Below are 133,558 nucleotides of genomic sequence, written 5' to 3' on the forward strand. Positions count from 1 at the left end.
TGGCTTTCATTTTTTAATTCCTCAATTCTAACTCACATTTCAAAATCCAGATAAAATAATCACAGCAGGTTATAGGGGAAAAATGTTGAATTTAATATAGGCAGACTTGAATTGAGGTCCTGTCTTTTTATTAATTAAATGTACAGCTGTATCAAGCTTGATTGTATCAGGCTATTTTTATCCTTTGTTCAGAAGGAGGTCAGTTTTATCCTTTGTTCAGAAAAAAAAAATCTTTATTTCTAATTTCTAAGGCTTTAATATTTTCTATAATTCTATGATTTTCTGACTTCCAAACAATCCTCAGGAATTCTTATGTTGCCAAACTGAGGTGGTATTGCTCAGTACAATACACTCTCCTTGCACTCTGATAGGAAAGTAAAAGGATCTAGAGTCTACAGCTCATACAGCTAAAGCCATGTTTTTTTCAAAGTATTCCAATCCAGGTGAATTAAATAAACAGAAACAAAATCAATGAACATGTTATGTATATGTTCATATCTTGCTTTAACTCACAACTTGGAAGAATGTATAAAACAATATGGAAAAATTACAATATCAAAAAATTAAAATAAGGAAATTGTGAGTAGAACAGAAGGTCAAGACCATAAGGAAAGACAGAACAAAGTCATGTATAGCTTGATAAAGTCTATATTGTTATTAACATTGACATTCAATATGTCAGTCCTCACACCGTTTTACCCATGCTTAAAGATCACAAAATTTGTATGGGGTAGTGAAACTATATTTATTATATTCAAAGTCACATATTTTCAAATATTTGTGGTCTCTTCTTACAAAAAAATATATTGCAATCAGGAAAAGCCCTGTCACACCGTGTATTTCCCAGGTCCTAGAACATATTTGAAGCATTAAGGATTGGACAATTCTACGTGTCTTACGAAAATAATGTATTCTCTGTACTTTCTAATGCATATGTACATCTGATCCACACTGAAGTAGGTTTTCAATCCAAGGTTTGGATCTTTATTGAGTTGTTTTTTAAAATATAACTTCCAAATGTATGTTACTGTTTGATTCTTTGACTGAACTAACAGCCCAGAAGATACAAATCAAGTAAAAGCTTGATGGCCATCTGGTGGAGATCTTACAGAAGGTGTTCATACTTTGGGCAGAGCCTGGCTTCTTTTCATAAAAACTGGTGAAAACTGGGTGTGGACTTCAACCCTGTGGACCAGTTCTCAGGCATGACATAGAATCCAGGAAGTCTGGCTGGATCAGATTTGTTTTGCAGAGCATCGGACAACAGATGTAAGCCAAGGAGTAAGCACTAATATTACCACAGGGATTACCAGTCACTACCAAAAGAATATTATTAAACAGAAACAAATGTAATGATAACAGGAAAGAAAGCAAAAAGTCAGGACCTAAAGGGATCACGAACTGGTCAGGAATCAGAGTGGAAGGTAGGATGTAGTGAAATATTTATGATATTGCTATCTTTGCTGTGCATGAATGAAGCAAGGTTGCCAGAATCTTTTTTTTTTCTTTTTTTTAATTGAATGATAGGTAGATTAGTCAGCTTAAAGAAGGATTCGGCTGTATGTTTGTCACTGTAGCTATCCAGTGGAGATGACAAAAATGTCAAATCCTCTTAAGATGTTCTGGACCATCTGAGGTCACCTTAGTACCATTGTTCTGGGAGAATAAAAGGAAAAGCCTTCTCAGACCCTTCAATAATTTAAATGTAGATTATCTAGACAAGAGGAATAGCCATTTTTGTCAAATTTTGTTTTGAGAGACAGTTCATAAGTCTCTTCCATTTTTCCACATCTTGAGCACAGAGGCACTTTCTATCATTTTTCCAGACTATCTTTTCATGTGTGTTTGTAAAATGAAGAACCTCGAAAGACGAAGACTGTGTTTCCCAAAGCAAAAAGCAGGTTTGCCTACTGTCTTGTATAATAAAAAGCATGTTTATCTTCAGAGTAAAAGACAGGAATAGTTACATCTATTATAAAAGATTCAGGTTCCCTAATCTCAAGACACCTCTAGTTTAACACCAACTGCTGTATGGACCGGCATTACCTAATATTTGCACTGTCTTGTGGGAACTGGGGTGTGGGGAACCAGCACAAGAAAATGCTGATACTCTGGCTATTGCTATTGCTGATAAGATCATTTGTTTCTGAACCAGAAGTCTTGTATCTTCTGCCAGCATTTATGTAACTGTGACAGGCAAACTTATTAGCTTGCAAGGAGTATAAAATTTCAAAGAGAATAAATATAATTTAAAATAACTTGCCTATAAAAGAGCCATCTTAAGATAAACTCACCTCTGTTAACTACCTCACCTCTGTTAACTACCTCTAGTGAGAAGCAATACTTCACCACAGGCTTGGAAAAACTTAAAAGTTTAGACTAACCACTACATGTACTTTATGTGATATTTGTCTGTTATATTTTAGACACCAGAAATATTGGCTTTACCCAACTTTACTTCAGAAGCCTATGCATACCTACTAAAACTAAATCCATCCACACTTAAATACATATTGAGTACATTATCTCTACCCTAAACAAGATTTCCTCTTGGTAGATAAAACTTGGGTTTAGAAATCTTATGAGTTTTCCCCTTTGATTTTGAGTTTCAAAATATAACCTCACTTATTCTTGATTTCTACTCCAATTTGCATTTAAGTTTTTTTTTTATAATGAAGATGAGAAAATTTTATTGTGTCATAAGTAGGCAGACATTTAGAGGGACATGGAATCCTTCTGTGTTTTTTTTGTTTTGTTTTGTTTTTTGTTTTGTTTTTATTATGTTCAGTTAGCCAGCATATAGTACATCATTAGTTTTTGATGTAGTGTTCAACGATTCATTAGTTGCACTTAGTTTTTATTTATGTCCTCAAGATGTCCATTTGCTAATCTCAAACAGTAGCAATTATAATTGAATTATATCAACTTATTGTTTTTCAGTTATCATCTCTACATTTGTCTAAGTCAGTATTGTAAGCCTTTTGTTAAAAAGTCTGGGAAATATCAACCATGTCTATATGGTACCTTTTATAAAGATCATTTGGAATTTTTTAACTCATTTTTTTTTAAAGATTTTGTTTATTTATTTGAGACAGAGAGAATGAGAGACAGAGAGCAGGAGAGGGAGGAGGGTCAGAGGGAGAAGCAGACCCCCTGCCGAGCAGGGAGCCCGATGCGGGACTCGATCCCGGGACTCCGGGATCATGACCTGAGCCGAAGGCAGTCGCTTAACCAACTGAGCCACCCAGGCGCCCTAAATAAATAAATCTTAAAAAAAAAAGATTTTAGGGGCGCCTGGGTGGCTCAGTTGGTTAAGCGGCTGTCTTCGGCTCAGGTCATGATCCCAGGGTCCTGGGATCGAGTCCCGCATCGGGCTCCCTGCTCTGCGGGGAGCCTGCTTCTCCCTCTTCCCACTCCCCCTGCTTGTGTTCCCTCTCTCGCTGTGTCTCTCTCTGTCAAATAAATAAATAAATCTTTTTTTTTAAGATTTTATTTATTTATTTGAGACAGAATGAGAGACAGAGAGCATGAGAGGGAGGAGGGTCAGAGGGAGAAGCAGACTCCGAGCTGAGCAGGGAGCCCGATGTGGGACTCGATCCCGGGACTCCGGGATCATGACCTGAGCCGAAGGCAGTCGCTTAACCGACTGAGCCACTCAGGCGCCCCTTTTAATTCATTTTTTAAAGCACTTGCTAGCATTTAATGAACCTCCCTCTGTGTGGCTTCAAGCTACCAGGACATAACCCCCCCCCAGCCCCCCCTTACCCCCAGCCACACACACACACACACACACACACACACACACACACCCTTAATCTTCTCCTCAGCTCTCCTAGTGAAGAATTTGGCTTTCATGATGATAGGCTGTTTTGGGAGCTATCCCTTTCCCAAAACCTTATATTAGCTTAATCTTACCACACTTATGATAAGAGCAGCTCTAGTCTTGTTCTTGGCAGCATGTACCTGTGTCTGCTCACTGACCAAGGTCCACGTTTATCAAGGTTGAGAGTTGGGCAGAAGCTCTGGTTCCTCTTAAAGTGGTAATGCCTCATACCAGTTTTTCCAAAGTAACCTGAGTGATATTTGTCAAAGTTGATCCTGTGGTGATGCATGCCACCAGCATTACCCTGGCATCCTGGGTGCTTCCAGTGCTTGCCAATGTCGCTGTGTCCATGGCTCACATGGCCCCAAAGTTTCCAGATCTTTCTCAGTCTGGATGGCATGTTGGCAGCCCAGACAAAAGCGTTTAATTCATTTTTAAATGTTATCAGCATTGTATCTAGATTGGGGCAGTCACCCCGGAATATAGTTAGAGAAAGATGCAAGTGGAGAGGATGAGGGGTCATAATATGTAAATATGAAAGAAACAACAAAAGGTAGGGATTTAAGTTGAATGTTAGGCAAATAGGCAAAAGGATCAGTAAATTCCAGAGAAATCCGGAAGGGGCAGAAGTGACAGAGCAGGTGGTAGCCTGAGGCAGACATGCTAGTATATCCCAAGTTTAGATTATTGTGTCTTATCACTTTAATGTTCCAAACAACTTGATCAGTACAAATGCACCACCCTATTCACTTGAGCAAATCTTTGCCAACACTCAGTAAGTTTCAATTTAAACACATCACACATCTGTTTACATTCAGTAGAGAAATCTGAGAATTTTCATCAGGATATACAAAAATTGAGTCTGGAAGTTTGTGGTCTAACAAGTCCTCCTACTCAAAAGCAAAGGCATTATCGCCAAAAAGGCTGTTCGAGCACAGACGAAAGGACTGAGGTTTCAGAGATGATGGGAAATAGTGTGCCCATCCCAACTAATCTATGTTAAGAATCAAGCTATCTTTCTGGCCACACCAAATTGGCCAAGACCAGATTTATGTGCTTATTTAACTTGGTGTCACAAAAAAGATGAAATGTTTATTTTAATAATTATATATTGGAATTCACAGTTTTCATTTTCTTCAAGACTGCATGATAGGGCCCTGGGTAACAAGCAGGATTCTTATTTCTATCAATGGAAATTTTCCCCTAGAATTTACATTTTTTTAAAGACTTATTTATTTATTTGAGAGAGAGAGAGAGCAGTGGGAGCAGGGAGAGGGAGAAGGAGAGAAGCAGACCACTGCTGAGGGTGGACCCAGCCATAGGGGTTGATCTCACAACCTTGAGATCATGACCTGAGCCAAAATCAAGAGTCAGAGGCTTAATCAACTGAGCCACCCAGGCGCCCCTAGAATTTACATTTTAAACTAATTTTCTTTTTAGTTTATAATTTTTCACTCTCTGCTATTCATGCAATAAAAGTCATTGATCACTTACTATATTTAAAGCACTTCACTCACCACAGAGTACCAAATGATGAATAAAACAAAATCCCTGCCCTAAAGGAACTTAAAGTAGGCAGTTATCTTTGGAAACAGACCATCATAGAAGCACACTCAAATTGCCACTCCAACAAAAATATTTAGGTTGTTAGTTGGTTTAACTTACTACATTTATTAAATGATTTGACCTATCAAAATAAAAAATGTTTATAAATATTATATTTACATAAAATATATTTATATATGTTTACATATGTATGTTAATATACTTTTGCAAAGTTGAAAGTGAAGCCAAATTACAAGTGGCTAGACTCATTCTTGTAATTCATTGTTATTAAATTGTAAGGTACTAGAAATAAAAAAAAAACTAGCCTATATTAAAAAAATAAGAGCAATAATAACTTACGGTTTTTCTATAACCACTATAATCTTCATTCTTCAGTCATGCATCCAACACTTTGACTTGGTCACTCTTTTCTGCCTGTGTAAAGGTGCTGCTAAGCTACTCACATCTTGTGAATACATTGCCATCATAAGCTTTGTATTTTTGAGAAAGTGAATCCAGGGAAAGTAATCCAAGGAAGTTTCAGATAGCATGGCCAAGATAGACAGATAATACACATGTTGAAGGCTCTTCCTACAGCTATCAAACAGCATCAGGCACTCATCTGATTTATTTATTGTTGGGGTTCATCCTATGACAGCCACCTCTACTGTTACACAAAAGATAATTATTACATTGACATATCAGGTCATAGGCAAACCGTAACTAAGAAATCTACATAGACCTATATAGGTGATCCCAGGCCACATGGCCAAAAATGGAAAGATCACATTCCAGAATGTACCACTATCCTATTGTTCATTGTTTCAGACAGTAAAACCATCTTATGTCATTCATATATGGTCTGCACTTAATATCTGGCATTGCCCTAGGTGGAAAGAAAATTAGTAAGTGAAATCTAAATACAAACATCTAATTTTTACCTTTCATTGCAACTCTAACCTCCTCCAAACTTTTACAAGAACTAAGACACACAGTCTTCAACCAAATTAAGTCTCTGTTTCCTTTACCCATCTTTTCTCTTCTAGAATATTAACTACCTCCCCCCACCTCCAACATACATTGTTTCAGTTGCTTCTGTACACAACTTGCACCCCTATAGCCTCATATTTTTATTATGTCTTTGCCATTTCATGGTCCCTGGTCTTTTCGTAGTGCCTATCGAGAAAATCTCCAAACTTTTACCAAGGCAACAAATCTACTTTCTTCCTTCTTAACAACCAAGAGATAAGGAGAAAGTCACTTATTGTGAAAATTGTGACCCCTACAGATTTCTGGTTTCTGGCCTCAGTGGGGTTTACAATGTTTCATTTGACCTTGGTCTTTATCCCTGCCTCCTATTCTCTCATGTTGGAGATTCCAAATTTTCACATCTTTCCTTAGGCTCTATGCACTTGCCACAGCCCAAACAGAAGATTTCTTCCAGTTAGGTATTTAATTTCCCTACCTTGTTCTTAATTGCACACTCAAAGTAAGCTTCCTGAAATTTGATCCTTCCCTCTATTTACTTTGTTACTGTTCTGGAGAAATCAGTGATAATTTCTTCCCTGGAATACTGAACATTCTAACTGATCTCCCTGCCAATAGTCTCCTGCTTTTCCCTATCATTTGCCCCCTTGCATACAACATTCATCCACTCTAATCCTGCTTCCCTATGCTGGTAACTTCCAAACCCTGTCCTGACTGATCTCCTAAACCACACAGATCCACAGTTACAACTACCTTCTGAATATCTCCAAATGGACATTCAGCAGACTTCATATGCTTAACATGTCAAAAACTAAAATTTTAAATTTCCTGCCCTGGAACCTACTTCTCCCTGAACTGTTATTGAATCAATAGTGCAAGTTAAAATCTGTTAGCCATTGTCAGCCCCTTCTTCTTATTCACCAATCTCCCCAGACATCACAAATAACTGATTGCTAAGCATTGTCATTATACCACCCAACTATCTTTTCAGCCTTTCTTCTTTTCTTTAATTCTCTTACTAACGTTCCAGTCTTTTTCACTTGGGGTTAAGATCATGAATGTAGCCTACTAACGACTTTTGTTTCCTCAAATTTACTCCCTATCTGATACCAGAGCATTATTTCTAAAACATACATACATAATTCAGTATGAAAAGGCTGAAAGTGTCTGATGAATCTCACTATTCACCATGTAAAGGAAAGGAAAAGATGACGTAACACTGGAAATCAAGACTGACAGTAAACTAATGCCAGAATTTAGGAAGCATTTGGGAAGAATCCTCACTAAATGCAAAGTCAGTGACACTGCCCACCATAAGAAGAGGAAGTAATATACATTTGTACTTACCTTGTATCAAGTACTATAGTAGGTGCTTAGGTAAGAAACTAATTCATCACAACTCCTTGGATCAGAAACTGGGAAAAATAACTAGCCCAAGGTCACAAAGCAAATAGGAAGAGAATTACAACCAAGGCCATCAGACTTCAAAGTTGGCTATTAGTCACTATGTTATACTATCTCTCATAAAGAATATCTAGAAGAAAAGAAATAGTCAAATAAAAAAGGGAATTTAACTAATAAAGGATTTGAAAAATTACATTATGGATTTATTATCCATAAAGGTAAAAATAACCTAGACAAAAATCTTACATGATGACTATAAAGAAAAAGAATCACTGACACAGCTTTTTTTTTCCCCTGTAATAATAGTTGGCAAAAAGAGTTGAGAGAAAACTTTTTGTTTCAATAGTTTAATATCCAAGCCAAGTTATTATTCATCTATGAAGGCAACAGAAGATATTCAACTGTTCAGAAACATCCCTCCCTTGCAACACTTATGAAAAGAACACACATACTCAAGAAATGTTTGCATTACACCATTAAGTGAGGAAAGCAGGTTATAAAACAATAGGCATTATGTAAGCTATTTTTTGAAAAAAAAAAAACGTATATCTTTGCAAATACATTCATGGAAAATATCTAAAACCTTTTATGGTAAAATGTTATCATGTATGAAGGGAATGAAGGGTTTTTTTTAATTTCCATTTTTATAGTATGCAATTGCTTATGCCATAAGAATAATGAAAGTTAAAATAAAAATGTTTTTGGAAACAGATTAATAAAAATTAGAAACTTAATAGGCAATCATAATATTAAAAATGATGATTAAGTGCTGAACTCTATGAAGCATAGAGCCAAACTGAAATACTTACTTGATAGTAAAACTTAATGAGAACCCACAAGAAAAAATAATTATCTGTTAATAATAATCTTGTATAAAAGTCAATATTTTTTTTAAAAAATCAATACCTCAGTAGCAGAAAGGGTTAAAGAGAATAAAATATTACCATAGAGCTCATCGTACACATGGGCCCCGAAAGATACCATGGTGAAAGAGTAAGAAGAGGCTTTTTTAGAAGAAGAAATTTTTGTGGCTGGGAAATATGAAAAACTATTTGTCCTCCTAATTAAGGAAATATAAATTAAAATAACAATGAAATGTTCTTTCACATATGGCCATGGCATAAAGTAGAGATTTATATCATCCACTGCTATTGAGTTTGAAAATCAGTGAAACTGATCACAGTAAAAATGTATACAGATGATGAGAGATGTAGGACTTTGGAGTAGCAGGTAAAATTTACAATGTGCATAACGCTCATGTCTAAAAATCTCATAGGATTTCTCTATTCAGAGAAGCACTTCCAAAATATTTATTGCAGCATTATTTGTAACACCAAAAAATTGGAAACATGTAAATGTGAGTTATGAAGGGAATGGGTTAAATCAATATGGTACATCCATGCTATGGAATACTGTGTTTAAAAGAATGAGAATGGGGCACCTGGGTGGTACAGTGGTTGAGCATCCAACTCTTGGTTTTGGCTCAGGTCATGATCTCAAGGTCATGATCTCAGGGTCATGAGATCCTGTGCTGGGCAGGGAGTCTGCTTGAGATTCTCTATCTCCCCCCTGCCCCTCCGCCACTCGTTCGTGAGCACGCACGCGCGCGTGCTCTCTCTCTCTCTCTCTAAAAATAAATAAATCTTCTACAAAAATAAAAAAAAAGAATGAGAATGAACACTATACACTGGCATAGAGCACTGTTCAAACTTCATAGTTTTATGAAGAAATCAAATCTCAGGAAAATACACACAAGATTATTCCATTTATTTTTTTAAAACTCCACACAGCAAAAAGATACATATTATTATCTGCCTTAAATACATGAAAGTGTCTATTAAAAATCTTGAAAAATGGAGAAAGAATGGGAATTATTTTTTTATTCCGACATTTTGTAATTCTCTATGGGATTTATTCTAAAATAAAAATATGGGGTGCCTGGGTGGCTCAGTCCTTAAGCATCTGCCTTCGGCTCAGGTTATGATCCCAGGGTCCTGGATCCAGCCATGCATCAGGCTCCCTGCTCAGCGGGAAGCCTGTTTCTCCCTCTCCCACTGCCCCTGCTTGTGTTCCCTCTCTCACTGTGTCTCTCTCTGTCAAATAAATAAATAAAATCTTTAAAAATAAATAAATAAAATAAAAATATATCTGTCAAAACCCAGGTTTCCTAAAACACAGAGGCTAAGGTAAAGGTTGGATCTTAATGCTTGACTGAGGGGAAGAGTGCAGTCAATGGCTGCAGGAGTGAGAAAAGCCAGAAAATGAGGCAGGGAAGCAAAGAAAGCAAAAACAACATGGGGCAGTTTGGAACTGGCACAGCTTCATGGGAAAGCATAGCTGGGGACATGTCCTGGCAGGCCACATGGAACATCTGCACCTTGGAACAGTTGGGGGTGGGCTGGGGAGTAGACTAGAGAATCAGCTCTCTCTCATCTCCTATTCCTCAGTGGTCAACTTTTTCCCCAAAAGTAAACTCCCCTGAACTTCTGGGTCATGTTACTCATTGCATGTGAAGTATCTTTGGGAAAGACAGATCTCATGTGCAATATTCAGTGCTCATCTGAATGCAGAACCAGTGGGAAGAGACAGAATTGTCATGTATTTAGCTGAGTTGAGCCTGGTTTAGATGCGGCCACAGGTCGCTCCTCATCAGGTACAGTAAAGCCCAACTTCCTGCCAGGGGAACCTGAGGCAGCAAGTGTTATTTGGGAATAAGGTGACTCCACAGGGTGATAGAGATCTCCACTGAACAAGTGTCCAAGACCCCAGGAAACAGATGGGGCCAAGTGAATGTAGGAAGGTACATGAATGTTTAATTCCACTATTGGTATATTAAATTATGTAAATATGCTAATTATAGAATTAAAAGCGAGCAACTAAACAAGTAAAAACTATTAATATATTTTTACATTCTCTATTAAAGGAAATAAAGAAATTAAAGAAGGAAGAAAGAAAAGATGATGACACAATCTAAAATCCTGAAATACTGATAGCAGACCAATTCTATGATAAGATTTAAGTCTACTCTATTAATCTTGGCCATATACATGCTATGCTTTACCACCACTTATATCATTACCAATAGCATAAAGAGCCAGCCTGAAACTGAAGTCAGCTCTGAAGCGAAGAGAAAAGAATGATACCAACTATGCCATAAGGACAGCCAACCAGCTGTTTCTTAGTAGTGTCACACTGACTTTGGTACTCAAACATTCCTCTGTAATTTAAAGGCATACCTCAAACTGTGAAAGGAATTGCCAAAGATACAGAAACTAAGACTCTAAAATTATGCATGATGCTAATTATCCCTATTATGAAATTCTATTCAAAGTTTTCTTGTAAAAAATAAAAACTTTTGTTTTCTGTCATATCAGTAGTTTAATTTCATATGGAAACATCTTCATTCTACAATGAAGACTTAGAAATTAAGCTGGGAAATTATTTCAAATTGTCTGCAGTCTATGTTTCTGTTAGATTGCACATTCCACACTACTCAGTTCAATGCAACTCCAAAAAAAGCAGTTGAACAGAACATAGATCCAAGGGACAGAGCTAAAATCCAGGCTGCCATAAACTCCTTCCAGAGCTCATCCTTGCAATGACATCTATTCTCTCTCCAACACTGTATTTCTCTTTGACCTTTAACATCAATCTACTTGACACTTCTGATTCTGTGATTGGTCAATGACCCTACTCTGCTATGTAACCACTAACATAAGATTCTATTTTCAGGTATATTTTTGGATAAGGATAAAGCCTTCTTACCGCTGTCATCACAGCAGTTCAGAAAGGCATGAAGGGGTAAGGGAAAGAAAAATTAAGCAACCTGGCAAGAGCTCTGCCCCAGCCCTGAGCTGAGCTGAGAGGTGAGGAAGCCACAGCTAAGTCGAAAAGATTCAACATTGCTGGAAGGAAGAACACTCTGCCCATATCCATTGGTAAAACTATATATGTTCACGGCATGATAATATGAAGGACATGATGATGCACAAGGACTTCCTGCTCAAAAATCTCAACCCCATCACTTGACATTTTATCATCAGGGATTTAAGCCTTTGCAATTACCAAGGGGAGGCAGATCCCGCAGTGTAAGCTAACACCCAAAAGGAATAGAATGTCAGCCACTTGAAAAAGAAATATAGAAAAGCTAAATACAGAATGAAAAGTTGGTGGTAAAAAAGACCACTGAGAGTGTAGGTAACTGTACATAAAAAAAAAAAAAAGAAAAGAAAAGACAAATATTCCACATATCTCACTCTTTTCCCTGAATTTTCGGTACCCTGGTTAAGGAAAAGGAGCAGTGAGAATCAAAGCAAATAAAGTATGCATTGGGCACCTCGTCTACAAATGGCTTGTTGTAGCTGTGGGCTACAAGGAGGAAACAAAATGTAGAAGTGGAAGCAGGAAGATAGAAAAAAGGCATAATAACAGAAATCAAAGTTACAACAATAAGAAAGCATGAAACAAAATCCTAAAACACATCTTGTACTAAATATAAGAATTTCTAATTCCATGTCAGCTCTATTTAGAGATTTGATCCTATTGAAATATGGAAATAAATTGGTACCTGATGAGAAAAATGCTGGCTATTACTCATCTCCAAGGGCTACACCTACAGGAGATTGACTATATGAAAATGTTATGCAAATATTAAAAACATTCACTCAAAATCTGCTTTGAGTAAATACCAGCTTATCATTGCCACGGACCAAAACTGAAGCTGTATGGTTTCTTATAAATACGTAAAGTACAAAAGAAAAAGAAATATAAAATATTTTTTCCTCCCTCAGTTCCTAAAGAACAAATGTCCTAAAGCTAATTTCCTCATAAACACAGGAGCTGTCATACCATTCGAGTATGAAGCCTGAGGAACTGCAATTAGGGGCACTAAAAGAGACTCCATGTCTCCTTAACTCAGTTTTCAAAAACTAGGTGTTCTTTTTCAATAGCTTTCTTTTATTCATTCTGTCAGTGCGTTTTTGTTGAGCATCTCCTATAGGCAAGCCATGTTGCTTAAAATGAAAAATGTAAAGTTTAGATCACCTGATCCCTACACTTAAGGATCTTGAAGATTTGTAGAAAAGGTAAGATACATCCAGAAAAACAGCTATAATGTAAAGCAGAAGATGTCGAAAGAAAAATTAAATATTAAAGCAAAATGCGAGGATAGTTCAGAGGAAGCGGAAAATATTCGCAGTGTTGGGAGAGGCAAGGTGTTTTTCATGGAAAACACACCAGCTGAGTAGAGCCCTGAAGAACATGTAGGATTTCTATAATTATAGATAAAACCTAAAGGAATTCCAAATGAGAGAAATAATGCAATACAAGGAGCAAACATGAAAAAGCCCAAGAAGTATTTGGGGGAAGAGCATGTAGTCTAATTATGTATGTTTAGTGCATATGTTCTGTATATGAAGAACAAAATGCTAGACTTCCATGATTTTAGGAGCTACTGGCTCATACTCAGATTTTCAAGGCGTGCTTGTATACAAACCATAAACTATCTTCTGTTGGAATAATATCATTACATTTACATCTGATACCTTCTAGATCAACCCTTTATTTTGGCGGAATTGAAAAACTGAATTTCAAAGAGGATAAATGGCATGTGCAAGTTCATACAGCTAATTAATGGCGGCACTGAGACCCAAAGTGTGGAGTTTATCATTCTGGTCCAGGAGGAAGGATTTATCCCAGGCCATAAATGTTCTCTTGCTCCACACCCTACCTCCCACTCTCTCCTTAATCTTGCCAAAATATGCATTGGTTCACAGGCTGACCCATGCAGTCTATGACCAAGGGAGAGAGTATTTTCTCTGTAAGATGCTAATTGGTTCATATAGGGAGTCAGTCTCTACCTCGGCCTTGTTAGCTCCCAGGTTCAAACTAACTCCTAGACTACACCTTAACTAAGAAGATCAAAACGACGTTGTCACCAAGAAAATTTCTAAAAAGAACCAATAGCAGTTGAAATGCATTAAACATAACTTTCTTAGATTTGACTCCCTCTAGAGTATGTTGGAGGAAAAGACTTGATCCAGTGAATTCTTTTTCAATACACATTTTAAAACATGGAAAGTTCTTGATACAATACTCCCCTCCTCCCACAAAATTTGTAAGTGTTCTTAAAAAAAAAAAAAGGCAGAAACAATTCAGTTTTTCGTAACGGATGGAGCTAAAATGTTTCTGCTGAATAAACTACTGATTTATATCTCTAACTCACTCACTTACTGGTACCAGGACCAGAGATCTCTATAAAATACATCATTAAATACTGGTTTAAAGTATTAAAATTCCAAATTCACAGTAATACCTTTAGTATGGGGCTGGTTGAGTTCTTTTTAATGAGTTAGAACTTAATAAGTGCTATCAAATCAAATAAACTTATTGTGAAACCTTTTTTCTTTCCACAATTTCAACAAAAGTTCATTAACCAAATTCAATGAGATTCAGCTTTTTCACATATATAAAAAACATATATTCATTTGTAAATGTGAAAATGTCATAAGTTCTTTTATGGCAGGATATGAAGGTATTAGCTCCGTATTGCAAAAAAAGAAACTCAAGAACTTGCTTAATTCTCCCAAAATCTTAATCCTTGAATACATTTAAAAGATTTCTTTCACATGTTTTGCATTCTTGGTCTAAGGTAGACTTATTCAACTTAAAAATTTTCTCAATGTCACCGAAGCATTAAGTATGATATATCAATAATAATAGAAGTATTTATGAACTCCCTCACAGGAATAACATCCATGCTAGGATAATGAAATTACCGCCAATCTTTTTTTGTCCCTTCCCATTCTAGCAAGGAACATACATAAAGCATATACATATACATATATATACTTTATAAATATATATAGATACAGTATTTATGGATATATATGTATATTAGTGAGCTCTGTTTAGTGAGCTTCTGCTAACCTATATTGGTAGGCCCAAGTATAGTGTTATTTTACTATCTACCACCCCCAAATTTAAATAGTGTACTTAAAGAAATTTGAATATAACATGGGAGAAGAAACCATAAAATCTTAATTTGAAAATACTTTAACATTCATCGGAATCCATGCAGAAATTCCACTGTACCAGAAAACACATTCCATTTTAGGCAGTTCTCATGGTCCAAAATTACCCCTTATGTCATTCTTTCTCAGTAATGTTCCTCCCAGCACAGAAAGCTCTCATTAGGCCTTGGGTCCCCAGCTATTAGTTGATTAGTAAAGTGCTTTGGCTTGTCTACTAATACTACTACTTAACTTGATTGATTAATATACATTAAAGGGGCAGAGGAAAGTCATGCTGGTGGGAACCTATAACCGATTGGTTATTTATTTGTACACTATGGGGCATTAAGAGTTCATTATGACTTTCTTGAATACTGCAAAGTAGATAATTGCTCACTTTCTGCAGGATTGAGGAAAAAATTCCAGTTTTTCACAAGTTGCAAAATGTAGTGACTAATCCTTATTATATTGTATTACACAGTTGTATGATGACTCCTGATGTCAATAGACCATTTTCCATTCCACAGACTAGACTCACTTGACTTTCTGTTTATTTAAGTGACACTCTTGTTTGAAATTCTGGGTGCTTCTTATCCCTTTGAGTCACACACTGTGTCTGGGAGCCTCTGCTCTGGCACTTTTAGCACCTCATTAATTACTAACCGTAGCAAAGTCCTGCTGTTTTGCAACTCCTCTGCCTTTGTTGGGAAATCACAACCCCTTGCTAGAATGAGAAGGCAGGACAATAGTTATCTGCCAAATGTCCAGTTTGTGAGCATATTACAAAGGCTAATTATCTGAGGGTCTTGTAATTTCCCTAGATAGTCAAACTTGATAACTCAGTGTGTCTCTGAAGTACCTTTAAGTTTAGGACCAGGCGAAATCCAGAAAGCATTTGCATTCAGCTAACTGATAGTCAGAGAAGTTAAATAATTGTTACAGTTATAAGGGAGAATAGGTGATGAAACAGAATATAGTCTCCTGGTTAACATGGGCATCTTTTAGAGAGAGTCCGAGGCACAATACCCACAGGCAGGCCTGACAGCCCTCTCAACTTCTCTTGCACATACCATCTGAATCTCCCATTTGGCTTTCAATCTGTGCTCTACTCCACTGATGTTTATTTTTGGAGCATACTAGTTCTGACACCAACCCCCCGACCCATGCCAGTAAATTTTAAGCCCTTCAGAGGTAGGGGCTCTATCCTCTAATATTTTTTATCTGTAACACCTAGAAGAATGCTCCATACATTTCTCTATATAGATACTTAAAATACAGGGTATTTTCCTATTACAAAATATAACAAATAAAAATATAAATAATTCTATCAATCAATGCAAGATCTTGGATGACAACCGACAATTTTATGAAGAAGAAACCTGTCAAGCCAACCTGGTGTTTTATGTCAAGATGGCAGATAAACTGAATATAAGAGTTATCCACACCAGTATTAGAAATGGGTTCTTTCCCTTTGTGGCACATTTATCAATAAAGAGACTACGTATTCTTGAGATAAGTATTCCTCAATCTGGGGTTTAAATAAGAGTAAACGGAATCCAGAGGATAGCTTTTCACAGTACTGAAGAGTCCTTACTCCTTCCCTTCATAGTGAATGCTAAGACTCAGAGTCAAGTTAACCATTCTGATTTGCTCTCCCTCTTCCCGTAAAAACTGTGGTTATCTTGTCTGAAATGCTCCCTTTCAGCACCAGCCCTTTCCCAGACAAAGAGACTTAGAGGTGTTGAGAATCATTCACTGATCTAGGAGGAGCAATGGCTCGTGATAAAGATAAAAGGATGCCTCATTTAAGTCCCATCTCCACCTCTGCTCCTACCCTATCAGATATTTTGGAATCTCATCCCACATTCTCTCCTTTCCATGCTGACCTCCCTGCTTTCTGAGTCCATTCCCTCTTCTCACCTGGTAAAAGGATAGAGGAGCTCTGAGACAAAAATGATCCCCCACAAGGCTACCAGATAAAAGGAATGGAACATCATAAGATTACCAGCGTTTCCCAGGCTTCCTTGTTAATAAATGTCACCTGGGTCGCTTATTCAATACACTGAAAATTCTGATTTCTGATTCCTTAGGTCCTAGACCAAGACTCTGGACTCTATTTTGTTAGTAAGGGCTCTAGGTGATTCTTATCTTTAGGCATATTTGGGAAAGAGTGGGAAATGTGTTTTACCCTGTTGAGACACTAAAACCTCTGGGAAGTATTTAAATCATACAGATGCCCCAATCACCAGAGATTTTAATTTAATTACGTTGAAACAGAGTCCATTCATCAGTACTTTTAAAAGCTCTCCCAAATGATTATATCATGAAGCAGCTTCTCAAGCTTTAATGTGCATACAAATCACCCGGGAAATGGTTAAAATGATTCAGTAGACTGTTATTCAACAAGTCTAGGGTGGGGCCTAAGATTCTGCATTTTCTAACAAGGTGATGTCTGTGGTGCTAGTCTGTGGACCACATGGGAGTAGCCAGTACTATTAATTGGTATCTTTGGGACTGAAGCCAGAACTAGAACTAGAGCTAGTGCTCGCTCACTCACCTTCCCTTTCCCTCGCTCTCTCCCACACATTATTTCTATATTCTAGATTCCAGTAGTGAGTGAAGTGAATAGCATGGAAGAGAAGATTGAGAGTAACCTGCCATCCTGCCCAGATGGGAGACCCATTAGGTGAATGAATATGACAACGGGCCCTAGTGCCTGACGTAGGGCCTGGAATGTGAGCTCTCAGAAATTGCCTCTGAATAGGAATCTGAACATTGTGAGGGGCCATATGCACAGAGTGGGTCATTCAACTGGTCTCAAGAAAGAGGGAAAAATTTGAACCTAAATCTTTCCTTTGAACAGTAATAACTTTAACACCTGAACTGCCCTTTCCCTATATCTCCCTCAGATTTGCTTCAAAGTCTGGCTTTCACTCAAGTCTTCAAAGACTGGCACCTTGAGTGAACTGCTCATTTATCTGTAGGCTAAAGAGTTATCTTTTTCTGGGGATAAGAAAGTATATATAACATAAAATCTTCATTTTTCATATATTTCTTTGTATCTTCCTCTTGACTAAGTTGTGAGCTCCCAGAGGCCTATGCCCTTCATTTCTTCGGGGTTACTCTCACAACATTTAATAAATTTATGCTTATTGCCCACACAGTAAACACTCAGCACTTGCGCTAATTGGCAGTATGGAAGCGGAGTCCAAGTGACTTTTATACATTGCAGTAATGTGAAAATAAATGAATAAATTTTAACGCTACAAGTTAGCTTAATACATGGAATAAACACATTGCCTTATTTATTTGAGCAGGTTATAATTTTTTTCGTAAGTATGACCGAAAAAATAAAAACAGGGCCACTTGCATAGCAAATTCAGGTTGGTGTTCTCTATTCTAAAAATAAATACGGAGGCTTCAGTTCCAAAAGCAAATGCAGAAATATTAGAACTTCCTTCTATTATATTCAGAATTCACCTGACCCTAGACTTTACAAATGCAAGTATATCGATATCAATGAAGAATTATTCAAAGAACAAAAATTAAAAAGGTTTAACCCAAGAATATGAATAAATTCATCATTATTTTAAACTCTATGAAGAGTTCTTCATTGGAAAATGGTAATGATGATCCAGGTCAATGCCCAAAGACAGTACTAAAGGAATACTGAATAAATGTGAGTGAGTGAATAAATGAACTAGTGAATGAATGAGCTGTCCTGAAACTCCACTGATATGAAACAAAAGGATATGAATTTTTAAAATAGTATAGCATGAGTGATGAAACCGTGTTCAGAATCCTGGTGTGGGCAAAAGTATCCTGCTAATGAAAAGGAGTGTGTTTTATTCTCAGCTCTGCAGTATGGCCTTGGGCGAGCCATTTAAGCTTCCGGGTCTCAGTTTCCTCATATACAAAATAAAATAATATATACTAGATGATCTCTTAGGGTCCTTACAGTTCTAGAATTCTACAAATTTTACAAGCCAAATTAAACTGAAACTTCCATTAACAATTGAAGTTTTACCAGTTTCTAGGCAAAGATTCTAGTTTGCTTTTGAAATTTCAACTCAGGGGGTGCCTGGGTGGCTCAGTTGATTGAGCGTAGGACTCTAGATCTCAGCTCATCTCAGGGTCATGAGATGAGCCCCACCTCAGCCTCCAGGCTCAGCGGGAGTCAGCTTGAGATTCTTTCCTCTCTCCCTCTGTCCCTCCCCACCCTCACTCTGGCACGTGCTCTCTCTCTCTCTCTAAAAAATAAATAAATCTTTTTGAAAAGAGAAATTCCAGTGCAGTACAGAAACTTTATGCTGGCATAGCTTGTATTAGTGGGAAATAAAATTTGTTCTGCAACTTTAAAAGCCTGCAAAGAATATTGGAAACTCCCTCTCCCAAAGTCTTTAAAAACTGTAGACACTTTCCTCTCTCAAAGATGCTTTAAAAAAAAAAAAAAGTTCTCCGACCTCAAGTTTAAGTGGCAAACAGATTTCCCTATTGTACTCCAGCTCCCATTGATTGATGGTCGCAGCACAGAGCCCTGTATGTAAAGGATCCTAAAGCCCCTTAGCACTTGGTGATTCAGAGTACCACGATCACATCAGTGCTGTGCACTTCAGAGGGAAGGAATTGTGGTACCAGAATGAAACATTTGCCAAGTGTGAAGGATTAAATTAACTCCCAAACCCTTCAAGTTCTCTAAAATACATGTATTTCAACTTGGTATTAAAGGTAATCATCTTTAACAATGTACATAAAATAAAAGAAGCCATTCTTGTATTTAACTTTTAAATACCAATTAATTCAACAACAGAAAATATATTTTATTCCAGGGGATTCGGATGTTCCATCTTTCAGTTAATCTTGCCCATTATCTGTACAGACCTATTGAATCTTACCCTGTAAATTATTCATTACTTCCCTCTTTGTTATCTCAATGCAAATTGTCTACTTTAATTCCCTTATTTACTCACCTTCTGCATACTCATTTTGGTTTACTTACACTAGGTCCTGTGCTGATGGAAAGAATCAGAATCTGATTTAAGGGTAACCTCAGAAGCCCAATAGCTACAAAGTGTGTTTCTCACTCATGTAATATGTCCAGCATAGTCAGGAGGGTCTAGGGAGTGAGAGGGCTGTTCACTGTAGTCCCACAGTGACCAAAACTGATGAAGGCTTAATTTTGTCCATGCTTCCATGATTGTCACAGCATTAGAAAGAGAATGTGGTAAACCTGACCCTGACTCTTAAAACTTTTTTTTAAGATTTTATTTATTTGAGAGAGAGAAACAGAGATAGTGAGAGAGAGCATGAGCAGAGAGGAGAGGGAGAAGCAGGATCCCAACTGAGCAGGGAGCCCGACACAGCCTGAACCCAGCACCCTGGAATCGTGACCTGAGCTGAAGGCAGATGCTTAACCGACTGAGCCACCCTGGCACCCTAACTCTTAAAATTTTTATCTTCAAGTGACTTAGTATCACTTCTGCTCTCATTTCTTTCCATGTATACATTCTATGCCTAACTTTGCTGAACAGCCTCATGGCTACGCCACAAGGCCATGTCAGGGCCAGCATTATATACAGCATTATAAAGCTCTTTTGGTTATTTTTCACCCATATTTGAGTGCTGTATGAGATGTCTTTGGCCTCCAAGTAAATCTGTTCTTGAACTATTATATTAGGTCTCACCAGCATGGGGAGGAATTTTGTTCCTCCTCTGACCTTTGATTATAAGTTCCCTATGGACATTTTGCACAAGGTCTTATGTATCCACAACAGTTCTACCCCTACTATATGAAAAGGAACATGAATGATTGACTGTCAGTAAGAGACTGGATTGTGATTTCTTTGTCCCATTCTCCCTCCTTCTCTCTTTCAGTTCCAGAAATGTTCTCCACTCCCACTTCCTTCTGATAAGGAAATCTTTTAAGTACTGATTTCTTACTATGGCTTTCAGTGAAACTCTATATTTAGACCTCCATACAAACTTATTACAATATTGTTGGCTATATTCCCTATGCTGTACTTTCCATCTCTGTGACTTACTTATTTTGTAACTGAAAGTTTGTACCTCTTCATCGTCTTGGCCTATTTCACCCATCCCTCCCCCACCTCCCCTTTAGCAACCACCAGTTTGTTCTCTGTATTTAAGAGTCTGGTTTTTTGTCTGTTCATTTGTTTTGTTTCTTAGATTTCACATATAAATGAAATCATATGGTATTTGTCTTTCTTGGTATGACTTATTTCACTTAACATAATACCCTCTGGGTCCATTCACATTCTCACAAATGTAAGATTTCATTCTTCTCTTAAAGCTGAGTATCTATTTTATATATATGTAATATATATAAATATCTCATGTCTTCTTTATCCATTCATCTATCAATGGACATATTTGTGTTGCTCCTATATCTTGGCTATTGTAAATAATACTGCAGTATATATAAGGGTACATATATATTTTCAAATTAGTATTTTCATTTCCTTTGGGTAAATACCCAGTAGTGGAATTACTGGATCATATGGTATTTCCATTTTTAACTTTTTGAGGAACCTCCTATTTTTCATAGTGCACTAATTTACATTGCCACCAACAGTATACAAGGGTTCCCTCTTCTCCACATCCTTGCAAACACTTGTTATTGCTACTAGTCATTCTGACTGTTGAGAGGTGATAACTCATTATGGTTCTGATGTGCATCCGTACTCATCTACTTTTAATCTTCAGTGTATATTCTGGATAATTTTCCTGTGTCATAGGACATCCCTACTCAGGTGAATCTGCATCAGGGAATTTAAATTTTCTTTAGAGCAATCCATTTTATATTCTAACACAGTCTCCTCCTACATTAAGGAGACTGCCATGAAGTGTCTAATCTAAATTTTTATTAATGCATTATTGCGCCATTCATATAAAAATAAGTTCATCCTTGAAACACTCCAGCTCCCTTGTATTGCTGCTTTTTCTTGCAGTTTCTGTTTCTGCCCTCACTTTTCACCACTCATAATCGCTAAGCATCCTTATTAGATACAAATCTCCCAAATACTCACATTTCATAATGCCCTACACAGGTTGGACCTTCTCCCCTTGCCAAATGTCAGAGATCTGTTACAAAGAAAACGATCTAATTAAAATAATTCACTAGTTCTGAACTTCCTTGAGAATATTTGCACTTAAAATAAATTTCTAATTGTGATAATTTCAAGTAGTGTATATAAGGATGTGCATAATTTCACCAATGAGAACTAATAGATGAAAAATACATATACACATTCATATACACAGAGGAAAGCAAGCTATACGTGTTAAGTATCATTATTTGGGGCAAATACCCTCAAGTTATTACTTACCTATTAGAAGTTAGGCTGGCCTAATTTCTAACTCTTATAGTATGATCTTTAACAAAAACGTGAAAGACCATATTTTATGTAATTTATAATGTTACTAAAAAAGCATTGATTCTTATGATTACAAATAATGAAAATTCACCTTAAAGTCATGCAAAATCAATGTATCATTCCTAAGTAAGTTAGAAAATCAATTAACAGTGAAGGAGTAAATCCATTAGTTTACTTGCCTCTTTTCCTAAACCCTGAAGGTTTATCTATTTGGTAGGGCAAAATGAGTGTATCTATTTCATTAAATCTTAGAATTATGGAATGTAATGATAGTGACTTCATGTTCATATGCACTAAAATTATAAGTCTTTCAGTCAATTTTAGTAGACCAAAGAAAGACCTCCCAGCAAGAAAGCATTTACACAGTGGCTCTTTTAATGAGGAGACTTCTATGTTGTATTCACAAATCTTAAGTAATGCTATCTTAGCTCTTGAGACAAGAAAGAAAAGAAGGAAAATAACAGGCTGAAGTTACCTCTACATAAAGGAAGCCCTTATGACTTCCCCACAATCAGAATGCCCCAGCAATTTTTTTCTATGAGTTCCAAACCATAACAGCTCTCTACTAATAGACTCAAGGCCAAAACTTTATCATAAAAGTAGTCTGGAACTTTGTACTGATTTAATAGTCTGAGGTGTCCCGACCAGAATTTAAACTTAATCCAGAGAAAGAACTAATCTAGAACCAGAACAGTCTTTACAGATAGAATATATGGTAAACCTAATTTTGCTTTCTTATTTAAACTCAGTGTCAGTTTTCTGACCTGCCAAGGGGTTTGAAAGCTTGACTTTATACAAAGATCAGTAACCCATTCACCAGCTCTTGATGGGTTAAAAACAGCCAATAATTCTCACATTAAAGATGGAGTCTATTGGGTAAACCATGGAATCTGAGGTAGCCATGTAACTTGCTTTAACCAACAAAATATAGTGGAAATGACACTGGAAGACTTGCAAAGGGCCTTGCAGTTTCCCCTTTTTATGCATCTAGAACCCAAAGAGCTCCATGCTCAGAGGATGAAAAACCATAGGAGGAGAGAGGCTTACCTTCCCTAGCATCTCAGATGAGCCCAAGTTCAGTGACTGACAGCTGAATTCAGTATATGAATGAAGTGTCCGAGCACTTCAGGGAGACCAGCAGGAGAACCAGCCAACTAACAAAATTGTGAGTAGCCATGAATAGTCAATAATGTCAGGCACTAAGTTTTAGGGGTGGTTACAGCAATATGTAACAGAAGACCATCTCCCTGGGAGGAAAGTCCTTTGTTCTTCTTCATTTTCTTGCAGAATATTTCTCACTGAGGCAATTGGAAAGCATGGCAGGATGGTTAGCATGCAAATGTCAGAAGCACTAGCCAATGAGAACCCTTTCTATTCCTCATAATGGTTATAACTCCCTACATCTATGGCATACCCCACAGGCCACTATGAAATCAAAATATGTTTCTAGAAAGAAAGAATTATATGGAAGAAAATAAGAAAGAGAGAAGGGCAGAGGTAGGCCAGCCCTTTATCAGTACTATGTAAGCTAAGGCTAGGTTTCAGAGCAGGGATCTTCTAATGTGGAGAGGGATAGACAGCCAAACGGATGAGGCTCAGCAAGAGATTTCTGGGTGAGGTTGGGGTCATAAAAAACTGAGGAGAACAAGTTGCAAAGGAATTGTAGAATGTGTGGGGAATGGTGAAGCATGGGGCTGGAGTCGGAAAACGAGAGCAACGCTGAACCCTCTTTGTTACTCTAAATACATTCAGACACTTGTAGAAAATAGGAGAAATGAAGTGTCATTTTTCTCACATGAGAAGAATCTACCCACAGTGTATCTAAAATAAACTAGTCAAATCATTAACCTACATAGACCCCCGCACATGTATCAGCCATTAACAACACTCCCACATGGTCAATACTGAGCCACATTGAATTGCTGGGGGAGGAGGAGGCCTGAACCACTCCCGGGGTATGGCTGCCTCCCTAGCAAGCAGGCAGCCGACTGTGACCACTGACCTCCAGAAAATAAGACAAAAGAGCTTATACCTCCACCTCTGAATCAGTACCGACCTAAAGCAAAGGAAGGAATCCTTCCTTATCCACATTAAGACTCACCATCAAGTCCTTTAAATGCTGTACGTCTTAGACACAGAGTTTATCTCTACCCCGCACCCCAAGCTTTGTTTCTCTTTCCTCTTCCCACAACATACCACATAGTCTTTATCACATAGCATTTATTTCATGTAAGTGTCAATGCTTTCTGTGCCTGTCTCCTCACTGAGGGTGTTCTCCTTGAGGGCAAGGCCCTAGTCTTCATAGTTTTGTATCTCTAGAAGCTACACGGTGTTTGCTACACGGTCAGTAAATGCTGAAGTAAGAGTAATCAACTGACCAAAAGTGACTACTCATGTAGTTGTTACTACATCAGTAGTAACAAATGTAAACCATAAATGATAGGTAGTTATAGGGATGGAGAAAAGCATTTTATTTTTTAATATAGATGCTTTAAAGAGATGTTTCCTAAAGCCTGTTGTTGAATATGCCCATAATGGCTCTACATGCCATTTTATCTCTGTCATAAACTGTAACACTGCTTTTAACCAGAACACCAACACAAATTATAAAGTCATCTCTTCAGTATTCTTGTCTTAAGGACCGTAAATAAAACTCTGCTTCTTTGTCTAGCCTGGAGACACCCATAGCAGGCAGCATCAACAAATATTTGTGGGATGAATGGACGACTGGTTTACACTAGCTGTTACCCTTTACTACGCTTTCCAGTAAGATACCCTTACTTACCTATGGAGTGTTCAAGACTGGTTTTAGATCTAGCAGGAAAAAAATAAATAAATAAAAAGCAACTTAATCAAAACAGCCTTACAATCAATGTCATTCATCTTTTGCTGATGCTGTGTCCTGCCTTGCTCCTTCCTTTCCTGTTTCTCACCTTATTTCTAATGCCTGGCTACAATTTTGAACATGAGCTTTGCTCTGCTCCTTGCCATTCTGATTCTAGTTATTCACTCTGGTTTAGCCCATGACCTTACTCAGATGTCTGTTTTATGCCATCTTCCTTACTTGATAAGCATTCCTGGCTGTAACCCTCCAGCCTTCCCTGATCAACCTCCCCTTCACCCAACTCAGTTTTAATCAAGGTGCATCCTCTGGAAAAGCCAGATAACATGAAAAAAATCACTAGATTTTAATCAGCTTTCAAGCCCCAGCTCTGATACTTGTGTGTCACTTAAAGACCTAGCAAGAATTTTTGGAAGGTACTTTTACAAAAGGACTATTTATAATAGTGCAGAGTTAAGGGATGCAACAGGAGATGTTGAGGAACCCAGGCACCAGCATTTCTACTCGTAGGCCTAAAGAGGCAGGGTGAGTAGATGGTGTTATCAAAACCTGGTTGAGAGCTAGAGCCAGGGAATAGGACTGCTTAACAAAGCTATAGTCACCCTGAGGAATACATCAATTTCCAGAATGATGACAAAGCAGTGAGGGAGCAGAATCACTCTTCCTTGAATGCTCCCATTGCTGTCCCCATTGACTGAACCTAACCAGACCGTGACCGGGTCCATAGAAGTCAACATCCTGGGGTCAGGGAAGACAGAGAAAATAGATGTTGGGGTAATATAAAATCACAAGAATAGTTTCTATATAAGTTTAGGTAAGTGGCTTTACCTCGCTGGCTTTAGTTGTCTCCTCTATGAAACAAGTGTTTTGAGGCTGTTCTGAGATAATACATGCAAAAACAACTATAAAAGAATGCTCATTAAAATTATCCTTCACCTAGTCTTGCATGCTCCATCTTATAGTACTTTTATTTCTTTGACAGTAACCCCTCCACCTAAAGCTGTGACCACAGCCACTTAAACCTCACTGTTCACTTTCTGAGGTTTCCTGAGACAAAAGAGGCATGGATATAAACCCTCATCCGAAGATACGGATAGAAAAGGAAAGAAATAACACAAAATAAAAAGGAAAGTCCTCATTCAATGAAATCCCTGTTCCTTTCTCACCTAGGATTCCTGAAAACAGGAACTGAGACTGAGTGGTATCTGCAGGAAGTTCATAAGTCTTTTTTCCTACCCACCCCAGGTGTCCGCCCACAATCTGAGGTTTAAAATCTGTTCTTCCTTATCCCAAAGTCTAGAGACATCTAGAGAGATTAAACTGTTCTGGACATATTGTGCTAGGCCAGAGTCATCTAGGATTCTAATGGATTAGGCATTTCCGGAAAATCAACAAGTTTGTGAAAAGATTTCTAAATCTGGGCCTATTCAATTAAACACAATTTTGTAAGTGAAAGCTGTGTTGTTACATAACTAGAAATAGCACTGACATTTGCAATTACAAGTCTGCTTTTCTTTTTTGGATATGTTGCCATTATTTTCAGAGCTAAAAGGCACTCTGGAGATCATCTAGTTCAATTTTCTCATTTTTCAGATGAAGAAATCTGAAACACAATGACAAATACAGAACAAGAACTTCACCTTGGTCCCTAGGTTACTAGTCAATCGTCTTACTGTAACACTTAACCTCTTTATATTAAAGCTCTATAATCAAAAATTTCTGACGTATTAAATTCTTTATATTAAAAACTACCAGATATTCACTTTTAAATGAGCCCTGCAATTAGCTTATTTGTGAAAGAGAAAAGTTTTTAAAAATAGGCACACCAGACAGTGCTCACCACAATTTTATAAGTGTCCCATAATTTCATCTGGGAGGAAGAACATTCTTTCTTGTTGACAGAAAGTAATCCATCATGGGTCTTGACTTTCTCATTTTCTTAATGCTATATAACCATTTAATCATTTTTTTTTAAATTGCTATAATAATTCTGTCTCCTTTCTTTCTCACTCTAAAAATAGTAGTTGTCCTTCATCTGCTAATTTCAATGGCTTTTAAATATTGCTGTCTGCTCTATATTTCAAGGATGACATCTAGCTGCATCAGTTACACAGACCCCGCCGGCAATACCCTGTTTGACTTACTCAGATGCCTCCAGATCTGAGTAACTAGAGAGTTGAGCATTTTCAGGATCTGCATGTTAGCTCTGTGGTATAATGACTGATGTCAGCCTGAACTTTGCCAAATATCTCTCATCACTACTAGTTATATCCCATTCCAAACGATTGGGCTTGCTCTCTCTTTCTGGAGCACACCCCCTTTCATATATTTGAGTATGGATTCAACAATATGACAATCATTTTCTTTCCTTAAAGTGCCATTCCTGCAATGGACAAAAATAACTTGTTACTGTTGTCACTGCCTGGTGGGGGGAGGTGGTAAAGGGGAGATGAGAAGTTGTAGTAACTAGTCTGAATGTGTTTAAGCCCCCATCTTTATCCAAAACTATTCTATTCTCCTGGCCCAACTTTCTTAAATTCCTGGTTATTCAAACTCCCTAGTATTTTAATGTTTTCTGGAGAAAAACAACAAGCAAATGTTGACTTGTATGCTGAGCCTATGGTTTTTAACTTGCTTTAGGCTTGGGCCCTGGAAACCATAGGCAGCCACAGGCTTCTATGAGTGTTGTTTTATTGATTAAAAATTTAAAAAGGTACTATGTTGCACAAAAATAGGCCATGGCATGCTTTCCATAAGCTGCTAGAACAGTTGAGGGAATGGACGACTCAGCCAGGCAAGTAAACACACATTTAATAGTATGGCAACATGGATCAGGAAAAAGTTATTCTAAAGCATAGCGTCAAGAGAGAAAGAATACACTCTCCATTTATTTAATGTTTTCCTTATGTTTCCTCAGAACAGTGCTTATTCCTTGACAAGCTTTTCCTGCATACTGCATCTAGTACTTCTTTCCTGGGATGGCTCAAGAGCTGCAGCTTCTCACTCTGCTTGTTTATTTATTTACACTGTCATTCCTATTCTCATCCAAACTAACATATGTCTGCACAATACAGAGTGAAAAGTAAATGTCTGTCTTCATGTTTATTTCCCTGAAGTTGTTCACTAAATTGCTTTTTTTACATCCTTTTTGCAATCTCATCCCATCCGGCTCAAGTATCCCGGATTAGAAAGGCAGTCTCTGGAGTCCTTTTCAAAGGGAGCCTCCCACAGCCTTTAAATCCCCCACATTTTATGGTGCAGATATTCAGGATCTGAGGTATTAAGTAAGAAGGAAAGCAAAGCTGACTGGGATGGGCATAGAAAAATAGAGTAGCTCCTTTTTTGGATAATCATTATTGGAATCGTCCTGTTATCTCTAACTTCTCTGGTTCAAACGGATAAAACCAGTCATTTGCAACTGGACATTATGCAACAGATAAAGACAGGGAGTGTGTTTGTGTGTGTGTGTGTGTGTGTGCGTGTGCCTGCAATGTACAGAAAATACCATTCCTCCACAGAGAAAGAATTGCAAATGGGAATTCCTAAAGATAAGCCAAAAATCATAACCTTAATGGGGTTGTTGTCTTTCCCATAATATAAAATCTAAAGAAAACTACTCTTACCTTCAAAATTCCAATACAGGTAAGCAAAGTAATTAATAATTTAATTAAGGAATTATGGAAAGACCAGACTCTCAGATTCTCTAATTTTTAGCACTTTAACAAGAATGTATATTTCATGTTCCTTTCCGTTTGCTTCCAGGCCATTTCATCTCCTCAATCCTCTCTTCTGGGCTGTATAACAACTACACCATTGAAGACTTCAGAGAAATACAACAATTTGAAACATTGCAAACTTACAAAATGGGATGGGTAGGAGCGGTGACCTTTTTATCCCCCTCACTTAGAAACACATAAATAGAAGGCAATCCAGTTTAGGGATTATAAATGAAGGAAAAAGAAATACAAATCTTACTTGATTTCCAGCAAGGCTTTGGCTATCTTCTAAACCTAAATTATTTGAGCAAAAGAATTAGCAAGGTGTTTCTGAGTCAGGGACTTTTTCAAAGTGACCTCTCGGGGGCTGTGTAAAACTGTAATGCTATAATGTATAGTCCTTCGGATATTGTTAAATACAACTACCTATTAGTTTATATTAAAATCACTTTGGGGGCTTGTGACTCATATAATACTTCTTCAGTAACTTCTGGAAGCTCATCGACTTGTGCTACTGGAGAAAAGAGGTGGGAACCATTGACTAATAACAGCCAGGGTGTACCCCGCTCAGAAATGCCGGCCCTGGGTTCTCCCACCCCTGGGTGGACCAACGGACTTTATTTTCCTCTGCCATGGGGCCCTTACCTGCGCTGGGAACAGAGGAAGTAGTGGACCCTCCCCTCCTCCCCTAAGACTGGGAAAGATCTTTCTGAATATCATTTCCTCTTCCCTCGACGAGAAACCAAATTGCACAACAGATCTTCTCAAGACTGGGAGACAGGGGGTGAGAGAGCGCGCGCGCCCAGCGAGGGCAATCAGACTAAGGAGAGAACTGCCTGAGGGGGGGAGGAATCTCCCGGAGCCGCAGCAAAGGCTCAGTTTGGAAGACAGCGGCAGCACAACTGCATTTCCAAAGGGACGGTCCTGAACGCACACACCGCTGGGTCCTTCCCACTCGGGGCAGGTGACCCGCGGGCGAAGTGACCGTCAGCGCCCACCGAGCTCCTCCGGGCCAGCCGCCCGGCACCCAGCTGCAGCTCCCTTTATTGAAAGGAAGAAAGAAAGGGAGCAAAGCAACGGAGGGGCGCTCAAGAAAACTGGCAAGGAGTCCGCAGACAGAAACCCTCCAGCGATCTGCCTCGGTGGCGAGGGGCGAGCTGCCCCGGGGCCAGCCGTTGCGCGCCGGCGCGGGGGGTGGAGGCTCGAGGTAGCAGGGGTGCTGCGCCGGGAGAGCCTGGTGCGCCCAGCCTGAGGCGGTGGAGACCAGCCGGGCTCAGACGTGGGGGGCGGGGGTCTCGCGCCCGCCGGGACCTTCTGCCTCCACACTCCCCGCGCGAGCGCGCCCACCTCTCCCCGCGAGAGCTCCCTTCTGAGGGGCTCTTCTCGCCGCGCTGTGCCTCCCCCACTCCCCCCGGCTCGCGTTCCCCGCCTTCTTTGCAGTGTCCAGAGATGCTCCGTCGCAGACCCGGGACCCCTTAGGCGCCTCTTCCCGTCCCTCTGCCAAATCGCAACGCCTGTACTTTTCCAGCTCCCTCTTTCCCTCTTGAAATTGAAAGTTATTGAGGTCGCTCCGGGTTGTGCTCCAGCAGTTTCCTTCCCCGCCCCCGAGCTCCCCCGCCCCCCGCAGCCATCCCCCCCTTCCCCCTCCCTCGTCTCGTCCTTCCCTCCCTCCTTCCCTCCCTCCCTCCACCACTGGAGCGGCTCCTACTCGCGAACAGCAGAAGCAGCTCCGGGTCTCTCCGCCGCCCCTTGGCCATGGCCGCGGTGCCGACGGCGCCCGCTCCCCTACGATCCCCGGGCCCCCGCCGCTGTCGCCGCAGCCGCCGCAACCTCTGAGCCCCAGGAGCCGCCGCCGCCGTTACCCGCCCGCCCGGATCCCGCCCGCCGCCGCCCCTCACCATGCTACCTGCGGCCGCCCCGGCGAGGCCGCTCGCTGCTCGTGGAACCCTCGCTTGCGGTGTTGACAGCCACCCTTGCGGAGCCGCCGCGGTTCAGGGCTCGGACAATTTGAAAGTACAATAGTTGGTTTCCCTGCACCCGACCCGCTTCGTTTGCCATCCCAGCACGCCTATCGGATCTGAGTGGAGAAGTTGTCCGCTGCTTGGGGTCTCCCTCCCTATACGCCTAACACCTACCTATACTTCTAAAACATTTAATATAATTAACAAAAGGAAAAGGAGAAAAGGAAGGGAAACATTACTGGGTTACTATGCACTTGCGACTGATTTCTTGGTTTTTTATCATTTTGAACTTTATGGAATACATCGGCAGCCAAAACGCCTCCCGGGGAAGGCGCCAGCGAAGAAGTAAGTGCAGGGGTTTTTACACGTTTGCTCCCTCCCGCCGCGTTCACCTGTCGGGTCTCTTTGCTTGTCGGGAGTCGGTTCCCAGCGTCAGCGGTCCTCCAGCCCTGCACCCCACGCCTGCGAGGGGAGGTAATAGTTCAGGCTCCGGTGTTGACGGCGTCTTTCACGCCTCCCTCTACGCGCCCCTCTCTTCCTCCGCATCCTCGCGGGAGGATGCCAAAGCGGGAGGACTGGGCGTTAACGTGGCTCCCGCCCCCATGTTACTTCAGGTTCGAGGAAGAGTTTGGGTTTTCGTTAGACAAGCTCTAGGTATTTGTGCTTTCCTTCCGTGACTAGGACGGGGGCCTGGAACCCCTGGCATCCTAGACACCCAGCCCGCGAGCTGTCTCTGACCACTGAGTAAGCGCCGGGGCGGGGAGGTGGGGGTGGGGTGCGGCAGCGGCGGCGGCGCCGATTCACCTCGCTCGGGTTGCGAATTGCTCGAGGGCCAGCCGGGGAACCAGGGAGCGAGCGCCTGCGCGGCCGCTCCCCGCAACCACGCACGAATGGAGCAGAAAGGCACGCGGGGCGCTCAGGGTTCGCGTGTCGACGCGCTTGCAGAGCCGCTCGCGATCCCACTCCGGGGAGGGTCTAAGGACTGCCGAGCCCGCCGCTGGGAGCCTGAGATGCCTCGTTTCCAGTTACGATCTTGCCTGTCACGCGTGAGCGCTTGTACCGTTTCAGGCTCTTTCAGGGGTCCCCTGGGGCAGACAGACTGAGGGTGGGGTTCTCCCTCAGGACTCAGGCTCCCCACCTCACTTCCCCTTATCCTGTCTCCTGTCACTTGGAAGGATGGCTTGTGAGGTCGTCTCAAAACAGTGCCCTCGCTGGGATTGAACGGGTGGGTACCCCAGGGCACCCTCAACCCGGGTTGGTCTGTCTGAAAGGTGGCGTCTTCCAGAGATGAGGAGACAGGCGCGAGAATGGCACCTCTCCCCGCTCCCGGGTAGCCTGGCGCGCTGGCGCTCTGGCGTCTGTGCCCGCCTGGGGAGTCCCTTCGCGAATAGCAGGGCTGCGGGCGACCCTGGCTCCCGCGCGGGGGACGCTGGTGGGGTCACGGAGGGAGAACCGTTCCCGGAGCTCGCGGGGCGCAGAGAACGAGGCTACTGCCGTGGCCCCTCAGGCCGCCGCCGCCAGGGAGCCAGTGAAGTTTGGCGGCGACGGGTCCCGCGCGCGGACCCCCTCTCGGAGCGCCGGCCAGTGAAGCCCCTGGGGCGGGCGCGGGTCCAGCTGCGGGGACACAGCCCAGGCTTGTTTGAGGTGGAGATCTAGTGATCGCTTCTCTGACGCTGTTTGTCTCTGCCCTGTCCCTGGACGTGAGGGTCCCCTGAAAGCTCCCTTTGTGCCACTAGCCTCGGGCAGACAAGGTCTGATTCACCTGAAAATTGCCTTTAAAAATCGTAGCTGGGACCAAGCGCCAGGGGCTCCGGGTAGGTCTCACCACCTCTGGGACCGCGTAGCAAGGGGCAGGAGGGCCCAAGCTAAACATGTCAGGGCATCCGATTTACTGTTCTTGGCCTCTGAACGGTTTGTGTTCTTCGGAACTCCTCCATCCACCCTTTCACTCAAGCCGCGCGGCCGCCTCACCGAAGGAGCGGCCTGGGGCTTGAGCCTTGCCCTTGCGCCCTGGTGGTCCCTGTCTCCTCGCCGTGCTGGTCCGCGGACACTTCATCTCAGGTCGGTGGGGAGACGGATGCCGGGGCCAAGGGCAGTCTCTGGCTTTACATTGCTCTGACCCACTACTTCCTTCACCCCACCGAGGACCCCAGGGCCTGGAGCTACACAACTGCTGGGGCGGGACAGGGTCCTGAGTTATCAGTGTAGAGGTGCCTCCGATTGCAGTTTGGGGGCCCCTGTTTTTGAAGGAAGATACGGGAAAGAAACCTGGCCCTCCACTGGTTCCCACCTCCCCCAGCTGACCGCCGAGAACAGCGGTGCAGGAAGCTGCCCGGTGATGCTGCCCCAAGGCTGCGGGGACCAACGGGATGGCGCACCTCTAGGTTCATACTCCGGAGAAATCGCAGTCAAAAGGCGAACTGCTTTTCGACCTGCCTTAATCGTCTCAAGGCCAAGTCAGAGGCGCCCTCTGGTTGTGTAGCGGGGGGTGAGAGAGGGAGTGGGTGGCATTGGGTTAAAATTCCAATTATTCTGTGGGAGTCGGGCTGGGAGAGAGCTCCCGTAGCAAGGGATGCTCCTTGCTGCTTCGCCCTTGAGTCGGCCTTTGTGGCTGGGTTTGCTGGTACACTCCTGGGAGAGGGGCGACCCCTTGCGTCCTCCGAGGAGACAGACTCAGGCTCTTGGCAGGTGCAGTATGGTTTTTGGAGAATGGGGAAGGAGTGGAGGGTAAGGAGAGATCTTTGTTAAATGTCCAGAAACTCAAGGCCAAATTGCATGTGCACATAACTTTTTTTTGGAAATTTCTGAAAGAAACGTATAAGAACTTTTTCTCCAATGCGGTCTAGGAATAAAAATTAATGAAAGATAAGGTATTTTAGAAAAAAGCTGTCTTTACTTTTTCCTAAAAGAGACAACTAACGTGAAAATTTAAGAGTATCCCTTTTGGCCTGTAGTTAAATATCTTCACTTTCCTAAACTTTTAAAATACAAGAGGTAGAAAATTAAGGTGTAAGAACTTTTTTCAAAGTTTTTTTAAGCGGTCTCTTGAATGTTTTAGTAGCAAAGTTTCTTGCCAAAAAAAAAAAAAAGAAATTTGCTTGTAGTGTTCAATATTGTCAAGTCTAAGGAATCATGGCTAATCCTCAGATGTAGCAGATAAAGCCACAGTAGTATTGTCCTGTTCTCCTGAAACAACTGCTATACCAATTGTCCGTACATTGTGAAAACTAGTGATCTTATAAAAGAAAGAGCATTTTAATCATAAATTTTGTACCTTAAAAAATACCTGTGGAGTTATGGGTGAGTAAATACATAATAACTTTTTTACCTATTTGGATTCATATACAGCTCCTAGAGATAACTAAGTTGAATTTATTTAAGATAAAAATGAAATGCAGCCCTTATTCAAAATTCCCCAACCAGCAATGTTTTCAGAGGCAAGATTTGGACTTTAAGTACAGTGTTGAATCAAGAACCCCAAGTCCAGTTTTTAATTTGTTTCCAGCTCAGTCTTTGCAACTAGTACAGTTAGGTTCTGAATTCCAGGTTATCTGCTAATAAAAGTAAAGATCATATTTGCCATAATGATAATAAACATAATACCTTACTATTGCACTGCATTTCCCTTGAATTATATACTCAGACTCCTAAATAGTAACTTGAGGTGCAGGTATTAATATTCCCATTTTACAGAGAAAGAATCTCAATAACAGAGGCTAAGTAACTTATACAAAGCTATACAGCTAGTAGGTAGAGCTTGTATCCTGCTATTTACACTCCCTGCTGATCCAGGTCACAGAGAAGATGTCAGGTATGTGAAAGTAATAAGTCTGTTGGTCTCCAGACCATCATTTATCCACTTTGTTTGGAGAATAAGCTGTTCTGGTTGACTGGAAATTTTTGAACTGATATTTATATTATTATACATTAGTAACCAATGTCAAAGAATTAAATATCTGGTAATAACAGTAATAATGAATAGCAGTAGTGAAGCTTGCTAAATATAATAACATTATTTGATTATTCAGAAGATATTGTAGGATCATATTATTCCAGGAGATTATTGTTAGAAACATCAGATGTCTTTGTAGTATCTTTTTTATTTGATGCCATCTATTAATTGGGTTTTAATTGTCTGGATTCTAGATACACACAAGTTTTAAAAAACCATTGTGTGTATAATAATTACAAAGCTCCCATTGCACAATCTGTGAAACTTTTAAAAATCGTTCATAAATATGTCTGAAATAAAGGAGTAAGAATACAAGGAAAATAATTTTAATGGTAATAAAATAAAACCATCTTATTGGAATATACTGGTCATTGCTCATGACATTGTTTCAGATATTGAGCCATTCTATGAGATTCTGATACACTCTTGGTAATTACACTGCCAATTGTGGTAAATAACAAGTTAACCATAGGGTAGAAAAATCTTTCATTCTACTATGCATTTTGTAATATTAATTCTGAATGGAAGTATGGTTTGGAGATTGGCTACAATGCATTTTCTCACCTGTCTACTTTAGTTACCAGTCTACTTTGTTTTTGAAAGAAACATTGTTTAGGGGTGTCTGGGTGGCTCAGTCGTTAAGCGGCTGCCTTCAGCTGAGGGTATGATTCCAGAGTCCTGGCATCGAGCCCCACATCGGGCTCTCTGCTCAGCGGAGAGCTTGCTTCTCCCTCTCCCACTATCCCTGCTTGTGTTCCCTCTCTCGCTGTGTCTCTCTCTGTCAAATAAATAAATAAAATCTTAAAAAAAAAAAAAAGAAAGAAACGTTTAATAGATAGGAGACATGAGTAAAATTTGCTACTGAAAGCATATTCTGCAACATATCATGTGATATCTGTATGAATTAAAGTCACAAATTTAAACTCTTAGGCAGTAATGTCAATATCTAAATACAAGCAAAAGATTTATTTTTGTAAATTCTAATATATTCGCTAATACACTATCAGAGTTATTTCTTAAAATATCCTTTTGTTATACTATTTTAATTCTTTGTTTATTACTTAAATAGAAGCATTTTACTTAGAACATTAAGGATGATAATTTTTAAATATTATCTTTTTAATCCTGAATTATTCCATGTAAAGTAATTGAGAATATAAGAATGAGTGTGAAATTGATTTATTTTTCCTCTAAGCATGAAAAATGAAGAGTATTTCAACTTATAAGTAGATAAATTTTGCTAAATCATTTCTCCATTAAATATTTACCGAGAATTTAATATTCTACAAATTAGATCCCCAGAAAGCAATGAATAGAAATTACAACATGTAGTTACATTTGATTTTCAAGTTATTATGGGGAAACCATACATACCACGATACTACAAAACAAATTTGTTAGTCATCTGATCACTTTAAAATATTTAAATCTGGACAGAGATCTCCAGATTACTATTAAATATCTAAAAATATTTTCTAATTACATGGTTAATCTTCTTTTTAATGCAGTTATTCTTTTAAATTCTATGTAATGTTGGTGGTATATCATGTGAAATTATCAGAACCCTAAGCAGAGTTAAGACCAAATTGTCCCTCTGCAATTATAAGAATGAAGTATCAAAAAATAAGACTATTCTGCATATAGTGATTTCTTAAATCATCTTTCCCTGCTTTATCTAAATGTTTCATTTTGGATGTTGTCCTAACCTTTCTTCCTACTTCCCCGCTATCCACTCATCCCACCCCCCAAAAAATCCTTTTCCAAGTAGTGAATTCTTGAAATGCCATCAGAGAGGGTATTACATTTCATGAAATGTAAGAATCAACTTTGGTTACCATTAGGAAAACATCATTCAGTTCTGAGAGCATGGTAAGGATCGTGCAAGACAGTGTGTTGAAATTACGTGTTTTAGTTGGTTAGAACTATTTCTTCTCTGAACAGCGCATGGTAAACTGGCATGCTTTTGAGAATGATCATTTGAGAAGTGTTGCATCATAAATTATATAGATTTTTTTACCTTGCTTTTGATTTTGAGGAAAAATGTGGGTTACTTTCTTAATTGTGAATATTTTCTTCAGGTTTAAAATGATTGGATTATCTTAAATTTACCATCTGTTGGACAACCTAGTAAGTTTGAAATGCTTTGCAGTTATACCTTAACAAAATTTATAAAGCGTAAAATATACACCTGTAAAAATTTACTAACCATTTTTTTTTCTGTTTAATCCTGCCCATCAGATCTTTCCATTCAGGAATATTACTAACATTCTGCTTAAAGTACTTATCCAGCAATACTGAAAAGAATGGAATGTTCCATTCTCAAGGATTGTGGGGGTGCTGAGAATGCTTACTGTTTAAATGCCATTGAGTGCTATGAAATCCCATTTTCTGCTGCAAAGAGTTTTCAACAACATGAAACTTTTAAGCAAAATACCTACATTTTTTCACATTTGAAAAGTTTGAATATTTTCAAAAATTCATTAAAAAAATATGATTACAGGTGCCTCTTATCTGATAAGAGCATTTCTTCCTTATTTGTAATTTTGGCAAGGGACCTAGTTAACCATCTGCTGTCACTAAAATTCTTCTGGAAGTTTTATAGAGAAAACTCAATGGTACTAAAGAATATTATTGCCCAATTAAATATATATTTAATAGCTTTTAACTGTCATTATGTCTTATGCAAGAATCTAATCCAGTCTTCAAAACACTACCTTATTTTAGGGTCCCATCTGACCTTTAAGAATTTGATGAGTAGCAAGCATCATAAGTTCATGGTAGAGACTGAGACCTAAGATGCCATTAAGGGAGAATCCCCAGTGTCTGTTGGGAAAAAGTAGACTGAGAAGTAGAAGACCTGGGTTCCAGATCCAGCACGGCTACTAATATTTGAATAATCCAGGCAAGTGCCTTTACCACACTAGGCTGCAATTCCTCATCTGCGAAATAAGGTAGTCGGTCAAAAACTTATGTCTAAGTGATTCCTATAGTCTCTTCAACTTATCATCTTTTGGTCTGAAAACATAAGTCCTGCTATGACTTAAATAGTCACAGTTAAACAGTTCTTCTAAACTTAGTTGTCTTTTTCAACCAAGTTTAGTGGATGAAGATTGAGAATGCAAACAAATATAAATGTTCATTTATTATAAGGAAATGCATATAAAGATGAATTAATAAGCACCTTATCAAAGTAAAGATGGAATTAGTTATGATATTTCTCACTCTTCACAATATCTAGTGCCCAAAAAACACAGCCATAGCATCAGTCAGCATAATCAGTCTTCAGCAGGTCCATCTTGTCCTTGGGCTTGGAGTCACAGGGAGCTGGTTCGGAATCCAGCTAGAGAGATGCTGCAGAATCACTCCCCACCCCTGCCCCCCACACCCATGGCAGGCTGTCAGAACTGGCCTGTGCTAGTATGGAAGCGGCAATTGTGATGGCCCAAGTTTACGATAATAAGGCCCTGTGTTATGATAGTAGTGACTGATTGAGCAAGGGTGTGTATAGAGCAGATAATGTATATGGATCAAATGTATGGGTCTTGGCAACTAACTGGATATGAAGGGAAAAGAGATGGAGAAACATATTTGGCACCAGACTTTGTAGTGTAAGGACTCAGATCTAGGTGAACGGAAAAGTAATGGAGATAAACAAAAAGATGGGAAAGTAAGAGAAGCAGACTTGGTAGGAAACTTATTTTTCTTTTGAGCTGTCTTTACTTTGAGGGCCAGTAGAGCATCTAGTAACTCAGGATCAAAGTCTCAAGAGTATCAGGGCTGAAGATAAGTATTTTGGAGTCCTATAAAGGGGATAGTTGAATGCATGAGATAAAATCTAGCGGTGCCATATTTATTGTTATTAAAAGTGTTCGCATAGCTGACATTGAGACTCTTACTGGTAGTATCAAAATAAGATTAATTACATTAAGGTACTTTGTCTATATATTCTCAACTGAAGCCTCTCATTTTTATAGTACTCCTTGTATTATATAAGAGAATGGTCACTGAGCTTCAATTTTAAGGTGCCAAATCATGCAACTAAAGATCATACTTAGAAATCTCCTCACCTGTGGAACTATATTACTTTGCCACAGATCATAGGAGACTTGAAAACCTTTATTATAATGAGAGATACATTCCCCCTTTTTTTTAATCATTCCATTTGGATCTAACATCTACTCATAACAGTGGCATTCTCCTTTCAAGCCGATTTCTCTACAAATTGTGCTCTCTTACAAAAAGAGGTTCTGAGGATGGGATGGAACTTGAAGGAATCCAGTCCATCTGTACAGTGGGTGGATTACCTCTGCAACATCCCCACTAAGTAATTATCCAGCCCTAGTAACAGCTAGGCCCCACGCCCTCTTTCTCCTCCAATTCAATATTGGCCTTCTGCATCAGAAGCAGGTAAAATTGGGGCGCCTGAGTGGCTCAGTCGTTAAGCGTCTGCCTTCGGCTCAGGTCATGATCCCAGGGTCCTGGGATCGAGTCCCACATCGGGCTCCCTCCTCGGGGGGAAGCCTGCTTCTCCCTCTCCCACTCCCGCTGCTTGTGTTCCTGCTCTCGCTGTCTCTGTCTCTGTCAAATAAATAAATAAATCTTAAAAAAAAAAAGCAGGTAATATTCTCTAGTGTGTTTATTCTCCTCGTTATCTTCTGAGCACTTGGCATGGGAATGGGATTAGATTCAGTTACCTTAAAACATCTTTCTAGAATGAATACACAATAATGCAGTGCACTCCCAAACACTGTCCTCAGAAAACTAGCTGGTAAGCATATTTATAATTATACCCCAATACAAAACATATTCCTGAAGTAAGTGGTAAAGCAGCCCCCATTTTATAACCACATAATACAAACAACCACCACACAATATAAAATAACAGAATTTGTGAGATGCTTATTTTAGAATACTGTTTTTTTAACATATGCTTGATAAGTTGGTAAGAAAAAGAGAATCTAGTTTCTGATTGTTATGTTCTTTTCTTATACAAAGGGACCTCATAGGTATGAACACGGTAATCTTGACAAAGGCTGTCATATAAGGAAAGGCAGTATCAGTTACATTTTACTGATAAGAAAGAGATAAAAATGTTATGCCAAAATGCGTCTAAGTGCCTCTGAACAAACTATAGTTTCATAGTTCTGAGGGCCACTGTTATATTCATATATATGTTATTTTACTACACATTTATATTTATTTGTTAAAGTAAGTGCTGAGATACTGATCATTATTTAAATAGTTGCCATGCTTTAATCACCTGTGAGTGCTAGATCCTGTATTTGATGTTTTTGTGCAAATGTTATCTCATCTAGTCCTCACAGTTACCATGTAAGGAAGGTGCCAATAGCCCCATGTTAGTCACCTGAGATCACTCGACAAAGATGTGGTAGACCTGGGATTTCAGTCCGGGTTTGGCTTCAAAGCCGGTGTCCTTCCCTGATTTCTTCACATCTCCTCAACTACTGGGATTAGTACATGAGGCAGTCATAGGTACATTTTCTCAAACCCCACCTCACCCTTTCTTTCCCTTACTCTCTCTTTGCTCATTCTTTCTTCCTCATCATTTAACAAACCACAAGTGTTTCCCAAACATTTACTATAGAGGTTGCTTCTGGTATTCTCATACTTTCTCCCACTTCTCTTTCTTTTTTCTACCCCTTTGCTCTCTTTCCTTAAACTTACCCTATTGATGGTTTTTAAACGTAAGAAGTTGCTGATTTTTTTTCCTTAGGGGCAATAGAACAGCACATTTTATATGAAATACTCTAAGATTATTCTTCTCATCTACCCTTTGTATATCCAAGAGAAGATTAACCTAGGCATGAGGATGTGGCAAAGTCTATAATTTTGCAGTTAAATATCAAAATCCTTCTATGTAATTTACAACGACAATAGATATTTCACTGGCTAGTTTTTGTTTTCCAGAAAAGTTATCTTTATGGTGCTTCATAAAATCTGCTATTTATATTACTTTTACCATGAGTATTAACAGTAACCTTCACTTTAAGTTCTTTCTTTATGGGCCTTGGTACAGTGATTTTCAACCCTGAATTCAAATTAGAATCACCTGGGGATCTTAAAAAAAAAAAAGCTAGACTCCACCCTTCACCAAATGAAACAATCTCTGGGGATGGGGCCTGGACAACTGTATTTTCAAGGTAGTCCTGATGATTTTGCACCCAAGAGTGAGAACTACTATTAGACCCTTAATTCAAGAATAACTATTACAGGGCGCTTGAGTGGCTCAGTCGTTAAGCGTCTGCCTTCGGCTCAGGTCATGATCCCAGGGTCCTGGGATCGAGCCCCACATTGGGCTCTCTGCTCGGCAGGAAGCCTGCTTCTCCCTCTCCCACTCCCCCTGCTTGTGTTCCTGCTTTCGCTATCTCTCTCTCTGTCAAATAAATAAATAAAATCTTTAAAAAAAAATAACTATTACAGCTGAGCAACTGTTAAAAACAATGCCAGTTTAATGGGGGTTAGACAGACAAAATGGACTTGTGTGGGGTGTGGTAAGAGATGAGATACACGTCATCTGAGCAGATAGTAGTTTAAAATATAAAGTAGTCCAATAGCCTCATATTGTTTATGAATAGAGTATTGTTAAACTTGTGGCACTAACTAGTGCAGACAAGATTATCTGATAGAGAATTGTCTCATCCAAAGAGTCTAAGAAAAAAGAGCAAAGTGCACACAGTAAAACATGATACTGAGTTTAACAGACACTGACTTCATAGGACAACAACATTGCAGCTCGGTGAGGTGCAAACAGAGTGAGTGTGCTTGTTGCTGAACCCTTCCGTGGTTGAGTGAGGCAGTAAATGGATAGAAGATGGGATATCAGCCATACCAAAATTTTTTCAAAACTACTTAATGATAAACAACTGTTTTCATGTCTTACTAGATAATTGGTAATGTGCCCTAGAGTACTCTGTTTTTAGAAAACTCGTAATGGTTAGAAAACTGCCTAACAAGAAATAAACATTCTTTTTCTTTTATAGTTTCTACAATTCCTGACTAACTTCAGATTGACTACTGTTGATCAGTAAACTACTATAAATAACATAGTTTGAACTCCATCTTAGTGGGTTAAGTTTTGTGGTAGGTTGTTTATTCATGAACTTACTGCTTTTACTTCTCTCCTAATGTGCTCTTCTTTGGGTGGTTGTCTTCATTACATCTCATTTATTATTCTTTTCTAGTCCATGAAGGATTTCCAAACCTTGTCATAAACCAGGGAAATCTCCATATAAAAGTGAAGTGGAAGTCTGGGCTTCCTGTCAGACTTAATTCTGCTTGTTAAGGGGGCTCCTTGGGAGAATTTGGGTTCTAGTGAGTCACTAGGCCAAATCCCAATAACCACAATTGCCAAAAGTAATTAGACTGAGGAAAGCCAGGCTCCTTGGGAGGAAGGTCATCACAGCACGCTTGAGCCATTGCTCCGTGGTCAGACCTAGTTACTTGTCCCTAAGGATTGGGAGCAATCATATGAGTTATGGAGAGCAGGAAATCCACTAGAAAACAATGCTTTTCCACCAGTTTTTTTTCTTCAGTAGATTATTCACCCTAAGCAGGCAAGAGATGGAAATACACCACTGGTATACACATACAGGTCACGTCACCATCATCTTATAAACCACTTTGTCTGCCTGCCGGGGTGCAAATGCACACATACAGAACTCCTGCTGTCTCCACTTGCAAGTTCTCCTCCTCCCTTCCTTAGTAGATAAGAAGAACCCAAGGAGTTTAGTCTAAGGCTTTGTAAAAGAGGTGTCTGACTAGGATGGGAAGGGAAGAGATCCTGGTAAACATCCTAAGGTCAATTTAGATATAATATTACTGAAGTAACATTTGGAAATAAGAAAATTGTAGTACATTTCCAGGACAGGGGTTCTAAAACCTCCAGAGCTAGAAAAGGGCCAAGAGCTCATTTACGATTTCTTGTGCTGAAAAGAATACCATTTAGAAATGTGATGCTGTAAGGAGCTAAGGAGAAGTTATCAATAAGTGGCACTCTAATTTTAAACTTTCAACATGTTAGAAATTAGAAGATTGTTAAACCTTTTTATAGGAAAATATTCATGGAGCACAAATATATCTGTGCTTAATAACCTAAGTGAAAGTCCGCCTTTGAAACTATTGGCATTGCCTCACTATCCAGAAAAGATAGACTGTCTACTTCACGTGAGGATGCCACTGTTCACTGCCCTTAAATGTGGTAAGTTTCACATTCCTTTATAACTCAGAATAATTTCAGTATGTTTCAATATTCCTATGCCTGGATCACTAGCTCTTTTTGTTTAAACATGTGGATGGCTGATACTGCTTCTTGTAAATCCACAAAGAGGCAGGCAGTCAGATTCTTTTTCTGACCAGCCTTCTCTGGCAATTGGCAATCTCCAGGTAACATTTGGCAAATAAACTGTGACCTCTTGCACTGTGCACACTGAAGAGTTACAGTGACCTGCAGTCAATATGATATTACCAATTTAGTGGCACTATATATTTGATTTTCTTTGGTCTTGAATTTGACCATGAGACAATCTAAGAATAGAAGAATTTAATTTTTGAAAACTTAGCAGCAAGACTGTAACCTGTAGGGGCGCCTGGGTGGCTCAGTCAGTTAAGCGTCTTCCTTCTGCTCAGGTCATGATCCCAAGTTCCTGGGATCAAGCCCCACTTTGCATTGGGCTCCCTGCTCAGCAGGAGCCTGCTTCTCCCCCTGCCCTTCCCCTCCCCGCTCACGCTCATTCTCTTTCTCTCTCTCTCTCAAATAAATAAATAAAATCTTTTTAAAAAAGACTGTAACCTGTATTTACTTGTGTCACTACTTTTTGATGGCATGTCGTTTCTGCCATGAAATACAAAAGATATAGACAAATGCTGCTTGGCCACAAACTATATGAGCACATATTGAGCTGCCGAAGATTTGTTTCTTAGAGAATTCAGTCTTGCTTTTCCAACTGATGACCGACTTGTTGATCTAAGTCCAAAAGGACCTTCATTACGGTTTGGTAACAAGAGAAAAAGCCCGAGGGTAGCATTCTCAGCCCCTCTGCCCTCCATTCACCTGGTCACCTCATGCCATCCTCAAGGTAACTCTTAAGGTAACTCTTAGCCCCTTCCACAAAGAAAGGGCAATCTCTCTTTCCTATAGCACATTTCCGAGACATCCACCCAGATTTCCAGTTCTGTCCAGAGCTTGATGTAGATCCAAGCTGTAAACAAAAATCAGTGGGATTCCCTTGGAAGCCAGTTACACTTGCAGGATCATGTTGATGCATAATTGACCCTAGTGTCAATAATCAATAGCATGTCCATTCCACCCAGCACTGTGCTTCCAGGACCCAGCCCTGATTCATGTGTGTTTTCAGACTTGTGAGCATTATGTGTCCATACCTCAAAGTTTAATTTCTAATAGAGGAAAGGAGAGTTCCAGAAAAAGGAGCTCCCAAACACTTCAGGCTACCACTGCCATTTTCAGCACCCATGTGGACATCTCACTGACATTTCAGAAATTCATTGAAAACCACCTCTGAACTTAATATATTGCCCCTACTATAAATGGAGAGCTTATAATCCCAGAAAGCTTTTTATAATAGCTTTTAACCAAACCACTTAATTAACAGGCTGAGGGGCAAAAGTGCTACTGTTCTTCAGGGAAGAACACAAGATGAAACTTGCCAAGATTTTCCAGTGCAGGATATTTTCTCTACCCTTCCTAGCCCCAAAGCACTTCCTCAAATACTCTCCAAATTCCAAACCCATACTAAGATGAGTTGAACAGTCTTAATTTTGGAATCTTCCAAAGAAAAAATAAACACACAGACAGCTGAGTTAATTTATAAAACACTGCTGCATTTATCTTGGCAGATTTCAATTCTCTCCTGTCTAAGTCTTGCATGCTAACTCTCACTCAGCAATTCATGGAAGCAACAAGTCATTTCTATATATTAAGCACCTTGGGAGCCATTGAACAGAGTAAGTTTGGTGTTTCTTCACACCTCTTGTACAAGTTTCTTTTCTCATACACAATTTATTTACTGGGTCTCTGAAACCTAAATAATCCCTTTAGTTTAAACCTGAAGCAAATGGAGGGTCATTTTTACAAGAGCAATAAGTGAAAGTGGCTGTTGAGATACTTTACTTGAATTGGTCTACACACTGAAGTACCTTTTTGTTAATACAAACCCTTCATATTCAAGCAAGTGGCTCCCTGAGATTCTAGGGCTGCTTAAAATTATAGGACCAGGGACCACAATCTCCCCTCCCCCATGCCAGTTCCCTGCTCTTGGGAGTATGCCAGCAATTTTGCAGGATTCATTCTGACAACTGTTCTGGTGTAAATATTTAGAGAAATCCTTTCCATTAGAGATTAAACAAAGTATAAGTAACTGTTCCTAAATGATAGATCTTATTAATGCTTGCAACAGCAAACCTTATGCTATCTGATGCACAGATTCCAATACACTGGAAAAGACTAAGGGTGAAAGAATCAAGACAGGAATTACATGTAACTGTACCTAATGTGAACTGCAAAATATTATTTTATTTTAAATGATAGCTATGGAGACATGGTTTAATTTGCACAGAATGTAGGAGAAATGAGTTCATTTAAATTGAAAATAATAAAAGTTTGCTACTGGTGTTCTAATGGTTTAGAAAAGATGGAGTGGCAGTGTTTACAGATCTCTTTATCAATATGTTCAAAAGCAGTTCTTACCTATTTCTCCATGTTCCCTCCAAAATAATGTAATACATCTGAGATCCTATCTTTTATAAGCTCTGGTTTCTATATTACTGTTTAAAGACTAATAAAAGGGATAATGGCTGGGCTCTGGTGCTTATATCAAATATCACTTGTTAAAATAGGGTGGTACCCTAGCCTCAAGGGGCCAAAGCTCCCCCATGTTCCACTTCTGTACCTTCCTGTTTTCAAGGAATTTTCAGGTATTTATATGTACTAGGGGATAACACAGCTAAGTAATTTAAAGCATCAGAGGCTTCATTGACTGAATTTAAAATTAATTATACAGTATTAATGATTACTATGATACTTGACTAGAAAAGGTGTATAATCTTTTGACTAGTCATTGTTTCTCTCTGCCTTTGATGATTTAGGGCCTACACTAAAATCTAAAAAACCTTGAATTTTAATTCACTTCCTTTATTGGTGTCACTATCTCAGATTTCTCATTAGAATCGCAGTTTGCTTTCTTTATAAGAGTAGGATTTTTTTTTTTACATAGGATTTTTTTCCCCTGTAGAAAAGCACTCTAGAAAAAAAGATGCTATGTACATAATGTTATTAAAATATCTACAATGGGATTTTACTTTTCCTAGTTTCGCTTCAAATGTGTAATTACAATCATTCACTGCTGAGTCCTCACTTGAATCCCACTTGAATCCCAAATTTATCCACAATTTAGCAAAGAAAATAATAAAAAGAAATTTAAGGTAGAAGAAATGGAAACTTCATAGACTAGTTACAGAAGAATAACATCTTTCTAATTGCCTTTTTTGGATCCAGATCTTCTGGAGTTTGGACTATAGTTCAAGAAATCCCATGTTAGGGGGCAGATGGATTGATTTATAATACCCTTCTGCTGTATAATTTAGATAAACCATTTATTTAGTCTGTGATTCCATTGCACCTACTATAAAATGGGACTCATAATCTTTTACTTATCTGAAAGCAAGAGACGGATCTCAGAGTACCCCTAACAGGAAAATCAAAAAGTTCTTCCTTTTCCTTCTTGTAGCATGCTATACCCTTAGATAGTTGTCAGTCACAACTTAAAGAATGTGGAGGTAGGGCTTCAATTCAAAAGCATGAGTTTCTCTTTATACTTTCATGGAGTTTTTTAGACCATATGTTTTTTTTAAAGCTAACAAGTGAAAAATTCTTTTGGGAGAAAAATATGAGGAAAAATTGAAATTAAACTTAGTCCTAATTAAAACAACATCAGTTCATTCAGCAGAGATTTATTGAACATTTAGTTTGTGCTAAGATTACAAAAGTGAGCAAAGCACACATTAAACATACTTTTGTGGCATGTCACAGTGGTTAAAGGAAGAACAAATGAGCCTAGAATTAAACATTATTCGGCTGAAGATAAATCAGCTGTTAGGTACTTTTTCTAAGCTGTATAACATTTCTTTTTAAGGCTTGTTTAAACAGAATTGGAAATTAATGAGATGGTTTACAAATGAGCCAATGCACACCCAGATTTTTCTCTAGAAAACAAGGATACCAGACAGCATGTGAGGATGAGGCAGGAAGGTGGAAGGAAGATCAACAGAAAACACTGGAATTTATTGGGCCTCCCAGTATTATCTTGTCTGAAAATTTATGACCAATGAATAAGAGTCATCGTTTAGCATGACGTCTGTGACAATCATAGGAAGTATGCTATGCGTACTATAAACGTAGTTGGCATTGTTAGGTAAAGCTTGTAATGGAATGACATAGTTTGGCTGAGCAAATTTCCCTTTTCAGCACATTGACTAATTTCTATAGTTGAACTTTCATGCTAGTTCACTAACTGGAATTACTTTTACCAAACAAATATTAAAATAGTGTTTAAAAATAGTACATTTTTGTCCATCTCATGGGGACATTTTTCAAACCGTTTATGGTAACCCCTTGACCACTACATGGAACATACCATCCAGTCTACTTAAAGCATCACTTTGACAAACACATAACAACATGTTATTTGGATTTCTTATGCCAGTCTGTTGATGACCTTTCTTAACATCAATTGATAGCTTTAAAGATGTCAGTTGCCAGAATTCAGAGCCTTAAAAATAGCATGATCCAATTCTTTTCTGTATGTTTTACTAACTTGTGAAAACTTTTGAGTAAAGAAAGGTAAATATCAGGTGCTCTTATATGTATTATCTCTTGTAAACCTTACAACAACTCACAATATATTTTAACTGTTTTATAAATGAAGAAACTGGTGCTCAAAACCATTAAGCTATTGACCAAAGTGACAGCCAGGAATGGTAGATGTAAGAGTATACCCAGATCTTCTGACTTAAAGCACAGCTTTCTCATTACACTCTGCTTTTCATCAAGAAGACAATGCCGGAGGAGGTTTAAATGAGGGAGAGTTCTCTCTACAGCTGAGATTGTACTATGAATGGCTCCTTAGACAAGAAATGAGGTTGAGAGAGAGTAGACTGAGCTAACTGACCGAAGTGGTTACTCGGGAAGAGCAGTGAGAAGCCTTTAAGCTGTTTTTAAAGCAGGGGCCTGATAAAATCTTAACTATTGTTCCTAAAAGATTACTCTAATTGCTAAATGGTAGCACTAGTCGTGGTGGGAAATGGAAAGATGTGAGCTCTCTTAGCTAAGGATGTAGATTCCATAGGGAAGAGTGGTTGGAGATGAGGGTGAGTGGGGCTCCTAGAATCCTGGCTTTGGCAACTAGATTGATGCCATTTATGTCAATAGAAAATATTAGAGAAAGAGCACGTGTGGATTAGGTGTACAACATGTTTTAGTAGGTAGGAAGATTTGGGGGAGTAGTGTATGCAGCATAATCCCCTCAAATTACTTAAGAGGGAAAAAAGAGCCAGGGAAGTAGGCCAGCAGACTGAAGTCATTTTGTAGTAAACCCTAGAGTAGAAACAACTCCTGTGGCCATTCTGTAACAACAAAGGCCAAACAGCAGATAGGTTCGAGGAATGGCCTTCCAGAGAAGCGTTCTGTGGATCTTCTGGCAATTTGATTCTTATTTGTTTAATTAATTGTCATTTCAAAGAGAATTATCTGCTCACTGGATCAACACTTATTTCACAATCTCCTTATTTCCTTATTCCAAGAGATGCAAATCTAAAAAGTTACTATAACCTGTTACCCTAGCCTAACATGACTCATGATAGGGCACAATTTTAAAACAACAAACCAATTACACGTACTCTCATCAAATACACTTGTCAGTTTTCTCATCAAATGTATTCTTACTCTATTCTCGGGAATGGTTAGATTCAGATCTGGCCTTAGTTGGTAAAGGATCATTTATGCCCACTGTTAACTATAACATATCAATATAATTTTGTACAGCTTATGAACATTGTCTTGTTTGAGTTTTTCAATACCCGCGCCCCGAAACGAGCAGGGCAGGTTTTACCATTCTCGTTTTACAGATCAAGCTTAAAGATGTTAAGTGATTTGTATAGTATCACAAAGCTAGTAAATTTGAGCAGAACTCAATCTCAAATTTCTGAAAGGGGCATATTTGTTTTGTTTTACTACAAGTCCTTGGCCTTTCCTGCATGACCACAATCCCCATTTATCTCCTGTGAAGTTCCTTCTATTAGTATAATTTCTTTGGTGTTTCACAGTAAAAGCATGTGAATTAGGGGAAATCTCTATTATGGATTAGATTATTCTTACCGGCTGACAAGGTGAATTGGTGGATCATTAAGGTCCTTTGCCTTTAAATACCAATGTGTGAGCCCTTGGGGTAGGGGGGACACACACGCTGAGGGAAAAGACTGGTAAATAAGCCACTTTAAAGATTAAACAAAAATGCTTTCAAATCTAAAAATAAAATCTAAGCCCACAGATCCCCTAATAGTCCTTATAAACTAAAAGAAACTAAAAATAGAGACTTGTAGTGATATACAGTTGTTCCTCCTTATCTGCAGGGGACACATTCCAAGACCCCCCAAGTGGATGCCTGAAACCAGGGATAGTACCAAACCCTATATGTACTGTTTTTTTCTACACACACATACCTATGATAAAGTTTAATTTATAAATTAGGCACAGTAAGAAGTTAACAATAATAACTAATAATAAAATAGAGCAATTATAACATACTGTCATAAAGGTAATGTGAATGTGCTCTCCCTCTCAAAATATCTTATTGTACTGTACTCCCCCCACCTTCTTCTTGTGATGATATGAGATGACAAAATGCCTACATGATTAAATGAAGTGAGGCAAATAACATAAACACTAGGCTACTAGTGACCTTCTGACACTGTGTCAGAAGGAGGATCATCTGCTCCCAAAATATGGTTCCACAGATAACAAACTGGAAAGCAAAACCGCAGATAAGGCGGGGGCGGGGGTGGACCATAATATTCTGTTAAATGATTTAAAAAAGACCTTTCCCATTTTGCTATTTCACTGTCTATAATTAGTATTTTTGTTAAAGAGTAATGAATTAGGATTCTGAAATCAGCTCCCTCATAAAAATTGATCAGTGCACCTTCTGGTGATTCAGTGTTCAAACCAGCATGCCTGTTGGGGGTATGGTGAGGCAAAATGAGCCATGATGTGTCTCTTTTTGTAACAAAAGGTTTTGGCTCTGTAGTCTCAATGTAGAGTGATTATTTATAATGGACCCCAGGAAAATGTGTTTTATCCCGTGAGGAGGGCAGAAAACCAGAGGAATAACCAGCAGGTGTCTTTGCTCCTTCTCTGGGCAGTTTTCATGACTAACTTTCCAGGTCCTGTCTCCACAATGACTATCACCAGAACTGAACATCAGGAACTGATCTCAAACTCTGGAAAATGTAATCGGATATTGATGCCGTAAGAAACTAAGCTTAGCTTCAGCATTTTGGCTCTCTTTGGCTTTGGAAAGCTCTCTAAATTCATGCATGCTCAGGTGTGATGGTTGAAATGCTGGGTTAGAAGAATTCCCCCAACTTTGTTTTCTGAACTCCTATAACACATAAACGTTTCCTAAAATTCCATCACCTTTCAAAACCATAATGTTTCCTTGTTATCTTCACTAAACTCCTTAGTCTGCTATTCATGCTCCTTATGTTTGGTCTTAACTTTTGCTCCCCTTTATTTCTCTCCATAAATTTTATGTTTTAGTGAAATAAAAAAAAAAACCCTGAAGAGTGCCACTAAGGCTAGGTGATCCTTCCTTGTGAAGGCACTAAAATTCCATAAGTCTCAGTTCTTGATTTAGAGGGTTTTATTTTTTATTAAATGAAGGAATTTATTTGTTCTTTATGGTTTATTATGAACCCATCAATATGCCTGGTCCTGGTCTATCTCTTTGGGATATAAAGGGAGAATAAGACAACTCCAAGCCCCCAGGACCTCAATATAATCACTTTTACCTGCTTTTCTCCCTCCCTCAGTCACCTGCCCTTCTAGTTGGATATCTCTGAATCCCTATATCTCAATTAATTACATCATTTTGTTCCTTATCTCCCCAGTTAGAAACACCCAAATCAACATTTATTATTCCTTCATTTACCCATTTATTAGTTTTTTTTCATTTACCCGTTTAAAATTGATTGTCAAATCCTGTCAACCTTGCCCATTCTTCTTCGGAAATAACTTTAAAATCCATGCCCTCTTTTTGCATTACTCCCATTAATGCTATTCTAATTCAGCAAACAGCAGTGCCAGGTATCAAACATAACATAACATCCTATTAACTCAACTTTTAGTTTTTCCTCCCCAGAAATTCTTCTCTTTGTCATCAGAGAATTTGCTTAAAACCAAATTAAATCATGTGACTAGGCTCCCTGCTCGGCAGGGAGTCTGCTTCTCCCTCTGACCCTCCTCCCTCTCGTGCTCTCTGTCTCTCATTCTCTCTGTCTCAAATAAATAAATAAAAATCTTAAAAAAAAAAAATCATGTGACTGATTTGTCTATAAACAGTTCCTTCAATTATATAAAAGATTAAATTCAAACCCCCACCAGTTTCCCCATATTTTCCAAAATCCAGCTCAGATGTCAGGATTCCCAAGTAGATGGTTCCGGATGGTTAGTAGTCTCCTTTCTGCTAAGGCCTTGTACATAATATTTACCGCACTGGCTTTACTTTGTTTATGGTCTCTCACCATACTTCAGACTCCTAGGTTTTATCCATCTTTCCATCCAAAGCACCAAGCACTGTTTAACAAATTCTCTTAAGGAAAAAGGAGAAAATGGATTGGGTGTGCTCTATAGTACTAGAACTTCCTGAAAGACAGGCAGGTCTACGTTCAAAATGGGGAGATGTTTTAAGATGTTCAATATGTAGAGATGCTATAAAATAATTATACTGGCTGCTCCCAAAACATAGGATTTATTTTACTAGACATGATTAAATGGACTGTTCTGGAGAGGCTGTTTGAACCAAATCCCACTAAACTTCCAAAGGTTTATGATTCTGTCAGCTAGAAGCTAATTAACTATGTGGACCACAGTGTTCTCATCTGAAATTAAAGAGAGAAGGAAGAGCTCTAAAATCCTTTTAAATTCCACTGTTATATTCACCATTCTCCCAAATCTTCTTTATGTACTCATGCATAACACTCTTGCTCCTAACACTGTCTTCCTTCCTTTTTATTTGCCTAAGGCCTTTTCCTTCAAGTCCCATAACTGTTCCTGACTGCTCTCTGGCATCTTCACATATCTCAGCCATCAGCAACTGCCCCTGCCTTGGAATTTCTGCTGTGCTAAATTTCTAGTCTATATATTTATGGGCCCTAAAATATAAAAAGACTGTTTTACTAACTGTATAGTAGGCTTCTTGCGTTGGAGACCATGTTTTGTTTCTGAGTCCCTAGAAGAGTAATCACCGAATAAATACTTATTTGTGAAAATGGCAATGATGTGATACTAAAAGTAGGGTATCACCTGTGTCACATTCACCTGGAATGCTTCACCGAGATGCCACTACCTGGAACCCCCTCTTCATTCCTGAATCAGAATCTTTTGGAATGAAACCTATGTATTCGTATTACTCAAAAGTACTCCAGCTCAGTTTTACACACAGTACACTTTCAGTTTTAGAGCCTTACTGGCAAAGACTTTCAGGTTCTCTATACCATTCTGGTATCATTTCTATGGCACGCCTTACCTCTTTCTTTTTTTTTTTTTTTAAGTTTTTATTTATTTATTTGAGACAGAGAGAATGAGAGAGACAGAGAGCACATGAGAGGGGGGAGGGTTAGAGGGAGGAGCAGACTCCCTGCCGAGCAGGGAGCCCGATGCGGGACTCGATTCCGGGACTCCAGGATCATGACCTGAGCCGAAGGCAGTCGCTTAACCAACTGAGCCACCCAGGCGCCCCGCGCCTTACCTCTTTCCATCTGTTTGAGCAGGTCCTTGTCTTCAGTGGGTTGCTAGAGTCCCAGAGGCCTTCCTGCTCAAAATGTTGTGTGAGACCACCATATCTGATACTCACTAAATGCTGCATCTGTGGTCCTTAAAAAGTAGCCTCTTTCTATGACTGTTAGTCCCTGGCTCTCCAAAGTTACCCAAATCACCTGTGTTAGAAGAAGCATCAGCATCTGCCCTCTCTACAGCCTCCTTGCTTGGAGGTTTTGAGAGTCATTATTGACTAAAGCTTCACAGCTGCCTGGAATAAGAGTGGAGATAGCACAAGGTTGTAGTTAGTACTTCTTGGGTAAAATGAAATGCCGTACACATAGTGACTTTTTTTTTTTTTTAAGATTTTATTTATTTATTTGAGAGAGAGCACATGAGAGGGGGGGGGTCGGGAGGGTCAGAGGGAGAAGCAGACTCCCTGCCAAGCAGGGAGCCCGATGCGGGACTCGATCTAGAGACTCCAGGATCATGACCTGAGCCGAAGGCAGTCTCCTAACCAACTGAGCCACCCAGGCGCCCCACATAGTGACTTGTTATGAGTGCCTGTAAGAGTGCTAGATGCTTACACGTGATCTCATTTAATCGCCCCAGTATCTGTCAAGTAGATATTCCCATGTTACAGATGAGAAAGCTTAGGTTCAAAAAGGTTGAGCAACTTGTGTCTCAATAATCAGACTGTGAACTCCTTGATACAGATGATTGGTTTTATTCGTCTTTAGATGCTCATTCACAAGCTGTGCATGGATGTTGGATAGTTTAATTATCTAAATGAGTAGCTGAATAAAGAGATAAATTTTGGTTATTCAGCTAGCAAATGTCAGAACTCTGTATGAGTCCAAAGTCAGTTCACCATCCCCCAGTCCCTGTGCTCGTCTGGGAAGAGTGCAGGACTCATTTCTGAATGAGGTAGTGATGCAGTAAACCATGCACATGAAGTACAAAAATGCATCACACTCACAAAGGTGCGTGTCAGCACCTTCTGCTCTGTCAGCAATTTTGTGAATCTAGGAGAAAAATCCACTTATTTTTTCTGCTCAGGATGTGACACATAAAGCTGGATTTATTTAATGGTATACCCACTATTTGCACATCTTCTTGTGCCTGTTAAAATACCGCAAGTTTTTCGCCTGCTGTTTGCTTATGCTAAGACTTCAGCCATCAGATATGCTACTTTAGCATGCTATGTGGCAAGAAGATCCAAGTTTATTCATAATATAACAAAGTAGAGTTTGTTTTTAACACAAACTGAAGTTTGTTTCGTTCAAGAATGCAAACTTAGTAGTTATGGAATCACACCCATGCAGATTCATTACCATTAAACTATCACATTTTCTGTTTATGGTGATTTCTAATTAATTCTCTCCTTTAAAAAAAAAAAAAAAAAGGAATGGCTCTCTCAGCCAGACCAGAGCACATAATGATTCCCACTGTTGGATGAACACTGTTGGATCTGTCTCACGAAAAATGCTGTTATTACCACCCACTAACTCATCAACAGGTCCTGGCTCTCTATGGAATCTGGGTCTCCATTACCCCTATCCACTCTCTCCTGTCCTCTATTCACCTCCACTTGGGAACATGGCCACTTGGAAAAGGGGAAGTTTTCCCTCCCTTAGCAACAGCTGTACATGCTGATTCAGTACCTTACATTTTATACCCGTAGCAGGGTGCATTAACCTTACGATAAATTTTCGACTTGTGGTTAGGAAAAAAACACTATTTTTTGGTTGTACAAAATGCTTTCTGTTGCAGTGTTAACAGCAGAATTAACTATAGCTATCTGGTAGGTCACAGGAAAACTAATATGGTTTTCACTACTTTTGAAGGACCAACTTTGGAATTAGCCCACAAGTTATTAATTTATTTAATGGAAAAAAAGAACATAACATAGAGATTCTAAAAGGAAGATTAGAAGTGAAAACTATAATGTTGTTGCTCTAAATTACCTAGACTTTGCCAATGTGCATCACTAATACTAAAAATTGAGAAAAATACAGAAAAGATTATATGCAAGATTGCAAAATGTTTTATTTTTTATTCTCTTTATTTGTTCTTATGACCTCTTATGTATTTCATAATTTTCCTGTTTCTCTTTACCACCACCACTATCCCCCACACATACACTCCAGGAAAAGAGAAAAATGTAAAACTCTGAAGCAAACTAAAATTACTACTCAAGAAAGATAGGAGAAACAAAGGAGAAATGAAATGTTTCCAAGAGCAAAGAACATGTAGATTGATGCACAGTCTCTTCAAAGATTAGAATCTGAATATAAATCTCTATCTTGTCGGGCTAGCTAGAACATTCTCCTCTAATATAAATATTGATAAAACAACATGTTTTCGAGGAATACAAGATGCTGGTTCCGTTTCATGATCCATAAAATTAACAAAAATTAAAGTGAATGATTATGTCAGGCAAAATGTGTTCTTTCCTTTCGTTCTGCTATTCACTTAGCAATGCACTTGGTATATAATACACTTGGTATATAATCCCAGCTGTTTACCTTGATCCACAAGGTTCTATAGGATCTGGCTCTACCCTCCTTCTCTAAACTCATCTCTCACCCTTCACAGTGCTGCAGCCTCATTGGTTTCCCTTGTGCTGTTCCTTATGCCTGTTTTTTTTCCCATAGACTTAAAGTCTTTGCACTTGCTGATGTTCCACCTGGAATACTCTCCCTCCCTTAGCTTTTCATAGTTGACTCCTTCTCATTCTCCAGGTCTCAGCTAAAGGGTGACATTCTAAAAGATGCCTTCCTTGACCACTGTATTTAAAGTAGCTCCCCACGGTTATTCCCTGTCTTATTCACCTGTTTATTTCACTCACAACATCCATCAAAATCTTTAAGCATTTAATTGTTCACTTGATTAACATCATAAGATCAGGAACTAGATGCCTTGTTCACTCCTACATTTACTACATCACGTGTAGGGTTAGGTAAATAGTGAGTTATCAGAAATTTTTGTCGAAAACCTTAATCATGGTTTTCACAATGTATATACAATGCAGCCCATTTTCATCTGTCTTTCATTTCTAGTCCTAATTCTGTAGCCTGTGGAGAGACAGAGCACAGCCATTGGCCACCAAGTTGGCATCTAGCTGCCAAATATTCATCATAGCTTAGATTTCAGGAATTCTATATCTGTCATCATTTGCTAGCATTTTCATAATATTTTGAGCTGGCTTGATTTTAGTGGAAAGTCTAGCTAATTGCTATTTAATGTTAGGTCTGTTTTATTGCTGTGGTTTTATTTTAAAGTATTTATAGAATATAAATATTAGACTCCCTTCAGGAAATTATTATTCATTAAGAGAAAGAGAAAGATTTTCCAAGTCCTCAAAGAAATAGTTTCCATTAAAAACAGTATGTTTCCCCACATAATAATGGTGGAGCCCTAACTGGGCTGTATTCAGCAGCTGGTGAATACATTCCTCTCTGAGACTTTAGGAATTTGGTGAACCCATTGGTGTGGACACAAACTTTCAGAATATTCAAGGTTAATTCACTGGGACAAAAGATATGGCAGACTCTATTATCCCAACTGCTTCAGGTCAGTTAATGTATGTGCTATTGACTTTGGGAAAGGACCAAATAGAATGTGTGTCTCATGTGTCTAATTACGCATGTGGGCATCATGTGTCTAATTACATATATACATATATACAATATATACATATATGCATACACCATCAGATGATACTGCAAAAATAGCAAAATCTGTGTATGTTTGTATATATAAACATGTGGGTCTCTCAACAAATTACTAGTCAGAAATAATAGTAGAGGACTATGATAGGCCTCTATTCATCCAGATATCATCATTTGAGAATGTAAAGGAGTATTGTATACCAATAAGTAATTATATTCATTCAAACAGATTTTGATATTTTGTTGTCTATACCTAACAAATGGTTGTGGAAATTAGCCATTGTCTGTTCTGCCTTGGCTGCTATAAATAAGACACATTGACTCTCAATATTTTCTGGGGTTGATTCAATAGAATTTGAAAGAGACTGCCAAGTTATTCAAATTTTTAACATTAGATTTTTCTTAAAGTTAATAATGTCAAACATTCCATAGGATGCATGAAACATCTCTTTCCATGACCATAACACTATATTAAACTTAAAAATGATTCCATTACAATTAAGACCCAAGGTATGATAGAAATGTGCTGTCCTTACTTAGGCAAGAAACAAGTCTACATTTCCTTTAGGTGAAGAGATAGCTGAAGTAAATGGCACCTGGAAAAACTTTTATTATTTTATTTCAAATGATTTATTTCATAATTAAGTATCCTCACATTGTATGTGATTTGAAACTTTATTCCTTTATCAGATATTCATGGGCAAAGCCGACTTAAAATAGTTACTGTACTTTTCTATTAAGTATTTACCTCTCTGGCATCTTTATTATTTTTAAAAACACAAATAAATAGCTTATCTTTCATATTTACTGCCTTCGTCTGTTCAACAATCAAAAGTCTTTGTTGAGAACCCATTTAATGAGTAGCTGCCCTATGTAGAAGCTGGGAATTATCAAGAAAATTATGAAGACATTATCAGGACCGACTTTCAAGAAGCTTCCAATCAATGTGAACATCCTCATAAAAGGAGAGGACATGGAAGAAAGGACAGATGTAAAACTAGCTTTGATTATAGAATTCCACTGACCTCTTATCCCTACCCTGTCTCTCAAGGTCACTACAGGAAGAAGAGCAGGCAGTGACTGTTGTGAAGACAAGAATGCTTTAGAACGAATCTGGTCCTTAAATTATTATTAAAAAATAACTTTTATCAAATTTGTTAATTTATCTTTTATTCTCTGAATTATGAAATCACTACATTACTTTCATGTATTTAGCACTTACTGTGAACTTCAGTCAAAGCTTTTATAAACCTAAAGTCTACCAAATTTTGTACTTCTGGAAATTCTCTAGCCACAAATAAATGACCATCAGAGATAATTGGCAGCATGCAATATTGGATTTCTTCCACATAGCAATTTACGGTAGATGTGAATACATTTGCAGTTGGGTTTTAGAAGGGGATTTAACTAAGGCAAATCCTTGAGGCTTACACTTAAATTCTTACAGAAACAGAACTTAGATGTCAGTGCTGCCGTTGGTTTGGTACATCATAAATACTGAAGAGAACTAGCCAAAGATTGTGTATTTTTTTAAAAAATTTTATTTATTTATTTAAGAGAGAGAGACAGATAGTGACAGAGTTAGTGAGAGAGCACAAGCAGGAAGGAGCATCTGAGCAGGGAGCCTGACACGTGAGGCTCGATCCCGGGACCCTGGGATCATGACCTGAGCCGAAGGCAGATGCTTAACTGACGGAGCCACCCAGGCGCCCCCCAAAATTTTGTATTTACCAAATGCTCTACCATTTAAAACTCTATGTTCTGGATGTTTTATCAAAAAAGTTGAGGGGCATCTGGGTGGCTCAGTCGGTTAAGTGTCCAAGTCTTGATTTTGTCTCAGGTCATGATCTCAGGGTCATGAGATCAAGCCCCAAGTGGAGCCCCATGTCCATCCCCCTACCCCCTTTAGCTCTGTACTCAGCAGGGAGTCTGAGATTCTCTCTCTCTCTCTTTCTCTCTGCCCCTACCCCCCCGACACTCCCTCTTTCTCTCTCTGAAATAAATAAATCTTTTTAAAAAAGCTGGATTAACTTTCATGACAATAGCCTTTATGAACTGTTGCATCAGTTATGCATCACAAGATTATCAAATAGAGAAATAGTAGGAAGGCTCAACAACTATAGAAATTGAAGTCAGGGAGTATCGACAGTCTGACACTGAAAATTGGTTTAAGTTATGCATTAATATATATTCTTTTCATACTTAAACTTTGTATACCAGTTAAGAAAAGATGCTTTCCTATTTCCCAATTTTAGGGAAAGATACACTAATTTTACCATGTATTTGACACATTTGTAAAAAGAAAGTCCCAATTTAAAGTTCCCATGAATTTTGCCCATTTTTCCATTCGTATTTAACCTTGTTACATATACAACTAAAGTTTACTTATACATAAGAGTTTACTTATACATAAAGAGATTGTTACCAGATATCAAAGATCTAGGTTCTAACCTTTGATATAAACTTGCTATTTGTCTTACAGTTTCAGCATTTCTTTGAGTCCTAGTTTGAGGTTTCAAAATAAATAATTGTGATGGCTTCTATCCTTACTAACAATAGTTATCATAGTTAATTTAGCTTCCTGTGAGATGCATGCTTTGAAAGCAAAAGTGGTGTAGAAATACAAAGTATTGTTAAAAATCAGCTGAAAGTATGTCTTTTTCTCTTACCAATGTCCCTTATTTTGGACTATGTTTCCTTCTTCTGTCGTTCTTCAATTCCCCTTTCAAGATGTCTTCTCTAATTAAGTAGCTACAGCTAGAGACTCTCATTTACATCTCTGGCAACCATTACAATATTAAGTTCCATCTATTAAGCATCACTTCCTGGATATTTCATAAAATCTGCAAAATCAATGATCCCAACCCATGGGATCAGTTGCACTGAACTCATGCCAGTCTCCTTCTTGATGTGGATAATTGGGGTGTTCCCTCCTCTAGCCCCACCATGGCCACTTACATAGTGATAACTTCAACTCATTTTCTTTTTTTATTTAAATTCAATTGACCAACATATAGTACATCATTAATTTCAGATGTAGATTTCAGTAATTCATCAGTTGTGTATAACACCCAGTGCTCATCACATCACATGCCCTCCTTAATGACCATCACCCAGTTACTCCTTCCCCCTGGCCCCTCCCTTCCAGCAACCCTCAGTTTGTTTCCTACAGTTAAGAGTCTCTTATGGTTTCTCTCCCTCTTTGATGACTTCCCATTCAGTTTCCCTCCCTTCCTCTATGATCCTATGCACTGTCTCTTATATTCCACATATGTGTGAAACCAAATGATAATTGTCTTTCTGTGATTGACTTGTTTCACTCAGCATAATACCCTCCAGTTCCTTTCATGTCAATGTAAATGGTAAGTATTCATCCTTTCTAATAACCGAGTAATATGCCATTGTATATATATACATCACATCTTCTTTATCCATTCATCTGTCGATGGACATCTCAGCTCTTTCCACAGTTTGGCTATTGTGGACATTGCTGCTATAAACATTGGGGTGCAGGTGCCCCTTCGGATCAATACATTTGTATCTTTGGGGTAAATACCTAGTAGAGCAATTGCTGGGTCATAGGGTAGCTCTTTTTTTTTTTTTTAAGATTTTATTTATTTATTTGCCAGAGAGAGACACAGCAAGAGAGGGAACACAAGCAGGGGGAGTGGGAGAGGGAGAAGCAGGCTTCCCACCGAGCAGGGAGCCCAATGCGGGGCTCGATCCCAGGACCCTGGGATCATGACCTGAGGTGAAGGCAGACGCTTAACGACTAAGCCACCCAGGTGCCCCAGGGTAGCTCTATTTTTAACTTCTTGAGGAACCTCCATACTATTTTCCAAAGTGGCTGCACCAGCTTGCATTCCCACCAACAGTGTAAGAGGGTTCCCCTTTCTCCACATCCTCACCAACAGTTGTTGTTTCCTGACTTGTTCGTTTTAGCCATTCTGACTGGTGTGAGGTGGTATCTCATTGTGGTTTTGATTTGTAGTTCCCTGATGCCAAGTGATGTGAAGCAATTTTTCTTGTGTCTGTTGGCCATTTGTATGTCTTCTTTGGAGAAATGTCTGTTCATGTCTTCTGCCCATTTCTTGATTGGATTGTTTGTTTTTTGGGTGTTGAGTTTGATAAGTTCTTTATAGATCTTAGATAGTAGCCCCTTATCTGATATGTCATTTGCAAATATCTTCTCCCATTCTATAGGTTGCCTTTTAGTTTTGTTCAACTTGTTTTCTAAGATTAGGTTTAAACCTTAGATATTCTATGAAACCTCATCACCATTAACACCTCCATTGCTCATATGAAATAATAGCCCAAAAACATCGTTTGAAAAAAAGATGATTCAGAAATTCAAAATGAAGTTATTATTAGAATGGAAAAGAAGAAGTGTGAAAAAGTAGAATTTAATCTTCTGACTTTAGAATCCTAAGATTTTAAGGCTGAAAGAGTTGTTACAGTCAATCCAGACCAAAGCTTTCTGTGGTTTCTATGTAAAAAGTAAAAACTTGCCTTCAGATGAAGTTTGGGAAATTTGTACCTACTTGTGTAATACTGACTGTATAATTTGAGTGACCCTTGTACAGCATTTAAGAAACAATCACTATTCAACTGTAAAAGAAAAAAATTTAGAATCATAGAAACTGAGCTTCATAGTCTCAATTTTTCCCACTTCCCACAGCATAACACTGAAACCTTCCTGAAGAAATAAAGTTTGCCACCATTTGTGCCTGCCCATATTCAAAACTTCCTAATAAAACACAAACGGAAATTTTCCTTCCCAATTAGGACAATTATGTCTTCTTTACTTTTTCAAAAATCTACTTTGCCAAAAACTTTTGTCTAAAAAGGCAAAACATGAAAAAAACAAACAAGAATATAGCACAACGTGTTATGAGTTGACTGTGTTAGATTTCATCAGTGAAAGTTTTAAAGAAAGAATTGAGCAAGGTACTTTGGCACATCTCATAATTTTGGTGGGAACTGTTACCAACCATGGGACTTTTTATGGGGCCTTTTCCTGGAAAAGTTTCCAAACATCCAAAATCTAAAATTTTAAATGAAATGTATTTTAAGGTTTATCAGTTTCTGAGGCTTTGCACATATAAATCATGCTTATTTTCATAGCTGATTTCAAGTTATATTGTAATTGACAGAAGTTTCAAGGTGCTTGAAATTACAATTGTGTTTCCTTTGAGCAGCTGCATTTCAGAGATAGAGATAGGCTGTTGTGGACCAGTCAAACCCATCTTCATTCAAACTCAGAGTCCCTTCCTGCCCTGGGCTTGGAGTGATTTTCTTTCAAAGTGAGGTCCACTTCTCTATAGGCACTTCTTATGAGAAGTTTTCACAGGTTTTTACCTATAGCTCTCGTGTCTTAAAATGGACCAAACTAGCTTCTGAGCACAGGAAGCTCTCTTCATCTCTTTTCTTTTTAGGGTCTTTCCCTACATAAAATATGTACACATTTTCTGTAAGTCTCCAATGCTGACTTACTGGCATGAAAAATGATCCTGTTACTTGGAAAACAGTTTTCACTTACAAGTCCCCTAGGTCCTATAATGTCTAAACCTCCTGTGCCACTTTATATGTCCGCCCCACCCCATAGAGGAGTATGTACAGGAAAAGCAGACTTCCCTTCCCCCACACATTTCCTCAGTTTATTTACAAAACGTCCTGGAATGAGAATGAGCTGCTTGTGGTTCCTGTGGCTGATTCAGGGATGGTTTCCTCTAGGAAGAGGATGCTGATCACCCAAATGACCTCTCTGTAGCTAACCCTTGCACCCCTGTGGTAAGGCTGATTGGGCTTATGGGTACCCCTTTCTAACTAAGCCTGGTGGGATTTTTTTTGTGGTAAAGAACTTAGCAAGAACCAAACATCACTCTGAAGTCAGACCTGACAATGTCAAGGCCCATCAGAGCCCAACCCACCCCCACCACCACCTACAAAAGAAGTCAGAATACACAGAGATGCCTTTGCACTCCTGTGCATCAACCTTTGTTTCTCATAATGGTCACAGTTTTTCCCTTCTGGATTCCTAGAAGGACAATAAAGCTACTTATATTGTATTTGAACACAGAATACACAAGGAGAAGAAATTATCCCAAATACCAGATATGTGAGAGATGTACATCAGTCAGCAGTTTCCCCTCAGCTCAAATGTATGTGTTGATGACCAGTTAATAGTCATACGAAGATTTAAAGTTGTGAAGATCTTAAGTAAACATGAATCTTCCACATATTTGTTTATATTTATGCAGACTTGCTAATGAACAAGCTCACCACACACATGAATATGTGTAGCAATAGTCTTTAGTCATGTCCTCACCAAATATTTCACTTGAGTAGATGGAAGATGAAGACAAAAGAACTATAAGAATTTTCTCCCCAAAGATAGAATGTTGAACATTATAAATATCATAAATTATAATTAGTAATATAAACAACCACATATGATCATGTGGAAATACTAGTAAGATAAATATCACATTTTCATCATTGTATCCATTTGAACTGATAAATATAAAACTCATGTGAGAGGAAATATTTTAAGAAAGCATGGGAGGGTTCCAAGGAACTACATAATTTCAGAATCAATTTACATTGGAGCAAAAAGTAAAACTGTGTTCTCTAATAGACCACAGTTGAAAAAAGATATCCTAAAAGGAAGTGTCCTTACTCAAGTTAAGTTTTCGTCTATGTTGTCATCCTTGCTTGAAGAAATTAGATGCATGCTTTTCATCCATCACATAAATGACAAGCAAACTAATGTGCACTGATTTCAGTGCAAAATTACCCAGTCTCCAATCTTCCAGGGTTCTAGTTCAATGAGAATATTTTCACTGTGTGTGTGTGTGTGTGTGATCTATAAATAGTTTGAGGCAGTATATTCTTAGTTTCCAAATTCCCAAATTCTAATTAAATTAAAAACAATGTATGTATGTATTAAAGGGAAACAATAGATCATAGAAAAGAGAGGGGAAAATCCCAACTCATTCACCCATTGCCACCAACTGAAAGCTAATGAAACGAAGTGTATCTCCTGCCTAGAGAATGTCATTGGATTTCTATATTTATAATTTAACATTTGTTTTTGTCTTTCTGCATTTGTCCCTTCAGTGCATCCTAACGTCAGTCAAGGCTGCCAAGGAGGCTGTGCAACGTGTTCAGATTACAATGGATGTTTGTCATGTAAGCCCAGACTATTTTTTGTTCTGGAAAGAATTGGCATGAAGCAGATTGGAGTGTGTCTCTCTTCATGTCCAAGTGGATATTATGGAACTCGATATCCAGATATAAATAAGTGTACAAGTAAGTGCTACATGGCATTATGTTTTTATCTCATCCTTGGGGTCTTTCCAGATTTGAACTGGCCTCTAGCATATTTGTGATATTCAGCGTTAAGGAAATAATGATATTTACCTGATAATTAGGCTAAACCGTACTTGGACTTAACCCTCAGAGCAGGAAACTTTTCACCTCTTATAAAAAGCACTCGAGTTTTGTGTTCTTGCTGTTTTTCATTGTAAAAGCAAAAACTGGGAACCTGGTTATTCTTCGTGGAACCTATAGAAAAGTATTCTAAGCTGAGTTCCCATTACTATCACAGCATCCAAGTATTCTAGTATAGCAAATGAAACATTTATCTATCTGTTGGAAATAAATGTTGAAAACACTCTCATATCTCCTCTCCTCTGGACCTGGAAGTCTGCTCTCCCCACCGTAGACCCAGTAACCTTTCAGAATCTAAATTCCTCTCAAACTCCTCTCCTGTGACTGAACTGTAGCCATTTTGCGCTGACCTCACTGGGCTTCTTGCAAGATCTTCCCACCTCAAGGCCTTTGCAGTTACTGTTCTACACTCACTGTTCTGCCAGTTTGGAAAACTCTTTGCCTGCATCTTTCCTTGGTTGGCTCTTTTCTTTCATTCAAGATTCTGTTCATATGTCACCTTCTCCGGGGGCATTCCATGGCCAGCTTACTCACAACAGTCAACCTTCTCCCCTTATCAGTCATTTGCCATATCTTTCTCCTACCTTTTATTGTCGTCATTACTCTTTCCAGAGCACTTATCACTCTGGAACTAGACTGCTTGGTTTCCAAAACCACTCTGCTCTATGGTCCTGGGCTAGTTACATAATCTTTCTGAGCCTCAGTTTCCTTATCTGTAAAATGGAAGTTATAATAGGGGCTACCTCCCTGGGTGATTGTCCTCACGATAACCTCCACAACTTAAACCCCTTAAGTGGCTTAATATTATAAAATACTTGCAGCAGTATCTGACTTATAGTAATCACCATGTAAGGGTCAAATGTTGTTATTGTTTATTGTGTCACCCCTCCTAAAATGTAAGCTCTGTGAAGTCCTTATCTCTTGTATGCACTGCTGTCAAGCAATCTCTAGAATAGTACTAGGCACATAGTGGACAATCAGATATTTGTTGAATGAACAAATAGACTCCCAAAACAGCCGAAAAGCAGTATCTAGTATATTTCATTAAAGCTCTGATGAAAAACTTTTTGCTGTCATTTAATATAGATACTTGCTCTTATAAACATTTTTGGCAGTAGACATATTGCCAAAAACTTTTCATAGGGCTATCAGTACAATAATTTTGAAATCAATGGCTGATGTACATCAACTAAATGACTGTGAAGGAATCCGTAATTCAGTCTGGCAAATTAATTTTGAATCCTAAATATGTTTGACACCAAAGTCACATGTACCTGTGATGTAAGCATACAGACCTGGACCAGCAATAGGTAAGTGAAGATAATGAAAGCATATTTCTTTCCTTTTTTCTCTTTCAGAATGCAAAGCTGACTGTGATACCTGTTTCAACAAAAATTTCTGCACAAAGTGTAAAAGTGGATTTTACTTACACCTTGGAAAGTGCCTTGACAATTGCCCAGAAGGGTTGGAAGCCAACAACCATACCATGGAGTGCGTCAGTATTGGTGAGAAGGATCTCTAAGATTTACAGGGGAAGAGAAACACCTCAGATGATAATTTCAGTCTCCATGGAAGTGCTGCTTAAAGTCCTATTTCACAACTACCTGAGGGACTATTTCCAAGACGCTTTCTTCATCCTTCCTTACAAAGATACCATCTTAGCAGAGTTCCCACAGCCTTACCCAGCATGTATCACAATACAATTTATACCCCATGGGTGCTCCATTATTTCTTAGAGACTGCTGGTAACTGTTTCAGCTATTCTGATCGTTAAATATTTATTTTGTATCATTATGATACAGTGAAGTTCTACTTACAGTAATTTATTATAGACATACTTGCATATGTATTATATGAGATATACACACACACACACACACACATATATTTGGTCTTAAAATAAATTTCCACATCAGGACAAGAGTTTCACAAAACACCTAGGTCTAATGTCAAGCAGTGAGCAATGTTGTTTTCCAAGGGGAGAAAACATTCTCTGGATATAGCCCATTGACACTCAGTAGATGAGCCAAAGATCTACAGAACTGGACCTCATATAGTTAAAAATCTGACTTTTTTCTCTCGCACTGCTTTGCTGAAATGTCCTGCTTGCACAGGTATTTAGAAACAAGGAGAGGATTTGGGACTCACTCAAACTGACAGAAGGACACAAGTCACAGGGTCTGATTAAATGCAGGCTGAATTTTCTGGAGGGGAGGTTCCTCAGACCAGTTGTTTGTCTAAATAACAGATCACTGTCAGGCTCTATTTTCCCTCTTTTAAATGTTGCACAGCTACTACAGCTATGAGTTTGATGAACAGTTGGGGAGCAGATGCTAAACCAAATGGGAAAACAGCATACTAAATCTCAGAATCCCCTGGGCAAGAGCTACAAGAACCTTTGATGCTGCAATGATATTGGCACACAAATGTCCTCCTGATTCAGTACAAGATTGTCTCCAGGACTCCCCTGGGGTCCCCGCAGATAGATCCATTAGAATCAAAAGTGCTCGAGTAATACTCTAAAGTGGTGGTTTAACTGTTTCAGGTCCACAAGAAACACTTATTTTATTTTATTTTATTTTATTTTTTTAAAAGATTTTATTTATTTATTTGAGACAGAGAGAATGAGAGAGAGAGAGAGCACATGAGAGGGGGGAGGGTCAGAGGGAGAAGCAGGCTCCCCGCCGAGCAGGGAGCCCAATGCGGGACTCCATCCAGGGACTCCAGGATCATGACCTGAGCCGAAGGCAGTCGCTTAACCAACTGAGCCACCCAGGCGCCCAAGAAACACTTATTTTAAACAAACTTTGTAGGAGAACGAAACAAATAGATGATATTTTAAAGATAATTTCAGAAGCATCTGGAAAACAGCAAGCATGAAACAGTTCATGGTTCATTTTGGTTTAGTCTTTTTTTTTTTTCCTCTAGTCAATAAAGACGCAGAGAAACAACTTAGAAATAGAGTAAAACGTACATGAGAAAGCACTTCAAGTTCATCTCTTTGTAAGTCCTGAGGGCTGATGATTAAAGGTAATAAGTTCCAAACTGTGGAAGAAATAGGAAACAGTTCTGTGTAGTAGTCAAAGACAGAAATTCGGATAAGTTGCAAAAAGTTTGTGGTATTTCTCTACCCAAGAAAAGGGGAGCATGTTTAGATTTTCTTAGTTGTTGAAAGTGTAGCATTCAGTCCTTGAAAGGCTGTTTATCTTAAATGTATTAATGTTTTTCTATCATAGAGAGCATTTAGCACCTGGCATTGTTAGATTAACTAGTAAAGCTGACTGGTATTTTATATTACTATTTAGACAAAAACTATTTAACACAATTAAATTTAAGAAATTTATATGTTTAAGAATAGGGGTTAGCAATATAAAAGCTATTTAGTGAATCTGGCTCATTAAACAGTTAGGTATAAATGACCTAGGACCCGATAATAGTGCAAATCCACAACTTTTGTTCAGAGCTATCTCTTGTTGCTTGCCATAAGGGATGCCTCCCATCATGTGCTGTCTAGCCAACAAGCAGTAGGTAGGCCATGACTGGACTTGCCCCAGAATTTCATGAGAAATGATGACCTGCTTGCTTATCACAAAGGAACATTAAAGCTTATTCCTTTAACAGATATGAAACTAGGACCAAGAACTTGAAGTAATGATTCCAAGGACACAGTATGAGTTATTGTCAGTGCTATTATTAGTATCTTGACTCTAGCTCTCTGGTGCTCACCGAAGATATTGAAGAATGTGTCCCTCCCTTTGTGAAATCTACATTGTGTGACCTGTTTCTTACCCAGATTATGATTAAACTGATAAGAACAGATACTACACTTGATCTTAGCCAAAAGGCTGAGAAGCGATTACCCAGATTATTATTAAGAGGAAGGTTCATAAACAGGGAAAATGCCACTCTGATATAGAGCTAGGGTGAAAGACTTACATCTCAACGTATCCACTCCTCATGGTTTGCTGTCCAATTTGGCATAAATTGTCCATTGAACCCAATTTTATAGGAGAATATAGTTCTTCTACTTCATGCTCTAGATATTTGCTTCCTTTCTGCACTGTCTTTGTGTCATCCTTATTCTTCTCTTGGAGAGTTGGCCTTACTCAAGTATTCACAGAAGGAGATATCCAACTTTAAACAGTGAGTAAACAGGAATGTGCCCTTGTTATGTTCTCAGTGGAACCATGCAACTGGTCAACAAAAATGAGGGTAAACGAGTAATGGTGTTGTAAGGTCATTATTGGTGAAACATCCAGTTCAGCTTTTCTCCCAATTCAAGAATCCCTCTTAGAGCATTCCAGACTACCACAGTGTGACCACTTCCGGGGACAGGAGGCTAATGACTTTTTTCAGACCCTTGCTTCATTAGTGAATAGTTAAAGAGTTCCAGTGTTAATATTGTTTTTAATACACAAAATAGAAGAAATAGAGAAAGTGAGTAATTTTTTTTCTTAATTACCTCTTAACCAATGATGTCCCAGTTCTGTACCATTCATTTAATGATCCGAATGTAACTTAAATAACCCTTTTTGTTATCTTTACATGTTTTCCAAAGTTTCCAATTTTCCAGAAATATTTTTAGAAACTAATATTATAGATTCATACTACGGTATTTCTCTAGGAAAAATTCTCTTCCTCTCAAGGCTTTTTAACTATCCCTTTTTATTAGAACTTTTTAATATCTGAACTCATAAGTTTTGAATATTTTCCCTCCTCCTTCCTCAATGGAATTATCTAAGACTGTCATTAGAATTTCATTATTTTAGGGGCACCTGGGTGGCTCAGTCAGTTAAGCATCCAACTCTTGATCATAGCCCAAGTCTTGATCTCAGGGTTGTGAGTTCAAGCCCCATGTTGGGCTCCATGCTGACAGTGGAGCCTACTTAAAAAAAAAAAAAAGGAATTTCATTTTTAGAACCATTTATCATCTGACTAAGGATTCCTAGCTATAATTTTAAAAATCTTTTTTTCTGAAGTCTAAATACACATTTGCCTAGACCACCTTTGCAATTGTGAAAAAGCACTAATACTCGGGTCATTTTCACATCATGTAATTTTTTTTTTCTAATTTAGTCCTCTTGGTTCTGGCAATAAATGAATACTAGACAAAGTGACAGCTCACAAACTTTGATTTTTATTTTTCCATTTGCTTTCTTGGAGGTGGTTTTATTTGTTTGTGCTAAAAATCCACTGCTTTTGCATCATTAATATCAGGTTGGTAGATATGTCCTTAATTGGTAAAAGATATAATATCATTAAGTGACTTTGTTGCTCTATTCTTTTTTAAAAAAAGATTTTATTTATTTATTTGAGAGAGAGAGTGTGAGAGAGAGCATGAGAGCAGGGTGAGGGGCAGAGAGAGAAGCAGACTCCCCTCTGAGCAGGGAGCCCGATGTGGGGCTTGATCCCAGGACTCTGGGATCATGGACCTGAGCCAAAGGCAGATGCTTAACTGACTGAGCCACCCAGGTGCCCCTATTGCTCTATTCTTTGACTAAAATCATTATGTTATAACTGAACATGAAAACTAGCTTAAGAGTGGTTCAGTAAAGTTCATTTAAGTTCACAGAAACTTAAATTCACTTATTTAGTCATTTACATTTAACTCTGTGCTACCTTCAGATACCTGATGGTAACTATAAAAGCATGTGAAAAAATGTAAGGCAAAAGCATTTAAGTTTCTAAAACATTTAGGTTATATTTTTGGGGGTTGCATGAAAGACAGAATTCTGCTCTAAAATAAGGATCCTTTAAATCAGAAGGCAGCAAGAAAAGTTAATGGAAACATGTTTTGTGGAAAGAATCCTATATCATCTAAAGCTGTTTCAGTTATTGCAAATTAGGAAGTTGTATGAACATAAATAGAATGATAGTATCTTGCAGATACTTATTTTTGTTAGAAGTGCAGAAATCTGGGGCGCCTGAGTGGCTCAGTCGTCCTGGGTCCTGGGATCGGGCTCCCTGCTCAGTGGGAAGCCTGTTTCTCCTTCTCCCACTCCCCTTGCTTGTGTTCCCTCTTTCACTGTGTCTCTCTCTGTCAAATAAATAAATAAAATATTTTTAAAAAAGAAGAAGAAGAAGTGCAGGAATCTGTTACAAGACTCTGGAAAGCCATGATTGAAAAGGAGAGATTAAAACATACAGAAAAAGGGGGGAAAAAATCTACAGAAGCTTTAGAAAAATTAATCCATTCATCTTAGAAATCACTCCTTCAAGTTAATTCTAGAAGCAGTTTATCAGCTGAAATTGACCCAGAATCCACTTAAAATAGATGCTGCTATGCCTGACCCATACCTGTTAATAAATGATAATATTTAAGTATTCAACTGCACATGAAAGACAGTGAATCCAGGCCAACAACCTGGATGCCTTTTTTGCTTAACCATTCTCTAGCTGAAGTTCTCAAAGTGTGTTCTTTGGACCTGCAAATCAGCACCACATGTATTGTTAGAAATGAAAATTCTCAGGCCCCATCCCAGACAACTGAATCAGAAACTCTAGGGGTGGGATCCAGCAGTCTGCCTCAGCAAGCCCTCCAGGTGATTCTGTTGCACACTGAAGATTGAGAAGCAGATCTGCAGCACATAATAATGACTAGTCTATCAAGTTATGGTCAGGATCAATCAATAACTGTAGCAGTGCTCTAGGAATTATGAAACATTGGTCAATTGTGAGTAATTATATTAGTGCCTGGGTTTATAAATCTACAGTGAAAAGTAAACCTAATGCAAGAATGAGTTTACCTGACATTATGAGCACTAAAAACATGAAAACATTATATTCCTGCCTTTCCCTTTCTCTTCATTTTCTTTAAGTCATCTTGCCCAAGTTTGTTCTACAGGATTTCTCAGAATTTGAGCAAGTATTCAGAGAGGCAAACCTTTTTGTTTATTGAACAATTGTGAAAATATCTGTGAGCCCGCTGAGCCTGCTTCTGCTGTTCTGTTTCAGTGCACTGTGAGGCAAGTGAATGGAGTCCTTGGAGTCCATGCATGAAGAAAGGAAAAACATGTGGTTTCAGAAGAGGGACTGAAACACGGGTCCGAGAGATAACACAGCATCCATCAGCAAAGGGTAACCTGTGTCCCCCCACCACTGAGACAAGAAAGTGTACAGTGCAAAGAAAGAAGTGTCAGAAAGGAGAACGAGGTACAATCATTACTAGCAAAATGTACTTATTGGAAGTCTCAGAATTTGAAGCAAATTTCACTTACTTCTTAGGAAACATTTAATGCTATTGCTTGTGTCTAAAACCCCAAAATGTATACCAACCAAAGCATATGTTGGCTGTAAATTACAGAATATAGATGTGCAATTTTTAAAAATAGAGTCTGATATCAAAACTATAAACTACTGTAGATGTGTGTTAATTAGATCATGATGAAAAGGGATGCGTTATAGATTTTTAGGCCTATGTTTGTCTTTTGGGTCATTATCTTTCTTATCATCCTTCTTAGTACCTAAAAAACTTTCGAGAAGCTTCATAAACGCAAGATCTCATACCATTTGGTACAAGACCATAGTGAAGAGACACCAGCCATAAACTTACTTCTTTTTTCCACTGTCTACAAATCTAAGTAGTACAATTAGTTTGTAAGCTTTTGTAGCTAAAGATATTTTAAAGGTTACATAGCATTTTTTAAAATATTTAAATGGATGTATGTTTCTACAGTATTTTTTTATAGATGTACTTATTTATTTGAGAGAGAGAGTTAGTGGGAGGGAGAGGGGGAGAGAATCTGAAGCAGACTCCCTGCTGAGCACAGAGCCCAATGCAGGGCTTGATCCCATCACCATGAGATCATGACCTGAGCTGAAACCAAGAGTTGGACACTTAACTGACTGAGTCACCCAGGCGTCCCAATATATGTTTCTAATTCTGACTTTACATTTGAAATAAATCACCAAGGCTATATTTTACATATATAATACAAGCATTAATGACATTTGATCCCCAGATTATTTTCATGTTACACTAACTTTATAAACCAGATTATAGAACCTATTAGATCAATAGTAAATAACTGTGTTAGAGGGGCACCTGGATGGCTCAGTCAGTTAAGCATCTGCCTTCGGCTCAGGTCATGATCCTGGGGTCCTGGGATCAAGCCCCGCATCAGGCTCCCTGTTCCGTGGGAAGCCTGCTTCTCCCTCTCCCTCTGCTGCTCCCCCTGCTGGTGCTCTCTCTGTCTCTCAAATAAGTAAAATCTTAAAAAAAATAATAATAACTCTGTGTTAGAGCTTGTTCTGAAGTCTTTTGATTGCCAAGAAGAAATATACCATTTAATATAATGTTTTAGGGTAATTAAGCTTCAATTTAGAAGATCTGCAGCTGTGGTCCTTTAAAATATAATCTTCCATCTTTCTCACTAATGTCCTCCGTTCCACTACCTACAAAGATAGTTATGTAGCTTTATGTACCTATTGGTAGTTCTCTTGAGCCAATAAATGATCCTCTCAATGAATTGCAGCTTGAAAGGAGTTTGGCTGCCTCTGTAGTTGAACTTCCTTTGCTTTATTTCATTCATTCATTCATTCAACATGGTTTTATTGAATTTTTACTTTGTGGCCACACACAGTGCTAAGTCTTGGGGATTCACAACTGAATAGGGTACTCTCCCTATCCTGAAGGCATAATCAGGGTCCAGTGGAGGGTTGAGATTTTTAAATAGACGATCACAATAGCATATACAAAAGGAAGATTATAGATACATGAACAAAATTCAGTGGGAACAGAGAGGAGAGTGTTGTGCAAACTCGAACATTGATCATTTAAGAAAGAACTTGGGTCACTGGTACTTTGCAAAATCTCTTTCACTATACCAAAAGAATTGGCCATTATCAGAATGTATCCAGCCTACTGCTGCTATTAGTAATCAAATAGTTAATGTGATAAAAATTTTGAAGACATGGATGATTTTAAAGGGAACTTCAAGCTTTTGTAAATTTGTAAGAGGTTTTGATTAAAATTAGGTTTAAGGAATGAAAGTTGGCTAGTGAAAAAGGTCTTTCTGGCATTCATTACCAATTAATTTAAAACATCTTAAATTTTAAAAGTTGGATTTGGAAATCCAATATTTCATCACTCGACTTGTTGGTAAACTCCCATAGCTGTACATTTACTTATATTTGCTACATTTTCTTGAAATTTAATGACTTACAGGTGGTCCTTGTTCATATTATTCTTTCACAAAGATTCTACATTACTAATCAGCATTCAGTATACTTGACTTTAAAAATGTAAGCGAAGAAAACCTTATCCAATAGAAAAATTAAATTATGATACTGATTTTTCATTTGAGAATGTGGTCTTCTAATATATTTTGCTAGGACTTGACTTAAATAGTAACATTGAAAATGTCAGTTTTTAAAACCAGCTATAGATAAGATAAATAATGCCACAAGAAGTTTAAAATAATAACCTGTGACATAAGCTTGACTTAAAAGTTTCTTCTGGTCTTTTTTTTTTTTCTCTCTGAATAGGATACAATGACATTTTACATTTACTAAGAGAACTTCATCCAACTAGAAAAATTTAGGTAGATCACATTTATAATCCCAGATTTAGTTCCACTTTTGTTTAATCTTTATTCATCTTTGTATATGTCTCAAAAAATTTTTCTCAAGGGGCCCAGAAATTTAACATAAGAGGGAAACCACTTCTCCCTTCATTTCTTACTTCTCTAACTTGATATTTTTCTTAACTTCTCTTGATGATAACTTACCAAACTTTCTATTTGAACACAAAGAAACCAAATAGAAAAGTAATAATGAATTCTGGACAGGCCACCATATCAAACATCACATGAAAATAATAATGTTACTTGGAGTCTTCTCATTTAGATTCTGAGATATATATTATAAATATTTATTAAGATATATGAAGATAATACAATAAAGTGATAAAGGCTTGATTTTTCCTACCACTAGAATAGCTGTTACCCAAGTTGCTCCTAAATGCTTATAATAAAATAAGATCTTTTAGGTTCATTGTTTCAGCATTTCTAGATGAGTAAGCTAAAAGATTAAGTTTTTAAAATAAAATTTGGCCTGAAAATCTTGAATTTAAACTTTAGTATATCATCCCTGTCTAAGAGGCTCACAATAGACAGAGGTAGATAACTCATATTTGGAAAAGGTATGGAGCATGTGTTCAGGATTTTTTTCTGCTGAGTTGTAATTGCCAAAAGCAGGGTCTCTAGGGAAGAATGATAAGATCCAGAAATGACTTTCCAAAATGTACACAAAGAAGCTGAATTGAAGGAAGTGTAGCTTTTAGTAACAGAATGAATTCTTCAAGTTGTGAGATGTATTTTAATATATATGTTGAAAAAATTGGTTGCAAAATCTTATACACACACTTTTTCTAACATCCTTCTCATGTTTAGAATGCAGTAAATGAATATGAGGATATAAATGTAATTTTTGTAGCCCCCTAAATTTTTATCTGATGTACTATTTGTTTGCATCTTCTAGAATTTTTTCCCTTACCTTTTAATCAGTCTTAACTGCTCCCTCAATTACCAGCTTTAATAAGAAATTAGTACCATTGCAATATTTTCTAACTTGAGTCTATCTCAGTGGAACTATGTATCTGAAATGTCCAGTATATAACATATATTTTAAGAGAGTGTAAAGGCTAACATATAGAGTAGTCTCACATGTGCATTAAAACAATGTTGAAATGGAAGTAAACAAGGAGAAAAAAATGCATGTTCAACAATTGTCAGCTTATATTTATTGACTCTTTTGATATACTGGACCTCACCATCTTAGATAAAGGGATGTGAAACGGGACAAGGAAATATATATGTGCCTGTATTTGATGCAAAAGGGTGATACTATGTGTGTAGAGGTATGGAGGTGTCAGAGAAAGGAGGACCACTAAACATATTTCTCATTCATTTGTACATTTCTTTAACTGAAGAGAATTTCCTATAGATACTGGGTTTTGAGGAATTTCACAAAGAATGAAAGAAATTTTGTTCTTTAGCAATTGCATTAAGAAGATACTAATTAATTACATGTAGTGCATGATCTTGGGATAGAAAAGAGAAAGAAGAGCAGAGTCATGGAAGAAATGGGGCAGGGTCTACTTTCTTGATTAAAGAAGAAATAGCATCCCTCCAAGCAGAAAGAGAAAAGGAACCATTAGAATATAAAGACAGGCGGGTGCCTGGGTGGCTCAGTTGGTTAAGCGACTGCCTTCGGCTCAGGTCATGATCCTGGAGTCCCGGGATCGAGTCCCGCATCAGGCTCCCTGCTCAGCAGGGAGTCTGCTTCTCCTTCTGACCCTCCCCCCTCTCATGTTCTCTCTCTATCTCATTCTCTCTCTCAAATAAATAAATAAAATCTTAAAAAAAAAAGAATATAAAGACAGGCATATCTCAGAGATACTGTGGGTTTGGTTCCAGACCTCCATAATAAAGCAAATATTGCAATAAAATGAGTCAAATTAATTTTTTGGTTTCCCAGACATGTACAAGTTATGTTTACACTATACTGTAGACTATTAAGTGTGCAACAGCATTATGTCTGAAAAAATAATGTACATACCTTAATTTTAAAATACTTACTTCATCGCTAAAAAAATGCTAATGAATCATCATGAGCCAGTTCTTATCTTTTTGCTGGTGGAGGGTCTTGCCTTGATGTTGATGGGTTGCTTACTGAGCAGGGTGGTGGTTGCTGAAGGCTGGGGCAGTTGTGGCAATTTCTTAAAATAAGACAAAAATGAAGTTTGCCACATCGATTGACTCTTCCTTTCACAAATGATTTCTCTGTAGCTTGCAGTGCTGTTTGATAACATTTTACCCACATTAGAGTTCCTTCAAAATTGGAGTCAATCCTCTCAAACCCTGCTGCTGTTTTATCAACTAAGTTTATATAATAATCTAAATCCTTTGCTGTCATGTCAAAAATCTTCAAACATCTTCATCAGAAGTAGAGTCCCTCTCAGAACACCACTTTCTTTGATCATCCATAAGAAGCAACTCATCCATTCAAGTCTGATCATGAGATTGCAACAATTCAGTCACATTTTCAGGTTTCACTTCTCATCTCTAGCTATGAAAGCTCTATGCCGCCATCCTCCAATATAAGGCTGTTTGGTCTGCATTGAAAATCTGTGGTTTAGTGTATTTACCTTCCTTACTGATCTTAGCCAGATCTTCTGGAGAACTTGCTGCAGCTTCTACATCAGCCCCTGCTTCTTCACCTTTCACTCTTATGTTAAGAGATGGCTTCTTTCCATAAACCTCGTGAACTAACCTCTGCGAGCTTCAAACTTTTCTTCTGCAGCTTCTTCACTTCTCTCAGCCTTCATAGAACTGAATAAAGGTAGGATCTCGCTCTAGATTAGGCTTTGGCTTTAGGGAATGTTGGGGCTGTTTTGGTTTTTCTATCCAGACCAATAAAACTTTCTCTATAATGGCAATAAGACTGTTTTGCTTTCTTATTATGCATTTGTTCAGTGAAGTCGTACTTTTAATGTCCAACAAGAATTTTTCCTTTGCATTCACAATTTGGCTAACTGGCACAAGAAGCCTAGCTTTCAGTGTATCTCAGCTTTCAAAATGCTTTCCTCACTAAGCTTAATCATATCTGGTTTTTTATTTAAAGTGAGAGATGTGTGACTCTTCCTTTCACCTGAACGCTTAGAGGCCATTGTAGGGCTATTGATTGGCCTAATTTCAATACTGTTGTATCTCAGGGTATACAGAGGCCCAAGAAGAGAGAGGGATGGGGGAACAACCAGCCAGTGGAGCAGTGAGAACACACATATTTATCGATTAAGTTCACCATCTTGTGTGGGTGTGGTTTGTGGTGCCCCAAAACAATTACAGTAGTAACCTCAAAGATCACTGATCACAAATCTCCATAACAAACACAATAATAATGACAACATTTGAAATACTGAAGGGATAAATATGATAGAGAGGCACAAAGTGAGCAAATGTTGTTGGGAAAATGGTGTCAGTAGACTTGTTGGACGCAGGGTTGCCACAAACCTTTAATTTGTAAAAAAAAAAAAAAAAAAAAAAAAAAGAAAGAAAGAAAGAAAAGAAAAAACACACTATCTGTGAATCACAACAAGGCAAAGTGCAATGAAATGAGGTATGCTTGTAAATAAAATGTCCAGAGATATTTCCAGGGAAGAGATAAGTATGGGAATTATTGCATTACTGGAATACATTATAGGTCGCCTTATGTACCCAACCCAAATTAAAAGCAAAGTTGTAAAAGTCATCTTGGTTTCACATAAAGGAAAGTGTTATCTGTTAATTTATAATCACTATTAATCATTTCTTCAAATACCAGTATTATAGATATGCATTATGTTTATCATGAGCACTCTATTTAAAATTACAGCAAAATCAGTTTTTAAAAATCAAGCAAATAAAAAAATGATGAGTCTGCTTTGTTCCTAGACTTGCTTCTCTTTTAGTTTACTTCTTAAAATCTTTATAACAACTATTCCAGTAAAGAACAGTCCAGTTTTCTACAGGAAGGATTTATATTAAATATTCATTCAAATTCAAAATAAGACATTTAGCAAAGATTCCCAGAACAGTTCATCAAAATCCAAATAGATGGACTCATTAGCTCAAATTTGTAGTATGCCAGTTGGCTAGAGTATTTAGATGTCCTCTCCCCACCTTCACCTCATGGAGGAAGACCAGCTGGCCTATAGACACTCATCCTGTGTAAGCACTGGAGGATGGGAGCTTTCTGATCTTTCCCTACACCCAATTAATAGACTAGCCCTTTGAGATAGGTCAGAGAAAATTTGAGAAAATACAGAGCAGAAATAATAATGACATTAGAGATGGTTGTTCTCAACCAGGTGTGATTTTGCTGCCCAGGGGACATTTCTGATTATCACAACTTGGGGGAGGGAAATACTACAGACATCTAGGTAGAGGAGGTGTATTCTGCTAAATATATTTGCACAGGACAGGTGCATACAACAAAAACTATCTGCTAATAGTGCAAGCATGAGAAACCCTGACATAAACTCAACAGTATCTCTCTGTTATCCCTTGTTGGGGCTGACCCAGCCCCTACTGAAATGGGTTGTTTGTTCAAATTCTGGGGCAGGCCAGTTGCCACCATTGAAAATCCTCAAAAGGTGTGAATCCTTGGTAAGAAGGACAAGATGGTAGAACAAAGAGGGAAATCTTCCTCACCAATATAAAGGGAATAATCAACTTTATTAAAAATTAATAGTTTAATTTAAAATATTGCAGCACAAAAATATTCAGGTATATTTAAAACTTCCAAGAAAGGTAGTCTATTGCAGTAAATAACACCCTTCACTCTCAGAGAGATGTTTATTAGTATAAATGTATATACCTCCTCTTAAAAGCTAAGCCAAGGGCGCCTGGGTGGCTCAGTCGTTAAGCGTCTGCCTTTGGCTCAGGTCATGATCCCAGGGTCCTGGGATCGAGTCCCACATCGGGCTCCCTGTTCAGCGGGAAGCCTGCTTCTCCCTCTCCCACTCCCTCTGCTTGTGTTCCTGCTCTTGCTATCTCTCTCTGTCAAATAAATAAATAAAATCTTAAAAAAATAAAAAATAAATAAAAAAATAAAAGCTAAGCCAAATTTTTCTTTTTTTTAATTTTATTTTATTATGTTATGTTAATCACCATACATTACATCATTAGTTTTTGATGTAGTGTTACCTGATTCATTGTTTGCATATAACATTTAATGTCCCCAATGGAGAAGCTTGGCAGTTGTTTAATCACTACTTACCTTTCTTTTCACCAAAACCAATTATGTGGACATAGCCATCTCTTGTTTCAAACCCTCTCCTATCTATTAGGTTGAACCATATGAAATTGCCACTTTTCTAGGTCATAAATGGGGCCAAATATTAGCAGTTTCATATGGTTCAACCTAATATTTCAAAATTTTATCTCTCTGAATTTTGTTAAGTACTAGAACCAGCTCCAGAGTGTGGTTGTTACTGATTGAAAGATTACAGTTTGTATATACCTCAACCTATTGTAAGGTTAGGCTTTTAAAAATAGTATGGGTGTCTACTGTTTTTGAAGACTGTGGGCACTACTATTAATCTCTCATGACCCCCATAAATTCTTAGTTCATCTTCAGATCCTTTTCAGTCATGGTCACTCATGGCCTCTTCCCTTAATTCATTTGATTACGTTTCCTTCTTCTTGGCTATATTACTTACCTTTTATTCCTTTTTCTTTCCCACCAACTCCCATTGAATCCTTGAAGCATCAACTCGGTTTGCAAACTCAATGGATAAGTGTCAGAATTTGTTATCCATCCAGATAAAAGGAAGTTACAGCTGCTGTACAGGCCCCAACCCTTTTCACTGTTTTTTTCTGACATTGACATTACAATGGCAGGATCTTTGTGAGGATTCTTTGCTGCCCAGGTTTGTGGTTTGAAAACCATGCCATGATCCTTTATATGCACAGTTTACTCCCTTCTGTAATAATGAAGCAGAAGGATTACAGCCAGCACCTAGATAGAGGTTGAAAAAAAAAATGAAATGACAGTTACTAGGTTTCATGCCTCTAACACATTTTATAATTCCATTGTATGTTCTTAAACTTCTCAGTGTTAAAGGAAAATCTCTGCAGAAAATGAGAAGGCTTTTATTTCATGCCTGGCAATCCTAGGCACTATACCATTTTTATCATTCAACCAGAAGTTATGAACTCTTTATAATGAATGCCAAGTTTATATCATTCCATTTTTGTAGGCTATCTAAGATATTTGAGACATTATCCATGGTGGTCAAATTCATGTGGATGTATTTATGGGGGAAATACTTAAGTGTTAGCACTGTCTGTGCAGTCCCTTCCTTGCTATGGTGATAGAATCATTTTTAGGCTTCTCTGCTGTATTGGTGTGCACCTCAGCATCCCTATTCTAAAGACGTCTTTATAATAAATTATCCTTGCAAATGCCTGTATTTTCTGAGACTTCTTTTTTGTGATGTTTATAAATAACAAATGCTTTTTAACCCATTGGTATGTGTAACATAGCACATACTGGTCGGTTTATTGAATTGAGTAGTAGCTGTACTATACAAAGCATTCTTCAATCCCTAAGCAAGCAATGATCTTGCCATTGTTTAGATCCTGTGCACAAGGGTAAAGTTGTTTCAGTTAGCTTTTGCTACATAACAAATTAACCCCAAAACATAGAAGCTTAAAACAACAACCGTCTATTTAACAACAAATGTGAGTGGGCAGTTCAGACTGAGATTCACTGTGCAGTTCTGGTTGGGCACCTTCATGGCTGGTTAGAGGACTGAGGAAATTGTGCTAGGTCTCTATCATCAATGATGTGGCTAGGGGATCTACAGGGATCCAAGAGGGAGAGTAGAAGGAATTCCTTTTGAGGCTAGGCTCAGAACAGACACAATTTCACTTTCACCAAATTCTTTTAGCCTATGCAAGTCATAAGGCCAGCCCTGATTCAAGATTTGAAGAAATAGATTTCACCTTTTGGTGGGAGAAGCTGCAGAGTTGTAAGGTGGTGTGCATACACAGGGATGATTGGAGAGCCACAACAATTTTTGCTGTTTACCCTAAGGTCTTTCTCTGGTTTGTAATTATATATATATATATATATTTTTACTATCTAAGGTACTATCTCTTCCCTTGTAAAAATGCATTCAGTGGTTAATACAGGAGATGTTGTATTTCTGTTTCTGTATCTACAATATTTCTATTGTACTTTCCAATTTGTAATGGGAAGAATAGGAAGAATAAATAAAAGTCCAGGCCAAGGTGCCTTCATACACTCAACAAACATTTACTGAAGTACCAGCTACGAGCTAGGCTGAGGATATAGCAATGAACAAGAAAGGCAAAAGCCCCTCCCACCACGGATCTCTTCTTCTAGCTATTGGCATCATGATGTCATTCCACAAGGTAGTAACCACCAATTATCAGCTCACTTGTAGCATTTAACTGTGTTGTTTTCACCTTTGCGATTTGCTCCATCAGTAACTGCAGTCTTAATTGTAGTTCTAAGTGACTAAGTGACTAAGTGACTAAGACAGTCACAAAGACATTCATTTATGCTGGCAAAAATGAAATATCTCTGCCTACTTTTGTTTTGGTTTCAAGGAGAATATATGTCTTTCTTCCGTGACCACCGTGTTGATGTGCTAATGTGTTTGTAAGATGGCTAAGTAGGGTTAAAGATACAGATTGTGGCTGTGGAACAGAGCGGAGTTAACGGGCCCCTTGGAGAAATGACCCTAAGACCTTGGCTTCATTTGCAGCCTGTTCTAGCCAGCTGAAATCCCTGCCAATTAGGAGGGTTCCCTAGAGAGAGACTCGGAGAGCATCAGCATAAATTTAAATTCTGGACCCCCAAGTATAGTTTCCAAAAGAGCTTTCTTGTCCTTTGCTAATTACAAAGTAAACATTTCTCCAGCAAAAAGACACTTCCTCCTTTCATGCTTCTGTCCTCCCTCCCACCTCCCTAATACAGCCACTCCTTGAAACTGCTGGTGTTGCCGAAACCTCTTTGGCAGAGAAGACACCCAACATTTGAAGGCACAAAAGAATTATTCTTTCCCTAGATCATTATCTTGTCCTCGTTTTATCTACTCCAGCAACTGCTTCATGGAAGCGTTACAGACTAACTTTGTAGATTGTTGTAGCCTTGCAGAAAGGACTCAGGCCTCCCAAGAGGTGTGATCAGGCAAATATAACCAGATTACAATTAAATTCTGTGACATCACTGGAACAGAAACATTCTCAAACTTGTTTACATTAGAACCATATCATGTTTAGCATCATGAATGGAAATTCACCATTCAAATGGTTTAATCTTTATACATTACTGTCAAACCAGACCCCAAATAGGGTGAGGTATAATTTTTAATTTTTTTAATATTTTTTTCTTTCAAAAAGCTTTATGTTTTATTCATTTTTTATTTTATTTTATTATGTTAGTCACCATACATTACATCATTAGTTTTTGATGTAGTGTTCCATGATTCATTGTTTCCATATAACACCCAGTGCTCCATGCAACACGTGCCCTCCCTAATACCCATCACCAGGCTAACCCGTTCCCCCCATCCCCCTCTCTTCTAAAACCATCAGTTTGTTTCTCAGAGTACATAGTCTCCCATGGTTCGTCCTCCCCTCTGATTCCCCCCCCTTCATTTTTCCCTTCCTACTATCTTCTTTTTTTTTTTTTTTTAACGTATATTGTATTATTTGTTTCAGAGGTACAGGTCTGTGATTCATCAGTCTTACACAATTCACAGCACTCACCATAGCACATACCCTCTCCACTGTCTATCACCAAGCCACCTCATCCTTCCCACCCCCCACCACTCCAGCAACCCTCAGTTTGTTTCCTGAGATTGAGTCTCTTATGGTTTGTCTCCCTCTCTGGTTTCATCTTGTTTCATTTTTTCCTCCCTTCCCCTATGTTCCTCTCTCTTGTTTCTTAAATTCCTCATATCAGTAAGATCATATGATACTTGCCTTTCTCTGATTGACTTACTTCGCTTAGCATAATACCCTCTAGTTCCATCCACGTAATTGCAAATGGCAAGATTTCATTTTTTGATGGCTGCATAATATTCCATTGTGTGTGTGTGTGTGTGTGTATGTATATATATATATATACCACATCTTCTTTATCCATACATCTGTTGATGGACATCTAGGCTCTTTCCATAGTTTGACTATTGTGGACATTGCTGCTATAAACATTAGGGTGCGCATACCCCTTTGGATCACTACATTTATATCTTTGGGTAAATACCCAGTAGTGCGATTGCTGGGTCGTAGGGTAGCTCTATTTTCAATTTTTTGAGGAACCTCCATACTGTTTTCCATAGTGGCTGCACCAGCGTGCATTCCCAGTAACAGTGTAGGAGGGTTCCCCTTTCTCTGCATCCTTGCCAACATCTGTCATTTCCTGACTTACTAATTTTTGCCATTCTGACTGGTGTGAGGTGGTATCTCATTGAGGTTTTGATTTGTATTTCCCTGAAATGTACTCTCTATCCCTATGCTCTGAAGAGTTTTAATCAAGAAAAAATGCTGTACTTTGTCAAATGCTTTTTCTGCATCTATTGAGAGGATCATACAGTTCTTGTTCTTTCTTTTATTAATGTATTGTATCACATTGATTGATTTGTGGATGTTGAACCAACCTTGCAGCCCAGGAATAAATCCCACTTGGTCGTGGTGAATAATCCTTTTAATGTACTGTTGGGACCTATTGGCTAGTATTTTGGTAAGAATTTTTGCATCCATGTTCATCAGGGATATTGGTCTGTAATTCGTCTTTTTGATGGGGTCTTTGTCTGATTTTGGGATCAAGGTAATGCTGGCCTCATAAAATGAGTTTGGAAGTTTTCCTTCCGTTTCTATTTTTTGGAACAGTTTCAGAAGAATAAGTATTAATTCTTCTTTAAATGTTTGGTAGAATTCCCCTGGGAAGCCATCTGGCCCTGGGCTCTTGTTTGTTGGGAGATTTTTGATTATTGCTTTAATTTCCTTAGTGGTTATGGGTCTGTTTAGGTTTTTTATTTCTTCCTGGTTCAGTTTTGGTAGTTTATACTTCATTAGGAATGCATCGATTTCTTCCAGATTGTCTAATTTGTTGGCATATAGTTGCTCATAATATGTTCTTATAATTGTTTGTCTTTCTTTGGTGTTGGTTGAGATCTCTCCTCTTTCATTCATGATTTTATTTATTTGGGTCGTTTTTCTTTTCTTTTTGATAAGTCTGGCCAGGGGTTTATCAATCTTATTAATTCTTTCAAAGAACCAGCTCCTAATTTCATTGATCTGTTCTACTATTCTTTTGGTTTCTATTTCATTGATTTCTGCTCTGATCTTTATTATTTCTCTTCTTCTACTGGGTTTAGGCTTTATTTGCTGTTCTTTCTCCAGCTCCTTTAGGTGTAGGGTTAGGTTGTGTATTTGAGACCTTTCTTGTTTCTTGAGAAAGGCTCGTATTGCTATATACTTTCCTCTTAGGACTGCCTTTGCTGCTTCCCAAAGATTTTGAACAGTTGTGTTTTCATTTTTATTTGTTTCCCATGAATTTTGTTTAATTCTTCTTTAATTTCTTGGCTGATCCATTCATTCTTTAGTAGGATGCTCTTTAGCCTCCATGTATTTGAGTTCTTTCCGACTTTCCTCTTGTGATTGAGTTCTAGTTTCAAAGCACTGTGGTCCAAAAATATGCAGGGAATGATCCCAATCTTTTGGTACCAGTTGAGACCTGGTTTGTGACCTAGGATGTGATCTATTCTGGAGAATGTTCCATGGGCACTAGAGAAGAATGTGTATTCTGTTGCTTTGGAATGGAATGTTCTGAATATATCTGTGAAGTCCATTTGGTCCAGTGTGTCATTTAAAGCCTTTATTTCCTTGCTGATCTTTTGCTTAGATGATCTGTTCATTTCAGTGAGGGGGTGTTAAAGTCCCCTACTATTATTGTATTGTTGTCAATGTGTTTCTTTGATTTTGTTATTAATTGGCTTATGTAATTGGCTGCTCCCATGTTAGGGGCATAGATATTTACAAGATCTTCTTGTTGGATACCCTTTAAGTAGGATATAGTGTCCTTCCTCATCGTATGAGGTATAAATTTTAATGATGGACAAATCCAAGCCTAAAGTTTCTAGCACAGTGTCTGGCACCAGTGGGCTATTATTATTAACATGTACAAAATGGATGTATATTGCAAAGTCATCAAAACATCTTAATCCACTATGTTTCTGCTCCCTTCCATGTATATTTCTCTTTCCATTTAATCTTCAATTCACTTCCTTTTACTTTTTGTGTAAAGTACCCCATTTCTCATGTCCTACATTGAAAATCGTTTTCTGTACTTTTTCTTTCTTTGAGTTTCTTCAAAAACATTGTTTGCTAATATAGGTGATTATTTCTCTAACAGAAAAACAAAGAGGGGCGCCCGGGTGGCTCAGTAGTTAAGCGTCTGCCTTCGGCTCAGGTCATGATCTCAGAGTCCTGGGATCGAGCCCCGCATCGGGCTCCCTGCTCGGCGGGAAGCCTGCTTCTCCCTCCCCCACTCCCCCTGCTTGTGTTCCCTCTCTCGCTGTGTCTCTCTGTCAAATAAATAAAATCTTTAGGGCGCCTGGGTGGCTCAGTTGGTTAAGCGACTGCCTTCGGCTCAGGTCATGATCCTGGAGTCCCTGGATGGAGTCCCACATCGGGCTCCCTGCTCGGCAGGGAGCCTGCTTCTCCCTCTGACCCTCCCCCCTCTCCTGCTCTCTCTCATTCTCTCTCTCTCAAATAAATAAATAAAATCTTTAAAAAAAAAAAGAAAAAAAAGAAAAACAATATATCAGTATATGTCCCCCACTGATAAATCCTTTTTCACCAAGCTCACTGTTACCCCATCTGTATTAATTAGGACATTTTAGTTAAAAATGACAGATTTCAAATTACTTTAAGCAAAAAGAAAACTATTGGCTTTAGGCACATTTGGCTCTAAGTGCTCAATATCATTTGAGTCTTTCTCATCATTTCAACTCATCCTGCTTCTGTTTCTCTCTGTTTATTGGCCTTGCTCTTCTCTGCTGCAGCACTTCTGTCTACTCAAGGGGAAAGCTGGCTCTGGGCAGTCCTAATTCTTTATCCACATTGCTCTCAATCCAAAAGGATAGTGTGCTCTCCCTTTTGGTGTTCATTCGTGCATTCTTATTAAGGGACTCAAGTTGACCCTGCTAGGGTCATATGTCCATCCCTTTGAACCATTCACTTGCAAGGGAACTGGAGTCCTACAATTGGTCTGCCTGAGTTGCATGACCACCCTGGAAGCCAAGGGACATGTGGGCCATTTTGAGGGATAGTTCTACCTAGAAATAAGGATGCTAGGCTGACAAAAACAACAGATACAGATTACCTCCCTCCAAAAAATAAATTCAAAATTTTAAAAATTGAGAAGTTTATACTCTTTTATAGGGTAATCCCTGCCCAGTATTATTCATGGGGGCAGAAATTTAAGTGAGGAAGAGTAAGTTCTTCTCCCTCTATTTTAGTTCTTCTCCCTCTATTTTAGATTAGAGAAACATGATCAGCATAATACTAATAATATTTTAACTAATTTTTTTTTCTGATTTCTCTGGTTTTCTGGAAACCATTTCTCCAGTTTTATGTGAGTAAAGTGGCTCTGAAATGAATAGAAAAAGAAGCCGTAACTCGTATGAGTGGTTCCTGGGATTGATTTGTGCAAGCTTAAGTAAAGACGTGTCCATTTCCATTTCTAGCTGCTGAGTGTTCTGTGTGAAATGTACCAGTGTGGGTAATGACCTTTGGCTTGATTATGCACCAGGTCACTGGAACTTTAAAATTAACTCAGACCTAATTACTGAACTCTTGTGTTTATACTGTGTATACACCACCCGGTCATAACTCTAGCCTCTGTAAGCCCAGACTGCCATATTTGAGAAATATGCCTTGTAAATGGTTGTTTTGTTTATTTGTTGTTTCTGCTGGAAAAGCCTGCTTTTCTTATTTTTGAAAAGGATCAAATTCAGGAAAGTTTCTGAACAGAGTCCAGTTACATTTTATATCTCAATGCAAGACATGTAAATTTCTAAGTAAGATATTCTTTTATTTTTGCATTATATGAAATTTAATGTCTAGAAACATAAAGCTATTACTTTTCACTGATATTTTGAATAATACCACATTTTAGGCAAGAAAATATCAACATACTAAACCCACATTTGGGAAATATGAATAATTGTGAATAATTCCAAAAATAAGACATAAAATATATGCATACTTAAGATCAATAGTTAATATCTAATTAATTTTGCAACCTTATTATCCTAATTGACAGAAATAATAGCCTAATTTTCCATAATGCAATTAGTAGAATGTTAATTGGATAGCTAATTATTTTACAGAATATGTATATACGATAGTGAAATATCACTCAGAATAATAAATACATACTATAAACATCTGACATGATGCATATCATATCCAACCAACACCAAAATCATAAAGGGATTTGTTTTTTTCAAATTTTGTTTGTTTCAATAGCTAAAACACAGCTTACTAAAGGATTTCATGGGCAAACCTCTGGTGGATTCACACTTGTCCAATTTGTCAAATTTTGTTTTGAATTGGGTAGGAAAAGGGAGTTTTTATATTTAATTTCTCTCCCTTAGCCCTTTGGCTTCCTACCATGTTTGATGCCTTTAGTATCCTTCCTCCTGCCTTATCATCCTTTCCTTCCTGCAGACTTCCTCAATTTTCCAAGAATCATTTCATGTTCACAGAATTCAAAACATAATATTGAATATTTGCAGTGTCAGCTTGGTGAAATAAAAAAGTACTGCAATAGTCAGGAAGGCAGAACCATCTCAGTTCAACTCTGGACTTGCTGTTTATTTGGGTTTTCATTTAGTTTTCACAAAAGCATTTTTTTTTAATATCAATAATGATATACATGCTACATTATGTATACATACAATAATGGCATATATACCAATGTACCATAATGGTGTAATAGATAGTAAAATTTGTTCCTGTTTACCCTTACTACTAGTAAGGCTAATCACATGGTTATTAGTTATTTGGATTTCTATAGGGCACCTATTTATATGTTTACCCACTTTTCTATTGAGTAATTTCTGAATCAGTTGTAGGAACTCTTTGTATAGTAGAGATATTAATCTTTTGTCAATTGGATAGCAAATATTTTTCTTATTCTTTTACTTATTTGACTGTTTAGAGTGTGTTTTCTTATCTTTTAAGTAATTACAACTTTTCCTTCTGGGTTGCTGATTTTTTAAAAACGTGTTAGATACTGTAATCTTAAATGTGTGGGTATTTATTCAATAAACATTTGTTGGGCAGCAATTGTGTGCAAGACATAGTGCTAGAAACACTAGTGTAATGTATTAAGGTATACCTATGGTGATCCATTTATATAAGCTATCTCACCCTACGTCCCTCATAAATTCACTTTTGCCTCTGGCAATGTTATTAAAAGGACATGTGTATTAGGAATAATCTTATTCCCCTTGTATAATGGTAGTATCATACAAAACATCAGAATAAGAATCAAAAAAACCATAGAGATGAATGATTTGTTAGTCATTTTTTGGCAATAAATGACACCAAGACCTAAAAAGAGTAAGTGGCTTTGCCCAAGTGACCCTATCACAAGGCTGGTAATGACAGAAGAGGAATGAGAATCCCAATACATTGCACTTTTCACTATATCATGCTGCTTTATCAACACAATATTTTCCTGTAGTATTCTTTTATTACTTTCCATGAACAACTGTGTTGATGTTATTAACTCCCTTTGTGGAACTATATAGATATTTAATAATGTATCACTGCACTAACTTACCTGCTTTCTCCTTGTTTGAATCACTTCTTTTCAGCCCTATTTTTAAACAACAAAAAGAAGCCACTTACTTAGTTGCTACAGTGGAAAGAGAGTCTCTCTTCAATGAAATAGGTCTTTCCCAGTGAGCTTGTTCTCATTGCCTGAGGTGACTTAAGGCCAGATATTTTGGAAAGTAGATTTGAACATTGAGCTAAGAGTTCTCCTTTGAAATGTGGTCTGGAAAGGGTCACCAAAAGGGATCAAAAAAAAAAAAGTAATGAAGAAGCTTCTAATAGGTATCTCATAGGGAGAAGAGTGGCCTTTTTGATGGGCATTTTACTGAGTCTTGTTTGCTCCTGGTAATAGATTGCTGGGCAATTTATAGATGCTTGCAAAATGAGAAGATTGGATTAGAAAAGTAGTTTTAAAATGGGTTTTAGTAACAGAACCTTCTGCTTTAATGAAATCTTATGCACATTCCAATAAATAAAATAGAGAAAAATACAAGTGCTTGTTGTTGGTAAAGATATGGAGAAACTGGAACCTTTGTGCACTGTTGGTAAAAATGTAAAATGGTAGAGTCACTATGGAAAACATCATGATGGTTCTGCAGAAATCAAGAATAGAATTATTATATGATCCACCAACTCCACATCTAGGTATATACCCAAAATGATTGAAAATAGGATCTCAAAGATATATTGGTACCCCCATGTTTATAGCAGCATTATTCACAATAGCCAAAAGGTAGAAGCAACCCAAGTGTCCATCAACAGATGAATGGATAAACAAAATGTGTATATACATACAATAGAATATTATTCATCTTTAAAAAGGAAGGAAATTCTCCAGGGAATGAAAAGGTAGTTCAATATCTGCAAATTAATTAAAGTGTTATACAGCATTAACAAAATGAAGGATAAAAAATCATATGATCATCTTAGTAGATGCAAAAAGCATTTGACAAAATTCAACATCCATTTATGATAAAACCTCTCAACAAAGTGGGTGTAGAGGGTATACCTCAACATAATTAAGGCCATATATGACAAGCCTACAGCTAAAATCAAATTCAACAGTGAAAAGCTGAAAGCTTTTCCTCTAAGGTCAGGAGTAAGACAAGGATGCCCACTCTCCCCACTTTTATTTGTCATAGTATTAGAAGTTCTTGCCAGAGCAGTTGGGCAATAAAAAGACATAAAAGGCATCTAAATTGGATAGAAAGAAATAAAACTGTCACTATTTGTGGATAAGATGATTTTACATATAGAAAATTTTAATGACTATACCAGAAAAAAACTGTTAGAACTAATAAGTGAATTCAATAAAGTAGCAGAGTACAAAATCAGTATACAAAATTTGGTTGCATCTCTATTCACGGACAATGAGTTATCAGAAAAAGAAATTTAAAAATAATCCATTTACAATTGCATCAAAAAGAATAAAATACCTAGGAATAAATTTAACCAAGGTGGTGAAAGACCTATACACTGAAACAATAAGTTACTGATGAAAGAAATTGAAGAAGACAGAGAAATGAAAAGATATTTCATGCTCATGGATTGGAAGAATTAATATTGTTAAAATGTCCATATTACCAAAAGCAATCTATATATTCAGTGCAATCCCTATCAAAATTCCAATGATGTTTTTCACAGATATAAAACAAACTATCCTAAAATTTGTATGGAACCATGAAAGATCCTGACTAGCCAAAGCAATCTTGAGAAAGAACAAATATGTAGGCATCATGCTCCCTGATTACAAACTATATTACAAAACTATAGTAATCAAAAGAGTCTGGTATTGGTATAAAAACAGACACATAGATCAATGGAACAGAATAGAGAACCCAGAAATAAATCCACACACATATGCGATCAATTAATTTATAACAAAGGATGCAAGAATATAGAGAGGGGAAAGCCACACACATATGTGATCAATTAATTTATAACAAAGAATGCAAGAATATAGAGAGGGGAAAGGACAGTCTTGTCAATTAAATGGTGTTGGGGAAACTGGACAGCCACATGCAAAAGAATGAAATGAGACAACTATCTTATACCACACACAAAAACTAACTCAAAATGGATAAAAGACTTGAATTTAACACCTGACACCCCTAGAAGAAAATATAGTTGGTAAGCTACTTGACATCAGTCTTGGCAATAAATTTTTGTATCTGACTCCAAAAGCAAAGACAACCAAAGCAAAAATAAACAAGTGGGATTACATCAAACTAAAAAGCTCTGCACAAAAACAGAAACCATCAATCTAAAAGGTAATCTACTGAATGGGAGAAAATATTTTCAAATCATATATCTGATAAGGGATTCATATCTAAAATGTATAAGGATCTCATACAACTCAATATATAAAGAGCTCATACAACCCTATTCGGGGAATCTGAATAGACATTCTTCCAAAGAAGATATACAGATGGTCAAGAGGCACATGAAAAGATGCTCAACATCACTATTAGAATGGCTATCAAAATAACAGGAAATAACAAGTATTGGCAAGGATGTGGAGAAAAGGGGACCCTCATGCACTGTTGGTGGGAATGTAAATTGGTATAGCCACTATGGAAAACAGTATGGAGGTTCTTCAAAAAAATTAAAAATAGAACTGTCATATGATCCAGCAGTTCCACTTCTGGGTATTTATCTGAAGAAAATGAAAACACTAACATGAAAAGATATATGCACCCCCATGTTTATTGCAGCATTATTTACAACACACACACACACATACACACGGTGGAATACTACTCAGCCATAAGAAAAGAATGAAATCTTGTCATTTGCAACAACATGGATGATGGATGGAACTTGAGGGAACTATACTAAGTGAAATAAGTCAGAGAAAGACAAATAATACCATATGATTTCATTTACATGTGGAATCTAAAAAGCAACTAACCAAACCAAACAACAAAAATCATAGATAACAGAGAACAGAATGTCTGTTGCCAGAGGGGTGGGATTTGAGGAATGGGCGAAACAGGTGAAAGGGATTAAGAGGTACAAAATTCCAGTTACAAAATAAAAAAGTCTTGAAGATGTAATGTACAGCATGGTTACTTCAGTAATATTTGAGAGCATACTTGAAAGTTGCCAAGAGAGTAAATCCAAAAAGTTAACTTTGTATGGTGACAGATGGTAGCTAGGCTTGTTGTGATGATCATTTCACAATGTATACAAATATCAAGTTGTTGTGTTGTACACCTGAAACCAATATAATGTTATGTGGCAATTATCCCTCAATTAAAAAATTTTTAAAGGAAGGAAATTGTCACATTCTACAACATAGATGAACCTTGAGGACCCAATGCCAAGTGAAATAAGTGAGTCACAAAAAGACAAATACTGTATGAGTCCACTTATACGAGGTACCTAGAGTAGTCAAATTCATTGAGACAGGAAGTAGAATGGTGGTAGCCAGGGATTTGGGGTGGTGGAGAATGGGGAATTGTTATTTAATGGGTTCAGAATTTCAGTTTTTCAAGGCAAAAAGATTTCTGGAAATGGATGGTGGTGATGGTCGCACAACAATGTGAATGTACGTAATGCCACTAATCTATGCACTTAAACATGATTAAGAACGTAAATTTTATGTTATGTGCATTTTACTGCAATGTGAGATAATTAAAAAATACAGAAGTGCTTGTCTTGAAGTAGGACTAACTAACCAATAGCCATGTGCTAGAGTACTCTATAGGAAGTCATTAAACAAGATGGTTTATGAAATCTATTTTCTGTTTTTGCAATTAGATTCAGGTAAAATCTGAACTTGACATTGCTATGGACACTTTACTAGAGTAAAGCACAGTATTTTTTCTTAGGAAAATTGCTTGAATCTCGGAAGGGAAAAATATGTCAGTGTGCCCCCCAGTGTGCGTCATGCAGAGGTTATGTCAGACATCGTAATATATATTATGCTGTAGCAGTAAGATGTTGTAGGGTGACAAGAAATAAGTAGCTATGAACACTAGCTCTTTCAGGAAATACTAACATGATGGGCTTTGTATTTATCTGTTTCTTGGTTTTTCCTCAAATTTGTATTCACTTTCACTAATTTATAGAAGTCTAGCTTCCATATTCCATCTAGATGTATAGCTTCCATCTGAAACAGCAAAACTATGGAAGAAGAGACATTCCTAACACATACACTTGTACATATAACCTTTAACTTGTAATAAATGTGTGGCACTGGATCATTTTGGACATCTTTCCTTATTATTGGTCCCACCCAATCCCCTGGCACAATGCTTTTTTCAGGATTTCTGTCATTTATCTCTCCTTTTTTGATTGCTAAATGCATAATCTAAAATACTAGGTTGCAAATCAGCCTAAACTTGGCTAGGAGCTTAGGAGCTTAGGAACACTTTTTATATAAACTCTAAGGAGGTCAAATTTAGAAAAATCTCAGCTGCTGTACTTGGATCCCATGAGCCACTGACCATTTATAATTAATATTAATAAATGGCAGATGACAGATGTTTATTGCTTAACTAAAATTGTGTGTGCAATACTCAACTTTTAAAAAATAAGTTAGTTTAAGACCCAAAGGACTTGAATATATATATACATATGTATGTATATACATATTTTTTTTAGAATAATGAAAAGAATAAAACTACCAACATGTGATCCAGAATCCTCTAACTACAAACACCCAAAGTTCCATAGGAAACATAAAAATATTTTTAATTCATCATATTAAGCATTGGATTGCCATGGAACTCTATTCCTTTACATTTAAATGCCTGTTTCACAAGCATTTCTTTGGGAAGGAGGCTTATGAATCATTAATATGTTCTTAACTATCAATCTCCCAACCTAAAACCAAATTGTTTAATATGTAGAGCTCTTAAATCAGAAGTTTTAAAAAAGCAATACCAAAATTTTGAGTTAGTTTAAATCCTTTTATTCCATGGAGCCTCATTAAATAATATAATAACTGGAAGAGAATTTATTCACCTCTGGATGCTAAAGAGTTAGGACACAGTAGTTCAGTTATCTAGTTATATTATTCTTGGAACTTGATAAGATGAGTAAAATAGTGATGAGACTTCTAGTTTGAAGAAGAAGTAAAAATGGCTTTCCAGGGGAATTACAATGGACCAAAAATCATGTTACAATAAGGCAAAAGGCAGGAAAATAATTTGCTTAAATTGTATTCCTTACTCAAATGCAATAACCAAATCCATTGACATAGATTCTTTTCAGTTGGGCTGTATTTAGTAATGATTTGTCTAAGCCTTGTCAGTTTTACGTAATTAGCTCACGTAGTCCTTTAAATACTCTAGGCATCTCTGCATAGTTGTTATCAACTCCATCTTTTAAATGAGGAAGTTGAGTCTCTGAGTGTGAGTGGTTGACTTAAAATCACACATACTTAGTGGCACACACATGACTCAAACCCAGACCTGATGCCAAGTCCAGTGAGATTTCAAGTTACTGAGGTGAAAACTGTTGATAACTACTTTAAGAGTGTTAGCTAGTAAATAAGTGAATCAGGATTAGGACATGGATCTTTTGTCTATTAATCCAACCTTTGTTCCTTGCTGTCCCTTTCCAACACTCCTGCCACATGTTCAAGATGATCATTTATTTCTGTCTGACCTTTTCTAATTATACCCACCACACATGTGGTTGGCATTAGCCATTATTTCTTATTATTGTCATTTTGTTGCTGATAAAATTGAGAATGTTATATTTCTACCACCAAATTTGCTAAGGCTTTCTGTTTTGCAAACATTCTGTTGTTCAAAGAGCAAGCTTGAACTTAATGAAGAAATTGGCCAATGATTCCCCTTTTGCTTCAAATCACACTAATGCTTTAAAGCCAAATGGTTTTCACAAACTGTCAGCATCATATTCAAATGCAGTAAAGCTTATGTGAGCAGCATCATGTTGTCTAAACAAAGACGCTGTCAGTCAATAGTGTCAGTAACATTCAGGCTCTAAGAGCTTTGTGCAGTTTTCACAGGGTTATGTTTAAATATGAATCCTAATAAAGATCCTCATTTGGCTTTTTAAAAGGTTATGAAAATCAATACCCCATTCAAATACACTAAAATAGCATTGAAAACATGAAATGAAATTCACTAAAAAATGTATTTCAAAGGTTCAGATTTTTGACTCAATTTACAAAGTGTGTATGGTCTCCCAAGTGTTGTGTGAATTAGTGGGTATGCCAGACAGGGAGCAAAAGTTCCCACCCCAGGAGGCTTCCAAGCCTGAAGCAAGATCTAAGTGGATAGAGTTCCAAGATAGAACACGCTGTGCATGTTTGAATAAAGTAGATGCGGCATGACTTTCGGTTTGTTCTTTGAGAACTCACGACTGTATGGAAAAATCACATGCTTCTCTCACTTGCAGTAGACATCTGCTGAAAACACGTGAGATTGAGGCTCGGGAAATGGTGCAAGATATTTGCTAGAATATAGTAGCTTAATTTTGGAAACTGGTTGTTATAGAATGAGAATTTCTCCCTTGCATTATAAATGTACAGCATGCTCACCCATGCAGGCAAACAGAGCACAGTAAGCTATTTGTTTGTAAAAAGATGGGAGCACTTTTTTCCTCCAGTAGTATTATTTATATCTATTTACAGCCTTTAGTTTGGGCTGTCAAAGAACAGCCCGTTTCTAATGGTGTGAGTGTTTGTGATACCTTGCTTTTGCAAAGGCTTAAAAATTTAAAGAGGCCTTTAATTATTGCTTAGACATGAAATTGAACTCACAAAATAAGCTTAATGGCAAGTTAGAAACACATGGATATATTTCCTTTAAATTATATACAGATTTTTTGAATTAAGATGTGGTAAAACCTACTAGTGGTCTATTAAGCCATCTAAAGCACTGGAAACAGAATTAGAGATTTTCAAATTCAAGGATGTCCTAATGGAAATAAGAACAAATTGGTGGTTGCCATTTTGGCATTGCTCGTGTATTTTTTTTTTTTAATTAACATAACGTATTATTTGTTTCAGGGGTACAGGTCTGTGATTCATCAGTCTTACACAATTCACAGTGCTCACCATAGCACATACCCTGCCCAATTCTATCACCCAGCCACCCCATCCCTCCCGCATCCCTCCATTCCAGCAACCCTCAGTTTGTTTCCTGAGATTAAGAGTCTCATATGGTTTGTCTCCCTCTCCAGTTTTGTCCCTTGCCCTATGATCCTGTCTTGATTCTCAAATTCCTCATATCAGTGAGATCATATGATACTTGTCTTTCACTGATTGACTTATTTTGCTTAGCATAATACCCTCTAGTTCCATCCACGTAATTGCAAATGGCAAGATTTCATTTTTTCTGATGGCTGCGTAATATTCCATTGTATATATATACCACATCTTCTTTATCCATTCATCTGTTGATAAACATCTAGGCTCTTTCCATAGTTTGGCTATTGTGGACATTGCTGCTATAAACATTGGGGTGCATGTGCCCCTTTGGATCACTACATTTGTATCTTTGGGTTAAATACCAATAGTGCAATTGCTGGGTTGTAGGGTAGCTCTATTTTCAACTTTTCGAGGAACCTCCATACTGTTTTCCATAGTGGCTGCACCAGCGTGCATTCCCAGTAACAGTGTAGGAGGGTTCCCCTTTCTCCACATCCTTGCCAACATCTGTCATTTCCTGACTTGTTAATTTTAGCCATTCTGACTGGTGTGAGGTGGTATCTCATTGAGGTCTTGATTTGTATTTCCCTGATGCACTTTTTCATGTGCCTGTTAGCCATTTGGATGTCTTCTTAACACTTCATTTAGCCTAGTGTTAGCATAGTGGATATGCTTCCATCAGGAAAAGACCAAGAGGTGTGAAGAGGGCAAAAGAACATGAAATGTTAAGAAATGAGGGCAATAGATACATATGAAACTGCTTCTATGCTGGATTTTGTTTTGTTGCTGTTGTCCTTATGGGAAGATGTCCTATGGCTTTTCAGGTTGACCACACTGCCATCATATTCTCTAGAACCATTAGAATGGAACTAGTCTTCATTTTTCTCAAAGTTCAAATATGTGTGTGCTGCACAGTAATTTACAATAATATGTATGGAGTCAGAGAACTGGAAACATAGTCACCAAGACATTTCTTAAACAAAGCCCATTTTATGATCTATTTGTATTTACTCTCAGCCATATGATAGATTTCCATTTTAAGTATTCAGTAAAATTGTTTTAGGCCCGTTTGCAAGGAAGTCTGACAGAAATAATGTTTAGATTTATGGAGAAGCTTTCTATCTTTGGGCGGCTTTATTTTACTCTTTAAACTAGCCATGACATCATATGAGTAAGGAACTCCTAGACTTCATTCATTTATATTCCTGACTTTAATCACAGATGCATGAAAATTCATTCAATCTTAAAACTTTTTAGTGCTCATTTCAACATGAAAAGAAGTGATTTCCCCAGCTTATTGAAAGCAATCAATGCTGACCTCCCTCTCTTTATATTCTATAATTTATTTATCCTTTAATACATACATTTTCCAAGTATAAGAGTTATTTATTGATCTGTGGTCATTTATTGATTTGTGGTTTAACCCTATATTTGTTTCTTATCTTCAACTATTCCCATTTGTTTTGTTTATTTGTCTAACTTAGAAAATAGAAGTCCTTTATTGGAAGAACTTTTTCACAGTCCCAAAGCACATTATTTAGTTTTTTTCTGGGCAAGGGAAGATATCTATTTTGCTGAATATTGAAAACTCCAGAAATCCAAAGAAGAGCTTTGCTCATGAGAATTAAAGAATATGTTTGAAAGACATTCAGCTGTGTTACTTTCTTAAATTGCGGATGGTTAATCTGTTGCTGCCAATTGGAACTTGGTTAGATGACTGCTTCAGTTATCAACTAATACTTCCTGGACAACACTGATTATTTTTGTAAATGAGTACAAAGTGCTGGAAGACTTTATACTTTCTGATAATTTAAACAGCCATTTGGTTCAATATTGAATTGCTTAACAAACCCTTCTTCAGGGTCCCTGACAGTATTGCAAAGGTTAACTTCAGCACACATCACAGTCTATTCTAGATCATAGGCTCCAAATTCATGAACTTAAGCTGATTTCTGCATTTCCATATTAGTCTCAGTCTGAAAACTACTAAGAATAGGTCTAGTATCAAATCTGGATATTCTTAAAGACTATATTCTTTAAGACTGGCTCACCAAATTGGCTAATAATGGTAAGTGAGGACACGTTACATTGCATGAGGGTATTGTTAACCATATTCTTTCCAAAATTCATCTTAAATTGTTTCCTTATAAATATTGTGTATTTATCATCAAAGTTCATCACTATTATTTTAAAACACTTATAAAGTACCTATCTGAAGATGATATGCTCTTGGATTCTTTGTAACGTTAAACAGATGCAGACATAAAGACAAAAGCAAATTCCAGAGTATGTTTGCAGCCATGAAACCACCATTAAAAAAAAGAAAGGTTTGTGACCCCGATGTTACCTTAACATTGTCTTGAGCATTTCATATTTAATTATAGTAGATTACTCACCAATATAATAAATATAGATTTATGAGATACTTTAATGTTCTTAAAACAAATGAAAACCACCCAAGAGGAGACTTACCAATCCTGAGGTTGTCCAGACTGCACTAGCTAAGATTAAGTGGAAGATCATTCATCTCTAAGAGTCATGCAATTAATCTCAGAGTGGGAGTTAAAGCGATGACTAAGCAGAAAAGGAAGCTGAGGTACAAGCCTATTAACAAAAGGGGTGGGAGCTCCAGTATCAAGAAACTTATTTCCTTTTTTGTGAATAGACCTAAAATACTGACTCCTTCCTATCAGCTTCTTTGGGTACTAAAATCCCACTTGTTTAGGTTAGCTATTTTTCATGACCATAACTGATATGGTCAAACAGGTGGAAAAAACAAGCTTTATTTAAAAGAGCACAATATGTTTTACTGTCAAGAAAGAAAAAAAGACACTTTATCTCAGGAGTCACCAGTAAGTATTTTAGGATAGATTTATGATAATCCAGGGTTTGGACAATAAGAAAGCTCAAGACACAATTTAAAGAAGAAATATTCTACTCCAGGGTTTAAATATTTATTTAATTTCAAATAAAAGTAAAAGTTCATCTTAAATTAGCTCAGGTGACACCTTTTGCAAAATATGAATTCCTTGTGGACAAATTACTATACTCTTGATAATCCCAATGATTCCCAGGGGCAGCAAATTTTTATTTTCAGAAAACACTTCTTGTCCCCCCCCCCCCCCACCCACCACCACCAATCTACAACTTCTCTCAAACCTTACATTATAAGCCAAGACTTCTTTTGAACTTGGTCCTTCCTTAATGGTAGATCTTTTCTCCAACTGGGGAGAACCCTGACCCAAAATTGCCCTGGCTTTGGGGGTTTTATGTGATGTGCCATGGCCGATAGCTCATGAAAAGTGACTGCTAGGTCTATTGCTCACTTCAATGTTCCCACTGGATATTTTGCTCATTTCTTGGGAATTTAAAAGAATAACAAATAACCAACAAATCATCAAAAACTATAACATGTTACCCAATTCTTGGGACTGAGCCAATGAGACTAGAATCTTCTTAAATATCACAAATGTGAATTCTCAGCCTTCCAGCTACCAGATTGTCCTAAATGCTCACCAATGGCAATTTCATATCTCAGCTGTACAGAAGGGGCACATTCATCTGGTAGCTGTCAGCTATGAGGTTCTGCCACCTCCTTAAACCCAGTTGGCCATACAGCAGGCAGGAGCCACATATTTGTCTCAAGACCGCAGAGAGCAATACCCTGTCAAAAAGAGGATGTGGATACCGATGTAATCTAGAATTGATTTGAGGTTGACATCAAACGTTCCATGACAGTAATAAGTGCTTGTCCCAAGAACTTAACTCTGTATTCCATTAGAATTATTGATAAGGTGTGAATATAGTACATAACAAACTCTAGGAATGAATAATAAGAGCTGGGTGAAAAACTGAAATGATGAAACAAAAACTGAAAAGTTTTAGAATTGTAAGTTGATAAGATTTGCATCTACTTTCTCTCTTTTTATAACTTGAGTAAAAGAGATGAAAAACAAAGGGAGAACAGACTCACAAGAAGCCAAACTTGTTACAGATGGGTTTGTTTTTTCCTCAAAAGCCAATTATTTAATGGCTGTCCAGAGAAAGGAGTCAGAGAGAGCCAATGTTCTTTTGTTTTTGTCATTGGGGTTCTGTTGTTGTTTGTTTGCTTCAACAATGGAATAAAATAATAAATTTGATTACACTAGTATCAGTCTCATAATCTGTGGGATACAGTCCTTCTTTGACTCATTTCTGAAATAGCAATGAAGTATGACATAAACCTGATATTCATTTAATATTAATAAATATTTACTTAGCTGCTCTTCCAGGACTGCTCATCCTATGAGACAATCTTTATAGTTACCTTAAATCCAAATTTCAAAATGCTAACTAATTCTATTTCACTATATAGATTTTTAAACACTAGATTATATATTATAGTTGACAAATAGAGACATTTTGTAGAGTTTGGACTGAACAACAACTATAAATGTTAGAGACAACTCCTTGAATTTTCCTGAAATATACACACAAGCTTCTTTATTACTAAACTCATAGCAAAATGTATGTCTTAAAGCAGTTTTAATTTGCGCACTATTTTTTCACATCATCATAAAAATAAAAGATAAATAATATGACTAAATTGGGAGCAACTTAGTTTTAGGTATCCCTTCAAAGAGTTCCCTAAAATGATTGGAAGCCTGCTAAATAAAAACATGTTGTAAGTATGTGCAGTTATAAGTCAGAATTAATAGTGTAGAGTATCAGTTTCTTAAGAATTTTCAAAGAAAAATATGCTGGGCTAAGAATCAACATCCACATGGTATGACATTTATTGCTTTCTATTACACATTACATATAATATAACATTATGTTATATTACATTATATAAAATTTTAGGCATTTCCAAAGGACGTTTATATTTTGTGCACTTCTATAATGAAATTAATAAAATAAGTGGATAAACAAAATACATATTGTTCTAGATTTCAACTAGATTTTTTCACATTATACTTCAAAAGTATGAAAATATTGCTGAGAAAGGAGCATCTGTGTCTTTTCACATGTAACTTTTCTTGATTATTTTCTAGGAAGGCAGACTAAACATGCAGTTCTGACATAGTGCAGCATTCCATTTTGATTTCTGGTGAGCTCAGAAGCCTTCACCGGCTAAAAAAAAAGTCTCTGAAAAAGGGCAAAACTTTTTGACCTCAGGAGGTTCTGATAGGAAAAACTGAAGCAATGAACACCAAAGAGTACAGAAAACATTGGAATAAATTCCCCAAAGTTCTGTAACCACATTGGTGTGAGTGCACGGAAGAAGGCATAATTTCACTCTTAAAGAATCTCCCTGTTTTCACATTCTTTCATTTCTGTTAAAGCTGATCATGCAGATGATATAGTCCAGATGAATTCTGCTTAATAGGAACTCTTGTTCACAAATTGACACTGAAAATACATTCACCATATATGTAAAAAAATAAAATGGTGAGGACCCCTCTTGTTTCACAGTTTGGCTTATAATTTATCAGATAATTTTTAGAAAAAGCACACTTTTGGTTTTCATAAGGGTTGGATAAAGAGAGGAGGTATGAACTTTAAAAAAATTAGTATGTGTTTCTTTTTGACACTTGGCTGCCTTTGACCGATTTATTATTTTGTGTCTGTTATCAATAAATTCAATTTCTCCAAATTTCCTAGATTAGAGTTTCCAGAAAGGAATTTAAGGTACTTATGCTTTCTAATGGTCTGTGTAGACAAGTTAGGTGCTGTTCATAACGAAGATGATCCATTCAGGTAACCTAGAGCATTTGAATAGTCGGATAGCAGTCTTCAAAAAAGTCTTTGGCATATTTTTATGAACTAAATATAAGAAAACCATTACAAAGTTTAGGCCTGTATTAGTTTTCTCTTGCTGCCATAAGTTACCAAATATTTAGAGTCTTAAACACCACAAATTTATCATCTTACAGTTCCATAGTTCAGAACTATAGTTCTAACATAGACTTAATAAGGCCAAACCAAGGTGATCACAGGACTGTGTTTTTTTTCTGGAGCCTCTAGGTGAGAATCCATTTCCTTGCCTTTTCCAGTTTGTAAAGGCTGCCCACATTTCTTTACTCAAGGCCCCTTCCTCCATCTTCAAAGTCAAAACTAGCAGATTAAGTCCTTCTCACATAACATCTCTCTGACCCCCCTTTTGCCTCTTCTTCCACTTTTAAGGACTCAAAATTAGACTGCACCCACCTGAGTGATCCCAGATAATCTCTCCATCTCAAAGTCATTAGCAAACCTTAATTCCATCTGCAATCTTAATTCCCTCTTGCCATGTAAAGTGACATATTCACAGCTCCCAGGATTAGGACATGGGCATCTTTGCAAAGCTCTTATTCTGCCTACAGAATAATACCATAGGGTTGTTCCAGTAAAACAGGCCATACTTCTTGGAAATCTGAAGGGCCCCCAATTTACATAATACTCTCTTAATGGACCCTTGGTAAGTGGTCAACAAGCCAAGGACAAACATTAACTGGCATTGCTCATTTTTATGAAGTGAACACTCAATGGTGATGATTTCCTTCATGAGAAATTGTTGACCGATTCAGCTAAATCTGCCCAGTTCTTTCATTATTCTTGCTGTGTCCCCTCTATCTTCCACTGATTTAAAGAGGAAAGTTAATCCTTCTCATAAACAGACTGAAGAAAAATATGACTAAATCTATCACCCCGTGCTCAGCATGCATGCGTTGTGTATATTAATCAGAGGACAAATTGGAGCCTAGAATTTGGAAGCTGCCTGCAGTGATATCAAGAGTAAGTCTTGTATCCTCACTGCTCCCAGCTGGGGTGATGCAATGACACCATGCCTCATATAGAACAATTTTATTTATTAGATCACCAGAAAGAAAAGATTTCTTTAATGAAAATAGCATAAAGAAACTGACAAAGCAATATAATTGTGACAGAGGAGAAGTAGATCTAATAAAGTACCTTGTCCTACTAGAGAATTAGTGTTTGTGAATAAAATGGTCATTAAACTCTTCAGTTTAAGCCTTGTGGTGTCACCACTTATCTTGCTTTGCATGATTCTGGCTCTGAGCATTCTGTCTATTCATCCTTTCATCTGATTTTATGTATTTGGTAATTACTATATGCCAGGGCCTGTGCTAGATGCTAGAAATAAAAATGATAGGGAAGATACACAAATATATATGAGACTCATTTGAGAGTTCATAATTTAATGGGAGAGTTGATTGTAAGCAAACAATGGCAAAATAGATAGATGGGTATGATGTTCTGGAAACAAAGGAGGTAAATTGTTATTGGCTCTTATAGAACAATTAGAATTTTTCCAGCTAAAGAAGCTCTCCATTGAGGAGCAGCATTAAGGCACAAAAGCAAGAAAGAGCATGATGTGACCAACTAATCATGAGATATGTAGTGTGGCTGAAGCAGAGGCAAATTAGGGAAAGAAATAATGCTCTATAAAATTTGGGAGTACGGGCGCTAGGGAAATTTAAAAACAAGAGACTAACAAGAACAACAGACCAGCACCATGTGGTATAAGAAGATAGCCTGTCAGCAAGGTGAAAATAACTGGAAGCAAAGAACAGCAATGTCCCCAGTTTTGCAAAAATACACTCTTGAGATGATAAGAGGCTAGAACTAAATGAGAATAAAGAGAGAATAGCACCTTTGAGAGAGATGTGAGAGATAAAATTTTCACAATTTTACTAAAGCAGATGGATTTGAGTGGGTTAAGGACTTCCACCAAAAGTCTTAACAGAATTAAATTCCCCTGAGGTTTAACCTTAGTCAAATTAAGGCTGTTTTATTTTCGAAGGTGACTTGATTCACTCAAATGTTTCATATTTTCACAGAAATCATCATCATCACCATCATCATCATCATCATCATTATTTTAGGAGTTATAATTTCATAGTTCTTTCCACTTTCTAAGTACTTATATATCATTTATTCCTCACGCCTACACCAAATAGTGAGAATAGTAAGAATGATCCACTCTAACTTGTAAATTAGAGGCAACTGAAGCACAAAAAGTACTTTGAGGCACCTGCGTGGCTCATTCAGTTAAGCATCTGCCTTCAGCTCAGGTCATGATCCCAGAATTCCTGGATGGAGCCCAGCGCCTGGCTCCCCACTGAGGAGGAGCTTCTTCCTCTCCCTCTGTCCCTCCATCCTGCTTGTGCTCTCTCTCTCTCTCAAATATATAAATAAAATTAAAAAAAAAAGTACTTCATTTAAGATCACATAGCTGATAAGTAATATAGCCAATTCTCTCTAAAATGCACATTTTATGATACTCATTTCAAATTTTTTACATTTAATTTTATGCCACCCATATTTTTAAGCACACATTTTTAAAAAAATAAGGTCTTGGGGTTTAAGTAACATCAGTCAAGAATAGACAATGGCTAAATGGTTTGACAGAGAATCAGACTCAGACCTAACTTCAGAGTCCAAGGTCACAGAAGCTATAGTTTCCTGCTTCCCTGCTTACCTGCTGGAGAATTATTGGGGAAGACTTCATGGAGAAAGCAAATTTTAAAATGTATCTTTAAGGATGTATATAGGCAAAGCGTGATTTTCAAAACACTTAACAAGTACAGTGCAATGGGTTAATGTATTAATCCACATATGAATCAAAAATCTCAAATACACATGCATAAAGAATGCAACTGCTTACCATGTGTTGTAAGCGATAGTGAAAATCATCTATGATCTAAGTGATCTCGGAAATACTTGATGATTTTTAGAAATCACAGGTATCATTTTCTTTTTGGACAGAATTGCAAACCCATACCCAGACGTGTTTATAGTCAAGGAAGGCTGTCCAGGAGACTTTTTTGCTTAACTCCTCAAGGTTCTGCTACAGCCAAAAAGTACCAACAGAGTTTGCAGGGCCCCAAAATGCATTTGATTTGAAGGTGACCCAGGTGTAAGGGAGAAGATTCTCCCTCTTATCCACCACCCTCCTAAGCCCCAGAACAGCAGAAAGACAAATCTGCCAATCTTACTTCTGCCTTCCTTAAGTATTTTTACTTCTCAGTATTTTTAATCACGTCCTGACTACTACCCCTTTTCTTAAAAATTCCCTGAAGATAAGGGAAGGATTTATATACAATCATTGATCACGTGTTCCCTTTCTACCTCAATATGGTCTTCTGGCACACAGGAAGACTGTTTACTTTGCTTAGAAAAGAAACACCAAAAACATGGGCTATCAAAAATTCTTTATCCCTTTAAAACTTTTTTTAACTTTTTTTTAAGACTATTTATTTAAGAGAGAGAGAGAGAGAGAGCACGAGCTGGGGGAGAGGCAGAGGGAGCGGCACAAGCCCTGGGATCATGACCTGAGCCGAAGGCAGACGCTTAACCCACTGAGCCACCCAGGTTCCCCCCTTTAAAATTTTTTTATCAGTTGGCCTTTTTATTTCAAAGATCATCTTATTTGATTCTTAAATATTCAAACAAATATTCATTTTCCAGGGAGATTGAGTAAGACAGAGTTTATTCCTTCAGGAATTGTCACAGTTTCTGTAATTTTTAGCTCATTTGTTTAAGTCTCTCTTAGGACTTTCTCTCCTCATTAAGTGCATTACACATACCATTTGCTGCCCTTGCTACACCCTCTTAAATTGGAAGTTTCATCATACTACCCAATGGCCCTCTATTTGGGTGGAATTCCACTGACAGCAAAATTCAATAGATTACAACAAAAGCCACAGTCATTCAAAATCAAGGGGAAAATCAGGCTTCTGAGACTGTGTAGTGCCACTTCAAAAGCCCCAAGATTGGGTCAAGATGAGCCAGGATTATATTTCATTATTTTAAAAGAAGACTACATTCCCAACTCCACCAAATAAAGCATCATTTATGCCTGCTATAGAAGATAATTTAAGGAAGAAAAGGCTATTTTGCCATCTTTCAACTTTTCACAATCATCCAAAGTCCCTTCCTCTCTTCTTCCACTTCCCCTTTCCCTCCCTCTGACTACTTACTCTCCAGTCTCAGAAACTTTTTGTTAGGCCACTGTTTCCCCTCTTGGGGCTGGGAGATGGTCCACATTCCCCACCTCAGGGAAACTTTAGAAACTTCAAATCCCTGAAAGTGTTCTAGGATTTAAATTCCTTTTCAGAATAGAAGAAGAGTAGGATAGCTCTCTGTTGCAATTTAAATTTCTAAGGTCTCTTCTTGAAGCAGGCTTAGGGACATTCTAGTTATTCATCTTTGGTTTGGTCCTAAAGATGAGCTTCTAGAGCATGGTAAGTCAAAATTATTTCCTTGAGACCATGATGTAGCTCTCCGGAGTGGGCTGTTGCCTCTTGAAGCCGATATTGGAACAGAAGTGGCTTACTGGCTGAGGACTCTGTAATAATAAATGGCACTCATTAACACAAGTTGTTTGAGAGGCACCTGGGTGGTTCAGTTGGTTAAGCGTCCAACTCTTGATTTCGACTTTGCTCATGATCTCAGGGTCGTGACACCAAGCCCCATGTTGGACTCTGCACTGGGCTTGGAGCTTTCTTGGGATTCTCTTTCTCTCTCTCTCTCTCTCCTTCCGCCGCTCTCCCCACCCCCTCCATCTCTCTCTCTAAGGAAAAAAAAAAAAGACAAGTTGTTTGATCAAAATACTGAGCAATCATGGCATGCTTGCTTGCGTATGTGAGAATAACATCAGAAGCATCTTTCTGTTTACCTGTCCTTCTCCAACCTTCCCTCGAATAAAATGATGGGCATGAAATCAGGGAAAGAGAGTATTACTTATCTTTCATCTAAGTTTTTCAACAAATACTTATTGAGTAGCTACTGAATACAGGTTCTTGCCAAAAAAAAAGAGTGGGGGGGAGAAGCTACCACACTCGTTGGAGCAACGGTAACATTGTTTACCTGTTTACCTAGTATGTGGGCCTCATACACCTCAAGGTCTCAAGGTTTTCCGTGTACAAAAAAATGCAAATGAATCAGAAACCCTCTGCTAGAAGCCCCAGTATTATCTACCTACCACCAAAGTAACCTGTTCTGTGAACTGTGTTTCCTTCTGAAATATTTTTATAGGGAATCAAAATTAAGGTTGGGTTTCTACTAAAATAAGTTGACCATTTTTGCAATTATTACTACATGTTCTTCCTAATATTACAAAAAATAGTATAGTTCAGTATCACTTTGACATATTACAAAAATGCTAGGAATATAGATAAAAATTCAGTAGATAATACATCATGATATATTTAGGGACCCAGCCAAAACAGCGGAAAGAATTGAACTAGTTAGGAAACGAACTAGTGTGCTACTAACTCATTAGTAGCAAAGAGGTGGGAAATTGTGCTTCTAATGATCATGGCAGTGTTGGGAGAGAAAGTCCACATACAGAAGGTTGTGTATTTGAAAAATGAAAATAATTATTTAATTTCTTCTGCATTAATCAGATGCCTATTAGAGGACCTATATTTTGTTTTCCTCACAACATTTTGAAAGTTCGTCAAGAAAAAAGAAGATGCAAGTGTTAATTTGACATATAGGAAGTAACGTTTCATGAGAAAAAGTTACAAGTCATGTAGCCTGGCAGAGCCTGTTAATTTTAAAGGATCAAGTTTCTGAAGAACACTCATAATAGGATGAATCTTCTTGTTAGACTGGTTGAAAATTAAATGGGGAAACAAGCTTTCTGTCTTTGAGCTGGTATTTTAAATTCACCAGAAAAATAGAACTTTTCCATTTATGGTGGGAAGGAACCTATAAAGAAATATGTACATATATAGTTATATATAATACACAAGCATGCACACACATTTGCTACACATGTGCCTACCCTCCTGACTCTCCTCTCCCACCCTAATGCACCTTAGTGCCGTGACAAAAGGACAGTGAAAGCCATAAAATGAGATACGGTAAAATCTTACTAATCTCACTTAATTATAAGGCCAATATTTCTAGGTTAGCAAACATTCAATTGCCAAAATATCTTAGAGAAATTAAACCAGTTGTATTCCACTCAAGTATATGCAACCAGTATTGATGACATAATTGCAAGGAGCTATCTTGCTGGTTTTGGAAAATGCATGTGGAAAGTATTTCTAATTAAGAACAGATATTTGCACCAAGAGAGCAGGATAAAAAGTACCTAAAACAGTTGCATCATCTGCCACAGGTGAAATATGCTGCTTATGATCTTATTTACATTATGAATAAAATTTATTTATTACAAATGTTAATAGAGGCTAAATGAGATTTTTCTGCTTTCCATCCTAGCTTAAGAAATCAATAGTTTGAGATAGAGTCTGTAACTCAAAAAATGTTTTAAATACTAAAGTAAGGTGAAAACATTTGAGAATGTACTGAAGGTACATTAAAAAAAAGTGAACTTCACATAGGTAATCAATAAATAGCTGAAAATATTAAATTATAGCTATAAATGCGTGTGACATCTCTACTAAAAATATCCTGGAGTTCCACACGCTAAATAGGAGACTTGGTAGTTGTTTTTCCCTCTGTGATGTAATTCCAGATTCAAGTTTCATTTTTTCCCCCATAGAACAATAAAAAGTTTCAAAGAAAGGAAGAATGGGCTGTGGTAGAACTAGAATTAGACATCAGAATCAACTAGGGCATAAAATGATGAAAGAGATTAGAATAATATCAACATTTCTGGTATAATCAATCACTGCAAATGTGTCAGCAAGTATGAGACCATCCCTTTCTGTCAATACAACCGAGTAGACAATTTGAGTAAGGGAGGAAGTAGAGTCCAGTCAAACATGGCTATCAACACTTCTCTTTCTGTCTCAGAAGAGCAAAATTCTGAGGAAAGTTCTTGGAACAAACAGAAATTTATCCAAATGAAGTCAAATGATAAATGCCAAGAGAATATTCTTTCTTTGGAATTCTTTCAGTTCTTCGACTTAACCAGCTGGAATGAATTTTCAAGTAGCATTTTGTTCAGCCTTTTGAAATGAAGGACTTTCCTGTTAATTGGAAAGCTATATTTCATCAAAGATGAAGACAGTGCTCTTGGCTTAGTTATTCTCTTTAAAAAAGAAAAAAAAAAAGGCATTTGGTGGATATATACCCTTAACAAACTCCAGAATATGCATTTCAAATGTGAAGGACTGAACTGTGAGCCTATATACCAAACTAAAGAAAAATGGGGAAAATTCAAATACCAATGTTATTCTAAGCTCTGCATGAAAACTCGCTGTTATACTGTGCTCTCTCCTGAGAGGAATATGTAAGGATGGAAAAAGATTTGAAAAACATTAACATTCAGAATCAAATATTGATACAACTGAGGTTTTTGGTTTTCTAAGGTAAATGAATTGGGTAAGTCACAAATTTAAGCATTCTTTATTGTGTTACTTTAAAATGTGTTTTGAGGACAGGGATAGCATGATTATCAACTCAGAAAGATTTAGAGCAAGAAAATAAAATTAACCAGGAAAAAAAATATTTAAGACTCAGATTTTCCAACTAACCTACACTTTAGGCAGTACTTTCAACTTAATTGCTGATTAGTGATATGTTAAATACACATTTAAAATTTAAATTGACACAGAATTAGACAGCCTGATTTATCACAAGAACATGAAAAGTTTTAAAAAGGAATTATAATGTAATACTAAAGAAATAATGTTTTCAGACTTCTTAAGGGAATCAATAAGTAGTCTGGAATGACAATTATGTATTTTGCTTTAAAATAATTTTATGAGAAAACCTATTCATGATACTATTATGTACTTTGAGTCTGGCAATATGTATATGATAGGCATTTTCTTATTTATTTATTCATTTTTATTAACATACAATGTATTATTTGTTTCAGGGGTACAGGTCTATGATTCATCAGTCTTACACAATTCACAGTGCTCACCATAGCACATACCCTGCCCAATTCCATCACCCAGCCACCCCATCCCTCCCACCCCCCTCCACTCCAGCAACCCTTAGTTTGTTTCCTGAGATTAAGAGTCTCTTATGGTTTGTCTCCCTCTCTGGTTTCATCTTGTTTCATTTTTTCCTCTCTTCCCCTATGATCCTCTGCCTTGTTTCTCAAATTCCACATATCAGTGAGATCATATGATAATTGTCTTTCTCTGATTGACTTATTTCACTTAGCATACCACCCTCTAGTTCCATCCACATCGTTGCAAATGGCAAGATTTCATTTTTTGATGGCTGCATAATATTCCATTATATATAAATATATATATATATATATATATATATATATATATACATATATATATATATGCCACATCTTTTTATGCATTCATATGACAGGAATTTTCAGAGACTATTTTACTGGCTTTTTAAAATATTTAAATTGCTATAATAGATTTTTCTTTAATTTTCTGTTTGTCCAATTTAGTTAACATATAGTGTGTTATTAGATTCAGGGGTAGAATTTAGTGATTTATCAGTTGCATATAACACCCAGTGCTCATTACATCAAGTGCCCCCCTTAATGCCCATCACCTTATTACCCTATCCCCCTACCCATGTCCCCTCCAGCAACCCTCAGTTTGTTTCTTATAGTTAGAAGTCTCTTATGGTTTACCTCCCTCTCTGTTTTCATCTTATTTTATTTTTCTTTCCCTTCCCCTATGTTCACCTCTTTTCTTAAATTTCGTGCCCTCCTATGTTTTTAAAATATTATAAAATAAAATACAGGATACCCTTTACTTTTATAATGCGTAGGTTGTAAATATTGCAAATAGTAAAAAATCTCTGGGCACTTTCTCCTTTGTGCTTTTAACTATTCTTTTAACACTGATGATTTACGTCCTGGTATGCCTAGTATGCAATATCCAGTATCTTTAACAGTTTCTTTTGGACTCTAACTAATGTGCCTCTTGAGTGCAAGGAGTCCAGGCTAGGGTTCTGGGCAGCAGAAGCAATGAGATGGAATAGAGTTACCTTGGGTGAAAGGGCCATGGAAATTTCTGTCAGCACAGAGCTAAAATTCAAAATTTCAGATCCTGAATCCTCAGTGAGTGATGAAATTATTTGAACAACAGGAAAAAAATCTGTCAAGGTGAACTAAAAGTAATCAGTTCATAAGGAAAGTATTCAACTTGACAAAAGAAAGTTTATTATGCAAAAGCAGATTATGAAAATAGAAGTTCTAAAAATTTGTCACCGTTGGTGTTTATGACATTTGCTATAAAATGAAATGATTTATAATAGGACTGCATTCATGACTCACTAGGATTTTTAAATCTAAGTACAGTTTTTCTTTCTCTCTTTTGTTGTTAAGTGTAACAAAATATAAAAATCTCTGATAATTTTATGAGGATTTCAGAAATGTAGCAGTGGTAGTTTAAAGGTAAAATAAAGTTTCTAAGTTATATATAAATGACATAATAGGTAAATAATTTCCAAAATTCACATATACTACATCCTACCTTTTTACGACTGGGAAGGGGATGGAAATACTGAAAAATACATAGACTGTAGCAATAAGAAGAGAGGAGAGAATGAGGTGACTGGCTGGTACTGACATAGAACATCTCTTTCAAAATGTTGTTAGGATCTGGTGAGCAAATTGCTGTTCAGAATTCAAATTCCAAGAGGTTAAAAAAGTATATCCTAAGCCATAATTTTTATAAAACTCTCTGTTGTATTAGGTTAGTCCACACACTTTCCTTGCCCCCCTTTTTTGACTGAGTAGCTTACGCGTGAAATAAAACAAGATGCCATACCACACGGTGCTCTGTTGAGATGTGCCACAAGGCAGAAGGGCACGGTGTGGTTAAGAGCCTCATTTTCCTCAGTGTTAGGTGGAGATAGTTATAGTAGAGCTTGTAGACATGGTGCTCTCACTTAGAAGCATGCCTGCTACAGGGGCGCCTGCCTGGTGACTCTCCATTTTCAGCTCAGGTCGTGATTTCAGGGTTGTGAGATCAAGCCCCGCGTGGGACTATGTGCTCAGCAGGGAGTCGCCTTGAGATTCTTTCACTCTCCCTCTGCCCCTGCCCCTCCCCACACCTGCTCACTTGAGCTCTCTCTCTCAAATAAATAAATCTTAAAAAAAGGAAGAAAGAAGAAGAAGAAGGAAGAAGAAGGAGGAAGAAGGAGGAAGAAGGAAGAAGGAAGAAGGAAGAAGAAGAAGAAGAAGAAGAAGAAGAAGAAGAAGAAGAAGAAGAAGAAGAAGAAGAAAGAAGGAGAAGAAGAAGAAGAAGAAGAAGGAGGAGGAGGAGGAGGAGGGGGAGGAGGAGGAGGAGGAGGAGGAGGAGGAGAAGAAGAAGAAGAAGAAATATGCCTGGTACATATAAGTGTCCATTAAACTTTAATTACCATTACTTTTACTGTTTCTAGAAACAGACCACCCTAGTCATTTTCACTGTGCTTACTGCAAAAGGCTACTAATTGGGAGCTTACTGAGCAAAGAGGGTAGAAATATCAGTAACCTAATCTAGGAAAAGGTGAGTGAGAGAGGAAGGTCCCCTGAAGGAGTGACATGTGGCAGAGAATTAAACACAAAGTCTCTGTTAGAGCAAGGGATGCTAGAGAATGCATTCTAGTGAATGTATCCAACACAGGGGATCAGTAAACATAGTGGGTTGTGGTGAGTGAAGTGCAGGGGTGACTAAGAAGAGAAGTATGAGGCCACTGAAGGGAGTGACAAAGTGAGCAGGGGCCAGGACAGAGGACCAGGACCCTGAGTGCCATGTTAAGACAGCTGGGTTTATCCCCTTTCACCTCCTAAAATTTACACTCGGTGTTTTACAGTCAGGACACTCTTGTTTCTGTATTCCTAAAAGAATGTGACACAAATGGATTGCATCTCTTGTATTAGTCTTTTTCACCTGTTGAGAAAATGCTATTTCGATCATAATATATTTTAAATGATCAGAGCTAGCTTTGCAAAAATGGTTCAGGGTAATTTCCCAAATTAACAGCATTCGGTAGACTATGTAATTCTATGCCAAATTATTTTTCTGTGAATGATTAATCAGAAGATCTTGGAAGTTAAATAGAAATGCAATTAAATTAATTCAGGTATTAAACTACAGAAAAAATAATTCAAGTAGCTTTTAAACTTCAATTTGGAGAAATTAAGTGTCTATTTACAAATCCATTCCTTCATATTTTCACTATATTTGCTGTAAATTCCTAGGTTAGAGTAATGTCAAGGAAATAAGTATTTCTATTTTTTTAAAGACTTATGTATTTGACAGAGAGAGAGAACACGAGAGAGGGAACACAAGCGGGGAGAGAGGGAGAGGGAGAAGCAGGCTTCCCGCTGAGCAGGGAGCCCGACGAGGGGCTCGATTCCAGGACCCGGGGATCATGACCTGAGCCAAAGGCAAACACTTAACCGACTGAGTCACCCAGGCTCCCCTATTTCTATTTTATTTTTAAAAAACAAACAAACAAAAAAAGGTTTGAACGCATTCCTGAAGCAAATTCTACTGGGTAATAATACAGCTGAAAAGGAATTTGGCCTTTCTGACTTTCAACTGTGTTCTTTACCACTGGGTCAGGCTGTTCTGTGGTTGTATAGTCCACAATTCAAAAGCCTTTATATATTGTATGTAACTACGTACCAGATCGTAATTGCTGAAGAAGTTAGACTATAGCAATTTCCCCTCCTCTGCAAAATTTCCCCAGTGACATATTAACTTAAAGGAATAAAATTTGGAATTTTCATCCTCTATACATAAAATTCAGGTCAATTCTAGATTAAAAATCATTAGATTAACCCCATTTTCACACAATTTGTGCTTTTTTGAAGGTATAAAACCATGCGTTTCCAATTGAACCTCATTCCACAACCAATAAAGAGAAAACATCTAGCAATACATTATATTTTAATGGGCTATTTATTTAATTGGTTTTAGTTATAGATTCAATAATATTTAGTCCTCCGTCTAGAATGTGAGATACACTTCAGCTTTTTGAGAAAAATAATACAGCTTGTCTTGGAAGTGGAGCTATTGAAAGCTCAATAGCTCCCCTTAGTGGTGTCATGCAAGAAATTCACCAAGAAGTCTCCTAAAGACCTCTGCGCGCATTTAAAACATTCAGAAAATTGTGAACTGATATTCACAATTTGAGTAATTCCCAACAAATAAATTCTATCTGTGATTCTGTGGAAGCAAATTTTTATAACCTTATTACATTTTAAAAGGTAATTTAGCATTTTTTATAGTTTTCATTTTTCACTTGGAACTTAATACATAATTTAGGAAGAATAATTCAGGACTGTTTCCTTCTCTCTTTGTTCTTTTTTACATGTTTATTCCTTTTAGTTCATATTTGTATTTGAACAGGTTTTAAAAAGACAACCTGCAACTAATTTTCATTTTGTATCTAAGTGTCTGTTCCAAATGCACCTAATCAGAAAACTTGCCTTAAAATTAGTAGCTACAGTACGTCAAAAAACATACTTTATATATATAAAGAAATTAAATGAGAAACCATATGATGTGAAATAAACTTTGAGAGTATACATTTAAAGAAATTGGACCTTCTATTGGTTTACAGCTATGGGTCTTATTCTTTACCAGAATAAACTCAGGGTGAATTTGTTAACTACAGGTTCCTGGGCCCCTCATAAGACCTACTGAATCGTAAGCTCCAGGGGTGGGACCTAGGAATATGTATTTCTCAAAGTCATCTATGCTGGGAACCCTGGCCTGCAGAAGGCCCTAGGAGGTGCTTAGATAAATGACTATGTATTTCTGTCCTAATAGGAAATAATTTCAGTATCTCAAAAATATCACCTATTCAATCATGTGATACTGATCTGCAATGAAATCTTAAATAATATGTGGCTAGACTGATCTGCACAGAGATTTTAGCTACTCTTTTAAAAGTTAAGGCTCAACACTGGGTATTATATAAGACTGATGAATCACTGACCTCTACCTCTGAAACCAATAATACATTATATGTTAATTGAATTTAAATTTTAAAAAAAAAGTTAAGGCCCAAAAATAAATACCTGTCACTGTGTACACACCCTTTATGGATTCTAATTACAAAAGTGCCCCTGAAATAGGAAATAAGGCCACATGTCAGGATATCCTATTGGCCTTTTCTAAACTAGTCACAGAAACATCCAAACTCTGCCCTACTCTCAGATTCTGATACTTGCCCTTTTCCCATTTTGAGTATCACTGATACTCAGGACAAACTCCCAACATGGCAAATGAGTCCTGTACATCGTTCCAGCTTCTCTGAGTAATGTCCTATATTTAGACTCTGATCAAACCACGGAAGTCTACTTTTTCAGTCCCCCGGATTCACCGTGTCCTTGCATGCCTTCATTGACATACTGTTCACTGCCCGACATCCCCTTTTGCCCTCTTCGGCCTGGCAAACGCTCACTCATTCTGTAAGGCTCAAAAACATCACCCCATCTGGGGAGTCTTTCTCGATCTCCATTGGCAGAGGTCAATGCTTTCCTTGCTGTGCTCCTATTAGGAGCTTGCACACGCCTCTCTCTATTTTACCATTAGTTTGTAACTACAATTATTGTGCCTATCTCCATGTCTCATTTGTATCCCCAAGTTGTAGCTCACGTTTTGGCATGGAGTAGAAGCTTAATTCCTATTTTTGTAATGCGTTAATAACATCAGCTTTCATTTTTCCATGATTAATGTGTGCCAGGCCCTATGCTAAGTGCTTTACAAGCATCTCGTATAAACTTTACAACATTTAGGAAGTAGTAATGATTATCCACAGGTTAAATATCAGCTAATCCTGAGAGATACCAACAAATTGCCAAAAGTCACACAACTAGTTGGTGGCAGACCTAGAACTTGAGCACTGTGCTTTTCTGACCATAAAAACAGCAGTCTTAAACAAATGTTGCACCATAAAGGCTCAGGTCACACTTGATTGCTAATAGCAATTTCTCTTGGATGGTCTCTATCCGACATCAACCTCATACCTGGAACACCGAGGGATGACGATCATTAGAACACTCTACAACCCAATTCTGGTGCATGTGTACACATGCATAATCAGTGATATTGATTGAATATCAGTGATATTGATTGATTGATTGATTTGAAACGCAAACACATATATAAGATAGTGATAAGTTTTCTTAGTTTGCAAACTTACCAAAAAAAGTATAAAACAACTATTGACCACATCAATAAAAAGTCATCAGAATAGAAAAAGAAGTCCGCTTTAATGAAAACCTTACAAAATTTCCCAAATTGCACGTAATTTTTAGTGGATTGCAGCCACTCTCCTGCATTTCTATTTTATTTCTTGGACAAGAGGAAAATATATTATTTATGCAAAAGGGTAGTTAGTGTTTACAACCACTAACACATGGTGTGTAAAAAATAATAATCCCGTTTTTCTATTGTGCAATAGCCCTCTGTTGGGCAACAATCATGTACAATGTGCTAGTTTCCTGTTACTTTACTAGAGCCTCCCTTTACACTCACTGCCCAGACTAAATAGTTATTCCTTGGCTAATAAAACTATAATACTGAGTTTCATGCTACTTCCAAAAATGTTTCTGCCTGTCTTAAGAATAGTTGTATCAGTTTGCTAACAAGCAGAAGTGCACTGTAAGTTGAATATGTTGTCACATGTGGCTAAAAAACATATAAACCAATCTGTGGCCAAGAAAGAAACAATATATTTCTTATGCGTTCAGAATATTATGGTTAAGATCACAGCTGTAAGACGTTGGACCATCATCAAGAGAACAATGTCAAACACTGAACTTTTGGATAATTTCCATAAAAATAACATTTTGTTTGGGGTCAGTAGTTTTTATGGAACTTTGGAATAATTTTCACTGACAATTTTTTTTAGAGTTGAACTTGAACACCTCCAAAATGCTCCTCATAATGGAAATACTATGTAATCTAACTTTTGTGACCAGGTCCTTCTGAAAACCAAGCACATATCATGAAAACCAGCCTTTCTCTCTTTCACTTTGTACAGTCTCATGAAAATTAAATTATGCTGCATACTCAGGAAGGTAAATTTACTCTTCAGTTTTCTCTGTTTAATTACCAAGTTCAAGTCATCAGCACCTCAAATGTGTAATAATTAAAGCCAGAATGAGAAAAAGAAACTAGATTCCTTCCTCAGAAATTTTATCAATCCAGCAAATTCTTTCAAGTGAAAAGAATAATGGCATTGGTCAATCAGTGTACAACTAGTTAAGCTCTAGGCATAATGTCTTTTTAGAGTCCAGAATTTGGAGGTGCATTATGTTTAGCCCAACAAGGCAAGTTTTCATAAAGTAGTTGGAAGATTTTATAAATATAGTCTCAGACAAAGCTCGCTGTGGCATAAAATCATTAATCCAAGGAGATTTTGTTGGCCCGGGATACATATGCAGTATTAATAATATTGCTCCCTAGGATTCTGTAACCAGAGCTCAAGAAGAAGAAAGCCAAACCACTGTATTCAATATTTCCAGCCTATTTCAGGACATGAAAATATTTTGGTTCTCTCATACAAATAAATTCTCCAAAATACTTGGTCTAAAATGATTTTTTGCAGACAGATACTAATTGCAAATTTTACATGGCTCAGTCTGTGGGGATGCACATTATCAGAATTTGTCCCACATCAAGGAGTGGTTGGTTCCTAGTTTTCATTTCCTATGATATTGACTTAATTTAGTAATTTCTCATTGGGATATATATACATATATATAGTGATGGATGCTACTAAAACCATGCCCTCAAAAATTATTTTGCACTGTAGACTAAATATATATATATATATAATGTTTAAATGATAATAAAATGCTTAGTTAATTCACTGTCTAGAAATAAATGAAAATAAGAAACAAAACAAAAAGAGAAAGAAATGAAAACAGTCCATCCAATTTGATGCAAGTCTCATGCACTTTGCTCAAATTACTCTCTTCCCCTAAAACTCTTAGCAATTTTCCAATGCCAACAGAATGAAACTCAGTTCTTCTCCCTGCCTCCAGTCTACCTTGCAGTATGCCTTTCCACACCAAAACCTTTAAGGTCATGTTGATTCCACTTTTTAAAATGCCCCATACTGTGACTCTGAACTAAATCTACACTTCAAACCCAGTTCAAGACCAGGGATCTCCATGGAATCTAGTGTATATCCAACAAATATTTGCTCATTTGAGTGAGAGAGACACAATGTTCCTGCCTGCATAGCTGATACCATAGGGTTATTGATAAGTTATAGTTAGCACTCTGCATGTAATTGCAAAGGAAATTAATTTCAACATATAAACATTTGCGTTGAAATAAAGTACAGTTATCCTGGTATTTGCATATTTGTTATGTAAAGCAATTCTCCTTTAGTAGATGGCATGCAGTTATATCAGCAGATTGCAAATATGTAACTGCTCCTTGGAAAAATTTGAATACAAAGTAGTGCCTTAAATAGGAATCAGATAACATATACACATTAAAAATTTCTTATATGGCAAGAAATCTATTCAAAACTTTATATTAAATATTCGTAAGTAACTACCATGTAAAATAATGATCAAACTTATAACTATAGAACCTTCTACTGTCCAAAACTATCATATATTAATTGTTTCATTATATTTTGTGATCCATGTTCACATTTCTTGAAATATGGTACAGATTTCAACAAAAGTAGCTGAATGAATGATCTAAATGTTAGATACTTGGTATCTATGGGTATGATATCCAACCTAAGAGAAATTTAACTCGTTTTTCAAAACTTAGAATAACCAAATAGAACATGATTGATGTATTTTTAAAAGGTGTATTCTTTCATTTCAGGGAAAAAAGGAAGGGAGAGGAAAAGAAAAAAACCTAATAAAGAAGAAAGTAAGGACGCAATACCTGATAACAAAGGTCTGGAACCCAGCAGAGAAACTCCAGAACAACGAGAAAACAAAGACAAACAGCAGCAGAAGAAGCGAAAGGTCCAAGATAAACAACAGAAATCGGTATCGGTCAGCACTGTACATTAGAGGGTCCATGAGATCGTTGTAAACTCATGATGCTGCTATCTCAACCAGATGCCCAGGACAGGTGCTCTAGCCATTAGGACCACAAATGGACAACGTGTCAGTTACTGCTCAGTCTCAACAACATTCCAATTAGTTGCTATAGTCTTCATACAAGCATAGTTAACAACAAAGAGCCAAAAGTTCAAAGAAGGGATGTTTTCAAATGGTTATCTTACAGGCTTCTGTGCATTTCTAAGAGACAAGAAATTTTGTACATAATTATCAATAGGCTATAAGATGTAACAACATAATGATGACATCTGGAGAAGCAACATTTTTTCCCTCTAAAAATCATTTTCAAGCTATTGCTTTAAGAAGCGAAAGATAGTTCTGCAAATTCAGAGATGCAGTATCCCTTCAAAGTAAATAAGAGGTCAGGGAAGAGAAGCATCTTTCAAAGTATGGTGTTGTTTTGTCCAGGAGATCTAGAGAGTGCTTAAATATTAGGGCCTGGCATTTGGGATCATAGGAATTATCCCCACAGAAACGACTGTTTTCAGATCGGTTCTATTGCTCTCACCATGTCCTTCTGCAAGAAACAGGAGAGTGTACACCAGAGTTAAGCATTATGTATGGGATTGGAGAAGGGCAAAATGTGGAAGAAACCATAGCGTTGGAGATGACTTCTGTGCTTTACAAAACTGTGAAGGGTTGTGATTACCTGGAACAGGTCTCCAATCGATGTCAGCACTGTGTGGTTCAGCCTCTGCTACCCCTCGAGTTATAGAAGTCTGTAAACATGGACCTGTAACTTCCAAAAGCAAAATCATACTTATTAGAAGAAAATTCTGATTTCATAGAAAAACAAAAACTAGAGCAAGGAGAATAGAACATGTTTGCAAAGTCATGTGTGTTCTGAGTGAAAAACAGTTTTATTACCTGCTTAATGGTCCACCTGGAACTAAAAGGGATACTTCTTTCTAACAAGGTGTATCTAGTAGGGGGGAAAGCCACCACAATAAATATATTTGTTGATAGTTTTTAAAGTTTTGTTCATTTTGTTTTATTGTTTGTTTTATTGGAAAATTGTTACGCTTACGAACTCATGAATTAGGAAAGGGAATTCTGTATCCTATGTAATCTGAACATATTACATTTCTCAATGCTTGCTTTTGGAATCCACCTTTTGTAAGTAGATAGAGATTTACTTATAGGATATTAGGAGATATTTATTCAACTTTTCCCTTAATCAACAAAATTCTAATTCTAGGTACATAGGCCTCCCGAAATGATTTCACTGCTCCCCCTTCATTGCTTAGAAATTAGCATCTTTCCTTGTATGTCAGTTCCTCCTGCATCTTGAACATTTGGCCTTTTCTTCTCCATATTTTCTCAGTCTGTGGATCTCTTTTGGGGATTGAAGTCACCCTAGCTGAAGCCCTCACCAGTGTTTCACAGAAGACACAGCCAGCCCAGGGCAGGAGGAGACATCTCTGAGCAAGCAGCACCGAATCTCGTGGCCCACCTTAACCTTCCTCTTGTAGTGGAAGGACGCACAGCTGCTCTGCCCACCATACTTCCTAGCCCTCTAAAGATCAATGCTTTCTGAAGAACTGGCAATGGAATCTGGCTTCTGGCTGCCTATCTCTGGTCACTCTTTTTCCACCAACTGTACTGTTCATGTGGACTGCTTGGCTTAATTCATTTTTCACTTCTCTTGTTGTCTTCCAAGATATAAAATTTTTGAATGATGCATTTCTGTTTCTCACTTTGGTGTTTTCTTTCCTAGTGTGCATGAGATAAGTGTTTCAACTAACTAGATCTATTCCCAATGTACAAAAATAATTCTATTTTCAACTACAGCTTATATCACCAAGGAGAAATAAACCTTTTCCTACAAAACTATATTATACGGAAGTATATTCCCATGTTCTAGAACTTTCAGATGGCTTCAGACTTCATCTTTGTCCTCAATCTTATCTAGTCAAGCATAAGCGGCCAAATTATTTGTCTCTTTCTATGTTAATCATTGTCTCCATTCTTTCAAAAAGCAATTACTGGCAAGGTCTAGGCATGCAAATGCAGTGCTGGAAAAGAGTTAAATCAACCAGGACACAACAGTTGTGGCAATGACTATCATGTCTTCCTATGTGTTTTGACTTAAGACTTTTCTGAAATCCTCCAGAAAACAGCAGACAATCTAAGTCCTTGATGCGGCACTTAAATAAAAGTAGAATCATTGCAAAGGAAAGAAATAAAAAGTAGCACTCATATTCATACTTTTGGGGAAATATAAATGAAGGCAAAGATAACATCAATTTTAAATGTACCTGTAATAGATCTCGAGGCACATGGAAACATTATGATCTTCAAACTGGCAGCCTACTCAACTTTGAGCAAAAACTCATGATCAACTCCTGGTAAATTTCCCACACTAGTCACAGATAGCGTTAACTCTCTGCTCTGATTATGTCTCTAGGATCTGGTGAACCGTTGATGGTAATGGATGGCTGGTAAATTCTTGATTCAGAGAATCGAAAGAGTGCAGCAACATAAATCTGGCTGTGTCTGATCCACACTCCTGGTCTCCAAATTTTGCTTTATAACTGAGGGGAGGTATGTCTTCTATAGTCAAAGTAAGGTTCTAGTCCCAGATATTAGCCATTAGCAAATCACCTGAGTGTTTTGGGTTCCCATTTTCTTTTTTTTTAAGATTTTATTTATTTGAGAGAGAGAGAGTACGCAAACAACCTGGGGAAGAGGCAGAGCAAGAGGGAGAAGCAGACTCCTCTCTGAGCAAGGAGCCCAATGTGGGATTCAGCCCTAAGACCCTGGATCCCAGGACCCTGGGATCATGACCTGAGCCGAAAGCCAATGCACCCACGCGCCCCATGGGTTCCCGTTTTCTTAAGTGCAACCTGAGAGAGGTGGGCTGAAGATGATTACTGGCAGGGGAGCATGTGACCTCTCTGTTAGCTCAGGGTGATGCCCCTAAGGAGTCCTTATCAGTGGCAGTGTCCTCTGGGTTCCTCAACCCTGCTTTTTCCCAAACGTGAAAATGTTTAAGCTCATAAAGGATACAGATTGAACTCTGATGTTATTGAATTAAAAGTTGTTCACATTAGTGGGTATTAAAATATTGAAATGAATAACACTGAGAAGGAAAAAAAGGAATATATAAATACAACTTACACCAGAAAGCTTTCAAAATATCCTCACAAAGGGAGATCTCAAAGAAAATGGGAGGTTCTCTATAGCTGAAGTTAGGCAGTCTGGGTTAACATCCCAGTTGTGCTACTTAATTGTCATAAACTGTGTGACCTTGAGCCAGTTGTGTGGGCTCTCAGAGCCTCCATTCCTCATCTGCAAAATGGAAATGGCAACGCCTACCTTGGAAAGTTGTTAGGAGAATTGAAAGGCTCATCACTCAATATAAGAGTAAACTATTCTGTATACAAATAAGTATCACTAAAAAGTAATGACTCATTTCACAAGTCACACATATAAGTCAGTTTTATTTCTTGAGTAATAATAAGTGATAATATCCATGTAAATGTACACATGTAATAATTTCAAGGTATATATGTGAGAATCACCAAAATGAAATCAGTAATAGTAACTAAAATGTAAATACCAGTTTTGTCTTAAAACCTCTTAAAATTGAGATATTACTCATTCCTTAAAGTATGCATATGCATTTTATCGGTAAACGTAAATAAAAACACTCCATCTTTCCCATGGATATTTTAATAGAAGAGGAACTGACTAGACTCTTTCTCAAAACAATGGCAACTATTCTCCGCAAATTAGGAGAGAAAAGTCCTCTTTCTAAGGCTGATTTGTTACTTCAGAATTCATCTGGAAGCCAAATCTATCCTTCACTGAAAGAATAAAATTAAATAAAGCTGGTGGTCAGATCAGTTGAGACTTTTCCCATTGCAATCATAACACTTCATCTCACCAAGTTAGATGTACTACTTTTTACTATATTTCTAAATTAGGAAAAAAGAAAGAAAGAAGACAAAAGAAAAGTGAACCTCCTTCGTGCTCGCCACTCACCCTTTGGCTAAGTTATATTATGTAATTGTCCCAAAAGCAGTATGAGAGAATTACTGATCTCCTTATTTTAAAAATGAGGAAACTGGGGCACAGGGGAGTGCCCAATGTCACACAAGTAGCAACAAGTAAGGCTGGAGGTCCCTCTCAGCTCCTGCTGACTCCAAAGCCCATGCTCTCTCCCCTACATCATATCCCATTAAAATCATATTTATTATTATTTCCAAGAATGTCCATGACACACATTATGGAAGTATTTTCCTGTGATCTGAATTAGCACCTCATGGAAAAGAAGCTAAGAAGTCCAATCGTAGAGGCCTTAACCCAGGATAAGAGCCAACTCGGAATGTGTGTGTAAATGTGTGTGTGGGCCTGTATCTGCATCTACACAGCTGTGAGCTGACATTATTTAACATCCAAGGAATTTTCCTCCTGTGATAACTTCTTAGAAGCAGATCTTGTTTATCACTAAGTTTGCTCCTACTGATCTTTCTCTCATAGTAAAAAAAAAAAAAAAAAAATGGTTTTGACTCACTTTGGGAACACACCAAATACTACAAGAAAATAGATTTTAGTTTTATCCAAACCAGCAGTGAGAACAATTTATGATTCCAAAAAGACATAGACAAGAAGAATCCACTTAGGAAAGGGAGTCATTTTCATGCAAATGAATTCTAACTTTCTCAATTGCCATCCTAGTCTCCTTTTAAATGTTGGAGTTTTTAGAATGGGAGGGGGAAAATGAATTATTGGGGTAAACCAAGATTTCCAGTTGTTGATTGTGGAATATTTAAAGTATAGCTTAATATACAACATGGGAAAGGGCCAAGAGAATAGAGTTTAATTTAATATCCATATGATCCGATCAAATTTGAAATGGTAATATTTATAGAAAAGAAGAGATCATTAGAAAGTGCTGTTCTAGGTCTCCAGATTTCCAAATTTATTATGAAAATTATCCTTTCTGCAATCATGAAAATAGATTGCTTGGTCATAAACATTCCTGCAATCCAAAGCAATTTGAAATTTAGACCATAGCACCATCCATTAATGAGGTATCATTTAAATAAATACATAATCAAAGTATAGATTCTGCCATCCTTATTGTATAGCTAACTAGCAACAGAGCCACCCAGTTAGACTTAGTACTTTCATATGTATAGGCTCCACAGATATTTTCCTAAAATTTTCTAGCAGGTCTGTAGGTAGAAGTTAAAGGCCTTGTGTTATTTTGTAATAATTGTTTTACCAACCTTTGCATCCATAGTAAATATTAATGTCTTCCAGTCTGTACAAATTATAAGAAGACATAGTATTGCTTTTGTAGTTATGGAACTTTATTAGTTTTGAGGCCAAAAATAATCAGAAAATGTGAAAACACAGAAGTCTAACTTTACAGAGATAAAGTGATTTAATTATCAGTTTGAAGGAAAACACCTTTACCTATAAAGGCAATCATGACTGAACCACAGCACTACCCAGCAAAACTATACAAAATTTAATCACTAAGTTAAAGGTGAATTGAGAAGAATGCTTCAGAAAACAAATTCATTCCCAAAATACTTCGTAAAATGTAGAAAGAAAAATAATATTAAAGAAGAAAATTAAAAGTGGAATCCCCTATATATTTTTTTAAGATTTTATTTATTTATTTGAAAGAGAGAGAACATGAGGAGTGGGGTAGAGAAGAGGGAGAAGGAGAAGCAGCTTCCCTGCTGAGCAGGGAGCGCACAGCAGGGCTGGATCCCAGGACCCTGGGATCATGACCTGAGCAAAGACAGATGCTTAACCGACTGAGCCACCCAGGTGCCCCCACTTATATGTTTTAATTTACAAGATGAGGCTTCAATCTTACTGCAAAGTGCAGCACGTCTGGTTCTAAAGATGCCACACCAGCCCTAATCCCAAACTGTCTTCAGTGCTTCCCCAGCCTTCACTAGATACCGTATTCCCAGCTTCTGTTTTGCAATGCCCCCAGCCTGGACTACCACAGACTCAGTGCTGGATTTCCCAATAGGAAGACTAAGCACACTCTGAGGAACTCCACAAAGCAGAGGTAAGGAAAACAATTTCGGGGGGGAAAAATTGCTGTTTTATATTACGAAACAATTTTTGAAAAAAAAAATGCTATTCAATATTACCAAAGTGGTATTGAACTAGTCACAATGGGAAAAATGAGAACTTTGTTGAACTTTCTCATACTGGTGTTACAGTTTAATATTGTTTTATTTTGCAACACAAAGGAAAAGGATAACAGAATCTTTCAGCAGGGGGCCTCCACAACCTTGACAGAGCTTTACTGAACACACACAAACACCTAGTGCCCTGCCCTTCCCTTGCCCAATAGCCAGTCAGTCCTCAGCCTGGTTTAAGATGCACCCGTGATTCTATCAAAAGTCAACTAACTTCTCTGTATCCTGGGAACCTTGGGACAATCTCCAGTTTCACCTTTGACAGGAGCCAGATTCGTAAGCAAATGTACTGGAGGCCCAGCCACCCACTCCCCCTTGTGTTTCTTTCATTTCCTGTGTAGAATAATACCTCCAGGAACTCAACTCTTTCTCACAGGGTAAATCATGCAAAACCTTATAAGATTAAAGGAAAAATAAAAGGAAGTCCTTATAACGAAAGGAAATAAAAGGAATAATATAGAACACACTACAGAAACCCAGCCACACGCATTCTTTCTAGTGCTATGTAGCTTAACCCACACCCAAAGTAAATTGTCTTCACTTCAAGAAGCTGCCTATAAATAAACTGACCAATGTATTTTGAAAACATAGAGGTCTTGGACTGCCATAATAAACATTACAAAATAAATACAAAATAACATCCGGACCCAAAGCTTTGGATGGGGTGGAATGAGACAGAGTGCTAATTTTTCTTAGTTCTGATAATGAAGTATAGATTTCATTTTTCTTTAAATTAGGAGATGCTTTCCATTATTAACCAAATACAAACCAAGGACGTACTGATTTTAATTTGAAATCCCAAAGAATTTAATACTGTCTGTCCGTAACATCTTTTCACAGGTTGGGCTAATCTTAGCGATGTTTTAATTCTTTTTAAGTGCTCAGTTACTGAGCCAGTACATTTAAATATGAAAATGATTTATTTTTTGCTCTAATTATTATTGGTACTGGTAAATAAGAAGCTATCACTTTTTGCCTTGGGAACCCAAAACCTCCAATGTAATATAGTAGGAAAACGAAACACTTCTATTGTAAGAGAATATATAGTAATTGTTACGTTTACTTGTTATTCATTGCAATGATAAGCAAAAAGACCATGTTTTATGTGCTTCTCATATAAATCCGACTTGGTGTGGTGATCCCATTCAATTGTTTATAGAGACCCTACAGCAACCAGTCAGGCTCTCTTCCTGTGCAAAATAATTACATAGAATGCTTGAGTTTCTCCTAGTAAATTTAAGGATTGTTAGGTACTTGCCTAGGAGTCACTTGGCTTATTTTCTGTAATGCTCTGATAAAATTTTTGTAGGTGACATCATAAGCGTTGTATGTCCAATACCAAAGAAACAAAAGCATTAAAGGGATGCCTGGGTGGCTCAGTCAATTAAGCGTCTGCCTTCAGCTCAGGTCACGATCCCGGGCTCCTGGGACCAAGCTCCATGTCGGGCTCCCTGCTCAGTGGGGAGCCTGTTTCTCCCTCTCCCTCTGCTTCTTCCCTCTGCTTGTGCTTTCTCTCTCTCAAATAAATAAAAAAATCTTTAAAAAAAAAACAAAAGCATTAAAAACTTATGTAATTTGTGAGTAAATTGTAATGCCTCCTAAAAAATCTTTATGCCTAATTTATAGTAAATAATAATAATAATAATCAGCTAAATTATTCCTAACTTATATACTGTTATTTCTTGTTACCAGTTTATAAATCGTGATTTTTAACAAATGAAACAAACCTGTTAATAACTAGTGGGCTAATAAATATTTCACATTTAGTCAAGTAAGTATGTAAGAATATTTAATCTCTTATAAGTAGTTTTAAAAAGTGTACTTATTTTCTTTCCATAAGCAGTAGTGTTTGCAGAGGAAAATGAGACATGGTCCGAGACTGCTCCCTATGACACATATTTATTGCGTTTCTTACATATGACCTACAATGTACCAGCAAAATGGAGAACTCTGTTTTCCTTTTAAAAAATTATCTTTTGAAAATAGCAGGTGTTTCATTACATATTTTTTCTTTATTTTTTTGATTAACTCAGACACCAGTTGTTAAAGGATGTTCTAAATTCTAATCTGTCTTTTATCAGATACAGTTTTGCAAAGGTTGGAGGTAGGTCAAATTTACCCAGGCTACAAGTTGTAACAAGTTGAATAAATGGAGTCACTGAGAACACCAGGAAATAGGTCTGGGGTTGCGTTATTGAATGAAAGGTAGTGAAAAGAGCCCAGGCTTTGGAGATAGGAAGACTTACATTTTTTTTTTTTTTAAGATTTTATTTATTTATTTGAGAGTGAGAGAACAAGCAGGGGGGAGGGGCAGAGGGAGAGGGAGAAGCAGGCTCCCCACTGAGCCCAACATGGGGCTCCATCACAGGGATCCGGGATCATGACCTGAGCCAAAGGCAGACGCTCAAATGGCTGAGCCACCCAGGTGCCCCAGAAGACTTACATTTAAGTCCTCCCACCACAGATTGGTGGCAAGGCGGGTCAGCATTGGCTCTTTGCTGGGTCCCCAACGGATTGGTCTGGAGGGTCCCATAGCCAGCTGGCTACTCCCGCCTCTTGGTGGAGGAAGGGGCCCTGGGTGGTGTCTGGGGCCACAGAAGGAGCTCATTTGCTAGCTCCTGAGAGCAAGACCACCGAAGGACCGGGGCCACAAAGAGCTGCTGGAGGGTGAGTAGGATCCCTGAGGCTTGGCGCCTGAAGCCCCTTCCTCGCTGTCCCCGCATGGGCCACTCTGCTGGGGGATACCTCCCTGGTTCCTCACAGTGACCACACAAAAAAAGATGTCATTCTGTTAAATGGGGTAACAAGGTAGCCCCCTTGCAGGTGTTTCCCACCCCCCAGTGTTCCCGATGATGATGTGATGACAGGAAGCGTGTGGCTCATTTGGTGTGCTATACACAGTGAGTTCTGTATTCTCCCCTCCCTGCAACCTACCAGGTGCTCCCATTTTCCAGAGGAGACAGTTGAGGCCCAAAATTGTGGCTGGAGAGGCTAGCCCAAAGCTACACTCAGCTGCCATGTGCAGAGCCAGGATTTGAACCATGAACTGACCCATGTGTTTGGCTTTCTCCACTTGGGCACCTGATGGGATCTAGTAGGGGTCCTTCCCATCTTCCAAACCTGGGGAGCACAGCCCAGTCCTAGCACCCTCCAGAGGGAAGCGGGGACATTTGTTGTTCCTTCCCGCCCCACCGTCCTCTCCCTCCCAGATGATGTTCAGTGTTTCTGGCTTCGGCTCCTGCCCCATGGCTGCAGCATGCATCCAGCAGCCAGGGGTAAGATGGGGGAGCCTTTAAAAAGAAAAACTTTATTTCAGAAAATTCCAAACATATGGAAGACAGAAGACCACCAGACCCCTCAAAAATAAAAATAAAAATAAATCCTTCCTCCCGTAGACTAACTGTGCGACCTTAGAAAACTAATTTAAGTTCTTTGAATCCTGGTATCCTCTTTTATAAAATGAATATATTATTACAGGCTATATAACCTAATTGCTCAAATATGAGTAGTTCTTTGCCAGTGAAACAAGGTAGGAGAGGATTCATGGCATCACAGGCCATGAGAAGAGTCTGATGTGGAAAGAGCATACACTGTTTGGGGAACTCTAAGTAGCTTTTGTGTTCTCTGGCAAGAGACTTGGGAGGCGTGTGGGCTGGGCACAGATGACAAATGGCTGTCTATGCCATGTACAAGACTTGGGACTTTATCTTGAAAACAGTGACAAGTCTGGTAAGGGTGTTAAGAAGGGCAATGAAACGATTCTTTTTGCCTTACACAGATGCCTTTGGTGGCAATGAAAGGATTGAATTTTTTAAATAATAAAGAAAAGAGGATTCAGATGAGCAGCCCTTTTAAGTATATGGGTATAAAATTGTATTATTCAACTTCAAAATAAATAGAGCATGAATTAAGTCAGAGAAAGAGGTGAAGGAGAGGAGGGGATAGACGTCATTTGGAGGCAGTAGGCACAAAACATGGTGGCCAGTAGGAGGAAGCAGGTGAGTGAAGTGAATCCCACGTTTTTTCTCTTGGCGGGTCTGAGGAGGACAGGGTCACTACCCAGAGAATCCACCACTGGCAAGAGGAGGATAGCTTGTTTGCTTTGTTCTTTTTGAGACGTGTGAGACATTCAGTGGAGACGAACTCAAGGGAGTCTGAAATATAGGTCTGTTCTTGATTAAAATGTATGAATCGTGGAGTTATCGATTGAAGAATAATCATCTAGCAAATAAATCTGAGGGCAGGGGTGAGAGAAGAGATTGAACACAGTTGACACCATCTAACCAGAGAGCAGAGGACAAGGAAGTGATGAAGGAAACTGAGACAGACTGGGAGGTAAATAAAGAACACAGAAAGTGAGAACACGCAATTGCTGGAGTTGGGAATTAAAATGTGTGATTATACCAAATGCCACAACAAAATCAATCGATCCTAAAAACGCTGTGTGCCCGGGATTTACCATCTGGTCATCTTTCAGAACTTGTTTCAAGCGCCCCGAGAACAGAGCCGGAGGCTGGGAGCTGCGGATTGCAGCCTGCAAGGGAGGAGCCATTCTGGTGGTGCAGGAGGTGGGGCGCCCAGAGCGGGGCGGAGTCAAGGCATGATTGACGTGGGTCTGCTTTACGAAACAAAAAATCAGACTACCCACTACAGCAGAGGAGAAAAAAGAATTTCCTAGCTTGTCAGGCGTAGAATCGTGTAAACCTGTGATAAACTAAAAGGGCAACTAAAAATACTGTATTAAGCAGGTGGACAAGTATCGATTAAAACAGAATTGCCATTCTAACCTGTTTCTCCCAATACATCTTCCAGTTCTCTCTCAAATGCCTGTATCACTTCATAATTCTCAACAAGGTAATTTTTTTTAACCTTTTCCTTTATTTCACTGTCTCCTTTTCTTTTAAAAAGCATTCAGTAATGCGGATTCATCATAACTGGCCTTCCTATCTGAGACTAATCTATATTACTGCCCTCCTTAACACCTAGGTTAACTTTCTCAACTTTTCGGCAATATTGCCTACTCAACTTTTTGCCCAGAACTTACATATACTTTATGAATTTCCACTTTTGTATATGTTACTTTAGAAATAAATTGCAGATAAAATAAAAATGGGTGTAGTAGTCCTTTTAAAATGTAAAATACAAAGTACAATAAAATACACCAAATACATATTTAATATAAAAATATAAAGTATAATAATATTACTAATATCAATTTAAGGATGCCTTATCTCCTCCTCAATCAAGTTGTAAGCTAGTAAGCTTACACTAGTAAGCTAGTGTTTGAATCATGCATACAAATCATTGACAAGAAGGAAAACTTTTTATGGCAATTTATGACGACCTAAATTAAGATCTATTAAGTATTATTTCATATTAAGCATAATTTTTTCTTTTTTTATATTTGGTTTTTTTTTTATATTTGCTTTTCTTTTTTCAGATACATGCAGTGGCAGCCCCCTTATATGCAACCTTATTTAATGAAATCAGTTATGTTTTGTTGCAGTTTATAACACCGTCTTTGACCTATTGGCACACTTTCAGCTCTGCTATTAAAAATTAGATGTTTTATTAATGTGTTTAGTTGCTGACAGGAAGCATCTTGTTCTTAGCATATTCAGCAAAAATAGGGCTAAAATGTCTCCATTAACTTATTTAATGTCTACAAACAGAAACTTAATGTAATGCTTATAGTATAGATCCAATGATAAATATAGAATTTTAGTTTTCTGCCCAATAGAAGCTCAGATAACTAGTAAAAATGTCCTATCTTCACAGTTCCTCCTAAATAAAAAAGAGAGAAATGCTTGCTTTCAAGTCCTAAATCATAAGATCAGGTATACAAGGATCAGAAAATCAAGCAATTTTCTCATATTTATTGTACATTTTTTAAAACAATGAATTACCTTTTATCACCATCTCAAAACTGCTCATTTTTTTTTAATTCCCTTATTTTCAAAACAATTTTTTTTTCCCTAAATAACAGGGCTTACCCTGGGAAACGAAGGTAGATTCTGAAGACTACGCTAAAGCTGTGCGTTTATATCTGACAAAATTCTAAAGCTAATATTAAGCTTTGATCTGGTTGCAAGACCAGACTTTACAGTCAAAGGAAACTATATAGGCCACCTGGAATCTCCACAGGTCTCAGACATCAAGGTCTGCCTTAAAAATTGCACTTTCCTGTCATGTTTATTCATTTGGTTGGTTGGTTGGTTTGGGAGGGTTTTTGTTTTTTTTTTTAAGAGTTTTTAAAGTAATAAATTAGGGAAATTTCATAGACCACATCTTGAATTTAACAAGGGATTTGACAGGGTTTCTCTGAATATTTTTATGAATAAGATTTACAAAAGCAGCTACAGTTAGATGGCTCCATATCTGGCTGAGCAACTCTGTGTAAGGAATAGTGATCAAATTACCTGTGTCAACCTGCAGGTTCTATAATGGTGCACCAAAGTCTTTGTCCTTTATTCTTTACTGTTACTTCATCTCAGTAGCTTAGATGAAGCTAAAGAAAGCATGCTTACCTAAATTTGAAAAAAATAACAGTGATGGGGTGCCTGGGTGACTCAGAAGGTTAAGCATTTGTCTTGGGCTCAGGTCATTATCTCCAGGTCCTGTGATCCAGCCCCACGGGGCTTTACACTCAGCAGGGAGTCTGTTTGTCCTTCTGCCCCTCCCCCCTGCTTATGCCCTCTCGCCCCCCCTCTCTCTCTGTCTGTCTCTCTCTGCATCAAATGAATAAATAAAATCTTAAAAAAAAAAAAAAGACAGTACTGAGAGAAATAACTGATACTTTGGATGAGAAAATTAAAAATGGAAAAGAGCCAAATAGTCTAGAATGATAGACTGGGACCTAAATGATAGAATCAATAAGAAAAGAAAGCATCAGTCCACATTAAAGTTCCAGGAACTACACAGGAACAAAGGAATTAATGGTTATTGGCATAGGGGGAAAAAAAAATCAAGCCCTAAAAGTTTCACTTGATCACAAGCTGAATAGAAGCTGAGCATCTGATGAGGTGCCTAAAGGAGGTAGTGCGGCTGAGGTGCCGTGGACAGCTTGCTGTCCATCAGGGATGCTATTTTCACCTTAGGCTCAGATCCTGGGAAGGAGCTAATCTGAGTGTCTGGGCATTTTCTCAGAGGCCCATAATAAAATCCCTTTTAACAGTTAGTTTGGAATCTTGAAAAGTGACAATTTACTTGCATCCTCAAGCCACTGCCTGTTCAAGTTCAACCCTGAGCTTTCTTGGGAAATGCGAGGCCAGGAAATCCCAGCACAATGAGGTGGGATTTTTCACAGGAGGGGAGAGGATTCAGGTTTGCCTAATTAATCACCAGCTCCTCTCTCCTGTCCGCCCCTGTCTTGAAAGAATCATTCAAACTTCAGCTAGAGCAAGGAAATGGAGGGCTCAATTTACAAAGAGTTTGGCAATGTGTTGGATTCTAGGTATGGGGTTGGGAGAGATGAAAGGGAGGAGTGGAGGAAATTCAGTTCAGACTTGGAGCAACACAGATTAAAGAGGGAAAGGAACAAATTTTGGTGGGTGATGGGAGATCAGGGTGGGGGGAGGTGTGCGTGGAGGAAGAAGAGCCAGAAGAATGAAATTTCCTGTTGTTGCTTTTAAAGTTTAACTTCTCATTGAAACTCAGGACATCCAGCAGAATCCTGAACCAGACCAGTCATCAGCTCAACTTTTCACCCCTCTTTCTACTGCATCTTGGATGACTGTCTTTTCTGTGAAGGTAATATCTCCAGCACTCCAACCTCATTGTCTATGTCCCTCTATATGGACACGCTGGACCATACCACATTCAAAACTTTCCCAGCTTTAGATTTATAATTTCTGGATTGCCACTCTCTGTCCACAATGTCCTAAATTTTCTGCTCCCTCAACATGTTGGTCTACAGGCAATATTCTTCAATCTCACTAAGGACTATCATCCTTGGTCCTTTAATTTATCTTAATTTCTCATCCTCCTTCTGATTTCATTCACTTATTCAGCTCAGCTTCATTTTTCTCCTTTATAAATGACAGTAGCCATAGTCATGTCACATAATTGACCTGAGGATTAAGTAATAAGTTATATAAAACACACCACATTTTTCCTTGCTAAGAGTAGGCATTAAATGATCACTATCAATGCTGGTCCACCTAAAGCTTGGGGTTTATTACTTAAGAAACTCTCTTGCCATTACTCTCAGTGTTGTTGCCCTTTACTCTTCTTCTGCATCTAATTAGTAAAACTCTGGCCCTGGATCAACCAGTTACTCCTTTTCCAGTTTCATATCTGACTGCCAAGCACTCCTGAGAACAAATGCCACAACCACAGGCCTGAGGCCACTGCCAACTGAAGGTCTGCCCCACCAGTTGAGCTATTAACACTACACAGTAAAACTTTTGATCCACTTCTTCTCTCATGCCCCACAATAATATTTTCAAACATTCAATCTGATTTTCTCCATCACACTCAGCAAATGAACTGTACTTTAGTAAGAAAATAGAGACCATCACACAAGAACATTCTCCACTTACTGTCTCTTCGTACAACACGAACAAATGTAAGTAAGGAATGTAAGTATAGTTAGAGCTAGACTTGAAGTTTCACTCTGGAGGGGAATGGGGTGGCAGTTGGCAAATTTAAATAGAACGGACTGAGAAGATTTTAGGGAAGTGACACTTGAGTTTGGGGACTTTGCTCTGAGATAAATGGGGAGCCGAGAAGTATCCTGATCTGACTAATATTTCAACAGAATCAACCTGGCTTCTAGGCTGGGAATGAATGTTAGGGGAAAAGGAAGAAAGGAAGCAGCTAAGAAAAGATGGTGTCTTAGAATAGAGTGGTAGCAGCAGAGCTAGTGTAGAAGGTCAGATCCCGGAATTATTTTGAAAACGGAGCTACTAGATTTGTTCCTAGGTTATAGGCTGTAAGTGGGGTGTGGAGGAAACAAAGGAGTTAAGGATGACTCCAGTATTTTTTGATGAGAGCAACTGAAGGAACTGCATGGCAACTGATTGCGGTGGGGAGCACTATGGGGAAGGTCTTACTTACTTACTACGGGTAAGGTCTTAGCATTTATTCTCTCTCCAAGTGAAACCTTTCTCTTCAATGAACTGTAA

The 133,558-nt window shown here is 37.8% G+C and overlaps 1 protein-coding gene and 2 pseudogenes across 2 annotated transcripts; 1 reads left to right on the forward strand and 2 right to left on the reverse strand.

Annotated features, from left to right (window-relative positions):
• Positions 1-4,223, reverse strand: part of LOC123836516 (large ribosomal subunit protein uL15-like) — a 5,734-nt pseudogene extending 1,511 nt beyond the window's left edge.
• A 26,195-nt stretch (positions 4,224-30,418) lies between these two features.
• On the forward strand, positions 30,419-120,004 carry RSPO3 (R-spondin 3). 2 transcript variants are annotated; one of them, XM_054505553.2, is made up of 6 exons: positions 30,419-31,027; positions 63,492-63,683; positions 65,183-65,329; positions 70,779-70,976; positions 118,013-118,182; positions 119,582-120,004. In XM_054505553.2, exons 1-6 carry the CDS (start codon positions 30,931-30,933, stop codon positions 119,615-119,617), a joined length of 840 nt encoding a protein of 279 aa, XP_054361528.1. In that variant the 5' UTR covers positions 30,419-30,930; the 3' UTR covers positions 119,618-120,004. The 2 variants fall into 2 exon arrangements, with proteins under 2 accessions (XP_054361528.1, XP_045721459.1); XM_045865503.3 differs by lacking the exon at positions 119,582-120,004 and having other exon boundaries at positions 118,013-119,557.
• LOC123838101 (U2 spliceosomal RNA) lies at positions 67,565-67,681 on the reverse strand (annotated as a pseudogene).
• Positions 120,005-133,558: the final 13,554 nt, after the last annotated feature.

The sequence above is a fragment of the Mirounga angustirostris genome, unplaced genomic scaffold (genome assembly GCF_029215605.1).
Source record: "Mirounga angustirostris isolate CCGP_5_RB_7025 unplaced genomic scaffold, mMirAng1.0.hap1 SCAF_8, whole genome shotgun sequence".
NCBI lineage: Eukaryota > Metazoa > Chordata > Mammalia > Carnivora > Phocidae > Mirounga > Mirounga angustirostris.

Coding starts and splice junctions, on each gene's coding strand:
- RSPO3 (XM_054505553.2), top strand. CDS start 30,931: ATGCACTTGCGACTGATTTCTTGGTTTTTTATCATTTTGAACTTTATG. Junction 65,330..70,778: donor CATGGAGTGCGTCAGTATTG/GTGAGAAGGATC, acceptor GTTCTGTTTCAG/TGCACTGTGAGGCAAGTGAA. Junction 118,183..119,581: donor AAGATAAACAACAGAAATCG/GTATCGGTCAGC, acceptor ATATTTTCTCAG/TCTGTGGATCTCTTTTGGGG.